Source organism: Coccinella septempunctata, chromosome 3 (assembly GCF_907165205.1).
Source record: "Coccinella septempunctata chromosome 3, icCocSept1.1, whole genome shotgun sequence".
In the NCBI taxonomy this organism is placed as follows: domain Eukaryota; kingdom Metazoa; phylum Arthropoda; class Insecta; order Coleoptera; family Coccinellidae; genus Coccinella; species Coccinella septempunctata.
In genome coordinates, this window is record NC_058191.1 from 3753010 (window position 1) to 3864904 (window position 111895).

At 36.2% G+C, this 111895-nt stretch overlaps 5 protein-coding genes across 7 annotated transcripts; 2 read left to right on the forward strand and 3 right to left on the reverse strand.

Annotated features, from left to right (window-relative positions):
* Positions 1-14221: 14221 nt before the first annotated feature.
* Positions 14222-85850, reverse strand: LOC123309618. Of its 3 annotated transcripts, XM_044892819.1 has the most exons (4): positions 85427-85824; positions 48145-48492; positions 47842-48087; positions 46073-46235 (listed from the first exon to the last, which is right to left on the reverse strand). In XM_044892819.1, the coding sequence occupies exons 1-4, from the start codon at positions 85457-85459 to the stop codon at positions 46215-46217; spliced, it is 648 nt and encodes a 215-aa protein (XP_044748754.1). In that variant the 5' UTR covers positions 85460-85824; the 3' UTR covers positions 46073-46214. The 3 variants fall into 3 exon arrangements, 2 of the variants coding, with proteins under 2 accessions (XP_044748754.1, XP_044748753.1); XR_006537276.1 differs by lacking the exons at positions 46073-46235; positions 47842-48087; positions 48145-48492 and adding exons at positions 14222-14360; positions 32375-32441 and having other exon boundaries at positions 85427-85850; XM_044892818.1 differs by lacking the exon at positions 85427-85824 and having other exon boundaries at positions 48145-48630.
* On the forward strand, positions 16344-21204 carry LOC123309619. The gene is made up of 2 exons (XM_044892820.1): positions 16344-16676; positions 20761-21204. The coding sequence occupies exons 1-2, from the start codon at positions 16358-16360 to the stop codon at positions 21030-21032; spliced, it is 591 nt and encodes a 196-aa protein (XP_044748755.1). The 5' UTR covers positions 16344-16357; the 3' UTR covers positions 21033-21204.
* Positions 39480-42777, reverse strand: LOC123309615 (uncharacterized protein K02A2.6-like). The gene is made up of 2 exons (XM_044892815.1): positions 42221-42777; positions 39480-40747 (listed from the first exon to the last, which is right to left on the reverse strand). Exons 1-2 carry the CDS (start codon positions 42551-42553, stop codon positions 39659-39661), a joined length of 1422 nt encoding a protein of 473 aa, XP_044748750.1. The 5' UTR covers positions 42554-42777; the 3' UTR covers positions 39480-39658.
* On the forward strand, positions 43932-45323 carry LOC123309616. The gene is made up of 3 exons (XM_044892816.1): positions 43932-44354; positions 44538-44848; positions 45152-45323. Exons 1-3 carry the CDS (start codon positions 44000-44002, stop codon positions 45182-45184), a joined length of 699 nt encoding a protein of 232 aa, XP_044748751.1. The 5' UTR covers positions 43932-43999; the 3' UTR covers positions 45185-45323.
* Positions 54981-56638, reverse strand: LOC123309617. The gene has a single exon (XM_044892817.1). It carries the CDS (start codon positions 55857-55859, stop codon positions 55122-55124), a length of 738 nt encoding a protein of 245 aa, XP_044748752.1. The 5' UTR covers positions 55860-56638; the 3' UTR covers positions 54981-55121.
* Positions 85851-111895: the final 26045 nt, after the last annotated feature.

Sequence of the window (111895 nt, forward strand, 5' to 3'; positions counted from 1 at the left end):
TTTAATCGGAATTTCAGATTGCAGGTTAGCTTCGGGATGTTTTCCCACAATGATTTTTTGATTTCTTGTTGGTAATGTAATGATCGAAATTAATTTCGATACATATAACATCCATTGATATACAAATCAACTAGGTACGTTACGATCTGAATCGAACTAGCTGATCAGAGCATCAGCAGAAAGACTATTCCTTCGAGGCAAACTGGAGGCTGACTATGGTTTCGGTCTTATTTGATCTCGTCAACAAATTGATATTATGGTAATTCACCTCATATATCTCAGATTAGAGCCGTCATTAAATCTTATGATATCAAAGTATAATATGAAATTCCACAAGAGTATTTAGTCCGCTACAATCCCGAAATACCTTTCAATCGTCTTCCATAAATACGTTGTTTGTGATCTACAAACACGAGTTCACCAAAATTCTCAAATTTTTGAAGATCGTAGAGTCTGGTGACACACTTAGTATTTGACACAAAGTGCTGGTTTTGTGTCCTTGCTAAATCACTATAAAATGATATTTTTATGGACGCAAGTCAAAGAACAGCACGCATTTTAATACGAATTGAAATGAATGGAGAAATACATACTGTAAAGCGCATTCGCAACAAAATTTGCCGAATTTATTTCGTAGCTTTCCTGTTCAAAACCTTCCTTTAATACTTAGATTTGGTCATACAGCATAATATAATGCTGTGGTTAGCCATCAGAAATGGGAAAATCCATGAGAAGGGACACAAAAAATAAAAATAACAAATAATAATATTTCTACAAATATTTGTAGAGTGTTGCAGAAACAACCGATCATTCATATACGATGAAATGGAATGAACATTGATCAGAACTGCTAGTAAGTTTTTATTTATTGTGAGAAGTATCAACTGTATCGAAATTTTACAAGAGTTTTTTTTTCTTCAGAATCGAATGGGATCCCATAGGAGAATTTTATTGTCCGAAAATGTATAACACGAAAAACAATTTTTGAAGGAAAATAAGAAGGGGCTGTTACTTTCAACTCCTAATATGTAATAAAGTTATGAGATCTAAAAGAATTGTGTGAGTAACATCTACTTAGTGCTTCATATTATGTATAGTTTTATGACCCAGTGTTTTTTAGAAAAATTAAAAACTGTCAACTCGTCATCACCTTCCAAAGACTGTATTTTGGAAGGGAGGTCGACTTCGAAAAAAATTTATAGGAACTACCCCTGCTTATCTTCATCGGGCAATCAACTGTATATTCCTTTGGATTTCGCCTACGATAAAATAAAAATAATCATTACATAGGTCATTACAAAATTTTACAAATCCTGAAGAAGTCATGGAGGCCACGATCACGAAAAGGGGATATTAGAATCAAATAATAATAATGATATTTATTTGCTCCTTATAACAATTACATAATAAAAGGGAACATGAATTGACAAAAAAATATTCATATCCCATAGAAGGATATAACCTGTACATGGGATTGATATAGAAAACACAGTTCCAATCATACAAACAAGAGCAAAACACAAATCAAAGACAATTGGAATGTTATGTCTTGCCACAATACACGGATATTTTGATTTGAGGAATCATGTTTTTTCATTATAATATACACATTAACTCCCTAACCAATATCATACTTTTTTTGATTGATTTTATCTTTTCTGTTCTATTGCTATGTCGTTGAAGAAAATAGTAAACCATTTTGTGAAATTCGAGACATCTTTTTGATATTTTTTTTTGAGAGGACGTACACTAGATCTCCAAAGTTTTGACTTTGTGGTATGGAATTTTGATAGTTTTGAATACCAAGCTCAATTTTTCATGTATGTAGGAAAGTGACACTTCGAAATAAAAAGTTGTCATTGTCATTTTTGAAAGGGATTTTGAGATTCTCGTCAAATAAATCCTTTTTTCTAAGTTTATAGTTGGTTTTTCTCAATTTTGGAGATTGATTGTCCCAACTTGATTCAGGTGTGTTAATTATTATCAATTTTAGGCCAATAAATGTCTTGAAGTATTAGTATACTCGTATATGGAGAAAAATTCCGACTATGTTTTGAATCAGCTAATAAAAGAGAGCAAGATTTTTTAAATCTGAACTTCTTGGCTCTTTAAACGATCATAATAAAAGGAAATTGATTATATTATGGCTAAAAGTGCAACATTGATACTAAGAAAACTTATCCAAGTTGAACTGGAAATCAGCAATGATTTTGTAACTGAAATTTGTGTGAATGTTATCAAAATTAATATGTATATCAACTTTCTATGTGGAAAAAGTCCTCTCCGGGAATACAGATTTGTTTTCTTTCGTGTAAATTCTTTGATTTTGAGGTTATATATCCAGGTTAGTTAATTCACCTTTCATTCTTCGTAGCTGATTTGAAATGTACAAAAACCTCAACATTAACTAAAAGTGCATTTCATCGTGGAAAATAGTAATTACTGACATCTTCACAACAAATTCGTAATCGAAGATTGCCTCAAAGGATGCAAAATACGAAAACTTCACTAAGCTTTCCCCATTGTCCCAAGATAGATCATGAGATATTTTCAACAGATTATGATATATTTTTCATGAAAACATGAAACACCAAAATATTCTCCGTTTCTCGATGTACCTACACAACCAAAAGTGCATTAACTTTTTATTTACAAAAATTGACACCAGGGGGCGTATCGCTTGTTTGGAATTCCCAATTGTTTTGAAATGGGTGGTGACACAAAAAAGGTCTTGATGCCATTTCACGTAGATTAATGCTCACCTACTTTGATAGCAATCACTTTTATCATTAATAGTTCATTTTTTTAAGATATTCTTACAAAACTGGTGTCAAAACGAATATTTTTCATTATTATGAAAAATTGGATAAATTTGAGAACTTGAAAAACCGAAACGTTCAGTTTAAAAAACATGGATCTGGATTCATTTGACGCAAAATTTAATGCTTTTCAGTATTAATGTATATCAAACATTTCTTGAAATCTCCAGTCCTATAGGAGATATTATCGAAAAGCCGCGAGAACACCCCCTTTAGGGGGCACATTTAACCCTAATTATGCGCAATTTCGAAGGAAGGGAAGACCTATATTATTCATACTGGGACATATCTGAAGCCATTCCAGCAATAAAAATTCTCTGGTTACCATTTTTTCATAATTGGTCCTTTTTAGCACTCTAACGCTAGTGGCCTATTGGTATATCATTCATATTTGAAAGAACAAAATTTTGTCATTGAAAGATTGCCTGAAAAGAGTTTTTAGCCTTTCCTGATGTATCAAAGATTGGGAGAGACACTAATCTACATTTTGGAAATTTACAAAATATTATCGAGCGTTTTCGATCATGCTGCTGGTGGACGTTATTTTTCGCTGCTGTGGTGTGCCTGTGGATCTCCGTTGGTGGGGCTTTGTCATGTGATGCCCTCGGTTGTCATATAAATTTTGGACTGTTTGCTTGTCCAGTTTAATTAATGGATGTGTCCATATAGTTCTTTTTTCCTTTTTTCTACACTTTGTTGATAACTCGAAACAAGTGTTCTTACACTTATCGAGTCATATTGTTTATTCTTTGTTTGTGATATTGCTGTTGTGTATATTTATGCGAATTTATGCGAATGAACTTATTATTATTATTATTAAAATTTGGCACTTACGCTGATATGCTATTTTTCCGAATATTTTCCTTTTTCTGTTAGGGCTACATAGATTGAAGAACCCTGCCATACTTCACATTTCTTGTTTGAGCAGCAAAATATTCGAAATTTTCCATTCATTGCAGGGAAATTAATACTGCTAGAGCAAAGTCCACGAATAGTTGTGAATTGCACAAACGACTACTCTAATCTCCAAACAAGAATTAACACAAAGATTGTTTCGTACTGGATGTGAAGTTCTAGTTCCTATTACATTCAATTCGTGAAAATACATCGGGAACCAAACTTGCATTCAATTTACCAGAGCGGAAGCCTGATGCAGTCCCACAATAAATTTGCCGAAGAAGGTATGAGTTCATTAGACGTGAGTTTCCAATCCCTATATCATGGAGAAACAGGCAGGACATATTGTCTCCCATGTTAATAATCGAGACGGTAGAACCGCTACGAATAGGGAGCTATATTATATTTAGCTGGAAGCCATTCACTGTACGGAAATTGACAGAACGTAACTTCGTTCCAATTCCCCATATATATGTTATTTGGTTAGTTGGAATTGTAAAGTAAAAAATAGAACGTTTGCGAGGCGAAATTTCATTTTGGGACAATGGACTTGGTGAATGAATTTCTCGAGCTCGACAGATCCACAAGAGACGTGATGAACATGAATGCTAGCCTGCATGTTAACTCTTCTTTACAAAGGATGTACTCTCCTCGAATGCAGGGAAGAAGGAGTTTGCAAATTTCGGAATACCAACACCCAACACCATCAACAAAAGCTGGTGCTTTCCTAAATGGGGCTGGAATGAGAGCTTTAAAGAAGCTCAGAATATCCGACATATTAAACATGAGCTAGTAGGAACTCCTGTAACGTCAGCAGAACATAGAGGATTAAGAATACAGATAAAACAAGCACAACTGAAGATACTACTCGAGGGCCATATAAGTAGGTAAACATCTGAACTCATTATTTTTCAAGAGTTTGCAAGACCATGCCTTGTCAGAAGAATTATACGTTGCTCTCTTGAGGTCCGCCAACTAATGTCATGGTATAAGAAGAATATACTGAAACTTGACTCCCCAACAACATGTAAAGCATGCCATGATCACAGAAAAGTCGTATTCACATCATGTAGTAGTAGAGTCCATGCTTTATCAGGGTGTATGGAGTGACACCATGCGGTACTCCGAATTCTCCATACTCTCATCTGAGAAAAGTTTGTGTCATAGAAATATTAGTTGGGGATATCCGATTAAAATAATGGGAGATACCTTGGAACCTGCAGAGTACCTCTACCAAAAATTAGACCTGTATATGGGGTAAATTGTCTAGGACAACCTGACAGAATAGTAAAAAAATACGATCATTGTACAGGGTGGGCAAAATTCGTTGTCTACTACAGGAACCTCGAGAACTATAGCATCTAGAAGAAAACGGACGACACATTCTCGAGCTTTTTTTCCCTGACTATTCCAAATCTGAAAACAGATCCAGCCTAACGTATATATATTCTGAGTTATGAACGAAAATTGAGAAATTGTCATTTTCAATGAAGCTGAATAACTCGCTTATTTGAACTCGTATTCGAAATCTGTTGTAACATTCTATAGGCACTTTTTTAAGAGGAATTCGAATATTATATTATAAAATGTTTTGATACAGCCATTTTCGAGATACGACAGGCTTTCAGATTTTTCAAATGTAAACAATAGTTGAAAGCACTTTCATCTTGCTGCGATTTTTTTGCTGATTTCAAAAATGTATCATATGTCGCTATTCCCATGAATATAACATTGGAAAAAAAAACAATACTTTTTCCTGCTTTTCGATTCACTGTTGAATTTTCAGTAGGCTGGCGTAACCATAGCGACCGTTTGCATGCATTATGGTTCGTGAACTCCACATAATCCTATGTGAACTCAACCTTCTGTGTTAGGACCGACTGTCTAATAATTATTTCTATTTTATATCGATATCGAGATTGGTATCCTTCAAAAGAGAGTAAAAAATTTTCGTCTGATTATTAAAGAAGAAAATTTATTCAATTGTCGTTTTTCTATTTATGAAAGAAACTTTAAAAGTCAGTGATATAAATAAAATACGATAGCTATCTATTATTATAATTTTTACAAAAGTAAGATGATGAAAAATAGGGACTTCTGTCAACGGTAGTATTCGAATTGTGAACCATCGAAAGATAAGCATGCTAAACATCGTGAGAACAAACGATGGCTTAATCATCGAAATATTTATTCAGCAATCCGTGATTCCAATCATAGAGGCTCAGGTTCACAAAATCTAATGCGTATTTAACGGTTGCTATGGTAAGCCAGCCTACTTATAATTCAACAGTAAATCAAAAAAAGGAAAAAGTATTCAATTTTTTTCTCGTGTAACATTCATTTGAATAGCGACATATGATACATTTTTGAAATCAGCAAAAAACTTGCAGCAAGATGAAAGATCTTTCAAGTATAGTTTACATTTGAAAAATCAGACATCCCTGTCGTATCTCGAAAATGACTGGATCAAAAAATTTATTGATATCATATTCGAATTCCTCATAAAAAAGTGCCTTTAGAATGTAACAACAGATTTCGAATACGAGTTCAAATAAGCGAGTTATTCAGCTTCATCAAAAATGACAATTTCTCAATTTTCCTTCATAACTCAAAATCTATGAACGTTAGGCTGGATCTGTTTTCAGTTTTGGATTAGTCAAGAAAAAAGAGCTCGAGAATGTGTCATCCGTTTCCTTCTAGCTGCTATAGTTCTCGAGATCCCTTCAGTAGACAACGAATTTTGCCCACCCTGTACATACTCGAGCGTGTCAGATTAAAGCTACGGTTTCCTCGGACAGACCGTCGACCGTCGCGTCCAGACCGTCAACCGTCGAGGATAGCGATTTCCGCCCGAAGTGGTTTGCTAGAATTGAGTAGGAATTAGTTCGTCGGCTATATTTGTGTGCAGAGCGGTTGATTTTGTTACTGAAAATAACACGAAAAGTGAAATATTCGAAAATGGACCCAGAAAAATTTATTGTAATGTTATTGCTGGAAGAAGACATGCCTCAAAGATTTGAATAATGAATTATTTTTGAGACGCCATGTCCCATACAGAAGGAGCCTTCAGTATCACTGTGCATGCTAGACTTTTTGGAAATTAAATGAAATTTAGGGAGTATTTCAGACTCACCAAATATTACTTTTGACCACCAAATCTTTATAGCTTCGGTGTACTACATTTTATAAGGGTGGATATTGTCTTACCAAGTCTAATCATGATCCTCCGATGACAATTTTTCAATCATTTTCTCATTTTTCCTTATATTATTTCCGTAACTCGATTTGAACAGTAGCCGCTCAACTGCGCGACGCCGCTCTAATCTAACCTCGACAGATATGGACGGCTGGGATGCGACCTGCCAGTTGAACGTCCAGGCACCGTCCAGCTACGCGTTTGCTAAAAAAACGGTCCCATAGTAATACATTGGTTAGATAAAATCGTCGAAACGCGGCGGTTGGCGGCCTGGACGCGACGGTCGACGGACTGTCCGAGAAAACCGTAGCTTAAGATATATGTGGTTAATTACATGTTGAAAAGTATATATTTTCTTAACCTGACAATTTAATGTATGGAATGGCGCCAAACTTGCAAAAAAAAAGTTACATGTACATTCTCGAGCGCGGTGGCGTTTTTTCTTATTTTGAAGCTAATTATTCAAAAATAACGGAAAAAATATTATATAATATGACAGTTTCAGCAAGCCGAAACAATTAAAATTGGCCATAAAGGTCACAAAAATAAACGTTTTTGAATTATCTCTTCTCCTGGGCTTCAGATTGTTTTCGCATTCAATATAAAAGTTGTAGAGCCTAACATTTTCTACAAATTCTGTCCGTAGGCATTTTTCTACGTTTTAACGTTTTTGAGATATATGGCAATGAATATACATTAGATTGGGTTTCCACATTGACCTTGGCCTGTTGCTTGTGTGGCTAAGCTCCTCGCCCTTATCACCCTTTGAGTCGAAAACGATTGAGGGCCTGTAAAATTGCTTCAGAATAAAGTTACCATCTGTATAAAATCTGACACACTCGAGAATGTACAAGTAAAGATTTTTTTTTGCATTTTCAAAAAGCATGTGACCTTGCATCAAGTCCGAATTGTCAGTCTTCTGAAAAGTAGCTTCCTTTGGTTCCAATCAACATATTCCATAAAAATTTGACACGCTCAGAAAAAAATATTTTTTTACCATTTCCAAGTCTTCCGTATGGTCAGCCCCACCAAGCAAACTGTCAAATTAACATGAATTTATTATCAGAGACACGTAGGGCATATACATCAGTATATTAATCTGACATGCTCGAGTATGTACATCTGACGATTTTTTTCACATCTTTGAAATCTGTAGACTCCTTCCCCACCGCTGAAAATGCATACATCATAGAACCTTTTTTCTGTCTACTATCTAATCTTCAAAATCCACTAGGTCTCCACGACGCTCGAGTAAATACTGATTTAGCATCGTCGGCTCCCCAAATATATAAAAAAGGAACCACCTGTTGTCAAATATCTGAAAAACACAGCAAGTTCTGAAGCAGATTTCGTTTCTGCGTTTTCTGCGAATTTTGAAACTGATAATTGTTGAGAAAGGTACTCATCTTGCCAATATCATATACATACTGTCAGTAACCAGTGTTCTCTTTTCTCTTCAACAATGTATATGTTACTCGGGTGTTCAAAAAGATGAAATGAATGAAGTTTCAAATTACAGACCTGTCCTGAGTAGGGGTGACCCTGCCAGTGACCTGTTCACTGTTGTGACTTGTGAGCCTCACTATTTTACGTAATACTCGATAGCACACATTTTTTTGCTCAGCCAATAATAAGTGACCGACAGAATAGACATATGACCAAATCTGCTGTGTTACTGGCACATTTATTGAGAATGAAGTTGCTGCATTTGAAACTGCTTAAAAATGAAGAATGTGAAAAGGAGCCTAAAAAGATGAAGAAGACTAATGAGAGAAGCAGAATTCATGACGAAAAGGAGGAAGCAGAGGAAGATGCAGAAAATAATTATTTTTGTTACCTTGAGCCCTTCAATATTAAGCAAAGGCAGATCTGACGAAGCTTGCGCTGGTGGCGCACATTAATCAGATTGAATTTCGATTTTTGGATTGAATTGTTACCAGTCCGGTCCTGGCGGCCACTTCATTCTAGAAAGCACGGGGAACCGCGAGAATGTTTCCGGCGCCTATTTAAGCAGAGCGGTGAGGCAGGGCAGTGCAAGCGGAGGGTGGAAATGAATACAAGTGGAAATAAATAGTAGTCATATAGTTAGTAATTAGTGTTAGTATAAGTGTAAATAAATAATCTTAATCAGTCGGACGTTTTGATCAAGTGGAGAAAACGTCACAGAATGTTATATTATGTATATAATTCTGCATCAGTGCGGAAAAATTAATTTTTCCCTGGGTATTGGCAGAAAAGGATTTTTTTTTCACACTAGTACAAGAAAGTGATATTTTAGGAACTTCAATGAATTGAAGGATGAAAGTCCTAAAAAAAATAATGTTCCGAACACATGTGCTTGAAGTGCCTTTTCCGTCTGTGTCTAAACTCCGCTTTGAATCATGAATCGTTCGGTAAATGGCAGTCGCAAGCTATCACTTTCCGCACTTGTTATAAAAATGACTATTTCATCCAGCAAAATTCCAAACATACAAGCCCAACCTGCATACCCCTACAATTATTGTTTCTCGGCCTGTCTGTCTGTTTGTGCTTCGACCCGGCTCGGCTTTGCGAGTGATACTCTAATGACTGGCCAAAATTAAAAGTTGAATTCATACCCGAAATTTCATGTTGCCGAAGTTACGCTGACGGTGAAATTATATACAATTATTCGAGGATAATTCCAGTTGTCCTCTAAAAAGCTTCGGAAATGCGGCCAATTAAGGGAAGCACCTTGTGACACCTCGATCCTTTTTAATTCAGCAAGTACTTGCACTCGATCTGGCATTGTTGCATGATGCTTTAGCGTGGGAACGGTGCGCGGAAAACGATTGCGTGAGTTGAAATCGAAATGATCGTTTTTTGCATTCAATTTAAATGACGAAATGGCGATTAGATGCACGAAGTTTGGTGATATTTTTTTCCAATCAGAGGAAACTATAATCAAAACTCTTAATGAGTTAACGAATAAACGAGGATATACTGAAAAATTCTTAGCCTACTATAAAACCCAACAAAATTTCAATGTCAAAATACTAGTCCGAGAGCTGGCAGCAAAAACAACTACCTCATAAGTTACCAAAGGTTTGGTTTGGCACTTTGGTTCAACTTTATTACCAAAACTTGAAACCGCCCGTCTGCCGGGCAAGAGTGGTCGCCTTATGAGATAAAAAAAATTGAAAAGATGAGAAAAAATCGATAGCAACTTCCTAATAGTTACCAAGATGAATGTTGGGTCAAAATGGTCTAGGATCTTAACTGAATTGAAATCGTAAGCGTCTGCCAACAGGGGTGGTCGCTATTTCGAAACAGACGCTGTCAAATACAGGGTGGTTCAGATCATAACCAAGAAATTTTAACCACGTATTCTACATCAAAAATAAGCCCTAGTTTGTCATATAAACATATGTCGAGAAATGTTTCCTCTCCGAGATACGGGGTGTTAAAATTACAGAAAAAAAAATGTTTTTTATTAATAACTTTCACACTGCTTGAAATATTTTTATGAAATTTGAGACATAGGTTTTGAGCATCATGGAGCACTTTTTGCATAATATCATTTCTTTTCTATTCTACCAGTGGCGTCCGTACTGCAACGAGACTGAATATTTTCAGATAAAAAAATGATACGCCACTGGTTTTTTCCGCAATAAAAATTACTTTTTAAATCCTTATTCAATTTGGAGCAAATTCGGTCTCTTGACTTTTTGCTGTACGAGGCACCGTTTCCGGTTAAAAAAATAAAACACACTCTCATGCATGAAGAAATCGCCAAACTTAAAGATGTTCGAAGTATGACCCCTTTTGCTGAACACATAATTCACATCGACGTCTAATAGATCCGACAGCAGCAGCTAAATTTCGATTTCTTAGTTCGTCGCAAGCATTTTAAATACGGCCAATAAGTTTTTCCTTTGAGTTCACAGAAGTCATATATACGATTTCTTTCAAAAACCCCCATACGAAGTAGTCCAAAGGGGTAATATCGGGGCTCCGTGGAGGCCAACTGACTGGCCCATTACGTCCGATCCATCTTTCTGGAAAATTATTATCCAACCAGTTCCTCACATTTCTATGAAAGTGGGCTGGACAACCGTCAAGTTGAAACCAAGCCGCTAACCTTGATTCTACTGGAATATTTTCCCACATATTTGCAAGCTCTGCCATTAGAAATTGTAAAAAATTTTCACCAATAACTCGTTCTGGTAAGAAATAGGGTCCAAATAGGTGATTATAATAAACTCCAAGCCAAACATTAACACTAAATTCTATTTGGAAATTTCTTGATCGAATGGGATGTGGATTTTCGTGGGCTCATACATGCTGGTTATGAAAGTTTACCACGCCCCGACGACTGAAACACGATTCATCAGTCCATTATATGGTATTTAAAAAGTCTCTATTCTGCTCAATTGAACAAAGAATCCATTGGCAAAAAAATAACCTTCGCTGTTCATCACCTTCTCGTAAACCTTGGACGGGTTGCAAGAATTTTTGACATAGAAAATCGAAGTGTTCGAGCTGCTATTCGACTGCTTGTTGTTGGATTCTTATCAAATTCACGAAGTATCCTCCATGGCACACTTTGCTTTCCACAATAAAGGAATTACAGTCTTTTATGGTTATGGTTGTATTGAAACGAGTAATTGGAAACCAAAACTGTCATTTAAGTTTTTTAATCAAATTAATCTACCCTAAAAATAGGAGTTGGGTGTGTGTTGAATTTATCTAATCTTAGAAAATTGCTACAAAACCGTAGTAACCATTTTATTGCTATATCAAATTTTTGCGATTTCTTCATGCATGAGAATGTGTTTTATTTTCTTAACCGGAAACGGTGCCTCGCTCAGCAAAAAGTCAAGAAACCGAATTTGCTCCAAATTAAATAAGGATTTGAAAAGTAATTTTTATTGTCCGAAAAACCAGTGGCGTATCATTTTTTTATCTGAAAATATTCAGTCTCGCTGCAGTACGGAGGCCACTGGTAGAATAGAAAAGAAATGATATTATGCAAAAAGTGCTCCTTGACGCTCAAAACCTATGTCTCAAATTTCATAAAAATATTTCAAGCAGTGTGAAAGTTATTAATAAAAAACTTTTTTTTTCTATAATTTTAACACCCCGTATCTCGGAGAGGAAACATTTCTCGACATATGTGTTGGGGAAACTCAGTTTATAAGAGAGAAATGTGGACTGTATTGTATTTTCGTTAGAAAAAAATGGCAAACGAACGATCTGGCATCAAGAATCTTACCTGTCTGCTGTTCAACGGTGTTAATCTTTCTTGTCTTCCTGAACAATGGCACGTGCACGGCACTTTGCGGAATATTTATCTTCACTAGTGTGTTAGAAGCGGAAAATAGAGCGATTCAAGCGAAAAATAGAGCGATTCTTGGCAGGTTTTTTAGCGAGCGATGTTTTCACTGTTGCGTCTTCTGTTCATCTCTTGCATGTGTTACCCGTCTTGGGTCGAGGAAGGGAGACCCCTGATACCATGTGGCGCGAAAAACTTTTATTTTAAAAATCAACGTTAGTTTCCCAAACAATATGTTTATATGACAAACTAGGGCTTATTTTTGATGTAGAATACGTGGTTAAAATTTCTTGGTTATGATCTGAACCACCCTGTATTTGACAGCGTCTGTTTCAAAATAGCGACCACCCCTGTTGACAGACGCTTACGATTTCAATTCAGTCAAGATCCTAGACCATTTTGACCCAACATTCATCTTGGTAACTATTAGGAAGTTGCTATCGATTTTTTCTCATCTTTTCAATTTTTTTTATCCCATAAGGCGACCACTCACGCCCGGCAGACGGGCGGTTTCAAGTTTGGGTAATAAAGTTGAACCAAAGTGCCAAACCAAACCTTTGGTAACTTATGAGGTAGTTGTTTTTGCTGCCAGCTCTCGGACTAACTTTATTACTTAACATATTCTCCCGTTAATTGGATACATCTATTACAGCGAACAGGCAACGTCCCTAAGCCTTTCAAAAAAAATGTTCTTCTTGCTCTGCAAACGAGACCTCCACAGCATTTATTACCTCCTCGTTGGAAGAAAATTTACGCCCTTTTAAACTTTTTTCAGTTGAGGAAAGAGATGATAGTTGGATGGAGCCAAATCTAGTGAAAAGGGGGGGTGTTCTAGGGATTCAAACCCTAAATCACGAATTTTTTGCAAGGCAACATGAGATTTGTATGCAGGGGCGTTGCCCTGCAAAAACAAAATACCTCTGGATAGCTTTCCGCGTCTTTTCTCTTTCAATTTTTTCCCATAGAGTGGTCAGTAATGTCCAATAGTAATGTCCGGTTATTGTTCTACCCTTATCCGAAAAATCAATCATGATTACTCCATGGCAGTCCCAAAAAACTGAAGCAAGAACTTTTCCAGAAGATTTTTGGACACGAAACTTCTTAGGTCTTGGAGAACCAGAGTGTCGCCATTCCACCGATTGTTGCTTTGTTTCTGGATCGTAGAAATGTACCCAAGTCTCATCCATAGTAACAATTCGGTTTAAGAAGTCTAAATCGTTTTCAAATCGAGCACAGAACGAACGCGATGCTTCTACCCTTGCACGCTTTTGGTCAACATTCAAACATTTGGGTACCCATTTTGCAGCAATTTTTCTCATGGCCAAATTGACATGAACCATATGATGAAAGCGTTCGCATGAAATATTCAGTGCTTCAGATATCCGTTTTAGCCCAATTCGACGGTCTGATAAAATCATGACATGAACTTCATCGATATTTTCGGGGACTGACACAGAAACTGGCCTTCCCGATCGGTCATCATCTTCAATGGAAAATTGACCTCTTTTGAAGCTTGCAGTCCAATTTTTAACGGTCGCATACGAAGGACATTGATCACCAAGGGTATTAAGCATATCTTCCTAAACCTCCTTACTTCTTAACCCTTTTAAATGCAGGTACTTGATGATGGCTCGATACTCCATTTTTTCGATTTTCGAAATTTCGGTGGACATCTTCTTTCTTTTAATTTATTGCGTAACTCTGGTCTACTTTTTCGACCTATAACTTCACACTGACACTACTAATGAGTTATTGTTCGTTGCTATGGTAACGCAATATTACTTTATGCGTGTAACTGGTCTAGGCTAACTAGATATCAATACATCCTCCTATCAGGTATACTAGGAGCATTTATTTGGACAATTTTCAAAAAATGGGGTTATCTCATACCTGTAGAATCTGTAGAAAATTTCGAACTTATGTATGAAGTTATATTGCCAAATAAAAACTTGAAAGTGAAATGGCTCGCCAATTATCTACTCGAACACAATATTGTGATTAAATTTAGCTCACCTCCATGTTCAGCACATATCGCAATCAGATTGCATTTTTCATCTCCAGGATCTCTGCAACACTCAATTACATCAGAAGATGTTGTCTCGGGAGTTACTGGTACATCAGTAGAAAGTCCATCTCCAAAAACTCTCACTATCATCTGCAATGAAAAAATGTACCAATCACTAAATGTCTAGGAGCGCTGAAATCGTCAAACCCAACTTTGGATTAACGACAAAAAATATTGTCAGAAAGATGTTCCGAAATGAAAAAGAGTTGTGAAATGTAGTACCCACATTTAGTGATAAAGCCAAAGAATTATTGAATTTTGAACGGCAGCTGCATCCTCCAGGATTTGCAAAATTTAGAAGAAGTAGCTGAAAATCCAGAAAAGTTACAAAATTGTGGTTCTTAACGGAGTTTTCTTCATAAGCCAACTATTCTTATAAATCAAGTACATTCACTTTTATGAAAGCAATCGGTTGCCCATGAAATAATTTTCGTCTGTGAGTTTCTTTGAAAATTAAGTTTTCCGACAGAAAATTTTGGCTCTATTAGAAATCAGTTGAGTTGAGATTTTAATTTCTAAATTTCAAATCTTGGAAATTAGTCGAAGACTAACGCTAAGAGGATCGTTGTCATACATAAAACCATTGTTTTACCGTCTTATTCCATGAAATTATCTGAAATATCTATACAGCCATTGACAGATTTTTTCTATTGATTTTTTCGAAATCTGTAGTGTTAATATCTGAGAATTAGAGAATTATGATTTCCTCAGCTTGTACCCCAGAGGTTTATCATATGTTCATTAAAAGAAATAATGAACCGTTCGCTAGATGAAAATTTTCCAAAAATGATTTGAAAAAAATTCAAAGCTAATTTCTGCAGTTGCACGCATTAAGACTGAATCAGATTTGCAGATAAAATGTCTCACAGTGCTTCAGAAACTTTAATCGTTCAATCAGAAGCGACCAGCTGACACAGCCTGATGCAATCACAATAGATAACAGTTGATGATAGGAATGAACCCATATTAAGGGGATATAAACGTCAATTTCTATAGGATTCAAAGAGTTATAGCTCATAAGATTGGTACACCGTTTCTTCTCTTATGGCAATCAACATTTTTCTGCACAAATGCGAGAAATGACTTCCTAGAGATGTGATCGGAATCATTAAAACAGTTTAAGATACGGTTAACTGGTGTACTGCATGAAACTGTGTCTGGAATTGGAATAATGTGATCCAAGCAACAAGTAGGCATTTACGAAGATGTGTGGCCTTGGTAGCATCGGCGAGAGAAAATATTCTTGAATATTCTAGAATTTCTTGACGCCTCCGAGAGGCGTCAGTACCTAAACTCGGTGAGTTTATGGAGAGTTACTATGAACTAATACCTAAGAAAGTGACCAATAAACTGGGCAGATATTTGCTATCTGTCCATGCGACTGGTCTTTTTATTAGGTATTGGTTCTTAGTTATTCTGCATAAACTCACCATTAGTGACTGACCCATGTAATGGCACAACTTCCGGGCTAACTTGACAGGCCTTATTCTTGCTCCAAGGTAGGTGTATTCTTTACATGAGCTGCTGTGAATGTGTTCATCTACTTGGGGATTTTCTACATTATTGCTATACCAACACATAGATATATCGTCTTCTTTCTTTTGACCGACAAACCCCAGTCCTTATATTCTCTAATGGGCCATAAACCCCAGATCCTCTGCGTCCTGAGCCACCGCTACCTGTTCATCTGTAAAATGCTATCATCGAAAAAGTGTGTTTGAAATTTGGAAAGCCTAAGCTTCCAACCATTTGTTCTTTCATGCTTTGTGCTTTAGATTTTATAGAACAATAAACATGGGAAGTTCAAGAACGAATTTAAATTTCTACTTAAATGGTTAAGTATACATAGGTCCCAAAAATAAATACTTTTTCGAAAGTTTCAGGTGTTCATTACGGTAAATTTTGAGATAAACATGCAATTTATATATAATTGGCATTTTCGGTAAGTAGGTAATCAATTTAGGTTATCTTTTGGGAGATATGAAATCGAATACATTTTTTGCTTCCCCAATTTTCGTCATTCATATATAAGTTACGTCGAGATTAAACTCAGAAATTTTTCAATCATGAAGACATACGTATCATTAATGTTCATAGTTTTGAGCACCAATACTATTTTCTTTTCATTCGTCTATTCTTTGGAATGTCAGTATTGTAGCAGTGGAGAATATTCCTCTGATTGTCGCCAAGGAACCGTAAAGGATCTTAAGACCTGCACCATCAAGGGGGAAGATCACTGCTATGTAGAGTATATATTAAATGAAGGCAGTAAGCCTTTATATCGTAGAGGGTGTGCCCCTGGCGACTGGTGTCAACAACAGGTGGTAAATCATGCTTCCGCACTGAAATTCTGCAATACTTGTCAAGGATCGAACTGCAACAATGACATTATTGGGTCCAAAGACCGTGAGTATTAATTTCGATTTCAAATAATGGAATTCTGCAGTAGTATTTGTTTTTCGATATTACGGAAACTGTACTGAATTGAAGAATCAATTGAAAGCCGAGAGATGAGTTTTCACCCATAAATTGAAAACAAAAGAACATCTTTTGAAAATGGTGGCTAACAAGTAACTTTTTCGCTAGCTCCCAAGGCCGGTCTACACTACTCGTGCTTGTCTAGTAGGCTGGTGTGACTCGTTTGACTCGCTATCGTGTTTATTATCATCATTATCATCGTCCACATAATCTCAGTTGCTTGTCAGGCTTTGACTAGCGAGGATCCGCTTCATTTGCATGCATATCTTCCTCCACAGGACTCGTGCGGCATAGCGATAGCCATAGGCTATCGTCCACATTACTCGCAAACCACATGGGTAACAGAAACACGAGTAGTGTGAACCGGCCTTTACCGTTACAGAGCTGCTTTTCAATTCCTTCGAAGTTCGCTCAACCTGTACATATTCCTCTCTCCTTTTGTGACTTGTGATTTCGCGGAAAATTTTCGTCCGATAGCATTTCCCAATTACGATATCTACAGAAATGATAGACCTAACAGCACAGGTGGCGTTGCTATACTGGCAAGAAGGAATATCGATCACCATTTCGACCAAATATTCAATGGTCAAGAAGTAGAAGCAATATCGATTATTGTGAATACCAATCGAGGACAAGTGAAGATTATTTCGACTTATAAATCACCGGATGAGGACATGCTGGAAGAGGATCTAAAAATGCTACTAGAAGGAAGACACCCGAAAATCATAATTGGTGATCTTAACTGCAAATCGCAGGAATGGAACAGTAGGGTGGAAAATACCAACGGGAGAAGACTGAAGATTTATGCTGAAAAACTTAATGCAGTTGTGATAGGACCTGATATACCGACCTACATACCAAGAGTAAATGGACTACCCGATGTACTGGACAGTGTCGTAATGAAAGACATCACTGAAGAAATCAGCATTGATACAATAGAAGATGGAACTTCAGACCACAATCCCATAGAATTCATAGTGGGACATGGCCCAAGAAACGAAGAAGAGACACAAACCAAGGATCGCACAGACTGGGAGAAACATAAGAATTTAGAGAAAATCACGGAAATTCCCCAAATAAACACCTGGGATGAATTAGATGAATCAGTTGAAAAATAAGGAAATCAAATAAAAGAAGCCTATGAAGAAAGCACCAAGAGAATAAGGAAACCAATTCCGCAACATTCACGTGGAGATACGCCAAGGGATATAGAGGAAATTATAAAAAAGAACAGAAGACTCAGAAAAACCTACAGAACAACAAAAAGATAAGAAGACCAGAAGAAACTGAATAAGCATAGTCAGATATTGAAAAATGCTTTAACAGAACTGCGTAATAAAAGATGGCACCAGAGATTAAGGGAACTGAATACAATAGATCACTCGGCTTGGAAAATGCAAAAATGCTTACGACTAGAACGGACAGTTATACCTCCACTGCATGGAGCAAACGGAATGGTATATACGAGACGTGAAAAAGCCGAAGCACTTGCCGACTCAATTGAGAGAGAAGTCAGAACTACAGAAATGATGATGACAATGGAGATCTAGAAGAAGAAGTGAGGCAAACGAAAATTTGATGATGGAACCACCGGAAACCGAAATCATTCCAAAACCGGCTTCACCAACAGAGATCAAAGAGATCATAATGAAATTGAAAAACAGGAAAGCGTCTGGAGAAGATAGGATAACGAATTATATGTTAAAGAAATTGCCTAGAAAAGGAATAGTAGCCTTGACGAATATAACAAACAGTGATGAGGACCGAATACTACCAAAAGAGATGGAAAACTGCAGAAATGATAGTTTTCAACAAGCCTGGAAAGAAACGGAAATTTCCTCAAAATTATAGACCAATCAGTCTACTATAAGCACTAAGAAAAATCGTCGAGAGGGTTATCGCTAAGAGGCTTAATGAGGAAACAGAAATGTTGAAGATAATTCCACCCGAACAATTTGGATTTCGACGAGAACATTCGACTGAACTCCAATTGCTACGGCTCATAGAATACGTCAACGAAGGAATGCAGACCAAACAGGCCACAGGATTAGTTCTGATGGATATCGAGAGAGCTTTTGATAGAGTATGGCACGAATGCCCAATCTACAAGATGAAAAAAGCAGGATATTCGACCAAGCTGTGCAAGATTATAAGGAACTATCTGAGGAAAAGAAACTTTTATGTGAAGAAAGATGGAGCAACCTCTCGAACCAGACAATTGGAAGCGGGAGTGCCTCAAGGATCGGTACTTCGACCTCTGCTTTACGTAATATAAGTTCATGATATCCCGAAGAATGCTAGAAATATGCTCACCTTGTACGCAGATGACACAGGAATAGCGTTCAGACATCGACGCCCAGAGATCCTACACCAGAGACTGCAGGAAACCATAGATGAATTACTCAAATGGTGCATGGAAAATCCAAATCAATGGAAGAAATACTCAAGCAACATTACTGCAAAAGAGAAGATTGAGGATATAAGAATACATTGAAGTTGATGGAGAAGAGGTTGAATGGGAAAATGAAGCAACAAACCTAGGAGTGAAGCTTGACAGAGGACTAACATAGAAAAACCACATCAAATGTGCAGTTGATAAAACAAAAGCCGCAATGAGTATCCACCCATAGGCAGAAGAAGTCATATGAATAAGAACATCAAGTTGACGATGATTAAAACTATCGCGCGACCACAACTCACATATGGATCGGAGACATGGGGCTTCGCAGTCAAGACCCACATCAAGAGAATACAGGCCACTGAGAATAAACTCCTTAGAATGGCGATGGATGTACCCTGGTTTGTTAGGAACAAACAAATCTACAAGGACTTGGAATGGGAACCAGTTACAGAATTTATGAAGAGAAAGGCGGAAAGGATATTCGACAAAGCCAAACAACATCCAAATGAGGAACTACGAAGATTAGTCGACTACGATCGAACAGAAGAAGCTAGAAGGTCAAGAACCTTCCACAGAAGACCGAGAGATCAGTTAAGGGTTTAAATGTAACCAAAGAAGAGCTTAACCTATAAAAGCTATAGGCAGCATACAACTATCAATACGACTATGATCGTGTGAGAGTCCAGAAACCATAAGAGTCAACTGGTTAATAGGCAAAATGCCCGGAACCTATGAAGAAGCAGTTCAGGGCTTTTAGTGGGTCTCGAGCTCAGGAGAGTGAGAATCCCCACACTTGTTCCCCCTCAGGAGAGGGTGTGTTCGTCTGTCTTGCAGATTTTCCCCCTATATAAAAAGTGACTATTTTACACTTGTTTATGTTGTTTCTTTCCGCGCGGACGTGGTAATGTTTCGTTGTTCTGTGTTCATGTGTGCCCGCCTGCGTATTTACAAAGGAGATTTTTGGTATTTATGATTTATATGTTCCTGTTGATCAGATTCTGATATCTACTTTGTTTGCGCTCACATTTATATTTTTGTTTTTGGACGAAATTTGTTGAGGATTTTTGAAATGTTTCTTAATCGATTGTTCTGCCCTACATGACTGCTGCATCGTGAGTTTCCAATTGGTTGTCTGAGAATAATTTTTTTCTAGCATCTTTCTTCCGTTGCAGTTGTCTTGTTACTAGTTCTCAAGAATGGTGAGTTGTCCTCGCCGAAGTCGAGCAGAATTATTTGTGGTATAAATGAACAGTTCCCACCAAAAAAGGGCTAAATTTATGGAATATTTAAAACTACGTTGGAGGCCGTAGGGTTTTGAGAATCCATAACTTGAAGCATCTGGAATCCGAATGATTGAATTACAGGAATATTTGTTATTCACTCTTTTCTTCTGTTGATCACGAGATAGAGTAACAATGGTGTAAACATGATATTTCAACCTAACTGTAGTTTTTTTCCGAAGTACAATTAATACTTGTTTGTAGATAATTCCGTAGATCTTGAACTCTTACAGTTCTTCTACTTTTAGAACCCATAAATTTTCGTAAACTCAATTCATACTCCAAAAAGGGCCTCAGAATTTTATTATAAACTAATCTGATATATTTTCAGCTTCCTTGTTCTTATGTAGAGGATGTGAAAGTGAAGATCTCTCCAGTGAATGCAGGGAAGGCACAATAAAGACATACGACGAATGTGAAAAAGGTGCCATGTGTATCGAATATCATACTTCAACGATTTCAACACTTAGATGGAAAAGGGGATGTGGTGATAAAACTTCATGCTCCGAACTGAAAAAGAAATTCGACAGGTCTTTAGCAGAATGCAGAAGCTGTGAATATGAATTGTGTAACAATAATAAATTGTCAAAGAAATTGGGGTAAACTGATCAGTTTACACATCTCCTTACATTTACGAAGTTGTTGGAGTATGAATTTTCTTTCATTCTTTTCTCTGGCTCACAGATTTCTCCTAAATTAAATTTCTATATATTATATGATATGTATTCGATCAGAGTACCCAGTTTTTCAACTTTCACAGATACTTTTTAATTTTTAAACATCAAATAACTCTAAAACGGTGCATTAAACGAGAAAATGTGAAGAATACTTTTTTTTTTCATTTTACATTTTTACATTTTACAAAACGCTCAAGAATTCATAAGAGAGCGTTCAACTTAACTTCAAGGGTTAGGTTCTTTGAATTTTTGGTATATTTATGGTACGTAATGGTAATAATGAGATAACTGGAATACGTGGGTGTTATCTTGTGTTCGAAAAAGATTAATAAAATAAATGAAAAACTATATTCCCAAATTCATTTCATTCGAAAAAACCGTTTGTGATATAAAACTAAAAATGAAATCTTACTTTGGTTTTTCAACAGCCTGTATCTTTTGAACCTAACCGATTCGGAGAAAATGGTAAATGAAATACTGCTGAAATATTTCTAAGAGTCAAAGACTCACCCTGTATGAATATATCGCACCTAAAACTTGCATATCTGAACCTCTTTCAAACATAAGTTGATGTGTTTTGAATCTCTTGAGAAATGAAAACTCCGAAACTATCCAGAAGGTACCTTTTGTTTTGTTCCTTCATTTTTTATTCAGATTGTATATCAAATCGAGCAGATCGTATCTATTACACTATTACAGCATTAGTTATACCAAATTCGTTATTCGCTTTCTAATGTCGCATTTTACTTATTCCGACATACCAACGTTTGTGCGTTTAGATTCATAAATTGAATTTGTTCTTTTATGGAATGAATCGAAATGAGATAATATTCCCTGCGATTCGAACGTTATCAGGGATTGGTTTTCCTTTTTCGGATGTGGCTTTGTCCTGAGAAATTAAATAGATGTCAATATCAGTAATTCACAAAATGATTACTTCAAACGACTGAAGAAAGTTTTTCAATAAGCAATGTCTCAAGTTCATCACCCTAATGCAGCTATACCGAAGCTTAGTCACATAGATAAATCATTCATTCATTGCTGTATCCCGTTACCGAGAATAAATCTACAAAAAAATCTTAAAAACAAAATTATCGGTGCGATCAAACTTATAATTTCTTAGGGCTACTTGCGACTGTGTGCCCTCCTTTGACTGAAGAGACCCAACCGTGACCTACAGATCCTTCCACACTCCAGGCATGGATAGTCTGTGTATCAAAGACCCCCACTGTGATCTGTCTAAAGCTAGTTGTTCCCAGTTATGATATGGCATTAACTGATTTTAGGGATTGATTCAGTAAATCCTCAAACCGCTTATATTGGCCTCCTGGTTTCTGAGCTCCCTCTGTGAATTCGCCATACAGAGCTATTTTGGGGAGTCTTGTGTCTTGCATCCTCAGAATGTGGACGCTTACGTTACTTGACTCTCAATTGATATACAACTCTCGCGCTGCAAGACTTCTGTATTTGAAACTTTGCGGAACCATCTGATGTACATTATTTGTCTTAAATGACGTTGTTGCGTTTGTTCAAGCTGTTTAATATGTCGCCTGTAGGGCGTCCAGCTTTCGCTTCCGTAAAGAAGCGTTGGGAGGACCACTGCTTTATAAACAGCTGTCTTGGTCTTCAGATTGAGGTCTCAGTCCTTCAGCTTCCAGAATGCCCGTGATGATGATGAAGCATATTGCAGTAGGTGTTATGATCGTAAGAATATTGATGTAAGGCAGTTTTCATAGAAGATCTGATTCGAAATTCTCTGATTGAAGGCTTTTCCTACTGAAATGGAAAGATTTTTCCATGACTTTTGGAAAAACTATTCGAAGTGGAGCAGCAACTTGCTAAAAATTTAGAAAATAACCAATATCCCGATAAAATGGTGAGTTTTTTAAATGTATAAGTACCTACATATAAGAAATTTTGACTTTCTCAACGGTTATGACTTCGTCCAATTTCAATATTGTAAAAAGTTTACTAGTCACACTTATTGAAATTCGAATATAATTGCTAATGAGTTAAGATTAATAGGACCAGTATAAGAACGTTCCGTAAAATGGGGTTACTTTGAACGGTTTTTTGTTTTGAATCTATATATCTCCAGTAAGGCAGTGAATGAAAAATTCCAAAAAAATATATGTTACGGGCGTCAGTTCGACATTTCTAATGACAAAAAAATGAGATCTCAAAACGATCAATAACATTTTTTTTAAATTAATTTGTGACTCTTCAAAGTAACCCCGCAGTCGGGGTTACTTTGAAAGCATATAATGAAACCATGCAATTTCAATGTAACTCCACAGATAAGGTTTCTTTGAACACTTCAAAACTAGAAACTTCTTGTTTTCGGAAGAAAAAAAATTTATTCAACAGAAATACACAATTTACATAAAACGAGGTATTTTATTATCAACAACAGAATTCTAACATAATAAAAAATGAAAGGAACTAAACCAATATTTGGCACTGTTGCACTGTGCCAAATATCTATCTATTTCAAAGTTTTCAGGTAAGGGTGAAGATGATTGGCACCAAACAAGAAGGCCCCTCTCCTGTCTTTCTGGGGGTCTGGCAGAGCTGTGATTAATTCAGAGATAGGTATAATGCCCTCGTCAGTTACTTGAGGCCAGAAAAACTTATAATTTGATTTAGATGACCTTCTCAAAAATGCAATTTCAACATTTTTGTTTTCTAGGTCATCAATGGAAATAACTTTTCCCACATAGTGATGAACTAGACTCTTTACTTTGAATTGAACCACATAAAATTTATCTACTTGTTTATCTCCAACATATTCTAAGGGTGCTTCATCTATAGACTCTGGTTCCTGTTCTAGTTGTTCAAACTCTTCATTTTCAGTTTCTTCTTGAATTATGTCTTCTTCAGCTGTGCATGAATGATTATGATATCCTTTGAGGTCCTCTACACATATGCTCCTTCCTGGTTGGACATTAATTTTCTTTTTCTTCTGTTTTTGTGTTGGCACATTAACTCCGCGGAATTCTTTCAACACTTCAATTACGGCCGTAGACACGTGTTCCTGTACTGTTGCTTGATTTTGCTCAGACTGATAGTCTGGTAAACGTTTTAGGGGATGCTGAGGGTCTAATGGGTAAATTCCACATGCCTTGAAACCAGCTTGCATATTTGATGACACTTCATCCCCCGTTGGATATAATTTGACGTAAAGCTTGAAAAGTAACTTTGGAAATTCTTCTTTTGTAAGTGTTTGTGATTTACGTCGCCCATTCATTTTCCATTCATCTAAAATCTGACGCCAATATCTTTTCAATGGCCCATAAAATGCTACATCCAATGGCTGCAGTAAATGGGTCGAATTGGCGGGCAGACAGCAAAATTTTATGTTGTATTTTTCGCACTCCGATAAAACCAACTCTGTGAAGTGGCTGGACAAATTATCCCCAATGAGAACTTTGATTCCTTGCAGTTTTTTTGTAGCCGGTAGAAAAATTGTGTTGAACCAGTCTTCAAATGAGAACGCATCAAACCACCCACTCTTTGTTCTGCCATAACGGGTTCTTGCTGGTCCACCTTCCATCCATGTTGTCCACAAATGCTCCGACTTGTAAACTACATATGCGGGTAACATTTGACCCATTGCATGTCCACAAAACATAATGGATATGGCACTTTTTGAAAAATCTCTGATTCTTTCGGGATATTTTACTCCGCGTTTGAATAAACATTTTTTTACTCCTGGATTGTCCGACAGGTTTGTCTCATCGTAATTGAATATGTTCTTTGGCTCAACGCCCTGAATAGTTTCTTTCAAATTTACAAAAAACTTCGCCACCATTTCTGCTGAAACGGCGGATCTGTTTTTCTTTATATTTTGGCAATTTCGTAAAGTTATATGGTTCTTGTGTCTCTTTAAAAAACTCAACGCCCACTCCTTAGATGGATGATTATTTTTAAACTGAGGAATGTTTTTTCCAGACTTGGACAGGTAATAAAAGACACATTTTCTTGTGTCCCTCAAATCTAAAGGAAAACCCCACTCCCCCAGGATCTGGACGCTTTTTACCATATTAATTTCCTCCTCTTCTGTCAGGGCAAGGGGGTGGCCAATATTGTTTACATGCTTTCCGCGCAGTTTATGACTAAGCGTCCCTAATGAGATTCCATATGTTCTGGACGCTTCACGCAAAGACTTCTTTTTTGATTTTATTTCACTTAGAGCTTTCTCTAAGGCTTCTGGTGTAAAGTTGGCATATTTTCTTGCTCCAATTTTTCTTAATAAGAGCGGACCATTTTCTGCAAGATAATAATACAGCTAATTCGTAACTGGGGCTTCATTGATCACGTGCTGGGGCTTCATTGAACACGGTTCAAAGTAACCCCGAAAACGATGTCTAACATCATTGTTGCAATAAAAAATTCATACAAAAAAAGTAAGTTGAAATATTTCAAATTGTTTCAATATAGCTCTGCTATGATAATGTATTGTTGTAGCAAATATATTTTGTGAACATTTAGTGTAAATACTTACGGCTGCAGCAACAGAAGTTTGCACACCTTCTCGAACGTCAATTTTTAAGATTAGAAATGAAATGCCGGGATTGCCTACTTCATAGAAATAAGTTTCATACCAGTGTTGCCATACCATTCTTAAATGTGTGATGAATTGAGTGGTGAAAACTAGATGTCGCTAAACCTAATGATTATTTCACTATGAGTCTATATAACGAAATTTATTTTTTGGTCAAAGTAGCCACGTGGTTCAAAGTAACCCCGTTTTACGGTTAGACATAATTCATTAACCTAACTCTCATTAGTCACAGCACTTTTTTTCGGAATACCATATCCGAATCAGCATATAACCAAAAAATCTCATTACATTAATGAGAAACGGAAACAGCTGCTAGCCATCGTCCTAAACCAATCGATTTTGCAACCACATTCCTTCCAGCAACAAGGTATAACCCCATCCTCCCGAGAATCATCTTGGATAAGTTGACAGAGAACATCAATTTGTGTGATGTTATAGGCTATGTAAGAGTGATGTCCTCTGACGTCCACAAAATACCAACCACGAATTGTTCCAAGAAGATGCATGATGGCATTTTTATTATATCTTCCTAGGACAATAATTTATCCGCCCACTTATTCCCTCCATATTTAATTCTGAAATATTCAACATTCTATCGATACAAATGGCACTAAAAGTTGATTTATGGATCCAATGAACTAAGTCAGCCAACAATTTACGCCCCGAGTAATATATAACGTTCGTATTCATGGCATGAATCCGATGAGAAAATATAGATCGAAGGAGTATTTATGTTCTTGAGTATAGGTACATATTTGCTCCACTCCGGAATCTATGTTTGTGTACCAATTCATGTAAGAAATTCCTCATAAATATTTAAGTAAAGCATCTCCTTCGCTTAGATTTCGATGACATGAGATACTTTACCCATAATAATTATTATTGATTAAATGACACTAAGACAGCTGATGATGAGTCTGTTGAAAAATCGTCAAAGGAAACGTCGAAAAATAGTCGGAGTTCTTTCTTCTAGAGGAGAAGTGGAGGAAACTGTTTTCCATATCTACTAGGATATTTTGAGAAAAACCAAACCTGCAACATCTCTAGACCTCTCAAAAAAATTTTTTTTCTTGCTCTGCACATCAGACCTCCACAGCTTTTATTATCACCTCGTTGGAAGAAAATTTACTACCTTTTAAACTTTTTTTCAGGGATGATAGGCGGAAGGAGACAAATCTGGTGGATGAGGGGGGTGTTTTAGCAATTCAAACCCTAAATCACGAATTTTTTGCATGGCAACATGGGATTTGTGTGCAGGGGAGTTGTCCTGCAAAAACAAGACACCTTCAGATAGCTTTCCGCATCTTTTCTCTTTAATTTTTTTCCATAGAGTGGTCAGTAATGTCGAATAGTAATCTCCGGTTATTGTTCTACCCTTATCCGAAAAATCAATCATGATTACTCCATGGCAATCCTAAAAGACTGAAGCAAGAACTTTTCAAGCAGATTTTCGGACACCAAACTTCTTAGGTCTTGGAGAACTAGAGTGTCGCCATTCCATCGATTGTTGCTTTGTTTCTTTATCGTAGAAATGTACCCAAGTCTCATCCATAGTAACAATTCGGTTTAAGAAGTCAATATCGTTTTCAAATACAGCACAGATCAAACAAGATGCTTCTACCCTTGCACGCCTTTGGTCAACATTCAAACATTTGGGGATCCATTTTGCAGCAATTTTTCTCATGTCCAAATTGACTTAAGCTATATGATGAACGCGTTCGTATGAAATATTCAGTGCTTCAGATATCCGTTTTAGCCCAATTCGACGGTCTGATAAAATCATGTCATGAACTGCATCGATATTTTCGGGGACTGACACAGAAACGGGCCTTCTCGATCGGTCATCATCTTCAAAGGAAAATTCACCTCTTTTGAAGCTTGCAGTCCAATTTTTTACGGTCGCATACGAAGGACATTGATCACCAAGGGTATCAATACAGATACTTGATGATGGCTCGATACTCCAATTTTTCGATTTTCACAATTTCGGTGGACATCTACTTCCTTTTGATTTATTGCGTAACTCTGATTTACTTTTTTGACGTCAAACTTCACACTGACACTTCTGATGAGTTATTGTTCGTTGCTATGGTGACGCAATATTTTTTACGCATGGAACTGGTCTAGGCTTAATATATATCAATACATCCTCGTATATATTGAACTGTACTTCTATTTGACTGATATGTACCATATTGGTGGATTTTGATTGTGAATTAGTTACAATTGTGTTCCCTATTTCGGGAAATTGATATTGTGAACTCGGATTTTGACCTTCAATAGTTATCGCTTTTACACCTTAGATAGCGAAGAACCTTGTCAATAGAAGCCACCAGGTTTTCCCTTCAAATAATGGCTTCAGAACTCCTAATTAACAACTTAAAATTTGTTCTGATAAAATTTTTATCGGAAAATCCAGGGACGAAACTATTTTTTTTTCTAACAATTTTTTTTCTCGGTATGAAGCAAACATATGTTTTTTAATGGTACACCCTATATTATGTTCCTTACTCAGTAGGCATGAAGTGGGCTTCCTAAAAATATACCGGGTGGCCCACCCCAGATGCGGCGCTAATTTGAGGGAGTAAATGAAGATATTTTGAAAATCTTTTCTTGTGGTGTGTGAAGGATGTCTTAAAGCACAATTTAAAATTATTGTCATATATATAGGGTGTTCGAAAACAAAGGTATAGACTTTTTTAAATGTAACACCCAATATTTGACCTCGAAAATGGAATGGCAAGCTCATGTTATGATAAGTTTCTTCAGATTACTTTATGGCTCAAAAGTACCCTTTACGAGATAATGGCAAAAAATCGAAAATATGGAGTTTTTTCAAATAGCAATTAATGAAGAAACTAGTTACGCCAGCGATATAGACAGAATTTTTTCGAGTAAACAAGTTGGCTACTCCTACATATAAAAGAAAATTTCAACTCTGGAATATACAGAGTGGTCATAATTAATTCTCAAACATCAACTACAAATAATCGTCGAAAACTTTCCTATTTCAAATGGCACACCCGGTATTTTTATATCTCGTTGAATGTAAAAATTAATTTCGAAACTAACTTCATAAAATTTTCCTATACTAAACCTGATAGTTTCTGAGCAATTTTCGATTTTTAATTCAAAACTAGTAAACCATATTCGCCATTATCTCGTAAATGGTCCTTCTAAGGAAGTGATCTGAGGAATATCATCGTAATTTGAGCTCGTCATTCCATTTTTGAGGTCAAATACAGAGTGTTACATTTAAAAAAAGTGTAACTTCGGCCTACATCTTTGTTTTCGAAGACCCTGTATATATGACAATAATTTTAAATTGTGTTTTTGAACACCCTACACACAACACAAGACAAGATTTTCGAAATATCTTTATTTAGTCCCTCAAAATGAGCGCCGCGTCTGGAGTGGGCCACCTGGTATAATCGTATTAAATTATTTCAAAGAACATGCTCAGAATCCAAATATGCACATAATTGTATTCAATTATTTCAAAAAACAAGCTCAGAATTTAAGAATTTCTGAAATTTCTATATTAATATTGTAAATATAGGTAATTTCCGTTGTAGTTTGTTGTAGATTCTGTTATTATTTTCCGAGTTCATCTTGCATATTATTATGTAGATACAAGAATTTAGTGATGATTGATAGATTCCTCGAAAAATGATTAGAAATCACATGGATCAACTCAACAGTCAACATCTGAATAACGAAAACCTTGGCCCTTCTACGCCTCGTCCTTACTCCTCCTACACAATGCTAAAAAACGAATTACAGTCCGGAAACCGTAAATATCAAGTAACAACAAACGAAATCAATCTCTTCTCCACCATGTTCACACACTCAAAAGCGACACTGTTTCCCAACAATATGCTCCACTTCTTTTCCACTACTCATTATTTCGTCGAGTTATTGTATGGCGTTCCAAACTTCGGATTACGGAACCAACGGCTTAGGTATCGCATGGATTTATTGTCGCGCGATATAAAGAGAATGAACGCTATCCACTTTCGGATGCAGACACTGTGAAGTGTTCCCTGAAGAAATTCAATATGGAAATTTTATCGTTTCTGAAAAGTAAGCCGTGGAAATAAAACACAGGGCGCTAGTCGCGATCACGATACGAGTAACCGATAAAAGGACAGCGAAATTGCCGAGTAAGGATAAACGTTGGTCTTCGATGAGATCCGGCGAATGGAATTTCTATGTGAATTCGAAGAATTTTTCTTATTGGACGATCTTCCTGCCTTTGCCTTTTCGTCACATTGAGAATATTATGGAAATATTTGTTTTGATTCTTGTTTATGTGGTAAGTATTTCTTGGACCGAACAAGTACAACAAGTTGAATTTTTATAGAATATAACCCAAGAAGGAAATTGGGGATTCACTCGAGCGTGTCAGTACCTCTACCAAAAACTAGACCTGTATAAAATAACTAGAAATGCCAATTTGATCAGACAAATATAACAAGAGATATCGCAGATTGAAATTTGCAATTTTTGAAAAATGCAATCTCCAAGAAGAAAATCTAAACTAACAGAAATGGGATTTCCTGAAACTTTTTATAGTTTTCACTCCCAATCTCTGGAACAAAATCAATTAAAAAAGTGAAATAAACGATTTGCTCCTGCGTGAATTCTTGCACTTATTTGTCAGGAGCAAGTCACCTAGAGAAATTTTTTCATAAACTTTTTAGGGTTTTCACTCCCAATCTCTGAAACAAATTAGTGCAAGAATTTACGCAGGAGCAAATCGTTGATTTCATTTTTAATTGATTTTGTTTCAGAGATTGGGAGTGAAAACCCTAAAAAGTTTATGAAAATAAATTTCAATCGATATAGAGAAATTTTTGCCTGATAATGAACTGAAAATAAAGAACTTTGAAATTATAATTTTATATTGTAACGTTTCGGAGTCTATATCAGACGAAAATAAATTTTCGAAAATTTCCTGAATTGTATCTTTTGTTTGACATTAATTGTCTCTTTGAGGAAGTTTCAACTGGACCCATCTATTTGGGAATTTTTCGAAGGTCAACTTTCGAGTAGCGTTTCTTCCAGGAAAATTGTCGTAGATCAGAACGTTATACATACTCTGAAAGATAAACTGATCTAGAAAAAAATCTGAGAATTTCATCCACTTCGGCAGAACCGTTCGATCTTGAGGAAGTTTCAACTGACCCCATCTTTTTGGGAATTTTTCGAAGGTCAAATTTCGAGTCGCGTATCTTCCAGGAAAATTATCGTAGATCTGAACGTGATACACATTCTGACAGAGCACCTCCTCTTGTGATAAACTGCAAGAGTTCATCCGAGATTTCATTCATATCGGCGCTGCCGTTTGGTCTTGACGAATTCTCAAGTAAAATTTGCAATTTTTGAAAAATGTCATTTCCAAGATGAAAATCTTAACGTAGGGAGATAGGCTTTCGAAATTTCTCGTAATAGATTCAGCGTTTTCGGAAACCTAAATTTTCATACCAAACTTCCGAATATCTGACACTGTTTAGGAGAAAACAATTTTTTTTAATACACTTCTTATCCTAGGACAGTAATAGAACATCCTGATTTTCAGACAAATTTCAGTAACAAATGGGTAAATTTAGTCTTAGGTCATTGTTTTTACTTTCTTCTCACTTTCATAGAATGTCTACTCCCTTTAATTTCTGTCAGTTTTCTGGTTTTAAGGGAAACTAGTATAGCCAGGAGATCCACCTTGTAGGTAGATTCACCTTTACTGGCAGATTCGCCTTTCGTCCGTAGCTCGGGCCTTCGGCCCTCGCGATACGCCTTTTGTTCGTAGCTCGGGCCTTCGGCCCTCGCTCGATTCCCCTTTTATGAATATCTAGGCCAAAAACGTTTTTTAAAAGCCCGATCGATTCAAGGCACCTCGTTCTGTGATCGCTGCCAAGCCGTCAAAACTGACGTTAACCTTTAAATCACACTCTGACATCGATTGTCAAAGTGCACTTTCACTTAATTTTCTCTGATAATCAATAGAAAATAATTTAATTTTGTGGAATGTCACTCGATTTTTAATAGACGTCAAAAATTTTCAAAATTCTTACGCTTTTTTAGGTAATATCGTTCGGGCTCCGGGAAAAAAACAGGCCTATTTTAATTTCGGGTTCTTCGAGCTTAGTTCGACACCCATCCCGGCTCTCGAGCTACCGCGGATCTCTCAAGCTAATCAAATCAAATTGGTACCTTTTCGCGAAAATCGTGAATTTCGCGATTTTCTCACGCAATTTTCGGACACTTCTAGACGGGGTAAAAATACGATCTAGGCATTTTCGGAAAGCTCGATTCTTACTCTTGCGTTCCATATACCGCTCTACCCGGCCACGCGCCTTCGGCGCTCGCCATTTCAAATTTCCCATACCCTCCACCGACACTTCAACGTGGCAAAAAATTTGATACGATTCAGTGATCATTTTTTATCAACGTTATAGTATTAACAAATTAAAATTGCTTTTCAGGTGCCATTTTGAGGGGGCTGTATTTAGTAGGGGCCGCTATTCATTTCAACGCTGTATTATATTATGCTCCGAAATCTTCAACCCTCTCTCTACACATATAACAGACACTTAGTGTCAAAGTTCCCAGAATCGGACACCCTAAACATTACAGTCTTCAACGACCGATTAAAGTTGTAGGTACTCATTGAAATAATTTTTAAACCATAATTTACTACTCACTGGAAAAGTGGAAGACATGGATTTCTCGAATTTGATGGAAACATCGGTGATCATACCAGTGGTCCTCCTGAAAAATGTAGAATGATATAAAGCATCATAACAAGATTCAAAGAATGAAAGAAAGATTAATATTCATTTCAACAACAATTCGATAGAGTGTGAATTTTAGCTTCGAAATAATAATAATAATAAGCTTTCTACAGCCAGGTAAGTTTGTAATATTGAAATGTGAGATTGCACAATATTTGAAGAATGATGGTTTGGAAATTCAACATTTGGACAGAAAAAAAACTCAATATATTATAGTGGTAAATCAATGAACTCTTCATTTTGAAGTGGTGGTCATTGATAGGCATCTTGCATGCATTACGTCTCTTATAGGCTCAATTTTGAGTAAGTTACTTCGTATAGCAGTGAGTTTGGAGGATTATGTAACGGATTATTGGGATGTCGAATTTTGGTTATTTTCCTCATTGCTGTTGTTTCTACTATTTCAAGTTGTCTAATTGTTGGTCTTCTACAGCCCAAGTATAGATTGTGTCCATAATCGAAGTGGTCTGCATATACTTTTATAGATGGTGGCAGTACGCTGTCCGTTGATTCCCCTGTCTTTGTAGGTAAGGCTGCGGGAAACTTCAGCTCTGCTAATTACCACAGTTACTGTGGTATTTGAAATTCAGCTTTTGGTCTATTTGAAATCCTAAATATTTTAGGTTAGTTTTAGGCTGGATGCTGTGTTGGTAGATTGTGATCTTTGGCGAAGCACTCGTAATTTTGTGATTGAATATTATTAATTCGGTCTTGAGGGGGTTCAATCTCAGCTTCCACTTTTTCAGCCATTCCAGTGTAGCATTTGTTAGTCCTTGTAGAGCATCAATCACGTGTGTTAGAGTTCGGATATGGGAAACTAGTGCTGTATCGTCAGCGAACTGGAGAACGTATTGGTGGAAGACGCCGACAGAAGCAGGCATGTCATGGCAGTAGATGTTATAGAGAAAGGGTGACAGTGGTGAGCCCTGTGGAAGACCTTTTTCGATGGTGAAGGTTTGAGATGTGAAGAATTCCTTTATGATTTTTATTAGATTACAAAAAATTGTTTCTGTTGTATGTGTCTATACCTTCTTCAAACATTTTCTGGCATTGTTTGTTTTCCTTGTCAAATATGATCACGTTTGGTATTTCTATGATGATCACCAAACTGAATATTTATTGAGTCTATGGTGATCAAAAATGTCAGAAAATTTTTATGACCATGTATTATTTATTTGATGGGCGTTGTTGGATAGTGGAAATGGCGTGAAATGTTTTTAAGAGAGCACTTCTGCAATCAGAATTTTCGTTATTTAAAATTAAAAAAATAAACGTATTTTTCGATATAAGTATTTGAGTTACAAGGATTTCAAGGACATATATTCCGAAATTTAGGAAAAAACGCTCCAAATTTCTTGTTACTGACTTCTCGCTTCCATAGAATGTCTGACTCGTTTCATTTCTGTCAGTTTTCTGATTTCTAACAAAATTCAAAATTGCTATTCTTCTATCTATAGGAAGCTGTGTGTAAGAGGTCCTATTCAAGAAAGAACAGCACGCTTTTTTGACAAGAAACCACCCCAATTTTGTTTCAACTATTCATTCACAACCTGTACCTATATATATATTAGTTGATAAGCATAGTTAAAGGAAGAAGCATAGATTTATGGTTGATAAGTAAATCAATTAATTATGATATATTACTGAAAATATTGAAATCAAAGATTATAGAGTATAAAGATGGGAAACGAGGCGACTAAAGCGATTGGAGCGCCATCTCTGTGTCAAGCGTGTTTTTAAGACGCTAGGACTGGTTAAAATATTAATTTGAATGCCATTTGCAGAAACATATGAAATTTTGTAAGATTTCAGACGTCAATTTTGATCAAAGAGGTTTCGAATGTTTTGATTCTCGTACCGCTTTTTGTTTATCTAGCTCGTTGTAGTTGCTGATTATTGAATTCTTTTGTATTATTTCTTGGTGAAAACAGCAAAATATTGTTCGAAAATTTGGAATGGTAAAGAACGGTGGATCAAATGATAAAATGGATTTTCCGAGATTAAGTTTTTCACTGAACTAAGGAAAATGGAAGCGTAAGTATTAAAACTCGTAACATGTCAATCGGTCATTCATTGATTCTGATTTTCAGTGCTCCGAAGTGGATAAAATTCTCAAGGCGTGAAGACAATGTCTATGCAAACACTATTGACTACTATGTAGAGTGAGCATTTTACTGCAGGTCAATTGAGAACTGTTCATTCACGTAAATTGTTGCATGCAGAAAGCATCCCTTGCATGAACGGCCTATATTAAGGGAAAATTATGATCTTTATAGGTCCATTGAATGATTCTCAATTGCTTATCTTTCACTATATTCAGAAATGCAGAGGTCTCATTGATTTTCATTTGGGAACCGAGTGACTGTCAAATTGTTGTTTAGAAAGTCAAAGTTTTATGAAACCTGCAGTGAGTGTTTTGTTCATTCATTAATCAATTTGTATATTGTGTCATGAAGAGACCATATCATAAGGAAATCATAAAAAAAACACCAAAAAACTATACTGACATACAGGTCTTGTATATGTCTGTAAGGTTTTTTTTTAAGTGCGGTTCTGAAAATTCTATAAATAATACCTACATATTATGTAAGTGACTGGAATATGTATGCTATGATGGTATATTGAATATTGGTTCATATTAATTTCTGATATATGTATATTTTACAAATTCAACTAAGTTCATTGATTCAGAACCACCTATTGTACAAAAATAACACCTTCAACATATAGCCAATCACCATATACTTTAGTGTCCTAGTCAGAGCTTCATTTATTGCCCACAATTTCAATTTTTGTAAATTTTTTATGAATTGCAATTAAACATATAGCACATTCAGCAGCGTTTTTCATTGATATCATTGATTCCAAACAATGTTTAGATGAAAACTAACATTCTGATCACAAAACAAAACCATACTTTTGTTTTTTCGCTCAGGATGTTTGTTCTCTGATAGAAACAAAGTCTATATTGAAATTTAATAAGAGGAATAGAATTCGAATTTCGCGCCCCTCAATTGTAAAACAGAAAACTGTTATTAAAAAGTTTTTCTGTATTGACAGTGCCATCTCATTGTCACGCGTGTTTTCACTGGCCAAAATGTAGTCGGTTTTTAGTACTAGCGATATGAGGGCGTTTCCTATCTTTCTACTCTATAATCTTTGATTGAAATGTCACAAAATTGTCATAAAAACTGATCCCATGATATTTCATTCTCGATTTTACAGATTTGAATATTCGTTTTGAGACATTGGAAAACCCATATTGATAAGTTTTTTGGAGAAACATAAACAAACTAAATTTTTAGAGCCGAACGTAGATTCTCAAATTTTTTAAGAGGAAAATACACCCAATTAAAATCTGAATAACATTTTTCTCTCGCTACAAACTTCCTATTGATATGTGGTTTTCAAGAACATTTCATAAAAAATGCATTTCATCGAGCAAAGCCAACCATATTGCATTTGGAAACGAAAAAGGAAAAATTTTCCGGAAAAGAATGAATTAGTTTTTGCACCAATACTTCATCCATTTCAAGAATTTCACACCAAAAAGAATCAAATAAAAGTGAACGGTAATACCAACAGAACGAATCTTCGAAATAGAAATTTTCCATTCTCTTTTTCTGTATTGTGTGTCTTATAGCTTTGGATTGTTCTTCAATCAGTGAAAATTTTCACGTTCTGGCAACATCAGCTAGTAACATTATTTTTCATTCCTGTACTGTGTGAAGGATATCGGAAAACAACGTGAGTTCCTTCAACCGCATCTGCAAAGTCACGTGGTAAAATTCCCTCTTAATTTGGAAGTTTTTGGAGATTTGCCAGGAATAAATTACTTAAGATGTCAATAGAATTTAGATAGCCGTTAAAATTCAAGTTGATTTTCAGTGAAACGCGAATTTCATTCTGTATAATATAATACCTAAGAATAACTTTTAATGGTCATTAGATCTTCATCTGAATAGCCTAATAACTTAATCAACTTGCATTTTGCTGATCTAAAGAGGCCAATGATAGTCCGGAATTTTAGAGCAATTATGTCTACAGCAGATGAAAATATCGATAGGAAAAATTGAGGAATTTCTATCTATTATCTATCTGGTACGAGCAAGTAGATACAGTTTCTATCATATTTATCATACTATAAACATATGCATATTTGTGTGTTCCACCAAAAAACTCAATAATACCTTCATCATCTTGAAAAAGTTAATTTCTTAGCGTCTAGTTGTTAAAAACTTATCGTAAGAAGTAAAAAGTATGTAATTAAGTTCATTGGTTCAATTATGGATTTCCACCAGGCATCAGCCTCATCAATTCAATATCCCCAATTTAAAATTTAAATTGATTTTTTGGGATTCATTAAGACGCCTCAGACGGCGTGAAACTCAAAAAAAAAATTAAAAAGGGAGAGTTTTCCCCTTCACTTGAAGAAATGCGCTAAGTTATGAATTATTCCACTGAGAAATAATTCATCCTATCTTTCTCGAGTTAATTCCAGAAAATTGGATCTGTACTTCAAAGAGATCCCACTGGAATCTTCATTTATGTTCGCCGAACCCTACGAGGCTTTTTACAGGATACACAATTATAAAACCATTTCCAGAAGTTCCTATAATTGTAAAACAGGGAAGCCTTTGGGCTGTAAATCATGTGGAAGTATTTTATGAATTACGTGAAAACTCGCTCCAGTCCCATTTTCTGCTACATCCAGAAAATATCTCCAACAAGGTTTTTTATAACCTCTTCGGGCAATAAGGATGCCAAGGTTTTCTCCATTCCACTCACTTCGCTGTGAAAAGGAATTATCAGAAATTAGTTACCTTCTTATACTCGGCTAATGAATGAAAATATAATTGGATTTTCGCACTTACTTTAGGTAAAAGAAGTGTGATGTTTGGGGCGATTTGAAGATTACTGCAGTTTAGTTGACAGGGTAAAAGTGTTAAGCAGAACAACAACGGGCGAATCAGCTTTCAGACCTCCCATCTCTCTCTCACCCAAACTGGATAATTGGTTTTACCATCTGATCGAAAATTTAGTTTTTCATAGTGCCATAAGGTTTTCCATTACATGAACGATATAAGGCTGGCCTTTAAGCGTTTCTAACAGCTATATGAATATGCTTTGGTACAGTCAGTCCAATCATGATTTATATAAGTTGCATATCCTAACATTTGTCCTCATCAGTAAGTTTCTTTCATCCTTGTACTCCTTTATTGACCCCTTTTTTTGGACACGTGATTCCACTACGATTTTGAAGAACACTCTTGAAAATCTCATAGATCATGTTGAGACATATGACTGGGCTATTATTCTCCGGTTGTCTTGAATCACCAGATGAGATTTTGTTATTGGTAGAGGTATTATTGTTTATGGTAATTATTATTTCTGAATCCCTGTGTCTACAAGGACAACTCCTCAAAATATCGTCTACCATACGAGGATATATTTTATTACTCAACATATTCTCCTCTTGATTGAATAAATTTATTACAGCGAACATGCACCGACTCTAGACTTAAAAAAAAAGTTTCTTCTTGCTCTTCATACCAGACCTCCACAGCTTTTATTACCTCCTCGTTGGAAGAAAATTAACGACCTTTTAAACTTTTTATCAGTTGAGGAAAGAGATGGAGCCAAATCTGGTGCATAAGGGGGATGTTCTAGTAATTCATACCGTAAATCACGAATTTTTTGCATGGCAACATAGAATTTGTGTGCAGGGGCGTTGTCCTGCAAAAACTAGACACCTTTGAATAGCTTTTCTCTTTAATTTTTTTTCCGTAGAGTGGTTAGTAATGTAGAACAGTGATGTCCGGTTATTGTTCTACACTTATCCAAAAAATAAATCATGATTGCTCCATGGCAATAAAAAACCTAAAAAACTGAAGCAAGAACTTTTCCATCAGATTTTTGGACACGAAACTTCTTAGGTCTTGGAGAACCAGAGTGTCGCCATTTCATTGACTGTTGCTTTGTTTCTGGATCGTAGAAATGTACCAAAGTCTCGTCCATAGTAACATTTCAGTTTAAGAAGTCTACATCGTTTTCAAATCGAGCACAGATCGAACGCGATGCTTCTTCCCTTACACGCTTATGGTCAACATTCAAACATTTAGAGATACATTTTGCAGCAATTTTTCTCATGTCCAAATTGACGTGAACTATATGATGAACGCGTTCGTATGAAATATTCAGTGCTTCAGAAATCCGTTTCAGCCCAATTTGACGGTCTGATAAAATCATGTCATAAGCATCGATATTTTCGGGGACTGACACAGAAACTGGCCTTACCGATCTGTCATCATCTTCAATGGAAATTCACAGTCCAATTTTTCACGGTCGCATACAAAGGACATTGATCACCAAGGGTATTAAGCATAACTTCGTAAATCTGCTTACCTCTTAACCCTTTTAAATACAGGTACTTGATGATGGCTCGATATATACTCCAATTTTTCGATTTTTACAATTTTGGTGGACATCTCCTTTTTTTTAGCTCATTGCGAAACTCTGGTATACTTTTTTGACCTCAAACTTCACATTGACAATTCTAATGAGTTATTGTTCGTTGCTATGGTAACGCAATATTTTTTATGCATGGAACTGGTCTAGGCTAACTAGATATCAATACATCCTCGTACCACTTCTACTATTACTAAGTTCGAAAAATACACTCCGTCGCCTCTCTCTACTCCTATTGTTCTTTTTATCGGATTTAGTGGAAAAGATTCGACTAAAAGAACGATAGGAGTAGAGAGAGTCGATGGAGTGTATTTTTCGAACTTAGTATGTATAAGCAGAGTAGAATCTGTGGCGAATATGGTGAAATCATCTGCATATCTTAGTACTTCGACCTCATCTGCCTCAAGGCGCTGCGTCGAAAATTAAACGTAAATATTGAACAAGCTGACTATAAAGAACACCGAAGAAAATAAGTCAACAAGCTCACAAAAGTTACCGATTTAATATCAGTGCTGTGATGTATTTCGATTTGATAAAAACAAGTGGCTAGCTCGGTGTCTCATTTAATACTGAATTCACAATATGTACAAACATCTGTTATATACATTACATCTCCCTTTTCAACAAAATAAAATTCAATTCAGAATTATAAGAATTTCCCTAAATTTCTTACATCTATATTATCAATTATATTAAAATTATAATAATTTACATTATAATAATTGCCTAAATAGGTTGTCTTATTTTCCTACCATATCTTAAATTATAAATAGTAGTTCTGCGTGAATTTTCTATGTCTTGAGTATTTGAAGTACAAGTATTATTAACTTCATTTTCTTCATCCTCAATATCAATGTCGGATCTATATCTATAACTGTTCACAAAGTATGGTTTTATATGATATCTGTTTCTCCTAATTATAGAATTGGTACTTGCTATTTTAACTAAATAAGATCTTAAGTTAATTCTCCTAATTACAATTCCTTTTACCCAAATATTATTCATTTTTATATATATTTTTTCATTTTCATTTAAAATTCTTAAAGTTTTTGACATCCTGTCGTGATATGTCTTCTGTTTGTTTTGTCTTTTCACTAAGAGATTTCTCTGTCGCTTAAAATTTATATTTCTATGATATAACAATTCCTTTTTAACAGGTAAAATTGTCCTAGTTTTTCTATTAAAAAACAATTCACTAGGTGAAGGTATGTTTACATCTATTGGAGTATTTCTATAGTCCAATAAAGCTAATTCTAATTCTGTATCTGATTCTGAATTTTTCTTTATTATATTCTTAACAGTTTGAATGGCTCTCTCTACCATACCATTAGAGCGTGGATAATTTGGACTAGAAGTTATATTTTCAAATTGCCAACTTTTTGCAAAACTCTGAAATTCAAAACTGGAGAATTGTGTACCATTATCAGACATGAATATTTGTGGTATGCCTAATCTACTAAATATACATTTCAAATTTTTAATAACAATTTCTGAAGAAATAGAATTCAATTTACAAATTTCAACATATTTTGAAAAATAGTCAATAACAATCATATATTTTTTGCCATCAATTTCAAACAAATCACAACCTACTTTTTGCCATGGATATTCGGGAATGGGATGCGGTATGAGTGACTCTTTGAAGTTATTTCTAGAATACTTTTGACAAATGTCACATGATAATACTACATTTTCTATGTCACGAAACATATTTGGCCAATAAAGTAGTTCTTTTGCTTTTAAATTACACTTAACAATGCCCATGTGGCTTAAATGGATCAGATTCAACATTTCTCTTCTCAATGATTCTGGTACAACCAAGCAATTTCCTTTATAAATTATGTCATCAATAATAACCAATTCTGACCTTACATTGTAATATAATTTTGATAAAGAATTACATTTAGCCCGAGAATTCGGCCATCCTTCCTTAATATATTGACTAATAACTTGAAGAGTTGAATCTTTTTTAGTTTCCTCTTTGAACTTTTCTAAGTATTGTGGTGAAATTGGAAAAAACTTTTTCAAATAATTAACTTGTGCTTCATACTCATTTTCAAAAATGTTTGTATCGTCCTTTTGCATATTGATTCGACTCAAGGCATCAGATATATACATTTCCTTTCCAGGCCTGAACTGAACATCCAAATCATACATCTGAACATCCAAAAGCATTCTTTGTAAACGCATCGGACAATCAATTAATGCTTTCTTGAAAATATGAATCAGCGGTTTGTGATCGGTTTCTACAATCACTTTTCTACCATAAATATATTGATGAAATTTCTTTACCCCATACACTATTGCTAACATCTCTTTTTCAATTTGAGCATAGCATTTTTGCGCATTATTTAAAGACCTCGATGCATATGCTATAGGCTTGCTTTCTTGTAATAGTACCGCTCCCAAACCATCTTTTGAAGCATCCACAGATAACACCAACATTTTCTGTGGATCATAAAATTTTAATATTGTTTGCGATGACAAAATTTTCTTTAATTGATCAAAAACTTCCTTTTGTTTCCAACCCCATTCAAAAATTGTATTCTTTTTTAATAAATCCCTCAAAGGGGCAGTTATTTCTGCTACATTCGGAATAAATTTATGCAAATAATTAATAATACCGAGAAATCTTTGCAATTCTTTCACATTCGTTGGTTCTGGATAATTTTTTATTACTGAAATTTTACTTTCATCTGGCTCTATACCCTTACTCGTTATTTTATGACCCAAGTAATTCACCTCCGAAACTGAAAATTTACACTTTTCTTTATTAAATTTAATATTATTTTCACGCGCCCTTTTTAGAACTTCGACCAGCCTTTCGTCATGTTCTCTTTGATTTTCACCCCAGACCAGAATATCATCTATATATATGCTGACACCTTGAATTCCTTCAAAACATTGTGAAATTTTTCTCTGAAAAATTTCTGCTGAACATACCAAACCAAAAGGTAATCTTTTAAACCTGTACCTGCCAAATGGAGTGTTGAAAGTACATAATTTCGAACTATATTCATCTAATTCAATATTCCAAAATCCATTATTCGTATCCAACACAGAAAAAACTTTAGCATTATTTAAATTAGCAACAATATCTGTAAAAGTGGGAATTGAAAAATGTTCTCGTTTAATTGCTCTATTCAAATCAGTGGGATCAATACATATTCTGAAATCTCCATTAGGCTTGTCTACAATTACTAGGGAGTTAACCCACTCAGTTGGCTCGAATTCTCTAGCTATAATGTTTTGTTTTTCCAAATTATCTAATTTATTTTTCAATCTCACCAAAATCCCTTGGGGAAAGCGTCTAGCTGCATGGATGCAAGGTTTAACAGTTTCATCTACCTTAATACTATATTGACCTGGTAAACACCCAATTCCATCAAAAACATCATGAAAATCAAGCATATACCTCTTGGTGTCACTCATTTCCGCTACCATTCTCGCAATATCCAAGTCTTCTATTGAGGTTTTTCCAATTATTGGACGGCCATATCCTTTAGCTATAAAAAATTTTACATTAAATTCGTTATTTTTATAAAAAACTGGGGCTGTAATATATCCTATTATTTCGATTTGATTTCCTGTATATTCTATCAATTTGGTATCATCTCTCATAATTAATTGGGATTTGAAAATTGCATTGTACAAACTGAATGGAATAACATTAACATCAGCGCCAGTATCTACTTTGAAATTTACTATTTCATTATTTATTTTTAAATCGACTGTCCAATTTGATTTTGTAGATGAAGTACTATTTTCCACTGAACCTATATAAAGTTCTTCTTTTCTTGCAATATTATTAACAGTTTTACTTTTACAAAATGAAGCAAAATGATTATACAAACCACACTTTCGACAAATTTTTCCGAACGCTTTACAATTTCCCCTGAAATGAAAAGTACCACATTTCGTACAATGAAATTCATTATTATTATTTCTTTGTTGTTGAAAATTATTACTATTAAATGACTTGAAACTTATCTGTTTTCTTTGACGACTCCTGGGATGTTGTTGTCCTTGTCCATTAGATACTTCATTCTGTCTCCTTGTGTTCGGCGCCTGCTTCTTCATACCCATGTGAAAATTTTTTCGTCTCACTTCCATTAATTCTTGATTATCTTCTCTCTTCCTCATGCTCGGACCAGGATTTGAACATAAAATTTCCAATTGTTTATTCGTTATCTCTGCAGATTTACATATTTCCACCGCCTTTATCAAGTCCAGATTTTTTGTTCTCAAGAGTCTGTCCTTGACGTTTTTATCTTTGATGCCTAAGACCAATCTGTCCTTTATGAGAGAATCTGTTAATTTTTCGAATTCACAATTTTTACTTAATTGTTTCAACTGAGTTACATATTCATCCACAGTTTCCGATTCTTCCATATCTCTGGTGAAAAATATGTACCTTTCATATGTAACATTAACACTTGGTATGAAGTATGCCTCAAATTTTTCTAGAATATTCTTCAATTTCATTTTTTCTTTTTCATTTCCAAACTCGAAGGTATTGTATATTTTGAGGGCTTTATCACCGATGCAATTCAACAGCAAGGCGGCTTTATATTCTTCGGATTCACTTTCTGCTTTTGTAGCTTGAATGAAAATTTTGAATTTCTGTAGAAAGAATTTCCATTCCACTGCTGGATCTTCTTCTAACTTCATTTCGGATGGTGGCTTGGCTGACATGGATACGTACAACGAATTTTCTTCTGATTTCATCTCGGATGGTGTATTTGTCATTATTACAATTATAATTCAATATTATTTTTCCACGAGAGGATTTCAATTTTCCACACACGCTTATGTTCGCTTCGACTGCGCCATGTGATGTATTTCGATTTGATAAAAACAAGTGGCTAGCTCGGTGTCTCATTTAATACTGAATTCACAATATGTACAAACATCTGTTATATACATTACAAGTGCTTTCCCAATTTTCTTTCAAATTTTATGACTTTTTCGGTACAGAAGAGGATATATGATTTCTATGCACCAAATCCATCCTTGACATCTTTCACAATAGGCATTTTTCTATTTTATATTTCTGTCATTCCAGAAATGGTGCAATTGTGTATAATTTTTCAGATTATTTTACTTCTTTGTTCGATAAAAACAGCTTCAACCACTTTCGAGAAAGATGAGAAGAAGCGTGACACTTGTGTGGATAAGGTGAACGCAATATCCAGTAATATAGCCGTAAAAGCAGCGCAGGAGGCTAAAGCAGCGGAAAATGCGCAAGCTCCTGCAGGAGCAGCTGCGGCCCATCAGATCAAGGAGGAACTTGCTGAAAAAGCCATTGAGGCTGCCAAAGCTGCTCAGGCTTCTCTAGCTGGCAAAATCGCTTTCGTCGAAGAGCTGACACGTGAAAAAGATGCTTTGAAAGTGGTCATCTCAGAACTTATGAAGAGCAAATGTAAGATACTGGCAAATTTTACAGCTCTCGTAATGTATGGTGAAGTAGGAAATGCTTAGCAAGAAAATTAAAAAGATAGAAAACATATTCATTCGCATAGATATATCAGAAGCAGAATTAATTCCTCATTCGTTAAATCATTATTTTAACCACAATTAACACTCTCAATTTTATTTCCTACAGTAGAGTTAGAGAGAGCCATAAATGCAGAATTGAAAGCTTTATCGGAAGAAAAGGGCCTTGAAAAAGTTTTGACCACAGCACTTCACGTAGCAGAAAGTACGGCATCTGATGCGGATCATTCATTGAAAGGTGTTAACGATGATTTGATGGAAAAGGAGAAGGTTCTTCAAAGTGCCTTACATAGAACACAGGTACTCACAAAAGAAGAACAAGTTGCAAGAGTTGACTTGGACAATACCAAACTTGCTGCAAGGAAAGCAGTTCAGTCAGCCACCGAGGCGAAAGCAAATGCAATGAGGAATAAGAGAAGGGTAAATATTTGATTCAGATCAATGAAAATTTTTTATGGACATGAACATTGAACAATGTTGAGAGAATCCTTTGCTTTTTCACAATTCAATGAAAACAGAACATTTCATCCCTAATTTAAGTTACGCCGTTGTGTATAGATTATTTCTCAATAAAAAAAAACCTTTTTAATATCATACTGTTAAAATATATATCACGATGAAGTTTCGTATGTCTCTTCACGAAACAGTTTATCACAATTAAAAATCAACCATAATTTGATATCATCTGACAGATCTCATTTTAGTTTTCTCCTTCAATTTCAGGCTATGAAGATTGATCTCACCCTATTGAAATAAACAAAAGATTGGACACGCAACTCCAGATCTCCAGAGGAAAATATCTCACACATCACATAAGATTACTCGAAGTTATTTAGGACTATTTTGTGTACAAAGTTTTTTATTTTTTTTTCCAACAATAAAATTATATTTTAAATTTTGAGTTCAGGAATATGTTAAATGTATTATAGGTCAGGATCATTACGCACCAAATTATGTACCAAAAATTTAAAGAACCAAACTCTTGAAACTAAGCTGGACATTATCTAATGAATATTTGAACGTTTCGAGTAATTTGATGTTCAAAACCAAAAAATATCTGTGAAATTCAAAAAATTGGGTACCTACTTTGACCGAATGCAACTCTCTTTGAAGTATCCACAGATGTGTAGTGTCACAGGTTAAGAAGTTATTCGAAAGGTTATTTTGTTTTTAAGGGGGTGGCACAGCTCGTTATGCAAACTTAAAATGGCTGCCTATATCTTTTTATCAGGGCCGAATAAAAAAAAAATGGTATAGGAAAAAATCTTCTCTTCAAATATTTGTACGAATCAAAGACTCACCGTAAATGTTGCGTAAATAACGATATTCCTCTATAATGTGGAAATTGTTATTTGTTCCTTTTTAATTGATAAGTATTATAACTTCTGCTTTAGTCATTTCATTATATTGTCGCGAGAAAACTGGTGCCAATTCAAATTATTACAGAATTCAAATCCATATATTCATGTAGTTTGATGAATCGATAAATAACTACGAATAAATATGAGCTAAAATTAAATTATGGTGAAATTCGCTAAATGAAATCTCTAGTTTGACGAAAGTAAATCGTTGGCATTTAATCAAGTCTATACTATGAAAGAATAATTGATTTTTCAGTTTTCTTGGTTGAAAAAAAAACGAAAAAAATCATGATTATATTTATTACAGGTAGGTAACTTATATAATACTTATATATAATAATAAAGTTCTTGTAGATAAACAATGATATTACGAAGATATGTATAATGTAAATGATTTGGTGAGTATAGGGGCTACTGCTTAATGTTCAAGGTTTCTTCTTTTCGTCCTGGAAAAAAAGTTGAGATTATGAAAGATTATGAAAAATCATCAGATGGATGAAACTATTATATTATTATAACTGAGTTCGAAAATATAAATAAAAGAGTAGAAGGGCAGAGCACCAGATCATGTGTAGAAATTCAAAATGAATAGGTACTCTGAACAAGTATTGTATAAAATGAAAATAACCTTTAATGAGAGACTGTCTGCTTTAAATAGTTTAAAGTGGAGGATATACAATGGGACTTTCTCGCCATCTGTATAAGGCGTAATGGGAGGAAGACTACCAGAATTTGGGGTGTTGCCAGAACACTCAAACAATAAGTAGGAGTAACGAATATTACAATAGTTTTCGTCAAAAAGATGGCAGCACTTAACGAACGTCTTTTTTCAATTTCACCAGGGTACGAATTGTAGCCAAAGGCGAGACTTTTCGAGAAATTTTTTTTATGTGGAAATTCATAGAAGATATAATTTCACCTCGGAAAGTTAATAACATCAATGAATATTTGTTCTTCAATGAAGAGAATTTCTTATTTTGATTTCGTTAGACGAATAAAAAAAAACTTTCCGAGATGAAGAATTGATTGAATTAAATTATAATGAAAACCTCATATGAATTATTGGTTTCTGACTCAATATATTCATTTTCTCATTTTGAACTGACCACTTAAACGGTGAGACTTCTCTAAAATAAAATAAATTAGTGTTCTCGCATTCAATTTTGATGATAACTACTTATTAGTTTGAGAAATTTGACCAAGATTGGAGTGATCACAATACCCTCCATAAAAATAACCAAAAAATACATCTAATTCCTGCCGAATCTACCAATCGAATATTACTATTTTAGGAGTTTCTATTTTTATTCTAGAATATGAAGAGATGCTCTCTTTTTCTGCTCTATAAAAAGAATCCTTATTCCTATTTTGCCACATATTCCTTGTCGTTTGCACTCCATATGTGACGTTTACAATTCAAAAATCAAATTTTTTCTGTTATATTAGTCGTTTTCCTGAATTTGAAGATATATGTCATTAAAACAAATACTCGGAGCACCACAGTACACTGCGATTCCTATACCCTCCTGCAGTCTCTCGTACTTTCGTTGACTACAGGTCACGTGGTGTTGTTTGGAATTAATGGATGGGTATACGATTCTACAAAGTAAGTGAGGCTTGGTTCAGTCTTAGTTGGACAGGTGGCGAGTCGTGATGAGGATTGAAAAATATACCTCATGGCGGGCCTCTTTTCTCGCCTTAAGACATCATCCTTCGGTTGAGATGTGTTACATTATTACACTGTGATGATGAGGGACAATAATCCCGAAACCGATCTACAGTTTGTGTATATATGTTTCAGCCTCTCTTTGAGTTTCTTCGCTGATTTATGATAAGCATGCATTAATGGAACGACCATAAAAATATTGCATTTTGTCTGCATTCACTTACGAAGATTCTGATTTCAGAAGTACTCTATTAAAAGCATGAAACCACTTTTAGCTTACTAGCCCCACCCCAAAAAAATCCTGGCTTTTTCCTTCGTATAAATATTCGAATTATTATCTCTAGATCTCTCTGCTCATCACTAAGTACCACTGAAACAGAACTCACCATCCTTTTTACGCGCATTGCATTTGCCTTAGCTTCGGCTGCTGATTGAACTGCTTTTCTCACTGCACACTTAGTATTCTGCATGTCTTGCCTAGCACATTCTTCTTCTCTAGTAAGAACGTTTGTGCGGTGCAAGGCACACTGCAGTACTCTTTCTTTTTCCATCAAATCATCCTGAATTCCCCTCAAAACCGTGTCTGCATCTGTTGTAGTACCTTGAGCTATGTGCAGAGCGGCAAGAAGAACCTCAAATCGAAATAAGAATTATCTGAAGTTTGTCGAGCTTGTTAAGATTCAACATACCTTCAGAGCAGATTTATCCTCTTGTAAAGCTCTGAATTGACCTTCAATAGCCTGTTCGATTCTATTTTTACTGTTGATCAATTCCATAATGACAACTTTCACAGCTTCCTTTTCTCTGGCTATCTCGTCGACTAAAGCAGCCTTTCCTGCAGCCGCAGCTTGTGCTGCCTTAGCAGCTTCTATTGCCTTCTCTGCCAACTGTTCCTTCACCCTGTGGGAAGCTTGACAAGCTGCGGCATACTGTGCCATCTCTGCAGCTTTAGCTTCTTCTGCCGCCTTGATGGCGATGTTGCTAGATATAAGATTCATTCGATCGGCACATATCTCCCTTTTGTCCTTAGAGTCCACCTGAATTTCAACCAAGTGTACAAAATTAACAAGCGTTAGAAGTATGAATAGCGGAAGCATGGTCTTCTGATTTGAATTTTTTTAATCTGCTCTGACTGTTTGAAACGAATGTCAACGTTCAAAGACTTCAAAGTGAATTTCTATGCTTTCATGTAAGATGTCTAAAAACATCTTACTTTCATGCTATGAAAAAACAGGAATGTTTTTCGTTCCTGCCAAAGATTATAGAGTAGAAATAAGGAAAACGCCCTCATATCTCTAGTAATAAAATTCGACTACATTTGGATCAGTGAAATCATATTTGACAAAGAGATGGCGCTGAAAACGTACTGTCAATACAGAAAAACTCTTTGATTTACTGTTTTATAATTGGAGGGCCCGAAATTCAATTCTATTCTTTATATTTACTCTCATATTCAACTTTTTTGAGACCAGAAAACAAACATCCTGAGCGGCTGAGAGTTTAGTTTTGTTTTGTGACCAGGATGTTAGTTTTCATCTGAACATTGTTTGGAATCAATTGATATCATGAAATATTCACAAAAATTCAAGATTATGGTGGACAACAAATAGAGCTTCGAATAGGACACAAAAGTATAATGTTGATCTGCTATACGTCAAAGGTATTATTTCTGTAGAATACATTGTTTGGAAATGATATAAACTTAGTTGAATTTTTTCACAAACCTTTTAGGGCTTTCACTCCCAATCTCTGAAACAAAATCAATTAAAAATGAAATCAACGATTTGCTCCTGCGTAAATTCTTGCACTAATTTGTCAGGAGCAAATTAACTAGAAAAAATTGTTGGCTGACAATGAACTCAAAATAAATAACGTTGAAATTATAATTCTTCGTAACGTTTCGGAGTCTATATCAGACTCCTTCATCAGACGAAAAAATCTACTTTTGAAAATCTTCTGGAATTGTCGCTTTTTGTCTGACATTAATTGTCAACACACAGGCTTACGCAGGAGCAAATCGTTGATTTCATTTTTAATTGATTTTGTTTCAGAGATTGGGAGTGAAAGCCCTAAAAGGTTTGTGAAGAGATGCAAAATCCTCCCAAAATAAATTTCAATCGATATCTTAGTTGAATTTGTACAATTTATATCTGAAATTAATGTGTATAAACTTATATTCTATATACCGTCATCACATTCACATTTCAAGAATTTCTTTACATATTAGTTCCAGAAATTACAATTAAAAAAACCTTACAGAGGTACCCTGACTGCAAGGGATGCTTCCTGAATACAACAATTTACGTGGATGAAGAGTTTTCAATTGGCTTGTAATAAAATGTTCACTGCACTTCATATTCAGTAGTATTTGTTGAAATCATTGCCTTTACGCCTTGAAAATTTAGTCCACTTCGAAGCACTGAAAATAAAAACCAATGAATAACCGAGTCACATGTTAAGTTTCAATACTTACCTCTCTATTTTCCTTAGTAATAAAACTCAATCTATTTTATTTGATCGACAGTTCTTCACCACGCAATAACTTTTTAACGAGATTTAAGAGATTTTCATCAAGAAAAAATAATCAGCAACTAGCGGCCGTTTTCAATAAACCCATTGTTTCAGTTACTGAAGATAGAAAATGCATGTGATTTCATTTCTATGATCTTTCTGTAGATATATTTTAGAATGATTACCAATGGTAACCAATCGTCAGTAAAAAACGATGGATAGATAGGTTTATTGAAAACGGCCGTAGAACGAGCTCGATAAACAAAAGGCGGTACGAGAATCAAAACATTCAAAAACCTCGTTGAAATTTGCCATCTGAAATCGGACAATATTTCTTATGTTTCTGCGAATGGCCTCGAATTAATATGAGAGGTACGTCCGAATGGACGTCAATTTCAAACGCGTTAATGCGAAACGGCATTAACTACATCAGAGCGACAACTGTGAAGGACGGAATTAGGGTCGTCCCACAAACCCCACAAGATCATCGAAGGATGACTGAATTCTTCCACAAAATCAACAGAGAGTTTTACACTCTCCAACGAGAGGAGGAAAAGAAAATTTACGCGGTAGTGAGATACCTACCGCTGGATGCAGATATCCCGACGATCCTTGACGACCTCAAGGATCAAGGGATCGTCGATGCTGAGGTCATAAGGATGACCTCAAATAAAACAAAACAGCCGATGCCCTTATTGCTGGTTAAAACCCAGAATAAGGGTATCTTCGAGGTGAGAAGGCTCTACAACATGAACTGTGTTGTTGAACCTACGAGAAGGACGGCCCGGCCTGGACAATGTTATCGCTGTCAGCGATATGGACATGCCCAAAGTAAGTGCACTTTTTCATGGAGGTGCGTGAAATGCTCCGGTAATCACAGCTCCAAGGGGTGTACGCTTACCAGAGAGAACGAGGAGCGAAATGCTTCTTGTGTTCTCTGTGGAGAGCAAGGACATCCAGCCAGCTACAAGGGATGTAGCGAATGGAAATTGGTCACTAAAAAGACCAAGAGATCGCCAAGATCGAACCAAACCAGCTCGAAGCCAACACAAAATACTCCGAAGCTAGCCCAAAACTCTTGGGAAGTAAAGAAACCCCAGGAAACTGCAACCGAAGTAGTCAAAGAGACGAAGAAACCAGAGAAAAAGACCGAAAAAGCAAAAACCGTCAAAAAAGCCGAAACCAGAAAAGGAATTTCTGGAATCACTGAGGAACTGGATAAGTTCACGAAAAATCTCCTCAGCACGATGATGCAGAATATGGAGAAAGAGATTGAGAAGAAGATGCAGCAAATTTTTAAGAATATTTAATGGTTGATACGACGATAAAGAACAATCTCATAATCGTCTCTTGGAACGTCGAAGGATTGAGAGCCTGCAGACCAGAATTCGAAGAACTGATTGAAGAGAAGAGACCGGATGTCATAGCTCTCCAAGAAACAAGACTTAACCCCAACGTTCGGATAGCATTTCCCAATTACGATATCTACAGAAATGATAGACCTAACAGCACAGGTGGCGTTGCTATACTGGCTAGAAGGAATATGGATCACCATTTCGACCAAATATTCAATGGTCAAGAAGTAGAAGCAATATCGATTATTGTGAATATCAATCGAGGACAAGTGAAGATTATTTCAACTTATAAATCACCGGATAAGGGCATGCTGGAAGAGGATCTAAAAATGCTACTAGAAGGAAGACACCCTAAAATCATAATTGGTGATCTTAACTGCAAATCGCAGAAATGGAATAGTAAAGTGGAAAATACCAACGGAATAAGACTGAAGATTTATGCTGAAAAACTTAATGCAGTTGTGATAGGACCTGATATACCGACCTACAAACCAAGAGTAAATGGACTATCCGATGTACTGGACATTGTCGTAATGAAAGACATCACTGAAGAAATCAGCATTGATACAATAGAAGACGGAACTTCAGAACACAATCCCATAGAATTCTTAGTGGGACATGGCCCAAGAAACGAAGAAGAGACACAAACCAAGGATCGCACAGACTGGGAGAAAAATAAGAATTTACTTCAGGAGAAAATCACGGAAATTCCGCAAATAAACACCCGGGATGAATTAGATGAAGCAGTTGAAAAATTGGAAAATCAAATAAAAGAAGCCTAGGAAGAAAGCACCAAGAGAATAAGGAAACCAATTCCGAAACATTCACATGGAGATACGCCAAGGGAACTTATAAAAAAGAACAGAAGACTCAGAAAAACCTACAGAACAAGGAAAAGAGAAGAAGACAAGAAGAAACTGAATAAGCATAGTCAGATATTGAAAAATGCTTTAACAGAACTGCTTAATAACAGATAGCACCAGAGATTAAGGGAACTGAATACAATAGATCACTCGGCTTGGAAAATGCAAAAAAACTTACGACGAGAACAGACAGTTATACCTCCACTGCATGGAGCAAACGGAATGATATATACGAGACTTGAAAAAGCCGAAGCACTTGCCGACACAATTGATAGAGAAGCCAGAATAAATTACAGAAATGATGATGACAATGAAGATCTAGAAGAAGAAGTGGAGGCAAACGAAGAACTGATGATGGAACCACCGGAAACCGAAATCATTCCCAAACCGGCTTCACCAACATAAATCAAAGAGATCATAATGAAACTGAAAAACCGGAAAACACCGGGAGAAGATAGGATAACGAATTATATGTTAAAGAAATTGCCTAGAAAAGGGATAGCAGCCTTGATGAATATAACAAACGGAGTGATGAGAACCGAATACTACCCAAAGAGATGGAAAACTGCAGAAATGATAGTTTTCAACAAGCCTGGAAAGGAACGGAAATTTCCTCAAAATTATAGACCAATCAGCCTACTATCAGCACTAGGAAAAATGATCGAGAGGGTTTTCGCCAAAAGGCTGAATGAGGAAACAGAAATGTTGAAGATAATTCCACCCGAACAATTCGGATTTCGACGAGAACATTCGACTGAACTCCAATTACTACGGCTCATAGAGTATGTCACCGAAGGAATGCAGACCAAACAGGCCACAGGATTAGTTCTGATGGATATCGAGAGAGCTTTTGATAGAGTATGGCACGCAGGCCTAATCTACAAGATGTAAAAAGCAGGATATTCGACCAAGCTATGCAAGATTATAAGGAACTATCTGAGTAATAGAAACTTTTATGTGAAAATAGATGGAGCAACCTCTCAAACCAGACAATTGGAAGGGGGAGTGCCTCAAGGATCGGTACTTGGACCTCTGCTTTACGTAATATACGTTTATGATATCCCGAAAAATGCTAGAAATATGCTCACCTTGTACGCAGATGACACAGGAATAGCGTTCAGACATCGACGCCCAGAGATCATACACCAGAGACTGCAGGAAGCCATAGATGAATTACTCAAATGGTGCATCAAAAGGAAAATCCAAATCAATGGAGGAAAGACTCAAGCAAAATTACTGCAAAAGAGAAGATTGAGGATGGAAGAAAACCTTGAAGTTGATGGAGAAGAGGTTGAATGGAGAAATGAAGCAACTTACCTAGGAGTGACGCCTGACAGAGGACTTACATGGAAAAACCACATCAAATGTTCTGTTGATGAAACAAAAGCCGCAATGAGTAAACTTTATCCGCTCATAGGCAGAAGAAGTCATATGAATAAGGATATCAAGTTGACGATGATTAAAACTATTGCGCGACCACAACTCACATATGGATCGGCGGCATGGGGCTTCGCAGCCAAGACCCACATCAAGAAAATACAGGCCACTGAGAATAAACTCCTTAGAATGGCGATGGATGTACCCTGGTTTGTTAGGAACAAACAAATCTACAAGGACTGGGAATGGGAACCAGTTACAGAATTTATGAAGAGAAAGGCGGAAAGGATATTCGACAATGCCAAACAACATCCAAATGAGGAACTACGAAGATTAGTCGACTACGATCCAACGGAAGAAGCTAGAAGGTCAAGAACCTACCACCGAAGACCGAGAGATCAGTTTAGGATTTAAATGTAACCAAAGAAGAGCTTAACCTATAAAAGCTATAGGCAGCATACAACTATCAACACGACTATGATCGTGTGAGAGTCCAGAAACCATAAGAGTCAACTGGTTAATAGGCAAAATGCCCGGAACCTATGAAGAAGCAGTTAAGGGTTTTTAGTAGGTCTCGAGCCCAGAGAGTGAGAATCCCCACACTGTTCCCCCTCAGGAGAGGGTGTGTTCGTTTGTTTTGTAGATTTTCCCCCGGCTACACCAAAAAAAAAAAAATTCTACTTTATAATCTTTGATTTCTGCATGATGATACCTGTCAATGAAAGTATTGCAGTTTTGATTTGGCAAAATTAAGTTTAATGGTTTAACCGGTAAATCAACACAACTGCTCTGGAATCTTAGTGCTACACTAAAACTAGTATCTCTCAAGTCTTGCATGCATGCATCACGTAGACTTATTAAATTAAGAATGAAGGCGGTTTTGAAACAATTCATTTACTTGTTCTCTTACCTAGTCATTCCTTCATTAACAATAATAAACCCCGATACAAGTTGAAAACTCACCCTGTATATGGTAAGTGAACGATATTCGGCATACTACTTAGATATTCTACCTCTAATGAGATAATAACTTAAAATGAAATAAATCCATGTTTTCTTCACTACTGGATGAATAATATTATTTAAGAGTTTGACCTATATGTTTTAAATATTCTCCCATTTTGTCTCTTCTCAGTATACTTCGTTCATGTATTTTATATAGTTTTAGCATTTACTTATGATGTGTGTATTGGTTTGCGTGTGAATTATTGGATGAATGCAGTATCTCGAGCAAATTTCGCTTTATATCTTCTCCTTTCGAAAACTAACATGCTCCATGAAAGTGCTTAGCAAGTATCAAAGTAGAGAATCGTTGTTAATAAAACAACGTTCGAAAATATAATTGAATGATAAAAATTTAATTAATTTTGAATCTGGACCGCACACTGTCCATATGAGTCATTCGATGAAAAAAAATTATATATTCTTAAAATATATTCAATATTCACATGTAAATCACAAACAAAGCTATAGATTAAAAGTATATAAGTACATATTCTTAAAAAATTCATATATTTTTGACTTGCAACTAAACACGAAGAACTTTTCCCATGCTGACGCTCAAGCATTTTTCACTACGTGTGGCGTGTTCTCGCTTGACTGTCGCTTATTCCTCATTGCATTTGCCTTTGCTGCTGCAGCAGCCTGCATAGCTCTTCTCACAGCACACTTCGTTGTGTCCAAATCATTCCTTGCCATAGCCTCCTCTCTAGTTAATATTTCAACAGCACGTAGTGCTTGTTGCAATAAAATATTCTTTTCTTGCAGATCCCGATCTACACCTCTCACTGCACAGTCTGCATTCTGTGCCGTTGTTTCGGCTAATTTCAAACCCGATGTTATGACATTGAGTAAAGTTTTGACCGCAGCTAATGCTTTCATTCCCTCGTTGATTGCATGCTCCAACTGAAGCTTACTGTTTACTTCCTCCTGTAATACTATCTTTACGGCTTCTTGTTCTCTGGATAATTCTTCTACCAGAGCTACTTTTCCGACTAGAGCTGCTTGCGCAGCCTTCGCAGCCTCTATAGCTTTTTCAGCAAGTTGCTCCTTCACCTGATGGGCGGCTTGACAGGCTGCAGGTATTTGCGCATACTGTGCAGCTTTTGCTTCCTCGGCAGCTTTTATTGCTATGTTGCTGGATATGGCATTCATCCTGTCAGCACAGCATTCTCTTTTATCTTCCTTATTCGATAAAGGTAACACAGGAACAGCGACTGCAACGCGAAACTCCAATTCGTAAAGCGAGACAATGTAAAAAAGATATCGGAATAGCATTTTCGGTTTTGACAATGTCATCAATAAAAGTCACTATTTTGAATGATTTACGCTTCCTACTGTGACGAAACTGATATGGTTTTATTCCTACAAATAATTTGAAAATTTACTCAAGGTTCACACAGTTTCAATTTGGATCCACTTCGTGTCTTTTCGTTCTAAAAGCATTGTTTTTTGCATTTGTAGCCGCTAAAACAGCTTTTTTCTCGGCTATTCTAGTGAATTCTACATCCATTTTCGCAACATGTTCCTTATGGCACAATTTCTGACATTGCTTATTCTGAAACTCGAGAAGCGTGTTGATGGATTTAATGTCATTGGACAAACTAGAAATTACAAAATCTGAATTAACCGCTACTTCACTTGCCAACTGCAAAGCCTTATCCAATAAATTCTTCAATGTTGTAGCTTTAGCTATAGCTTCAATTTCTTTATTAATTGCATCTTCTAGTTGTTTCCTACTTAGCATTAGTTCGCGGAGTATACCTCTAACAGTTTCTTTTTCTTCCGATAACTCATTTACTAAAGCCAGCTTACTGGCGAGATTTGATTGAGCCATTCGAGCAGCTTCGACAGACTTTTCGGCCATTTGCTGCTTTGCCGAACATATTTTTTCATGACAACAGTCACAGCGTCCGCACTGGGCCAAGCGTGCATCGTTAGCAGCTTTCGCTGCTATCTCACTGGCAATCCTACTTACAGCGTCTGCGCAATTAAAATTTGCCTTTCTTTTGCATATTCTGCGGTTGGCATTCGTGAATTTATCAACCATTATTAATATAAACAGAAATAATAAAAATTTCATGAAACTGACATGATATGAGTGACATTTGCGTAATTTATCTATGAATATTTCCAGAACTTTCGAATGGAACCATAAAAATATGTAGGTCAACTTTTCAGGCTATATGAATATAAAATCGATGTAGTCGCAAAGTTTACTGCTAAAGTAGTGGATGAACTGGAGCAAAGTACTTTTATGTTTTCATCATAAGAATACAAAGTGAAAATATAATGTATAAGTTATCTTAAAAGAAAATCTGATATATTCGATTTGTTCATGCTCTGGGCGAGGAAGTAGGAAGTGGAAATATCAAACGCGCAATGAATTGAGGTCAAAGAGTAAGTTTGGGGAAAGCCACCCCAGACAAATTGCCAATAAGAACAAACAAAACTAATATGATCTTTTAACTCTGAGAAAATCTAACAACCAAAGCAAGAGACATAGAACACAAAGATCACTATCGTCGAATTTTCGCTATGAAGAACTGCATAAGTGAGAGCGCATAATGCATAATCCATCCAGATAGAAAAAATTAATGAATCTGTAATTCTGTCTACTACTATGTTGATTCGTTCATCTTAGAATTAGATACTTGCAGCTAGTAGGTACACCCTAAATTATAAAAAAATTTCAACTATTCAACAGTTCTTATTTAAATGTTTTGAAATATACATACTCAGAAGTGTTGCACCAAGAAGGAATAATATCTTGTGGTCGTTTTAATGAAAGAACAACATTTGCAAAAGAGGTGTCCAATGAGTATTTTGCCTGTCTAATCAAAGATTATGTCACAGCAACGAAGTTACTGAATGCCCTAAAGAAGTCTCTGGCCAGTCAGTCCTATTTAAAAAAAGGGACCTAACTGAATTAACGCCCTATAATCATTCTGAGAGTGAATCGAAAAAAGGATGAGTTATCTGAACTTGTTAACATTATAGATTCTGTAAAACATGGTTTCAGAAGTGTTTACTAGTCTCAAAAAGTAGCAAGTTTTTGCAATCAGTGTTTGAATGTTCAGATAAGAACGTTTTTGCAGCTGGTCTTTTTTTCATTCACAATTAGGCGATAGTTTTTCTGAGAGTTGTCACACTGGCCTTGGAGTTCATCAGGGTTCAGTATTGGGTCCTCTTCTATTAATGTTATTTAAGTCTGGTTTGTCTATGTCGTTTGCTTGTTTTCTATTTACTCTATTTTCAAACGATATTTCCGTTGCTATTTCTGAACCCCCCCTGTTGGGTGACACCTTGTTTCAAAGGTAATTCGAATACCTTTTCAGCAGTACCAAACGATAATGATCTCTTTTGTTATCAGTTCCGAAAAATCAAAAAGAGTGTGTAGATTAGTTACAATAGGCAGGGTTTCAATGAAAAATGAAAATAGTGAAAAAATTATTACTATGAAAGATTTTCAGGATGTCCATTATTCTGTAGACAAACATAAAACTTTTATTCAAAATCGGCTTTTACCTTTTGATGAACTTCTAATTAATTTTTCGGCATTCTGTGTGTACCTACTCCTACATTCGGATTTAATCTATAAAACTGACTTTAAATGTCCCCAGAGGTGAAAATGTAAAGTCTGGAGAGCGTGGAGGTCATTCAATTATGGCTCTATTCTGCCAATCCATTTCTGTTGCAAATGATGAATGAATGAGGTCTTCTTGTGGGAGCATAAGGATGGAAATATGATTTTAAATTTATTGAGGCAAGGGCTCACAGATCACTTCCAAGAGAAATAGATTGGTAGATGAGAGGCAATCCAGTGGCTACCACGCTCCCCGCAGACTTGAAATCTTCACTATTTTGCTCTGGGGTTATTCAAAATTGGTTGTGTATAAAACACAGCCTCGAGATTTCGAGATATAGAAGAATTGAAAGAAGCACAGCATGCTGAGTAAATCAAGTTGAAGTTTTCCAAAACGTAAGGGCTGAATTATATAATATATAATTAACAATAATTTGAAAATCTTTTATAGTTTCATTGCAACTCTTGCTATCGCAAATACTTGGTCTTTTATTTCAATTTTCAAGTAACAATAAGTCCTGGAAAACGAAGTCCAGTGTATGGCATTTTTGAAAAGGTAATGGAATTACTTCTAGACTCTAGAACTTAACCCCACTCCCCATTTTAGGTTTTAGAGGTGACTGTTCTCACGATCATAGGGTTTATACAGATTGATTGAAACCAGCCGTATAAATTGTTCCACTACGAAATAGAGTTTTCTGCATTTTTCTAATTTTGCATGTGGGCCCAGATATCAAGGGTGGGATTTTTCAAATTGACAACCTATATATCTTTTCAAATTAATCAAATGAGCTATACGCTAAAGCTGACAGAGGCGTATCAAGCTCTTGCGACACCCGGGGCGGAATTTCAACTTGTCGCCTCCTAACATTACATAACATTGTTGAGCCTTTTTGTTTGTTATCATAATTACTAGTATTTATTTGAAGTGTTTGAAACATGGGAACAGAGGAGTGAAAGGAAAAATGCGAAATATTTCAATGAAAGAATCAGGTTTTTTGCACAAACTCAACGAATTATTTATCAGTATCTTTTCTTTGAGAACTTCAAACTGGGAAATAGTCTCATCAAAGTCGATCCTTCTGGCTACACCATTATTTAAATTAGATAAAATAGCCAAGCAAGCGAAGAGAGTCGAGCTTGGCTCATAGTAGATCTAAGATTACTTTTGATAAGCTTGGTAAACCCAAAGTGCTGATGTTAAATCTGGAACAGAATCTGGAAGCTCATATTCGACAATAAACTGCAGTAGTCTCAAAGAACTCCACTTCAGAGCTTCTTCTTCAGGAACGTTAGCCACATTGAAACTTCCTCAGACGTGGGATTTCTTTCAACATGTCTTCTGGAGACATTTCTTCATAATTCACAACTAGACTACCGACTAATTCCAGCAATTCAGTTTCTGAACTCTTCAGCAAGTTCTTGGCCTCCAAGATAGCAAACCTGAGTGATATCACTTCCATGGCTTGGCAATGAGTGTTTATTTCTTGTTGAAATAAATATAGATTCCTTTCTCCTGAAGGTTCTTCTTTTGGCGGTAGGAATTTCCATCTCGTCACAGATACCTTTCGCAAATTCCATTGCCTTTTCCACAAAAATTTCCCTGTTTTCAATCAAAAAGGCCATTAAACTTCTCATTTTGATGAGGCACTTTTCGACACTGTAGGAATAAGTGTTGAAAAGTGCCTCATAAGAATGAAAAATTTAAAAGCCTTTTTTCTTCTAGGACACTATTCCATAGACTCAAATAGCTAAAGAATGAAAAATTACATTCTGCAGTTAATAAAGTTTGAGCTGCTCTTCCAGTGTGGATACTTTCTGAAGGGTCACAAAGTTCCTCAATGGTATATCGGCAATTTTCTTGAAACTTTTGAGAACAGGCTTAACAGCTTTATAGTGAGCACTCCACCTTGTCAGTCCTCCTGCTACTTCTCAACAGCTCGGACTTCTCTAACTTACGAAACTGTGGATATGTAGATTACCTACCTCTGCCCCTCATTCTGTCCCATTTCGAACTATCAAAACGCATGGGAAAATATAACTCATACTTTTACTCACCCAAATTCCTAAATAGCTGCCAGATTGAAGAAGTAGAGTAATCTGGACCACTGATTCAATATTTTATTTCTATACGATAAATAAAATAAAACAAACAAAAAAAAACATAAACGAGTAAATGAGGCTTGAGTATTATTGCAGTTGAATTTAGGTTCTGACACTGGAAGAGGCAGGCGCAGTGGAAACATAATGAGTCATAAATCACTCCACCCGGACACTCGCCGCTACTACTCTATTCAGCCCATACTTCATGTTTCCTTCTCGACGCGATCGTATTCTTTGCTCACTGTTCCGCCTCTCGCTTAGTAGCCATTATACGCTTTCTATGATAATAGATAATTGTACTTCACCTACAATTTTAGCGATCGTACGTAAACTATATCTAAAATTGATCCGACTTAGACGTCCTAATCAAATATAAGCCTCTTGAGATACATTTTTGTCACCCCCACAGAGCTGGCACACGGGACGATCCTCCCCCTCCGCACCCCCCTTCCTACGCCTCTGAAAGCTGATCAAAGAATGCTAAAACATTTTCCTTTCCCAGCCTTCGGATTCGAACGAAATTATCTTTCAAATTATAAAATTCTGTTTGTTACCGTGAAAAAACATTAGATTTTATCAAATATAAATTTCATCCAGTAGAGAAAACAAAAAGAAAAGCAGAACACTGAGAAATGATCAAAATTCTCTTTGCTTAAAAAGGGAAAAATGTCAAATGAGAGCACTGTTATTTGCAATCCTCCAAAGTTTCAGAAATTAAACATCAATTATTCGAATTATGTATTTCATTCAATTCGGACCAGATATTGAATCTTCTCCTCAGCAAACACTAGAAATAAAATTTTCGCTGATAAACAATGAATCACATCTTTCGAAGCGCATAATTAAATTGAAATGAAATGAAGTCGAAAGTCGATGGCCGGCGAAAGTAAATATTTGCGGAGACGTCTGCACTTAACAGCATCATCCAGCAACAAATATTTAATGAACCCGTTAAATTTTTATGTTTGTACCAATCTTCTCTGACTGAACAGAAAGTAATACAAGACGTCTCAGTAGTCGGCTCGAACATTCCAACTGCAGTGCGAAGTGTAAATTGGTTTTTTCTCGGAAGAGCACTTCGAAATCAATTAATGGAAGGATACTCGAATGGAAACATGTCGGAGTCGACTGTGTGTACCGAACAGCATTTCTTCATTCAAATAAACAATCATGGTGATTTTAAAACATATTGTGAGATCTGGGTACTTATAGAAGAAGGCTTCTTATCTACTGATACTTTTCTCAACATTTTCTTTGAAATTTGCGAATGTTTGATTTTGAGTGGTTTTTCTTAGAAAGAAAAGGAAATATCGGTATTTAAATAGCAACCCAACGTATCCAGGAAATGTCCTGAGTTTGATCTCACAATCCATCCAACATAAAAAAAATTTTGTAAAACCATAACTGTTTTTTTATGCCCAGCTGAAAATATGAGGATAAATTTTTCGCTTTCTTTTATTCACACCCTGTACTACAAAAAGAGCTTAAAAAAAGTAAGTTTGACAAGCTGCGTGAAGACTTAGAATTGTGCGAAAAATTCAACATCGGCGAAGAAGTGTCGAAGTTATAGCTAAAATTTCAAAGAAGTGACGATATTTCCATAGCAACACATTGCATCCGGAAGTGGCAAAGATTTTCCGAGGTGATGACCTAACAAACCATCCAGCATAAAAAAAAAACTCTCTAGAGACCTCTGCATTCTGTACAACAAGAAGACATTGAAGAAAATTACCTTTTGCCAGTGGGATATAGGCGAAGGATAAAGCCTAGTCAAACTTTTCCGATGCGTATCCAACTAGCCACTGAGACCCACCTAAAATTTCGACAAAAAAATATTATGATAAATTTGTGCCTATTTTGTGTCAATTTGTGCCGTATAACAAATTTTTTTACTCGTATGTTTTCCGAGTTATGTCAACTTTTCTGATGGATATCCAATTAGCCGCTGAGACCCGCCTATGGAATCTCGACAGAAAAATATTATGATAAATTTGTGCCTATTTTGTGTCAATTTGTGCCGTATAACAAAATTTTTTGCTCGTTGTTTTCCGAGGTATGTAAACTTTTCTGATGGATATCCAACTAGCCGCTGAGACCCGTCTATGGAATCTCGACAAAAAAATATTATGATAAATTTGTGCCTATTTTGTGTCAATTTGTGCCGCATAACAAAATTTTGTATTCGTATGTTTTCCGAGTTATGTCAACTTTTCTGATGGATATCCAATTAGCCGCTGAGAGCCGCCTATGGAATTTCGACAAAAAAATATTATGTTAATTTTTTCCAATTTGTTCCATAAGAAAGAAAATTGTGTCGGTATATTTTTCGAGATATTCCAATATTTATTTATCAAATTTCCATAAGAGGGTTTCAGCGTCAAGTTGGACATCGGAAAAGTGTAAATATCTCGAAAAATATTCGGGCATTAAGATTTTTTATTGCTCAAATTTGCACACAATGGCACAAAATTCTCACCATATTTATTTGTCAGAATGTCATAGGCGGGTTTCCAGCACCTGTAGGAAACCACAGGTTTTTCTTCGAAATTTAATATTCGCATGTACAGGCAAAATTGGTGATACCTGAACTACAACTCTTTAACCCAACGAGACAGAGGAAAATGAATGTGCCATTCATGTCGCCTTTTTTCAATAAACTAATAATGCCATCAACTAGAGTAATTTTTCTCCCAATAAAACTAACCGTAGATGGAAATTTGATAAACAGTCTGAAAGAGCAACTCCTCTAGTTAAAAATCTGAAGATTTTATGGAGCTCGATGCAGCCTTTCGGTCTTGACGATCATTTAATTGATTCCATCTTTTTGGAAATCTTTCGATAGTCACCGTTAGATTAATTTTTCTCTCAATAAAACTAACCGTAGATGAAAATGTGATACATATTCTGAAAGAGCAACTGCTCCAGTTGAAAATCTCGAGATTTTATGGAGGTCGATGCAGCAGTTCCTAACCGTAGATGGAACTATTATACATATTCTGAAAGAGCAACTTCTCTAGTTGAAAAGCTGAAGATTTTATGGAGCTCGTTGCAGCCGTTCAGTCTTGACGATCATTTAATTGATTCCATCTTTTTGGAAATCTTTCGATAGTCACCGTTAGATTAATTTTTCTCTCAATAAAACTAACCGTAGATGAAAATGTGATACATATTCTGAAAGAGCAACTGCTCCAGTTGAAAATCTCAAGATTTTATGGAGGTCGATGCAGCAGTTCCTAACCGTAGATGGAACTATTATACATATTCTGAAAGAGCAACTTCTCTAGTTGAAAAGCTGAAGATTTTATGGAGCTCGTTGCAGCCGTTCAGTCTTGACGATCATTTAATTGATTCCATCTTTTTGGAAATTCTTCGATAGTCACCGTTAAAGTAATTTTTCTCTCAATAAAACTAACTGTAGATGAAAATGTGTTACATATTCTGAAACAGCAACTCCTCTAGTTGAAAATCTGAAGATTTTATGGACCTCGATGCAGCCGTTCGGTCTTGACGATCATGAAATTGATTCCATCTTTTTCGAAAATTTTCGATTGTCACCGTTAGAGTAATTTTTCCTCCAATAAAACTAACCGTAGATGAAAATGTGATACATATTCTGAAAGAGCAACTCCACTAGTTGAAAATCTCAAGTACTTGCCACGATCTTCAAAATTAGTTATCGCAATACACCTCACTTCTATTCAAAATCAAGGGGTTGTGCTCACATTCATTAGGTTGTTGAAGTTACGGGGATGAAAATAGCGGATAAGTTGATCTCCCTCGAATCAGAACTTGACGGGTGCTAGCGATTTTCCACATTTTCATTTTAATGTCGGAAAATCGAAGTGTTAAGTTTTCGTTGGACCACCCTCTATGAAAGTTATTGAACTGTTCATTGTTTTGACGCCAAAGAAAGCCAAATAAAATTGTCGAAACGGCGCTGACAGAACAGCTAATCGGTTCCTTGACATGCATATTATACAGGGTGACAATTTGAAAACTTGCCAGTCGAATTATGTCGCGACATGGATTATTTCAGAGAAAATGCCGGAACAGGTGAATTTCTATTTGTAGGGGGACATATTTTGAGCAGAATTGTCGAAATCTTCTCAACCCTAGGTGTAGGAACTATCAGCCCTAAATTCTCAATAGAAAATAGGGGGTGAGCTATAACTCAATTGAAAGATCACTTGACCCTCTACATGAATACTATGGTTCGCAAATTTTCATTGAGTCCTTGAAGTTGTTACAGGGGCTGGCAAGTGAAAACTTGCCAGGCCAATTATGTCCCGACAAGGATGTTTTCAGAGAAAATGCCGGAACAGGTCAATTTTTATTCGGAGGGGAACATGTTTCTGGCAGAATTGTTAGCCAAAATCTCCTCAATCTTAGGTGTAGTTCCCGTTAAAGGGAATAGAGGATGAGCTATTCCTCAATTGGAACAACATTGTCGAGACATAATTGGCCTGGCAAGTTTTCAAATTGTCAGCCCCTGTAACTACTTCAAGGACTCAATAAAATTTGCAAACCATAGTATTCATGTAGAGGGACAAGTGATCTTTCGATTGAGGTAAATCTCACCCCCTATTCCTTATTAAGAATTTAGGGGAGATAGGCCCTACAACTAGGGTTGAGGAGATTTCGGCTTACAATTCTGCTCAAAATATGTCCCCCTACAAATGAAAAATAACCTGTTCCGGCATTTTCTCTGAAAACATCCTTATCGCGACATAATTAACCTGGCAAGTTTTCAAATTGTCACCCTGTATCTACCTAACAATATTATTGTATTCGCTGCAGATCATCCAGAACTATACCTACCTACTCATTCTGCTATATTCAAAAAACTTTTTTTCTTTTCCGAATTGATATATTCACATCTAATATTCATCAAATGAATCAAACAACTCTCCTGCTACATCACGATAATCAATTAAATCTGTTGATGAATAACCGAAACATTTTGGTTCAATGGTTCTTCAGTAAGATATAATTTTTAATCCAATTCAATCAAATTTCATGGAATAGATAATCACTATAATTATATTTTATTTAATCACGAATTATCAACAGCGGGGCACACATATAATTAATGCGGAATACAGTAGTGCTGCCCATTCAATACCCTGAATATTTCGCCTACAGAGAAGAGTAAATTATGAATCGTTCACTACAAAATTGAATATTAATAATTTTGAAATTTCTGCACAAACAAGATATCGGTGTTATACTAAGCTGCAGAATCCATGAACTTCATGGATAATTTCAGGATGATAGGTGCCTAGGTATTCAGTTTATGCCTAGTTAATTTCATAACATAAAGAATAGTTGAAATCCCAAAACTGTATAACGTTGTCAAAGATATTCAATTCTTTGATGTTGTCTAGGATGCACCGTTGAGACAACAACATTTAAATTTCACAGTTAAATTAGGACATTTATTGTATCGTGATATTTTGGGAAGTGACATATTTAGGTTACGTATGTGTGTTTGTAAAAATATAGGTCTTACGATGGGGGTAGAAACGGAGAAGGGACGGTAATGACATGAATGATAACAAGGAAAAACGTTTCATAAAACACTTCCTTTTGGAAATAAAAGTTTTTTTATTCGGAAAATTTTTCAGTACGAGGATAATAATATATTGAAAAATTCTTAGCATACTATAGAACCAAACAAAATTTCAATATCAAAATATTTTATTACTCAACATATTCTCCTCTTAATTGGATATATTTATTACAGCGAACCTGCAACGTCTCTAGACCTTTCAAAAAAAAATGTTTCTTCTTGCTCTGCAAACCAGACATTCACAGCTTTTATTATATTCTAGTAATTCAAACCCTAAATCTTGAATTTTTTGCATGGCAACATGAGATTTTTGTGCAGGGGGTTGTCCTGCAAAAACAAAACACCTTTGGATGGCTTTCCGCGTCTTTTCTCTTTAATTTTTTTCCGTAGAGTGTTCAGTAATGTCGAATAGTAATCTCCGGTTATTGTTCTACCCTTATCCAAAAAATCAATCATGATTACTCCATGGCAATCCAAAAAAAATTTAGCAAGAACTTTTCCACCAGATTTTTGGACACTCAACTTCTTAGGTCTTGGAGAACCAGAGTGTCGCCATTCTATCAATTGATGCTTTGTTTCTGGATAGTAGAAATGTACCCAAAAAACTCATGAATAGTAACAATTCGGTTTAAAAAGTCTGAATCGTTTTCAAATCGAGCACAGATCGAACGCGATGTTTCTACCCTTGCACGCTTTTGGTCAACATTCAAACATTTGTGGATCCATTTTGCAACAATTTTTCTCATGTCCAAATGGACGTTAACTATATGATGAACGCTTTCGTATGGAATATTCACTGCTTCAGATACGCGTTTTAGCCCAATTCGACGGTCTGATAAAATCATGTCATGAACTGCATCGATATTTTCTTACCTCTTAACCCTTTCAAATACAGGTAGTGATGATGGTTCGATTCTCCAATTTTTCGATTTTCACAATTTCGGTGGAGATCTTTCTTTTAATTTATTGCATAACTATGGTTTACTTTTTTGACCTCAAACTTCACATTGACACTTCTAATGAGTTATTGTTCGTTAACGCAATATTTTTTTTATGCATGGAACTGGTCTAGGCTAACTAGATATCAATACATCATCGTATTCCAGTAGACTGATGACGAAACCTAACCTCACCTTATATGATCTCCTTTATACGATTGTTATCCAGCTTCTTTTTGATGATCAAACGAAGTCAAAGATTGGATTCAAAAAAACTTATTTCGGATGGTTGAAGGTACAAATTTGTAAAGCAGTAGATGCTCAGCGTTATTACCGTTTCATTTCAAGACAACCCGATCTATTAGTCAAGAAAATTAGGAGCGTAATAATTCCCCATCATCTGAGAGAAACAATCGTTAACAAGACTCAAAACAGGAAATACATATTCAAAGGCGTGTGTTTTGACAGTGTAATTTACGAAATGGGAACAGTGCGGAATAATTCCTATTACTCAGCAACCTTGAAAATATTTTCGGTTCGAATTCTTCCTTAATCTTTTCAAGGAAATACTCTGGTGCTGAATTGGTGGTATATGCTCAACATATTACTGAAGAACCATTATCATCCACCAATTCAAGCTATTTTTCCATGGAATAATTGAGCCATAACAGTGAATTTGGAACATTATATTCATATTTCATTGAATATGAACCAAGTAAAGGATTTAAGATGAGAATTATGGATTTAGCAGTATCTTTTGCAGAAAGAAAAATAAAGCTTCAGTTTTCCTAATGGCAATTTTGAAAGACCCATTACTTACCTCTATAGAAAGTACATTTTTCAGATCAGCAGATCCTTCTCCAAACAACCTATACAGGGTGTTTTCAAAGATGAGGCTTTTTTGGACATAAGGTAGAACTCATCAAAATAAGTCATTTCGCCAAAAATTGTCTATATAAAATATCCAAGATGGCTGAGATACAACCCCTAGAAGTTCGACAAAATTTTATTGAATTTCAATTTAGGGTGGAAAAAAATGTAGAAAATCGAGGCAGTTTCTTGAAAGTGCTTATGTTAGTTATGTTGAAAAGGTGCTTGATGTTTCCTCATTTCATCCCATTTTTACGATGATTGTTGGAGTGTTCGGATAAGAAGATTGTGATCTACATTGTGAAAAAATTCGTGAATAATTTAGACGAATTTCATTGGTGAGTTTTTGAAGTATTATTCTATTTTTTACACTTGTGTCCTAAGTCTCTTCTGTTAGTTGGTATCGAAAGGAGCCATTTCATAAAATAGTGTAAGTTACTGAAAAATAATGAGAACAATTCGTTAATCATAAGTTTTCCTTTTCACTACCACGTAAATATCGAACGAGCCAATATCCTAAACGATACCACATGGTCGAATCAGGAGATAAGTTTTTTCCCACTGCTTCGCGATAATTCAGCCAACAAACGGTCTAAAGTTCTATTAGAATCTATCTCAGTAATCATTTTCAATTTTTTTTCAACTTTGTCATTTTGAAAGTTTTGTATAGGTGATTTTTCGTGAAACGTTTCATTTTGACCAGTTTTCTACCTTCTGTTGAAAAAAATCTCACCTTCAAATACACCCTGTATGAGAATCGATTTCCAGGTGAGCTGTTTCATCATCTCAACTGTGATAGACTTTTCGTACTCTGGCAGCTCCTTACGGTTGCTCGGGCGCCAGTGGGGCAATCAGTCAAACCCCACGTCTCTCACAGAATCCCCAAAGAGTTGGAGAGCCCGGGTAGACTTGAGTATCAGTGGAGAAGGGTATCGATGAAGACTAGGGTGGTAGCGTCTTCTAAGTGTCTGCTTTTCAACGGTCTTTAGGCGTCAGAAAGAGTACTTACCTCTTCTAACTAAACTCTTAGATGAAACTGATTTAATAAATAGACTCTCACTGGCAAAATAATTGGCAACAAAAACAAATATTCAGCTATTTATTTCTATTAAAATAACTGTACACAAAAGAAAATAGACAGGTACACTAAATTGTGGACGTCAACGGCTGTGTCTGGTCGGCGCTGGACGGCTGGCAAAATTTCACTTCAGGAAAATGGACGGTTTCGGAAATATACGGAAGTAAGTCAAGTCTCAACTAAACTACGTGCAAAGAAACATGCACAGTTTCGGAAAAATATACGGAAGTAAGTCAAGTTTCAATTAAACTAAGTGCAAAGAAACAGTTTCGGAAAAATATACGGAAGTAAGTCAAGTTTCAATTAAACTGAGTGCAAAGAAACATGCACGGTTTCGGAAAAATATTTCAACTAAGGCAAGACACAATTGAATGAAAAGTACGAACGGTTTTAAAAATAATCAACGGAATTCAGTCAGGTCGAAATTTGAAAACACCAGTTCACCGGGGTACGCCCTCTATCTCTGTCTCGGTGGTTTGTCTATGATCCGGTGTCCTTCGGTCTCTCTCTCTCTCTCGGTGACCTCAAGCTGGCTGGCTGTCAAACAGCGGCCACAGAGTCCGGCGGTGAGGGTATTTGACGGTTATGAAATCCCAACTCTATGCTCGGCGAATCTAACCTATAACTATAATTCAAACGGTTGGAAATCGGGATGAAACGGTCAAATATTCAGGAATCGGAAAAATCAGGGGGGCCCAACGTCCTCCTGGGGCCCAAACGCTACCCTACGGTAACGGAAAGCTATATACAGCAGGAAATGGTTAGCTCACGGTTTTCAGCCAAGCACAAGTCTAGAGAGAATATTATTCCATAAAGGTGCAATGAAGCGGTAATAATTTCAAATATCACTTGCCTTAGAAATTCCTTTGTGTCTCGTAAGTACGGTTTTCACTTGACAATCACCTCACTCGTTCAACTCTCAACAACGATTCATACTGATCTTGACCTTCAGCGACGGAACTCGAAGAAGTAGGTACCCCGGAAAATTGTCCCCACCATGGGTAACTCAGTCCCCCATTGGATAAACTCAAATTGTTCGGTAAATCAACGGGCTCGGAAAGAGACAGAAACAATTGAAGAGAAGGAAAAACGGAACAAGTTGAAAGACCTTTTTCGAGTCAGAAAAAGTACGGTTCAACGGAAAGAATTCTTAAATATATGAATTCTGAAAACAAGATATATTCGGTCTCCGCTACAAATATGGGACTGGTCGGTGGAAAACAATGACATGAAATCAATCGGTAAATCCCCCCTATGATAATTTAACGGTTTTCTTCCGAAATACTTCGATTGTCAGGTCCTATTAAGAAAGTATCGGTAGAGAAATTTCCTTTTCGTGGCGGGGTAAAATCTGCCTCGTCACATCCCCCTCCTTCGTCGGCAAAAAAAATAAAACGAAGTTTTATTTTTTTTTTTTTTAACCCCCCTGGGTATCGTTGCGGTATTTCTAAATGTCGGTTTCAGCCTGTGAAAGCTGCGGGGTTATTGAACTCGGCGTCATTTCATGACCTGATGTCGGTAAGAAGACTTAGCCTTCTCGGATTTTCAAATTGGAAAATTATTCGGTCAGGTTCTTAACGGCATATACCTTTCAATCACAGGGGATTTCAGGTCCTTTATGTGGATGTGTCTGACAACCTTACCACTGCCATCCTTGATGTCATACACCACAGGAGAGACTATGCCTACAACGGTATACGGTCCGGAGTATTTCGGAGTCAACTTGGCGGCAACTCCTTCTACTGCAGAAGATAAGGAATGCCCTCTTCGGTACACTTGGTCTCCAATCCTATGACGCCAGTCCTTACGACGTAGGTTATAGTGACTTTGCTGGACGAAGGCTCGTGTTAATCTAGTTCGGACAAATTTGAAAGTTTCGGTAAATCGGTTACGGTTATTTACATGGTAAGCAACTGGCGGTTCGGTATCCGGTTCGGTGTGATCCTCTCCCTCCTTGATAGCAATCTCGGTAGAAAATTTGGCGTTCGGTGAACGCATTTCCCTATCAAAGTTCAAGAATGCTCTGGGGTCTTCGGTTGACTCCTGCTTTGGGGAATTCACTTCATCTTCCTTGGAAGCCTGGTACACACCTCTTTGGACAGTTGTTCTCATGGGCCTAACTTCCATCCGTTTGGAGAATCTGTCCTTTTTACAAGGTTCTTCCACCACATAGGAATGATTCCTTGCCGGTTTCTGCTGTGAAACCTTGTATCGGTGACACTTGCTACATTTTCGGACATATTGGGCAATTTCTCGGAACATTCCTGGCCAATAGTAGCTGCGGGCTATGCGAAATTTGGTTTCTGCTATTCCCAAGTGTCCAGCGGTCGGTCGGTCGTGGTTTTCGAGAAGGACTTCTCTTCGGTCATCTTTCGGAACACATAACTTCCAGGGATTTCCCAATTCTGGCTCTGTAAAATCATCGGAATCGCAAAAATGGCGGTATAATTTTCCTGACACTATCCTGTAGTCAGGAAACGCTGTAGGATTCGATTTTACTTCTGCCAATTTCCTCCTGTACCATGAGCAACTTACATTGTCCTCGGTCAGGCATATGGTTCCTTCGGTCGGTAACGGTAGCGGTAACGGTGACGGTAACGGTAACGGTAACGGTGACGGTAACTGATTCTGCTCTTCCTGCGTCATGGGCTTGTCCTTTAGGGACCTGCCATTCAGAAAGCATTCGGCGGTTTGGAGATTGATGGAGAAGTCGTGTGCTCCCAGTACATCCATTCCCAGTACTACACTGATCGGCAAATCTGAAACTAACAACCACGTAGCCTCAATATTTTCCGATCCAACCTGAACCTGTGCTGTGTACATTTCCTTAATCGGGATAGAACTTCCGTTAGCGACGGTGGTGGTAACGTCTCTAACATAATTCGGTGTTATTCCAGCGGCCTTGCAGTGAGCAGCCACTTCACTGCTGATGAAGGACCTGGTTGATCCGGTGTCCAATAGTGCCTGGAACTCCTTGTCTCCTATAAGAACAGTAATTATAGGACGGTTATCACAAAGGGTTTTCTTCGGAGTAACCGGGGATGGGGTTGATTGGAACTGACGGATCCCCGGTTTTGGGGAGTTCCTCGGTAACGGACACTGACAATCTCTGGACATTACACCCTTCTTACCACATCGAGAGCAGAAAAGTATCGGTTTCGATATACACTGTGTTCGGAGATGGCCTTTACCACCACATCTCCAGCACTGGGTTTCAGTTGGCGGTCGGACGGTATTCTTCAGTTCATCTTGTCTCTGACGTGCTGTAGAGTTTTGGACAAGTTTCGGTTTATCGGACGGTTCGGACAGTGTGCTGAGGTGCATTCCGATCGGTTGGACCTTCGGTGAGGGATTTCGGAAGGTAAGATGCGGTTCGTTGATGAGACTCTTTTGGATCGGTGGCGAAGCATAGTTAGCGGTTTGCCATTTGACCAATTCAAAAACTTTTCCTTTTCGGAGCAGTTCTTCTATGGTTGAAGTCGGTTGGAAGGCCAGGGCGGTTTGCAGTTCTGGCAGTAAACGTCGTCGGATGATATTCACCTGTTCTTCCTCGGTCGGTCGCTTTACGGTCAGCTTCTGAAACAGATTTTGCATTCGAGTTACATACGACAAGAGTCGTTCATCGGTTCCTTGAGTGCGTTTCTTGATTTCCTCCAAAAGGATGTCCTCGTAGTCGGGAGGAAGAAAGGCCTCTCGGAGTTGTTCCTTGAAATCGGTCCAGTCGGTGAAGGTGCCTCTCCGGGGAATGTACCAGTCTCTTGCATCCCTACGTAACAGCTCGTATATTGACTCGAATAACTGTTCGTGGCTCACCTTTCTAGCCTCGGCAAGATACTCAGCCTCCTCCAGGAATGAGGTCACACTGGTTGACCCATCGAACGTCAGGTTCCATTTCCACACAGGAACGGTAGGAACGATGGAATGGTCGGTGGTTTTCGGCGGTTTCATCGGCGGGTATTCGGTCGTCAGTTCGGCTTCCTTGGTCGTCGGTACTTCGCTTCTTACTTCTCTCATCCCAGCGGTATCGGTAGGAGATGAGGCAAATGAAACTCTCCTGGTTGATTCGGCAAACTCCCTCGCTAATCGCCTCGACTCAGGAGATGTTATTAGCGGTCTGTTTTCCTCACTGGTTCGGTCGGTTGGCAGTGCTTGTTCAACGGTAAATGGGAGGATATCGGCGGGCGGTCGGTGGTATGAAGGTTGTTTCTGCAAAAAAGTACGTTCAATTTGTTCGGTTAATAATCTGCAAACTTCTTGTCGGTTCTGCTGCAGCCGGTCATCATGAGTGTTCGGTCGGGATATGTCACAATCCTCTCCCAAGTTCAACAAGTCTGCTTCTCCAACGGTGGTTGAGCACGGAATCAGACCTGGACCAAGTCTAGATGCGCAGTCCGGTAATTCCTGGTCAATCAGCGACGGTGTGCCGGCTGACAGGTTCTCTGGAATACCACCTAACCAGTGAGTATTCTCCAGCAATCTCATAGCCATCTTCAGAGAGTGCTCCAGCTCGGTTTTCTTGTGAAGCAGACTGACAGCTTCCGGAGATAGACTTCTCAGACGGCCTTGAACGTGCAGTAGCCGGCTCCTAATGCGCTGCAACTCATTGTCTCTATTATTAAAATCGAACTCACATATCTCTCCCATCAAGTCGAACAACTTGGCACCACAAACCCCAATTTCCTGTGCCTGGTCAATTTCATCTCTTGGAATGAACGGTATGTCGGAATGGATGGCCCTTCTCAGTTGAGCTCTTTTCTCCTGAACGGTGTGTCCCACGGTGCAGCCTCTTGCCTCTAACTCCCACGTAAGTTCGTCACTTTTCAGTCGGTTGACATCCATTTTTACGGCACCACAAACTCAGAAGAAATATTTACAATATGCACTCTATGGATATATACAAGAAACAAAGAACGGTTACCAATTTGCCAGTGAAGAGTATTTAAAGAAAACGGTACGGTTACGGTAACAGGAACTACACACAGAACAGCAGAAGTCCCTGCTCGGGCGCCAGATGTGATAGACTTTTCGTACTCTGGCAGCTCCTTACGGTTGCTCGGGCGCCAGTGGGGCAATCAGTCAAACCCCACGTCTCTCACAGAATCCCCAAAGAGTTGGAGAGCCCGGGTAGACTTGAGTATCAGTGGAGAAGGGTATCGATGAAGACTAGGGTGGTAGCGTCTTCTAAGTGTCTGCTTTTCAACGGTCTTTAGGCGTCAGAAAGAGTACTTACCTCTTCTAACTAAACTCTTAGATGAAACTGATTTAATAAATAGACTCTCACTGGCAAAATAATTGGCAACAAAAACAAATATTCAGCTATTTATTTCTATTAAAATAACTGTACACAAAAGAAAATAGACAGGTACACTAAATTGTGGACGTCAACGGCTGTGTCTGGTCGGCGCTGGACGGCTGGCAAAATTTCACTTCAGGAAAATGGACGGTTTCGGAAATATACGGAAGTAAGTCAAGTCTCAACTAAACTACGTGCAAAGAAACATGCACAGTTTCGGAAAAATATACGGAAGTAAGTCAAGTTTCAATTAAACTAAGTGCAAAGAAACAGTTTCGGAAAAATATACGGAAGTAAGTCAAGTTTCAATTAAACTGAGTGCAAAGAAACATGCACGGTTTCGGAAAAATATTTCAACTAAGGCAAGACACAATTGAATGAAAAGTACGAACGGTTTTAAAAATAATCAACGGAATTCAGTCAGGTCGAAATTTGAAAACACCAGTTCACCGGGGTACGCCCTCTATCTCTGTCTCGGTGGTTTGTCTATGATCCGGTGTCCTTCGGTCTCTCTCTCTCTCTCGGTGACCTCAAGCTGGCTGGCTGTCAAACAGCGGCCACAGAGTCCGGCGGTGAGGGTATTTGACGGTTATGAAATCCCAACTCTATGCTCGGCGAATCTAACCTATAACTATAATTCAAACGGTTGGAAATCGGGATGAAACGGTCAAATATTCAGGAATCGGAAAAATCAGGGGGGCCCAACGTCCTCCTGGGGCCCAAACGCTACCCTACGGTAACGGAAAGCTATATACAGCAGGAAATGGTTAGCTCACGGTTTTCAGCCAAGCACAAGTCTAGAGAGAATATTATTCCATAAAGGTGCAATGAAGCGGTAATAATTTCAAATATCACTTGCCTTAGAAATTCCTTTGTGTCTCGTAAGTACGGTTTTCACTTGACAATCACCTCACTCGTTCAACTCTCAACAACGATTCATACTGATCTTGACCTTCAGCGACGGAACTCGAAGAAGTAGGTACCCCGGAAAATTGTCCCCACCATGGGTAACTCAGTCCCCCATTGGATAAACTCAAATTGTTCGGTAAATCAACGGGCTCGGAAAGAGACAGAAACAATTGAAGAGAAGGAAAAACGGAACAAGTTGAAAGACCTTTTTCGAGTCAGAAAAAGTACGGTTCAACGGAAAGAATTCTTAAATATATGAATTCTGAAAACAAGATATATTCGGTCTCCGCTACAAATATGGGACTGGTCGGTGGAAAACAATGACATGAAATCAATCGGTAAATCCCCCCTATGATAATTTAACGGTTTTCTTCCGAAATACTTCGATTGTCAGGTCCTATTAAGAAAGTATCGGTAGAGAAATTTCCTTTTCGTGGCGGGGTAAAATCTGCCTCGTCACACAACGTGGAATGTCAAGGAACGTTTGGCCTTCCGATAAATTTGAATATTGTTTTGTGAATGAGCGTGGCTATTATGTATTTCGTCTTGAACACTGATGAATAGGAAATAATTTATTGCGAAATGAATTGAAGCGAGATTACATTATGGGCTACGGAAATGGATAAGATCTCGACAAGGTGAATTTCAATTCACATGGGATGAATCGGCGAAGATAATTTGTTCTGGTTTATCCGACTGGATCAATCGTTCATAACTCCCATTATGTAGAATTCAATGAAAAAATACTGTCATTTCAAATCCTTTATATTCGTTATTTTAAACTACTCAAAATAATGTAAAGTGAATTCACTGAGTTCGAAATCACAACAAATAAAATTTTACAGTCGCATTTGTTAAACACAAATGCGCCTAGTACACAATTTTTGATTCATCCCCCATGGCTACAGAGGTGTGAAACTCATTTTTATTTTTCACCACAACTTTTCATTTGAATATTATCATAAAAAAATATGCATGAGAAAAAAGATTTTATTCGGAGACTTAGATACTATCATTTTTTTTTCTTCTTCTTCTTTTTGTAGATTTATTCCCGGTAACGGGATACAGCAGTGAATGAATGAATGAATCATTGAGTATTAAACCCATTGAGTGATACTCAATGATGCTATGGGGGATTGGTGAGAAAATGATTTTCAGGTGAATCTCTATTTGAAAAATTCCTCGGCAAAATTTCATTTCTTCATCTCACTATAATTTTCTGTGAACAAATGCGAAGGACTTAGGGAGATGATTCCTCGATGAAAATAAGTAGGGGTAGTTCCTATAATTTTTTTTTTCAAATCGACCTCCTTTCCAAGGTGCAGCCTATACCAACTATACATAATATGAAGCACTAAGTAGATGTTACTCACACAATTTCTTTAGATCTCATAACTTTATTATTAGGGGTTGAAAATAGGAACCCCTTATGATTTTCCTTCAGAAATTGTTTTTGTGGGATAGATTTTCGAAAAATACATTTCTCTTATGGTTTCCCATTTGATTGTGGAAAAAAAAGTCTCTTGCATTATTTCGATACACTCGATACTTTTCTCGGAATAAATAAAAACTTACAAGCAGTTCTGATCACTGTCCATTTCATTTCATCGTATAAATGTTCCATAGAATCACTACCTCCCGCTAAAATAAATGCATTAACTCTCTGCCTCATAGACCCACATAATAAAGTTATGAGATCTAAAAAATTGTGTGAGTAACATCTACTTAGTGCTTCATATTATGTATAGTTTTATGACTCGGTGTTTTTCAGAACCAGTAAAAAAATTAAAAACTGTCAAGTCGTCATCGTCTTCCAAAGGCTGTGTCTTGGAAGGGAGGTCGATTTCGAAAAAAAATTTATGATCGATGTCGAATAAAATTTATAGGAACTACCCCTGCTTATTTTCATCGAGAAATCATATCCCTTCGCATTTGTTTACAGACATCCTGTACTGAAACTTAGAGGAAGAAGGTTGGTAGGACTATCTCATTCCAATAGTTCCTTGTGTTTTTACCTATATGGCATCTAGTTATGTCGTTTGATGTCATGCAGTTCCTTCATTCTCCTGATAATCTCTTGTGTTTTTGGGAGGAAATTTAGTTCAATTCGATATAGCTGAGGGAATGAGCATCCATCGTACATTAATGCACAAAAACTTGACAAATGGATAATACGGTTACTTTACTCTCACCGATCAATATCCTCATCTCTATTTGGACTAATCGACACAAAACTTTCTTTCAACAACAAATATGAAGATATGGAGTTCACCAATTGGATCGAGCAAGCTAAGAACTGGAGGCCAGAGATGCTATTTCTTTTGCAAAGGAATGTTTCTTAAGCGTGCTACTTATTGGGACACGCTTTATTCGATTGATTTTTTTTCACTTCAAAGCGTTATAGTAATAGCTATAATTTCGAAAGACCGTTTGATATCTTCCAAATCGAACGGTTTCTGCAAGAAGAGTTCTGGAATTCGTAATGCTCCATCATTTCATCGAGCAACATGAAGAAACACCCATAAAATCGGCTTATCTTTGGGAACATTCGCTTCTTTTCCCAGCATATCGCTCCGCTTCCTTTCAGTAGATAAATTCGCACGGAAACAAAAACAAAAAAATTCGATGAGAGAACAAGACGACAGCCTTAACGGGAATCGATAATAATTCAAATCTATCATGGTAATGTTTGAAAAGCGATTCTCGACGAAACGTCGAACGCAAAGCCGATCTGCATCCCAAGCGTAACGTTCGGTAAGGAGGAACAATAAGCTGCGGAATCAATCGCTCGTCAAAGGTCGAAATGAAAGAATGCACATCACAAATTTGATGCACTGATGCAGAGCGACTACTTCCATAATGCTGTATGCATGGCTGGACATCAATTCATTCAGCCATCGATCGTAGTAAATAAAGGTGCGTCCACATTTGAAACACAACGCACGACAGTTCACTTGGGTAGAAACCGTTCCGATCGTGTTTAAACACACTGCTCAAAAAGTGGAGTGGATAATTTGAGAAAATGTAATCATATAATATGGAAATAAAAAAATTATTTGGTATATCTACGGAGTTGTGTCTATACATACACGTTAAACCTGCCAGAAATGTCAACAGTAGGAAAGACCGCTCAAGAGCGACAACGTAATAGAGACATTGACAAAGACAAAATAAAGCGATTCTACCTGGTTGACTCTGCAGTCTAAAAAAGGCTGCTCCTGTTACAAACACCTTGAAATCGAGGTTTGATATCTGGTGGAGCCTTCTTTAGCTCTTTGAAGAGTTCTTACTCTATTCAGCAGTGTGTCAATTGGGTCATCAATGAAAGTTTGAGGAATGTTTTGCCAAATTTCCGTCAAAGCATTGGTGGACTGTTGTAATGTCTACGGTGGTTCAGCTACGCGGTGTAAAATTTCTGTGAATACCCAGACTAGACATGTTCAATGCAATTTAGGTTGGAGTGGCAGCAGGCCAATCCATTCGGTTGATACGATGTATTTCTAAGCGGTCGTTGACAATTTTTGCCCGGTGTGGACCAGCATTATCATCGAATAACTTAAAATTGCCGGTGGCTTCCTCAAAGAGAACAATAAAAGGTTCTACAATCAAATCACGATACTTCACCGCTGTCATGGTTGCGTTAACGAGATGCACACTGAGCCGCCATCGAAAAGAGCTATATATGCTTGTTTCAGTTCTATTCGATACCAGAAACTTTCCTACCGGTAGTTTTCCGGAATGAGCAATTAATTCGGGATACTGTGAAGAAGGATTTTCGTCGTGTAGTTAACCGTAACAGCCGATCTTGTCCGGTGCATGTAGCTCTTGCTCATCCAATCCTCTGCGTATAATTCCACCGGAACGATAGTGATTTCAAGCTCTACTAAGCAGTCTTTGCGAAACCTATAGACGGTTTGAAATTTCTTCAACCAACACAATAATTGTACAAATTGAAAGACTTCTAAACGCATGTGAAACTCGTGAAACTAAATAGACAACTTATATCTACTACACAATATCAGATAAGTTGCAAAAGCCTGTTATTGAATATAGAGACCACAAAAAATTCATATACCGATAAGAAATGAGTTTTTGGTGATTTCAATGAGGACCATATTTTGTAGGTAAGTACTGAAAATTTTGATTCAAGGGTAAAAAGTTAATTTCCTCTTGATACTTCTACTTTGGAGAGGTATGTTTAAAATTTTGCATCCACTAGATCTCAATAAATCTTCCATGTGATTCATCGAAAGTTATTCGTACAACCTGCAAAACTACACATCGAAGAGAAAAATTGTAGAGAAAATAGAAACTTTCTTCTATTTGTTTCTTATACAGTTGTTGTATAAGTCGTGGAAAATATCCCAACTAAACTTCTCAACTCATGATTTCAATTTTTTTATCTAATTGATTTTTTATTATTTTTGGTGTATTGTTCGATTCCCATCCATCAGTCTATTTGACTTGAATTCCGAATTTGATCAAACATCTGAAAAGACTGAAACGCTAGACATATGATAAAATCGGAAATTTCATCAAAAACAAAATGAAAGTTTTATAAAAAATTAAAGAAACACCACCCAGGCGAATATTTCTGAAGGAAATAATCGAATAAAATTTACGAAATTCTGCTACAATAAAATAAGAATTTCAGATTCAACTCATCTACTTATTTAAAGTTCTGGAAATATTCTGGAAATATTTTATCAAATGAACAGATAGAAATTAATGGATCCTCACCTCTCAGAGGCTGAGCTAATTTTTTCAACACCTCTTACCCATTTCAAGACACTCTGTATTTATGATCTTGTTTTAGAAAAAGAGGTTTATGGCTTAATGGAATGAATTCTATACAGGGTGTCCAGGGAGTAACTGTACATACTCTTATCAGATGAAGAGCAGGGCTGGCTGAGTACAGATTGACAACTTATAAGAATTTAATTCTTGGCTTTTATTTCCCCAGAAAGTTACCGGTTGATTTTCGAAATTCAGGGAAATACTGAGACCATCATGAAAGCCAACCTTATAAACCGAATTTATTGAAACTTGGGAGGTTATTGACACATGCTGAAATCGAGTCAGAAAGATATCAATTATTTCAATATTCCAGGGCCGTACGCATCAATCCTCATTAGAAGTGTTCAGGGTAAAAATATCATTTTGTATTTCGAATTTCGAATAATTGTTTCGCCTTTAGAAAGAATCTAAATTCAATACGTTGTAATACCCAAAGTTGTCACATATACAATTCTTTTTTATGAATTTTTTAAATTAGACAAAGTTCGAAGAATTGAATCTATTCACAGGATTGGGATACTATCTCTTTAAAGTCGTGAATAATTATTAAGAGTAAGAATCTTCTTGAAAAACCCAGTGAAGGTGTAGATGATGATAGTAATAATTAGCTGATATATGAAGAAATTCAGTAGCGAAACAACAATAAACGGCAAAATATTTTACCCGGCATGCTACAAGGCATAAATTAAAAGAATTCATTTTCGATATATGGAGCTGGACCCTATTTTGGCTTGGAATTGTGGAATTACCCTGACAATAATTATCTAAATAGCTGGATAGGTCGAGGAGGTCTCGTTTCATAGCTTCCTCGATCCCAAGATCTTAAACTCAAAAGATTATTCCGTATGGGGAATATTCAAAATACCAGTAGACGAAAGGAATAATTAACGATCACGATATAAAAAAATTATGGTTATATGATTCGAAAGGCTATATCCAATGTAAAAATTCGGCAAAAGAAATGTGTACAAGCAAGTGATTTTCATTTCGAACAACTCTTAAAATAACGTTGATTGAATTATAATGTGAGAAATTCATTCATTTTCATTTTTATTTTTATTATTTGTTTTTGCATTTCAGTATTCTTCATTTTTTCTTGTTTGATCTAAATGATTTTTCATGGATAATTTCACGTTACATATTCAATCATAAAATAACAGTTATGTTTATGTGAATAAATTAAATTTTTTGAACTTTTTTGTCCCATTTCAAAAATCAAAAGAAACAATTGTAAACGTGAAAACTTTGATTCATATCACGTATTGAAGCTTAATTTAAGTTCTTTCTAAAAAGACAAACAATTATTTGAAATTAGAAATAAGAAAATATTTTCATCCCGAACACTTTGAATGAGGATAAATGAGTCAGGGCATGAAATATTGGAATAATTGATATCTCTCTGATTTGATCTCAGAATGTATCAATAACCTCCCATATTCCAATAAATTCCGTCTATAAGTTTGGCTCTGCTGATGGTCTCAGTATTTCCATGAATTCCGAAAATCATCCTGTATCATGAAGCCAGAAATTAATTTTTTAAAGCTAGTCCTACTCTATCTGTGATAAAAGTTTGTACAGTTACACCTGGTACATTCTGTATATCCAATTATTGCTTTTATGAAGGGTTGTTACAAAGGATACATTACACCTAGAAACAAACCTCATTTCTATCAGAGTCATTTAGAAATACTTCAATCGAGATTGTCACGATCAGATCTGCCTCATGCAGCTCTAGGGAAGTGTGTCCGCGGCCTTACCTCCCACCAGGGCTTCGCTGCTATAGAATATTTTAATGAAAACCACAAAATCTCGTTCAAATTACACGCTTCTCCCCGTTTCACTCTTCGGATCATCATCCTCTGCAATCGCAAAAGAATGTCATTAGCCTTGTCATAATTCGTCGACGGCAAAATGCGACAAGGTAGCTGATTTTTTTTTAATCGACGCTCGGAAATTTGATATGTATTCATCCTTGAATGAGCTGACGAGTTGAAGGGAATAATTGCATGTCAATCTGGAATGTTGGAATAATTTAGTCTGCAAAAATATATTTTCAGCATGCGAATTTCACCGAAAGTATTCATGACATCGTTTTAAATATTTCAAACGTTGATTTGCACTAATGGTCTGAATCCACGTAGGTGTATGATGCTGAGTTTACACTCATCCAGATTTATTTCACAGTACGATTCTCGAAGATGTTGTCAATTATACCATTTAACAATGTATTCATTCATTTAAAATTGCAGAATATGATAATTCCTGGTATTTTTTCCACAGGGTATTCATCGTCAAATGTGCATACAAACAGGGCAGATGGAGAGCACCGAGGTGCTTCTAAATAACCTATATTTTATGGGTCTACCATTCTTGGTTACCAAAATACAGTGTTATTTTTTAATATTCCAATTTTCTGTGATTAATCTAAGCTTATTAAGCAATCTGAAGAAACAGCATAAGTCTGTAAGTCTGTACTCTGATTATTCGAAAGATTCTCATGAATTCTGTTGATCAACAAACATAATACGCTAGTATTGTAATTTATTATTGGGGCGGAATTCATATGAATTCAAATTAAATGAAAGAATGAAATCTAGATGATTAGGACAGGCCGATATAAATATCCGAATCGAACTAGCTAACCACCATTATACAGGTTGCCGGAAGAAAGACTGTTCCATCGACGGAAGAGTAAATGCCTACCATGGTTTCGATTTTATTTGATCTCATTATAGAAAAATTGAGGCACAAGTTCATATCTTCAACTTTTTTGTATAAATATGTATAGGGTGAGTCTTCGGCTCGTACAAATGTTTTAACAGTAGATCCTTGTGGTCTAAAGAAACACTTTTTTCCTATAACATTTTTTCCGATTCGGCCCTGATAAAAAAATAGCAATTTTCAGTTTTCATAATGAGCTGTGCCACCCCTGGAAAAACAAAATTCCTTTCATAATAACTAATAGCTAAAGCTGTGACACTACACATCTGTGGATCTTTCAAAGGGAGTACTAAATTTTTAAAATTACACATATACTTTTCCATTTTTGAACATCAAATTACTGGAAAACGGCGCATTATACGAAAAAATATAATATACTTTCATTTTACAAAACAATCAAATATTCATTAGATAGCTTCCAACTCAATTTCAAAAATCAATATTCATTTCAGGAATGCGGACAAAAAATGTACTCCTGATGTTATATTCTAAAGTTTCGGAGAATTCTCTCTCCTTTTTCAAGGCTCGTTGTTTTTTTATTTAGAATGTTTTGAACTTGAGGCATACATGTTGTTATTCAATTTTTCATTTCAATTCTTCTCTGAAACTATCCAAAATTTTTCGCTACCAGTATGTGGCATATCAAATATTTTAGAGATTATGGCATAGATTTCTAGATATAAAAAAACAACTAGCCTTGAAAAAGGGAGAGAATTTACCGAAACGTCGGCAAAGCTGACAATAAAAATTTAGAATATAATATCACTAGTACCTACAGGGTGGGCAAAATTCATTGTCTGCTGAGAGGATCACGAGAACTATAGCAGCTAGATGAAAACGGATGACACATTTTCGAGCTCATTTTCAGAGAAACAAAGAATGGTGAAACCCCCGCCTCCTACGTTACTCTGTTTTTGAGTTTGACAATTTCGCAAAGTTCTCATAACTTTTTTGTCTTTGGAGTTACAAATCTGAAACTTGAACCTTCTACAGGCACTTTTTTACGTACAATCCACTGATGAGCTCAAAATATTTCTTCATTTCGAATCATTCGGTGAACTTTCATTTTTTTAAATGCAAACTTCTATTGAATTTGATATTTTTGAATTGTGAAAAAAATCTTTTGTCAGTAGATTCTACTTATAAAAGTGCCTAGGAAGGTTCAAGTTTCAGATCTGTAAGTTCAAAGACAAAAAAGTTATGAAAACTTTTCGGAATCGTCAAAATCTCAATTTTTGTTTTTAAGTCGAAATCTAAAAATGATAAGCCGATACTGTTTTCAGATTTGGATTAGTCACGAAAAGAGAGCTCGGGAATGTGTTATCCGTTTTCTTCTAGCTGCTATAGTTCTCGAGATCCCTTCAGTAGACAACGAATTTTGCCCACCCTGTATGTTTGTTCACATTGCCGAAATAAATCTTGATTTATCAAACATGGATGTAACAAACCAACATACTTAATTTCAAAAGTTGAGTTCTTCCAATTTTTGGTATAAATATGGTAATGATGAGAAAGACGTGAGTGATATCTTGTGTTCGAAAGATATTCATCAAATGGACGCAAAACTATATTCCGACATTCATTTCATTCGATAAAACCGTTTGTAGGATTGATCTAAAAAAAACATTTTTATATGGTTTTTCAACAGCCAGTATCAATCTTTCAAACCGAGCCGATTCGAAAAAAAATGAAGAGGACAAAAATTGGGTACTATGACCGAATGCAATTCTTTTCAAAAGATACACAGATGTTTATTTTTTTGTATACTTTTTTTCCCGTACCATTTTTTCCGATTCGTCCCTGATAAAAAGATTTAGCCACTTTGAGTTTTCATAATGAGCTGTGCCACCCCTGGAAAAACAAAATTACCTACGGAATAACTAGCTCAATCTGTGACACTTAACATCTGTGGATCTTTTGAGCAGATTTGTATTCAGCCAAAGTACCCAATTCTTCAAATTTCACATATACTTTTTCATTTTTGATTATAAATTTACTCGAAAACGGCGCATTTTACGAGAAAATATGAAGAATAATTTCATTATATTCATTAAGACGTTTAGGACATATGTTCATATAAAGTTTTTTTCTTAAAATGGGCCCAAAAATCGCCCATATAAGTATTGACATTCAATTAGGAAACACCTTGTATAGCGTCCAACTTAGTTTCACGAGTTGAGTTCTTTGAATTTTTGATATTTTTATGGTAAGTAATGGAAAAACTTAAAGACGTATATGTTGTATTCGAAGAATATTCATCCAATAAATGAAAAACTTTAATCCGAAATTCATTTCATTCGATAAAACCGTTGGTGAGATAGAACTAAAAATAATTTTTCTTCTGGTTATGAATCATAATGAGAGAACTGGAAGAAGTGGGTGATATCTTGTGTTCGAAAAAGATTCATCAAATAAAAGAAAATCTATATTCCGAAATTCATTTCATTCGATAAAACCGAATATAATATAATAAAAAAATAACATTATTCCATGGTTTCTCAACAACCTGTGTATTTCAAACTGGGTCGATTCAGAAAAAATGGTAAAGATTGTTTCTTTTGACCTCAAGAATCTACTCTTGAAATATTTGTACTAGTCAAAGACGCACCCTGTATACCAAAGATATGAATTTGTGCCATACTTTTTCTTTAATGAGAACGAATAAGAACGAAACCATAATTGTCATTCACTCTTACGTTGATGGGATAGTCTTTCCTCCGACAACCTGAATAATGGTGGTTAGCTAGTTCGATTCAGATCGTAAAATTTGCGGATATTTATATCGGCGGGTCTTAATCGTCTGGATATCATGGAAATTTGCGTAATTTAAAATAAAAACGTACCTGTTTGATAATTTCTCTACGAAATATTGAATACTCGCCCTGCTCGTATGAGAATCAGCTTCTGAGTAGCCATAAAGAAATTGAGTTTTTTTTTCGAAATTTAGAGCAATTCCGCAGTAAGCAAGAAAAGTGAATATTCATCATAATATAATATAATACCTTTTCTCTCAGCGGGCGAAGACCGACGACCATAAAATACCCATAAATCCAAATTCAGCTGGCGCGAATAAAAGGCACTTGCGATAACTACGCGCAATCACGAAACCCGCGTCGTTTCTGTCAAACGACGTAAAAAACCAGTATCCCGGCGGCCGCACGAATCCCTTGCCAAAACAAACTAAAGCGATAACACATCCGAAATAAAACAATCACAGAATCGCGAAACTCGGTTATAGCCTTGAGCTGTAAGATAAAAGCCACACATGGACGAGGTCGCTACGGAGCGTCGTTCAGGTGGTAATTAAAGGCCAATCAGGAAACAAATCATGTTTCGGTGCGAACGCAACACACGAAACTGGACAAGACGTCTTAACAACAAATATCGCGGTGTGCTGTGCGGTAAATCAGAGAAGAATCCCCATACCATGCGTCCGCCGTTTGATAAGGTGTACTCGCGGTGTAATACCCGTATTATCGAAGAGCGGGTTACCACTGTTGGACTTGACGTAAGATTGATCCACATCCCGATCGGTACCGGGGAACGGTATCTGCAGATATAAGTATTTATTTGGAGATGTTCACTCCTTCTTCCTTCGCTCGGGGCACCCATAGGAAGAGACGCCTTACAAATGAGTATTCAATCCATAATTCATTCCGAGTAGGATAATCTGGCAGACTATCAGTCGGTAAAGCTTCGTATGGACGTGCACATTCTATTAACACCACAAGAAACGACCATCCAATAGAAGTCGATGATGGAATGGTTGAAGGCCAAGATCAACACATAAAAATTGTTATATAACTTGATTCTCCCATTCGAAATTAGGTTCCATTTCAAATCTCCGTTTTCGTCATTTCTGTAATGATCAAACCCCAAATCCGTGTTTCCTTAAAATTGCTAACAAGCTGGAAATGATTCCAAAAGACGTAGGGAATCTCAATTATGGGAAAAGTTTGCAATGATTTTCTGCCAGAGCTCAATTTTTGGGGAGCAAGAAATCGAAATTTTCGCAATTTTTACTGAGGAGTGTGCATCGGACAAAAAGTTTGTGCTCTCTTCTTTTGTAGAAGAGAAAATAGCCTTTCAAAAGACATCAAAATCGTTCGAATCCTACTTGTAGTTCAGCCATCATCAATCGCCAAAATTTTGTAAATTTCAAATTTACGCGAACATAACTGTTTTGATCGAAAAATAAAAAATTTTTGCACTTTGTCAATTTCATAGTCGAGTCTTATTCAAGATGGATCGCAAAATCAAAAACAAAATAAGCCAAAAAGTGGAAAGCAGAACACACGTGTTTAGAGTCCGAAAGACTTTATTTATTTATTTGAATAAATAAATAAATAAATAAATAAATAAATAGTTGTTTGATGCGCTATAAAACAAATATTGTATCTTAGCGCCTTCAGTGGGTGCGATAGCACGTGGGCTTCCTTCAAATAGGGAAAAATGAAGTAAATAAAGACATTTGAAAAAAACCCAGACCTCCAGAATACTCTTTCTGTTTTATATACCCCAACGCTACAGCTGATAAAGTTACTAAGGCGAACAATGCTACGGCTCGTTACTCAAGTGTCAGCATCAAAAGACTGAACAACATTGCAACTGTTTGAGAAGATCCTTTCCAAAGCCAACTTTAACCTGTCAAGTATACCTACCACCCACAGAAGCAACTGCAGAAAAGCACCCTCTAAGGGCATAATTATTATCTTCAATCTCTCCTAGATTCAATATTGACCCTAGATCATTTGTTATCGGCCTTATTGCAAAGGAATGGAAAAATACTTATCTCCTAATGCCCGACTCAACCAAGTGGTTTCGTTTAGTTAGGACATTGACCTGTTCGATTTTTATATTAACTTTAGTAACTTACACGATTTTATGAAATAGCTTATTTCGGTACCAACTGACAGAAAAAACTTATGACAAGTGTAAAAGAATAGAATATTAGTTCGAAATCTCACCAATAAAATTCGCCTAAATTTTTTTTTTTGTTATAGCTCTTTATTGAGGTTTACAATCTACTTCTATAAAGTATTGAGCAAACGTGATGAATGTACAGACGTGTTGAAGATATTAACCTATTAATATTCTTCTTTACTATATTTTCAATTCAAGTCAACTGGCCAAGTTCTCTTCAATCTTCTTATGTTGAATGGATTCTCAGTTAGTTGATTAATGAGGTTGTTTGACCTTGCAGGTTCTGCTGATATCGGTTGAAACGATTTCTGATTTCTTCTGTAATGAATGGTATTCCTAGATCGTTATGAATTGTAAGATTGGAGACGTACCAAGGGGCATCTGTTATAGAGCGGAGTATTTTTGATTGAGTTCTCTGAATAATTCCCGTATTCTTATATATCAGAACTTTATTTTTAATAGATAATTTTGACTTTCTGCCTATGAGCCAGTACATGCCTCGAATTTTTAGATTGATCTGTTGTTTCTTTGCTTGAATATGTTTTTTCCAGGTGAGACGTTGGTCTAGATGCATGCCAAGGTATTTTGCATCAGAACTGACTGGTATTTGTTCGTTGTTTATTTTGACCGGAGGACATAAGCTTTTTCTATTGGTGAATGTAACATGTACTGATTTGGTTTCATTTATTTGCAGACGCCATTTTTTATACCAATCTTCTAGGTCGTTCAAGTGTTGTTGAAGATATTCCGAAGCCGTTTCAGCATTCTCATGAGTTGCCAAGGTTGCTACATCATCTGCATAAGTAGCTATCGTGGTGTTCTGATTTATTGGTAGGTCAGATGTATAAATGAGGTATAGGATTGGTCCAAGTATGCTTCCTTGAGGAACTCCTGATCTAATTTGATGGGGGTTTGATATCGCTCCTTCGAATTTGACCGCAAAATGTCGATTTGCTAAATAAGATTTTAGCATAAGAAAGTACGGTTGTGGAAGTAGTTTTTTCAATTTATACAGGAGACCTTTATGCCATACCTTATCAAATGCCTGAGTCGAGTCCAGAAAGACAGCTGAACAGAATTTGTTTTCTTCAATACTGGTGGAAATTCTGTTAACTATGCGATGAATTTGGTGAGCTGTTGAGTGGTTTTGTCTAAATCCATGTTGATGGTCTGGTATTATGTCTTGCAAGTTTATATCGCTTTTCAGTCGTTTCAGTAGTAGTTTTTCGAAAAGTTTTCCAATAACTGGTAAGAGACTTATGGGTCTATTAGATTTCACATCATTTTCGGGTTTATTCGCCTTATGTATCATTATTATCTCAGCATATTTCCATATAGTGGGAAAGTATGAGAGGCTCATCATTCTGTTGAAAATTTTAACAAGGAGAGCTATTCCCTTTTTCGGTAGATTCGCCTAAATTATTCACAAAATTTGTCACAATGGGAATCACAATCTTCTTCTTGATTGAATCCTCCAACAATCGTCGTAAAAATGGGATAAAAGAGGGTAGGTAACAATAATGAAACTTTGTCAATATCAGCACTTTCAATAAACTCAATTTACTACATTTTTTTCAGCCAAAATTGCAATTCTTTCTAGTGACCTAATACAACTAATAAGATGAACTCGTTTTTCCGATGCCGGAGTCACCTTCTACTGTCCAGTAGGTACTCGAAATTTGAAGAAATTTTGTCGAAATTGAGAGAGTTATAGTTGGTTATCTTTTCTGGCTAAAAGCGGATAATTACAAGAATGTTGAATTCTTCAACAACAATCATATCGCACAATTGAAGTCGAAATAATTATAGAAAGTTTCGAGGCAAGAGGAACAACAATTTCACCTGAATTAACGATTAACAGGACAACTGGCTCGTTTTTCGGCATTTTTGTAATATTAATTGATATTAGTTGTGGCAACGGCTTTACATCCTTATCGCCAATCCTAATCTGTTCTAGTTACAAAAACTTGAGAAAATTATTTCATTGCCAACCGAATGCTAAAATAAAAGTGAATGGAGTATACAAGTGTGCGCGTTCAACCCTTATCCCGCACTTATCCAAAACGCAAAGAATCACTTTCCCAAACGGTGCAGGAAAAACCCCAGCATATCCATCTCCATTTCAAGCTCTTGTAAAAAAAATATTGTTCCTAACCCTTGCGGAAAGAGTCTTGCCCGCACTCAACTGCCGTTGCCCGAACGATGCGAAACAGTACCACATTACGCACTTGTTTGTTGTTATAATACTTCGGAAATTCCACCGAACCTCTACCTAACCGAAAACATTTAACAGAGAAGAACTAGACATTCCCAAGAATGTCTAGAATTTTGAATGGTCGGCATATGCAGAATCTGACTGGTGATGAAGAAAAAAATTTCTGTGTTCCATTATTCCATATTTAAAAGACCGGTGCATGTCCAATGGGCAAGCCCAAGGTTTCCCAACGTGATAGTTTGGGAAACAAAGAGGAATTTAAAAGAGCTTCCCTTTCGTCCAATATAAGTTTTTGTACAGGTACCACATGTTAATTGGTAAATGCCTGATGGGTTGTTGTGTGGGGATGATGACGAGACGGGTGCAATGCTGGGTGATGTGTATTCAGTTCCCAACATGATGATGTTTTGCCAACCCTCATTCTTCAATCAGCTTTCTGAATGTGGAGATTACTGAGGAAGAGGTGGCATTTTCATTTGAGACATCTAGATCTGTCTAATGCTCCTTCCTGGTCCAGATGGAATTGCGGCTGAAGTTCTCCAGCAGCCTGCAGATGATCTTACTTTTTCTTTGGCGAAAATAATGCCATTATCATTAAGGACGTCTGTGGTGCTACCAAGCAAAGGTCACATTCTGTTGCTCTGCAGCACTGCAGTAGGGCTGCAGTTCTACAGTGTGACTGCTGCTTGGTAGTTGCGTATGAGCCACTGCATGCATCCGACGCACTACCGAAACCATACCTTTACTGAGATCAATAAAAAAAGTAAAATTTTTATCATCATTGATATGAAAAATTTATTTCATCAGATTCTGAATGAATCATAATTTTTCTCCAATTTAACACAATAATTCGTTATGACTAATGTCAGCAGTAAAAGTAAGGATTATTCTGATAGTCTGGCAAAGATGTTGTACTTCTGACTGCTGACGTCCTTTCATTTCTGAGATGAACGATAGTGCTACAATATATGTATATCGTAAAATAACCTCGTTTTTAGTAGTATTAGAGAAAACAGGTTGTCATTACCCTACAAATTTACTTACCTGGAAATCGCGGGACAGAAATTTCAGAAAAGGGAATTTGAAGACCTGCAGACAATTGAATTGAATTCTGGAAAAAGTACTTTCTCGATCAGGACTCGAACTTACGACCCCCAATTGACGATCAGGAGCTCTGCCATTGAGCTACCGAAAGAGACTTGTAGAATACAACTGCAAACCACCTTCTTAATTGAAAGACCACTGAAATTATCATTCAACCCCTGTTTATCATTCAAATTCGTGACAGGTTTCGTTTCCAAAATATACAGAATTGAATTAATCGATAACGAATAATTCAAGTTCACAAATTTTCCAAGAGAAAAACAACTGATATCGATATATGTAGCTATAGTTCTTCTATCATGTAAAGAACACCTATAGCATTTAAATAATTAAAGATACAAAAATGATAACAAGATATACCTAATATTCACATATGATAAGCACCTCGAACAGACCAGAAAGAACGAATAATTCCAAAGTGTGTGTGTAACTTAATGAAAAGTGGTCATGAATAATGGTATTGTATGGTTTCTGTCAAGGCATTGCTGCCTATCCTTTGAAATAGAACATTTAGTATCATGCTATTCGTGCTTGTACGTCTGAATTAGTTCATGACTGCGAATATCTACCTACACTTACAACGACAAAATTGTAAACATGAATCATTGCCTCCGGCATTCTTTCTGCTACGAAGCTGGTATTCCTACACCTTAACAATCTCCGTACAATGAATATAAAAATATTATGAGTGTTGTACTGGAAAATAATCGAATCGAATTCATTATAACGGTGTAGAGTAAATATTGAGGCACACACTGGGGTTGCAACAGTTTTCGGGCATCCATAAATCATGTCCTACTTCATAATGACCTCGAACTTGATTTCATTCTGACGGTTGAATGTCAACGTTATCACGACGTCAGTATAATATCAAGTCATCTTGACGTCAACATATAATACCATTGTGATATCAGTATAATATGGTGTACTTTTGACGTCAGAATTAGTCGTCAGATTGACGAAATATAAGGCTTTTAAGACTTTTTCATGACCTGTTTCGGCTGATTCTGTTTGTATATGAGACGTAAATATGACGTCATATGATCCTTATCAAAATTGCCATTATGACGGTCTGATGGATTTTTGTATTTGCAGCAAAAGGAGAAAAGAATTTGAAGGGCATAAACTCCATTAAGACAAATTATTTTTATCTGCAGATATTTCAACACCATCCAAGGAGTACCTACTATTCTTCTTCAAGATAATTTCTGTTGACAAATGGTATTCACTAATGAGTCAGTTATCCAAGATCTTCGAAAAACTTGTCTAGAAGCGTATGTGTAAATTTTTGAACAAATTTTCTATCTTGTCTGATCGACTGCATGGATTTAGAACTGGTGGATCAAAACAGACGGCCAGTTATGAATTTAGGGGTTTCGTCTACGAGTCCTTTGATATAGGTGACAAATAGGCTCCTGTGATACATATCTTCTTGAACTGGATACTGGATACTGGAGTTATTTATCACAGCACTCAATATATTTAAATCTTAATGGTTATTCTTCAAGATAATAGAAGAATGATATGAGTGTCCCACAGGGGTCTGTTTTGGGACCACTTCTGTTTTTACTCTTTATCAATCATTTACCTGATTTTTTGATTTCATATGTATAATAATTTTGTTTGCTGATGATGCTTCTTTGGCAATAAGAGCAGGTATTTGTCATGAATTGGATCCTCTGTGTAGGGAACTTTTTGGGCGTTCCACTGACTGGTGCAAAGCCAACTTGAATAAAACTCAGGTCATAAGATTCCAGATTCGTAACTCTAACTTGATCCCCATGTTTGCCATCAAAACGAGTATGGAATACTTTGAATCTTTGGAGTGTGTCAAATTTTTGGGTCTTTACGTGGACAGATGTATAAGATGGCACAGTCAAATCGACAACACATGTGAAAAACAGATCTTATTACGCCATTGGATAATGGATGTTCTAATGAACGTATATTATGTCTTGTTACAATGTTGTCCTATGGGGTTCTGGATCTGAATGGGAAAGGGTTTTCATCACACAGAAAAAGATACATAATTCGCCTCATGTTCAACCTCAAGCGTCGAGAGTCCTGCAGGGGAATATTCGAAAACTTGCTTACATTTCCCTGTATCTATATCTTAAATTGTTTAATGTTTGTTAGATGTAACTTGACCAGTTTGAAGATATGCTCCGATTTCCACAATTATTAAACTAAATACCAAAATATCATGTGTTCCCCAACATAAAATGTCAAAATACGAGTCATCACCTACACCTAGTCTGACAGATATAACTTTTTATAATCATCTACCCAATAGATTCAAAGTGTTGAATGATCATCATTTCAAAAAAGAAATCGAGAAATTTTTCATAGAAAAATGTTTTTACATCACTGGTGCTTAGCTCGTTGAAATATCCAGTCATTTTATTTGTTATGTTCTATTGACATGTCTTACAAATCACTGTTATTCCTAACGGATGAATAAAGTTTTATTGTATTGTATGTGTTTTTAAAAGAGGTTAGTGTAACAGGGTGCCATACATAATGGCGTAATACAACAGCTTAAGGGGAAACCTTCATTAAAAAAACCCTGTCTCCCTATGAGTAGTGTAGTATACAGAATAAACTTCTTATACCAAATGGAATCTTCTCCATAAACATGAAAATTTCTTGATCCTCTCTCCATCTGGAAATCATATCAGAAAAAAAAAGGAGCAGAAAACGAGAGAGAAAAGGGAAATAATACAGCTCTCATCAAACTTATTCTGATTCAAAGACGTGATGATGACTCAAGAAAAAATGAATAATCATTCAATACATAACTTGATTTTCAATTGCAGTGTGCGGAATACGGAATAGCATTTCTGCGTCGAAAATCTTCTACGGATTTCAGCGAAGGATGACTGTGGTCGTTAGAAATCCCTTCAGTAGGTACTGAAAAATAATAGTCAAAATCTTGCTTTCGACGCTTCAAAAAACGTCTGATCATGTGGAAAAGAAATATTTCAAAAGTTACACTGGCTAACCGTAATAGACCCTCTGTCGATCAACGGTATAGGGCAACCTGCGTATGTATCAAAATGTGAACGCAGTCAATGTCTATCGTGAGAAAATCGTAAAAGATGTTTTCTGATTTCTGCCTTTCATGAATTTTTAAGAATAAAGAATTGAAAAACATGCTGGTTCTAGAATGGAGAGATTGGTCCCCTGAAAATTACAGTTACCGCAACACATCGTACTTGGACGACGCTTCTTCGCCATCTAGCGTGCTATGATTACACCAACTTCAAATGAAGTTTCAATAAATAGTTGTTAACTTCATTTCAACTACCACAAAACGAAACCACCAACTGTATGAGGATTTTATACAATATACAATGATGACTTTGATAGAGGTACCTTATGAGATCTTATCAAATAATAAATTTCTATTATTCCACAAGTCGATCCAATTGTGATATAGGAATAAATTCAGAGAGGTCTTGAAAAATAAAGCATCTCAACATTTGATTTTACAATTAAATCGCATAGAATAGGATATCCACTGAAGAATTTCTCTTCAAAATTCAATAAATATAACGAGTGGTTCCAAAGTTATGGCTTGTAGAAAATATAGACCACATGAATAAAGCCCTGTATCTTGTACAATATTCATCGTATACCCTTCAACTATAGGTTATTTGCAATCCTTTGTGTCCTCTACCCTCTGTTGAGCTCTGTATTCTTCAAACAAACATCCTGTATATTCATTCAATTCAACTATGCCATAAGATACTTATAATATAGGATTTTCTAGCTATCTTCCTTCATTTGTTGTCTAGTTTAGCACAGAAAGCAGGAAGAGGGTTGGACATAAGTCTGGGATGAAATTAATATGTATTTCTAATATTTTATTATAACTAATAACTCAAAATGATAACGGTGAATTGATTTTCAATTACTCTCATAAAATTGAATGATTTTTTTCAACCCCTTATCAACAATTTCATTCAACTTCTGTTTCCTGATAATATGAGGGCAGATACATTGGCAAAGCAAGCCAAGCTTTCTTATCATATCCCTTTGCGTCTGTCACGAACTTCTGTGTGAGATGTCTCAATAGGAATTTTTCCCTGCATGGAGCATAAGTAGTGATCTCAGGCAATCCAAGATTCTTAGCTCTTATCTAAGCCTAAGATAAAACAACTGTTGGCCCTTGGGAAGAAAATGCTTCGTCTTAACACAAACGCAAAGATTATTGAAAAAAATATCTTCTAAATCGGATAATAATTTTCTCGGAATGTCATCACCAAAAAGATGATACTGACAATGGCTCTATACTATTTCTAATCTAAGTACCTACAGCTCAACCTATTGTTGAAGCACAGAATATCCACATTCGAATTTCCTTTGGTCGCCACACTACACTTTTTTTATGAACGTTTGTTAATTTCGTAACAAACCTACCATGGTCACGACAAACCGACAGATATTGTCATATTTTCGTAATTATGCTAATCTCTTATTAGTGAAGGCATTTTTATGCTACATACATTTTTGGCCGAATTGATATTAGATTAACTCAAGCGAAGGATACCATTTTTTTTAATTGATACATTTTGAAATTATTTCAATAGACTCTAATCCGATCAGAATTTGGGTTCAGGTTTTGCAATTTCCCTTGGTACTACGCGATGTCCATTGAGAAATTTTGGGTGATTTATTTCTATTTCGTGTTCTTGTGAACTTTCTATCCGTTCAATGAAAAATATCATTTTTATTTAGTTGAAACAGGTCGTAAAATGACCGAGAATATCAATTTTGTAATTCGGTAATTAGTATTCCTATCATTATTGATTTCATCATGAGGATTACTGATCACGAACAGCAGTCCTGTATCTGAACTAAGCAGCCCATTTATTTTCTACAAACATTCACGTCATATCTGTATTAGTGTAATAAGAATAGATGAGATACGATAATAAATTATGTCCGAATGAAGTGGGCAAATTGTTTTTTTCGCAATATGATATCCTAACATGACGTGAAGAATGACATTGTGTAAAACAATTAAAATATAGCTACCTTTAGTCAAATGACAATAACTATTAGTACTCGAAATGTATAAGTAGGAAAAAAAGCCTTATTATTGGTGAATCTATTTATTGAAAACAAACTTATGTCTGCGCGACTAGTTTCGATGACTTCTCATCACCATTTTCAAGAGCAGCTATTCTGCTCAAAACAAGGAACACATCTCCTTTCTCAAGAGAGCATAAATAGGTCCAATATGGATCATATATATATATTTATTCCATATGAGATCTATAGGTAGGTAATACCTTTATATGATATTAGAAAAAAATGTTCTTGCAAAATTTTGATACAGTCTATACTTTTCTCAGAATAAATCAAAACGTACAAGCAGTTCTGATCAGATTTCATTCTATTTCATCGTATATGTGTTCTATAGAATGATATATCACTTTACGATGAAAGAGAAAGAAATCTGGTCAGAACTGCTTGTATGTTTAGATTTATTCTGAGAAAAGTATCGACTGTAAAGAAAATTTGCAAAAATCTTTTTTCGCCAGAATTGAATGAAAAACTATGAGAGATTTTTATTTTGAGGAAATCTTTCCCACGAATACGATTTTTGAACGAAAATTTTAAGGGGTACTTATTTTTTCATTCCTAATAATAAAATGATGGGATCGAAAAAAAATGTGTGAGTAACCTGATAATATGTAGAGTTTTACGACTCAGTATTTTTTAGTACCCGTAGAAAAATTTCAAAACTGTCAACTCGTTAACGCCCATCTTGGAAGGGAGATCGATTATGGAAAAATTTTATATGAACTAGCCCCTGCTAATTTTCATCGAGCAATCATGTCCTTAAGTCTTCCGCATTCATTTACATACACCATCTGCATGCATAATATCCTGAAAAAAAATCGAAATATATTATTTATTCATTTATTTCTACACAATACATGCAGTATTAAAAAAGTAACTTATCTACGGGTTTCATAATGCATGATCGAGGAATCAACGCTTGATTGACGAATGGACATCAATTTGTTTTCAATCGATAATTCAGTCATGATCATTCAGAATATCATTCTTGGATCAAATTATGATGTTTATAAGTCCATTTCTTTATTCTCGATTGCTACTTCTTCAATATATTCAGAAATGGAAAGGTTTCAATCATTTAGTTTTAGAAATCAAGTGAGTGTAATATCGTTGATCGGACAATTAAAGTTTTATGAAACCCGATGTGAATCAAATCTGCACCAAACTGCTCATTGTTTATTCAAATATAATTTTTATAAGCTGGATGTAATATAATCATAGCCATAGGACTGCTATGAGAATACAAGAAATGATTTATTGACAGCTCGACATCCATAGCTCTTGCTTTTCAATCCTTCACAATTTGACTTAGAAATCCCTTTGACACAGAAATAACTAAATAAACGTTCAATGTATAACACTTTCAGTACCCCACTATTCAACTGAAAAACTATCTATGTATGTAACTGAAAGAACTAATGATAATAAATACATTTCCACTTATTAAAACGACACTGTCAATATTATTTTCCACAATCATCCATACTTGTTTATCTCTTCCAACACCTTCAACGGTAGTTAAAATGGCCATGGTTCATGGCATATTCCCTCCATGATCTCAAATTAATACATTGCAAATATAGAACAAAAGTTACAAATATGTTGCATGGACATCATGGAGTGGTAACAAAATATGTATATAATTTGGATACAGTACAGGCACTGAGGCACATCCCACAAATATCGAATCAGACACGGAATGGTACAGAAAGTAAAATATATGAAAAATCCCAATTAGCTCTACCAAGAACACATAACAGATATGTAGCTGGTCACCAAGGTATCTATCCAGTATTCTCAGACTATCCATCTTTGCCACCTCGAGAAAAATCATCTGCAAACAGTAGGGTAATTGGATGAATGGTTTTATCTGCGTGCTGCGTTTTGGTTAGATTCAAGCCATTAATAAATATGAAAAAGAGGTTTGGTCATAGTTCGATTTCCATGGAACCCGATTTTTCGAACCGTATAATATGCTGCCTAATCTTTTCCATTCATCCTCTTGAAGTGTGGAAAGATGGTTCGCTTACATGCTGTCAGATAGAAGGTTGCGTGTTTTTGTACATGATAACAGTAGTAATTTCAAAACTTTGAATAACGGTCTTCCACAAGGATCAGTTTTAGCACCTCTTCTTTTCAATTTATATCTGTATGATATCCCTACGACTTCTTCTGAGAAATTTATTTACGCTGATGATATTGCCCTCGCTTTCCGCCATTCTGATTTTAGATGCATAGAGAATAATCTATCTACGGATTTAGAAATTTTGAGGAATTACTTTTTCGAGTGGCGTTTACGTCCTAACCCAAATAAAACCGAGATTTCGTGTTTCCATTTGAATAATCATCAAAAATATAAAAAATTGAGTGTAGTTTCCGGTAATTCTTTTTTGGAACATAACTTCAATCCGAAATATCTAAGAGTTAAGCTGGATTCCTCGCTAAATTTCAACATCCCATTTGGAAGATTTGAGTCTAAAGTTAAAAACTAGGAATAATATCCTCCATAAATTAGCTGGTACTTCATGGGCTGCTGATGCAGCCACTCTTCGAACGGCAGCCCTAGCTTTGGTTTTTTCGGCTGCTGAAACTGATGCACAGCTGAATCTTTCCATGAGAATCATAACTGGAACTATTAGATCTTCACATTCAATGGTTACCAGTTCTTTCAAACATTTTACCGCCTCATATTCGTAGACAGACTGCGGTTATGAATTACTGGAATAAATTCCAATTCTATCCCGACTCGTTCCGAATTCTATCCTATATTCCCGAAATTACAATTCCAAGACGCGTAAACCTTTATGGTCCAACTCTTCTCTTAATTCGAATATAAGGGGTAAAGACCTTTGGCAGTCTGAATGGAATAGGTGCACTTTTTTCAACAAAGTTACTGATCCCTCGAATAGAGTTCCTGGTTTTGATCTTCCCAGGAAAATATGGTGTATTCTGAATCGTATAAGAACAGGTCACGGACGTTGCAACAGTATGCTTTTCAGGTGGAATTCAGTTGAAAGCCCTAGTTGTGAATGCGGGGAACCAGAAGAAACCATAAATCATCTGGTTAATCATTGTCCGATTTATAAATTTCAGGATGGTTTTAGAGCTATACATGTAGTTTTCGAATCTTTTTTGAATTGGATTGTCAATTTTAGGTCAATCTGACATATTGAATCTAATTTTATCATTTCTCTGCTTTTGTTTTCTCTCTATTTCAGATAAAAGTTTCTGGTATCTTGGAGAAGACTCTCTGGATTTTCCTTTTTGTTGGAGAAAGAATCAATTTTTGCAGTGCGAGATGCCTTTCAATATGGAATATTTCATTTTATTTCGTGAACAATTACAATCCACTACACTCACGGGGAGAAAGGGTTTTTTTACTGAGGTTTTTCCCTAAGCTCTTGTATCATACACCAACTTGTATGGTACCCCGTTACGCTAACCTCTGCTAAAACTGTATCTCATACACATGCTATAATTATTGTTTGCTGTTCAAGATTGTAATGCTCTATATCAAAAGAATATATTGTATATATGGCGATACCACACAATACTCATAGTTCCTTTCTTATATTTCCTGGCCCATGCTGGCAATTTTTCATCCAAAACCTCCTATAACATTGTTGTTGCTGTCGAACTGTCGACCTGGAATAGTTGAATATGCTTCGCTTTAAGGAAAACTAAACTTTAATTTCGAATTGTCACCAAGGAATCCGAGTTCAAATTGAAGGTTTTAGAAAGGGTTTTGCGTCGTATGAAGCAGATTATAAAACTGTTCACTTTCTTCGTGAGGTGAATGATTTTCTTGCATCTTGAGGCATTCACAATTGATGTTATTGTTTCCAATAATGAATTAGATACTTACATGTTTCATCGAGGAAGAAAGTGTTGCAAGTCGAAGGCTGCAGTAAAATCAATTAATTAAAAGTAGTTTTACTTTCACCATAAATCTCTCAAATGATCGCTATATTCATGTATGAGATAAATTCAAGTTGACGTGAGCAATGTATTTCTTCTGAGTGGAATAAACTACCCATTTGAATTGTTGTGCACAATTTCTTTCCTCGATGCAACCCACTTCGTCTGTCAATTGAAACTCTTGAAAATTCATTTGAAAATGAACGGAGGTATTGTCTCATTTAGTCAATGCTTGACAATATCAATTTTGAAATTTATTACTAATATCAGGAGAAATAAGATAAATACACTCAATAATACAGGCTGGACCAAAAGTCCGTTTACTTTTTAAACAATGATAAAAACAAAACTAGATAAATGCTGCAAAATCTGTTTATTTATTATTAAAAAAGACAAGTAGGGATTTTATTTTTTGAATATTACATCATCCATATGTGACCCTCGTCCCTCACGACACTGTTGCAACCTGGAGCGAAAATTTTCTCAGACGAAGCACACTTCCACTTAAATGGACACGTGAACCGGCAAAATTGCAGGTACTGGAGTGACACTAATCCTAAATTGAAGCATCAAAATCCCCTGCATTCGCCCAAAGTTACTGTATGGGCAGCTTTGTCAGCAAGAGGGATTATTGGTCCATATTTTTACGAAGATCAAAAAGGACATGCTGTTACAGTGAACACAGAGCGGTATATAGCCATGCTACGGAACTTTTTTACTCCAGCGCTACAGAATTTTAATGGTTTTAATCAACGCTCATGGTTTCAACAAGATGGGGCCACATGATGACTCATTGATTGCAGTTCGTGAAATTTTTGGTCAAAGAGTGATATCAAAAAGAGGTGACGTTAACTGGCCAGCTCGTAGTCCAGATTTATTCCCAATGAATTTTTTTCTTTGGGGATACCTTAAAAATAAAGTTTTTAACACCAACCCAGCGTCTCTTGAAGAATTAAAGGAACGCATCAGCGAAGAAATCCAAAACATTTCAGAAAACACCTGCAAGGCCGTGATAGAAAATTTTCGTTCCAGGTTGCAACAGTGTCGTGAGGGATAAGGGTCACATATGGATGATGTAATATTCAAAAAATGAAATCCCTACTTGTCTTTTTTAATAATAAATAAACAGATTTTGCAGCATTTATCTAGTTTTGTTTTTATCATTGTTTAAAAAGTAAACGGACTTTTGGTCCAACCTGTATAATTAAATGTAATATATAAACTTAAAAATATAATCCCAATTCAATTATTCGGATTTGGGACACCCCGTATATCGTGAAATATGTTTTATAATTTGATGACACAAATGAAATCTTGAAAATTTTTTTGCTGTTGCTTGGAATTCTTTATCATGCTGTCTGTCAATACAGATTCACATTTATATTTTCGAAGAGTCAGCCTACCCTTTATTGGATTATAACATTATTGCAATAACTATTTTCATTATCATTCAGGTGGGTTCAAAAGAAGAATAATTTTGGTTTACTGGACGTATCATAGAATACCTATATGTATACCTGGAAGAACAGCATCGAATTAACCACCATCAAGGGTAATCAAAACACAATAAACCCGACTGACCCACAAATTAGACCTACCCACGCATAAACGAACCCACATAATCGTTTTAAACGGTACGTTTTACTTTCCTATACAGCGGTCTGCATTTCATTTTCTTTTGTCGAGGATATTCATAGGTCGTTGACAAAGCAAGATGCTGTTAACATTCGTGTTGTTCAGTGGATTGGTCCGGGAGAAAGCCGAAGAATGGTGGACTATGCAGAAGATTTCAGTAATTTCATCTCATCATTAGTTTATTGGAAGGTCAAGAAGCAGCTGAACTAAAAGATGTTAGGTTTGTCATTTGAACATTATATGGGTTGAAATAGTAAGCATGGTATAAGCCTGCATGTATTCATGATTCGTTCATCATATCTTCTCTAGTTTAGGGGCCTCTTCATAAACAATATTTCGTAAATATCACTCGACAGAAAGAAATCAAGACTTGTTAAATCTGTTGATCGAGAGGGCCAATTTACATGATTATCACTTATATTATTATATCTCTGATTTACAAATCGTTGTAATGCGAAACTTCTTTGAGCAGGTGCTTCAACAGGCTGAATTTAGTCTGGGTTCCTGGTCCCTGTGAATTCAGAGAGTCCAACACTCTCACCAGAAAAGGAGCACTAACTGAACCAGAGCATTTCTGTAGAATATAAAATGCACTAATAAAAAAAAATTTCTAAAGAAGGAAGAAGACAAAAAATAGTAACACTCTGGAGGAATCTTCTAGGAATGTATCATTACAGAACGTTTCTTCGGGATTTGGAAACTGCAAGGTCTAAGAATTATTTGGATCTCAGTAAGAATGAGCTCCGCCTCCTTACTGGCTTCCCCACAGAACATTGTCGTCTTAGAAAGCATATGATGGGAATAGCCTTATCTGAACTAGTATACATTCTGTTGGGAAGAGATTTTGTTCACCTGGTTATAAAGTGTCTCGTCATTACAAGCCTGCGCAAGGAATATATTGGACGAGAAAATTTTAGGAGGAATGAGGACTTAGCCTTCTTGAAGCCCTCTCAGAAACTGGTGTTCATTGGAATTCTGGAGCTGAAGGGCTAGCTGTAGATGACGTAGATGTGAGAACAGCACAACATACCCTAAGGTTGCACTGGAATGTAACTGCCTTACCAAACTTTCAACTATCAACATGCTGAAACCACATACGTTTTCTAGTTTCTAAAGGTATGGTTTCGGTTGTGCGTCGAACACATGCAGTTGCTGCAGAATGTGACTGCTTCTTCGTAGTTGCGTATGAGTGGTCTATGGGACAAGCGCAGTCATAAGTTACCTTTCCACCTTAGTCTAAGCTTTACACTAACGCTTTTTCGCGCGCGATCGAATGGCGACTATGGCGAGTGCCAGTCACTCGTGTTTTCGCGCGGTATGTATAGTGGCGCGTGTTAACTATTTTGTGTCTTGAGGTCGCATCGGCTTTTCGCGCAGTCTCGCGTGTTTGGAGCGTCCAATTCGAAATCTCTCATTATAAGCGAGAGGTTGGCGTGACTCTTGGCATGTTGAAATTTTCAACGGTTTTAGCGACACGCAAAAGAAGAAGAGAAACAGAAGATGCTGGGTGAAAGAATGGATGGAAAATCGTACATATGGACATATGCCTCTCTTGAATGAGTTGCGTGAAAATGTTCCTATTGACTTCAGGAACTATTTGAGAATGGATGCCGAATCCATAAAGTCCCTGCTTCAGAAGCGTGAATCTCCCATGTTCCTTATAAATTAAAAACTCGTATGAATAATCATTAATTTATAGTCGGTCTAGCCGCTTGCGAGTTTTTACATGTCCAAAAACCGGGCGAATGATTTGTTCTTACACTAGCATTCTTTCGCAAGCGATTGGCACGGGGTGTTCTAGTCGCGCAGGAAAGAGCGTTAGTGTAAAGGTGCCTATATTCTGCAGCTACTGCATGCGTAAAACGGACAACCGAAACCCAACCTTAAATCAACTGCCTCTAGTTGGCGAATATGAGTGAAAAAATTAGGATATTTTTCCGAGTTGTTGAATGAGAAATTCATTGACTATGACTATACCACACTACGTGATGACACTCCAACGGTTTTGATGAAGGACTGCTCGTAACCAATGAGATTTTTTCGCAGACACAATTTCGGATGAATAATGACAGTAGGTCCTTCGTCTGTTTCTTGGTATAGTGTAATTTACACTGCATTTTGAATAAGCTGATTTTCAGTGCATTGCGCAAACGAATGGGAAAAAATAACTGAAGCTAGGTTGTTACGCTCATATTCTAATAAGTTTGATTAAATCTATGGTTACTTCTCTCAGAAGATTTTAAAAATTTTTATCCTTTTGCAAAGTGATGAATTTATCGCAAATTTCAAATTTAGTCGTGTCCGTTTTGAAGTAAATTACTGTGACGTCCGTGACATTAGCATCAAATTTTGATTATCACACCATAGAACACTGACATTACACATCCTTTTGACTAGGTGTAGACGAACTACACCTCCTCTATACTGATGCCAATCCAATCAGCAAACGAATACTAAAATCGAATGTAATTATGTTCATTCAGTTTAGCTGTCTCATGGAGAGAGGCTTCATCAGGAAACATGATGCACCTGAAAAAAATTAGATCATCATCATCATCAGATAGCTTAGCAATCTTCCATGCCCCATATTTCATCATGAGAAATGGTTGTCACTGCCTCACGTCCTATTTTAGAGATCCAAATTAATAAAGTTTCAAAAGAGTCTTACCTATATGAGGAAAGTTTAACGTATTGTCATTCGTGGAGTGTTGGAAATTAATAGTGATAGTTTGGATATTTTAAAATTTCTGCCTTTGTCAATGTTGGATCACATGTCAGGTAACAATTTTTCTACTTGATTTGCTCCTGATAAATTGGTACAAGAATTTACGCAGGAGCAAATCGGTTATTTCCATTTTTCAATTGTTGGATCAAAATAATAAGTTGGTCAACTGTTCGATAGGAATAGATTATATTTGGATTAATTTTCTGAAGAGAGAACTGTCATCCGGTAATTTCAAAATTAATTGAATCAACGTTTCTATGCAGCCCATTCATTTGGAATCAGCAGATGAAATAAGCACTGTGTCGATGGTCTAACTAAGTTAACCAGCACATATGAATGAATGAATCGTAAGAGTGAAACAGTTCATATCTCCAGAGAAATTAAATTTATGGAGAAAACGAAAGAGATACGAAGATAAATATTCTGCAAAGAAATGTCTATTACTATTCAAAAACTCTACACAACTTTGAAATGACCTTGAAATCAAAGATGAAGATCATATTATGTCTGCGTGAAGACTATGAAACATTGCAGAAATTTTTTGATTCAGGCTCTTGCCGAGGAGTTATTTCAGTGGATCTTTTGAAATTGGCCAACCTTATTATAAGATCCTGTAGTCCCTGTATTCCAAATTATATAGGTCTTATCCAGTGGCATTTGATCTACCCATATTCTGACCAAATCTATCTAGCAAATGCCGACAGTCGTTAACTTCTGTATAATTGTAGCTCTGAATTCATTTTGGCTGGGTCATTTCACACTTTTATATGGATTCTTAATGGCGTCTCCCGTGCTTCACGAAGAACTGTGAAAATCGGAATTCGGATTCAGTTCACTCGGAGTATATACTTGACTTGACCCAAATTCCTCAAGCGCCAGAGCTCATCAGACACGCTAGCCGAAAAAACTTTAAAGCTGTTCGTCAGACTCCGAAAGGAATATGATCGCATTACGGAGCCGGTTACTCTTCTAGTGAAACTGGTGGCAGTATCGGATCAAGAGGATTACTCACCCATCACATTGCTTCGGTGAAACGTCGAGAATTACTAAATTTCTTCGAAATTTTTGTTGATGTTCTGAAAGAGAAATCATGTTTTTTGTCAGTTCGTATATTTTAGGTCTACCAATATCTATACTGCATTCACTTTTATTTTAGCAGTCGGTTGGCCATGGAAATTTGACACATTTCACTCTGTATAGTACGAAAATGTGGGGTTATGACGCTTGTCAAAACATTATTGCTTTGTTGCCCGTTCTATGTAAAAGTTTCTGTTATTACGTATTTTGTCGAATCTCTTCGGAAAATATGTGACGAACATAATTGAAGTTTATACAAGCTGACTGAAGGCATTCCAAATCCAGTTATTTGTATGGAAAATACAAGAAATCAGTATAATATCATAATATGCACTAACTTGAGGAGAGTTAATGTTCGTTATCTTTTTTGGCTAAAGTTTGAATACGTTACATCAGTTCTAGATTTCAAAAATATTAACCCGAAGATGAAATGCATATGTTGCAGTGGTTGGGAATGGGTATCTCCCGAAAGAATGAACAGATAATTACAAGAATGTTAAATTCTTCAAAAAAAATCATCTTGCATCAATATTAGTAAAAGAAATTAAAGGAAGTTTCAATCAAGATGAACTTCACCTTTGAACAAAAATTTCACATGAATAAACAATTAGCAGGATAACTGGCGCGTATTTGTGGCTGTTCATATCTTAATGCATTGATAAAATAATAATAATTAGGTATTTATTGGTACCTTGAGACATTTACAATGTATAGGATAAGTCAAATGAAAAATAGAAAAATAAAATTTCGGGAACTTATTCTACGATGACATTCATCGAAAATCCTGTAGTAAACTTTTCGCATTAATTCACTCAAACATAAAATTCTCAAATGCCACCACTTTTTTGGGTCTCCCAATAGAAAGAAATTCTTTGTCATCCTCTTCATTCACAATCTTTCTGATTGTGGAACAATTCAGCTGAAATATAAGTCGTTTAGATTCAGATGAAACATTATACAAAATTCTCTATTCTCTTACATTGAATATGTTCGCTACCGCCTGACGTATTGTGGATTTTAGAATATCAGGGTATAACTATTTGAATAAGCGGTCTGAATTCTAAATAGCACTTTCTGAAACCCTGTCTCTTTTTTCAATCACTTTCGGCGTTTTTGTAATATTAATTGATATAAGTTGTGGCAACGGCGTTATGACATTAACGACATTTCATGTCGTTTCTCCGTTCTAGTTACAAAAACTTGAGAAAATTATTTCATGGCCAACCGACTGCTAAAATAAATGTGAATGCAGTATAGGTAATAGCAAACTAAGATACGCACTCATAAACGCAGAAGAGTGTAAAATTGTATAGAGGGTGGCCCGTTTCGAAAGATCCACTCACATAACTCATTTTTTCAAATAAAAGTTTCCTAGACACTTAACCCGAACCCGGAGACTGATCCCAAGGTAATTTCAACATTAAGTAGAATTTTTTAGTAGGGAAGATAACACAGTGTTTTTTTTTTTCATTAAATTCGGGAAAAACTCGATGGACGTTATATTACGAGCACTTGATAATTATAATTACATCTCTCGAGGATGATGTCGTTCTCAACTCATGCAGCAAACGATATACTTTTTACAGCTATAACATAAAAATGAGAGAATTGCATCAATTTTATATAGATTCATGTGTGAAATTTCAATTTATAACCATACAATGAGGTCATTGTACTATCTGATATGGTCATAATAGAATCCGATACGTTGTCATTATCTGCTCGTTGAATAATATATTATTATGAAAAGCAAATCACTGCTTGTGGAACTTATTTGTTCCAGTTTAACATTTGTATTTTCAAATGTATGGTTTGAAAGATATTCAACAACCCTTCACTCGCTGTAAGCGTCTTGAGTCTAAAGACATATTTCAACTTAGCTACTCTTCTTAAACCAAAAAATCAGCAATCGACTAAATGGAAGCAATTTGCGCCTCCAATAAAACTTGAAAGATTTTTTTCGGATTGCTATCTGAATAATACAATAATACGATAGCAAACTGGCTATACTTCTACGACAAAAAACAAAACAGCAATCGATGGAATAGATAGAGCAAATCTTGGTTCCTAATGCCTTAGCCTTAGAGCTTGGTCCTTGTCGAAGACCGTTATTCAAAGTTATAAAATTACTCCTATTATCATCAACAAAAATATGAAACCTTCTATCTGGCAGCATGTCAGATCTGTATAAAGTTAGAAAATCAAACCATCCTTTCATGTATGTCATGTGCTGCAAAAATGCTGTTCCTGTTTTTAGGTTATCATTGAAACCTGCTTCAATGAAAATGGTGATGATTAAAACCTGATCAAACAATCTCTATTTTTCCTGAAACCCCCTTGACAATTTTAGAAAGCGTGTTCTAGAGTCGATTCAATCCTAAAACGAATTAGTTTTTTGAAAGTAACGCTCAATAAACGAATACATAACTACTAGGATCAGAAGAATTCTTTCCACGTTTAGAATGTCGAAAACATCAGATTTAGTGGTTTTAATTGCTGATTTCAACTCATCCTTATTGAATCGATGGAGTTGAGGTCCTAAAATTGTGTAAATTATGCTTAATATCTTTTATTCTGATTGTGAAATTTAAAACCGAATTAGAAACATCAATCAGTCAAGGAGCAATGAGTTTAGGATCAATTTCGGAAGATGTCATCGTTAGCTTAAGTCTGCGAATGTTTTTGTGATCTACAGAATCGAATAAAGCAGCGCAAATTGACACAACATAAGGCTTATACACTTATAACTCGAGTAAAAGACGCATGTTTTCTAAGGATTGAACAGAACACCGCCTAGCATTAATCCGGTAGTTCATCAAAGCAAAAGCAATTGCTGCACCTCACATGCGCTGAAAAAGTCCCAATTTGCGCAAATTGAGATGCGCAGATATAGCGATGCGTACCTAGATATAGGATTGAATAGGACAGCGTCAATCATATAAAGCCTAGGCAAATTAGGTCGAAAAAGAGCCGTGCTTTCCAAAAATGGCTAACAAGCTGGAACTTGGGGTAGGTACCAAGAATAGTCGGAATTTTTGCACTTTTTTTGTTTGTTCACAATTTTCACTGAGAAGAGTTCATTGGACGGAAAATCGTTTGAATCATACAAGTGGTTCAGCCACAAGAGATCGCCAAAATTTGAGACGTCGAAAGTGCTTTGCAGGACTAACGCTGTGCCAACTTATCGAAACGAATATTCCTATAGCCACGTATTCGTAAAACACGCTAAAATTGAATTTTGTACGCATAACCTGTGTTCATAATGAATATTAGACGACTCAATTTCTCACATTAAGCTGAACAAATTCTAAATTTTCTTCCTATTGTATTCAGATCACACGTTTAATTCTCATAACGAATTCATTTATTCCAATAATTAATTGAGATATTTTTCTTTCTGGCTTCCATATTTTACTTTTCAGCATTATGGGACGAATTCAGGTAATGAAATGAAATCCACAATAACAGATGGCACAAATGTATAATCGTAATTATATTTGAATGAACATAATAATGTTCTAAACTCTCAAGAAAAGCCCTTTCCTATTCCGAGGTGTATTCTGAATCGTTTTAGAAAAGGTCACAGACGTTGCAATAAGTAGTATGCTTTTCAGGTGGAATTCAGTTGAAAGCCCTAGTTGTCTCTAACAATGCACTACACTCACGAGGAGAAAGTGTTTTTCACCACTACTTTTTCCCTAGGGTAGGTACCATTGGCAAAATTGTACGGTACCCCGTTACACTAATCTTATCTCTTATCTCTTTAATAACGACTGCAACCCATCACTGTGTCAGCAATCCGTTCTTACAGTGATTGTGTGAATAAGTGAAATTTAAAAAAACCGAAATTTCTGTATCTATGCGTTGCCTATATTAAGACCACATTTGAAGGTCAGGCTCTCTCCACAAGCTATACATAATTTCACTGAGTAACTACTACCCAAAAAGTTGCAAAATTTTGAAATGTCAAGTGCACTGTTGAAAGTCCCTATAACCTCACCTCAAAAAAAAAAAATCCAATTGGGATTCACTTAACGCATACACATCTATCTGTATCACGTTTTCCATCTGACACTGACATAAGGTGAATGAAGACATAATATTTTTATCGTGATGTACTCGTTGAACAAACGAAGCATAATAACGTTAGCTTAGGAATTATGACTCATCATTTGTTTTTGGGGGCATATTTCTTAGCTTTCTACTCAAGGTCAGGAATTATGGATATCACTGTTTTAGCAACTTAATCATTTTATTAATTGACTAAACCCTGAAAGAATTTTATCGTACAATCTCATGCAGATTACCGAGGAAAGAATACAATTATTTTATCGAAAACGTTTCGGCCACTTATTGTATATTCTACATGCTAAAAAATATAAAGAAATATATAATTGAAATACACGTCGAAAATAAGAAAAGGACAGAGAAAAACATTTTGGACTGAACCATTATAAAAAAAACATTTAGAACTTGATATTTGATAACAACCAAAGAATTAGAAGTCCTATCACCTGCCAAATTTGTATGAGGCAGTTTCTGGGACCATCATAATCAAAATATTGTAACATTTTTCAACAAGCAGAATTACAATCCTAATTTAATATTGTTTTTGATGATCTAGGATACAAATATCGATCCAGGAACAAATAAAATGTAATTAGGTAAGTATTTTATCCGCGACGTCTTGATCATTTATTGGCCATAAAAATACAAAAAAAATTAGTATCTATCTGAAGAAGACTATCGGATTTCTTATTTTCTTATGAGTAATTCGTACATTATTTGAATATAAAACTAACAGGGTAATCTTCGCATTGGCATGAGTGAATTTCTCGAGAGTTTGACAGTTAGAAAGACCTCTCTCCAAGGAAAGTTTTCGACGATATATTGTTTTCTAACTATCATCTTTTCGAAAAGGAAAACCCTCCTTTTTTCGGTACAAGATATGCAAAACTTCTTTGGCTTGTACTTTTGTTACACATAGGTGGTGAGTGAGTGTATCTTCCTCTAGTAGCATAATCATAATTTATCGTTGCGATGAGTATCCTCCCCTAGATGACGTTGGACAAAATTTTCAAAGTATACAATTGCCTTACATCTGGTACTTCTGACTCTTCAAACAACCTCTGGCTTGAAAACGTATGGTTTTTCTTATGAACTGTTTTCAATAATCATTTTTGGATGATCTCTAAAGGCTTGATGTAGTTTTTATACGCACCACCCCATCCAACTATCTCGTAGGTGATCTGGAACTCCACCAAGACTTGATAGAAAATTTCTTGAGTTCAGATGTCTACTCAAGTATCAGAACTTGAAAAGGGGCCTTAGCTTGTTCAAAACATTTTTTATATGTTTATTCCATCTCATTTGTGAAACAATTGTAATTCCTAAAAAATACTTCATACTTTATATGTTTCTTACAATTTCAGAAAATCTTCTAAATTGATGCTTTTTATTTGCATATCATACACTGCGCAAAAAAATTAACGCACATTCTGAAAATCTCAATTTTAATGAAAGTTAACTACATTGACTTTAAAACTTATTTTTTATGTTCTCTCGGGAAGGTTTTGAACGAAACAAGACACATTAAATGGAAGAAAAATTCAAGATTTCACCAAATCTTATGTGAAAGAAGAGAAATGAACAATTTTCAAAATACTGAAATGCTGATTAGTGATTTAATACTTGGTAATCTTGGTATTTCCACCCCTTGCGTTAATTACAGCTCGGCAACGACGGTTCATACTCAAAATGAGTGATCTTAAAATGTTCTGATCTAATCCTTCCCAGATTTCTCCGAGTTGGACTCCTAAGTCATTAAGAGTAGCTGGATGATTTTCTGAACTTTTCAGCCTTCTATTGAGGTTGTCCCAAACCTGCTCAATCGGATTATTGAGATCTGGACTTCTTGCTGGCCATTCCATTCGAGAGACTTCAACCTCTTCAAGGTACTCCTGAACGATGCGCGTACGATGGGGTCTGGCATTATCGTCCATAAAAATGAAATTTTCACCAATGTTTGGGGCAAATGGCACTACATGCTCTTCAAGAATTTTCCTTATATACTTATCAGCATTCATAGCTCCATTATCAACGACCACTAGGTCTATGCGAGCAGTCAAAGATATTCCACCCCATACCATAATCGATCCTCCCCCGAAACCAGTAGTATTCAGGAAATTGCACTGAGCATATCTTTCATATGGACGTCTGTATATAAGGAAACGTCGATCACAATGGAAGGGTAAGAGCTGGGCCTCTTGCCGCGACACGAGGCCTTAAATCATATTCTCTGAGGCGATTTCTTATTGTCTGAGTGCTAATTTGCACCTCATGAGTTTGCTCAAGCTGAATTTGAAGGAGGCGAGCGGTTGCAAACCGTTGTCTCAACGAAGAAACTCTCAAGTAACGTTCTTGAATGGCAGTTGTTACCCGTGGTCTACCATGTCCTGGTCTTCGAACATTCATACCTGTCTGCCTGAATCGCTGCAACATTTTGGACACACTTGTATGGGAAACTCCAAACCTTTCTGCAATTCTTGTGTATGTACACCCTTCTTCTCGCAAAACTACCGCTTGGGCACATTCCCCTTGGGTCAAATTGCGTGTTTCGCGTTGCATAGCGATCGAGTGTAGAAAATCAAACGAAAGAAAAACTATTGATCACTAGAATTGATCGAGAACAACTGATTTTAGAATGGAGCCAATACATTCAAAATCTGATAATATCATCTTTTTTTATTCCTGCTGAGAAAAAACATCTGTATTGAAGAAAAC

Excerpts from the sequence above, each read along its gene's own strand:
- LOC123309619 (XM_044892820.1), top strand. The coding sequence starts at position 16,358 with ATGTTCATAGTTTTGAGCACCAATACTATTTTCTTTTCATTCGTCTAT. Across the intron at positions 16,677-20,760 it reads CATTATTGGGTCCAAAGACC|CTTCCTTGTTCTTATGTAGA; the intron begins GTGAGTATTAAT and ends ATATATTTTCAG.
- LOC123309615 (XM_044892815.1), bottom strand. The coding sequence starts at position 42,553 with ATGAGAGATGATACCAAATTGATAGAATATACAGGAAATCAAATCGAA. Across the intron at positions 40,748-42,220 it reads GCTTTCCCCAAGGGATTTTG|GTACCAGAATCATTGAGAAG; the intron begins GTGAGATTGAAA and ends AATTGCTTGGTT.
- LOC123309616 (XM_044892816.1), top strand. The coding sequence starts at position 44,000 with ATGGTGCAATTGTGTATAATTTTTCAGATTATTTTACTTCTTTGTTCG. Across the intron at positions 44,355-44,537 it reads AGAACTTATGAAGAGCAAAT|TAGAGTTAGAGAGAGCCATA; the intron begins GTAAGATACTGG and ends TATTTCCTACAG. Across the intron at positions 44,849-45,151 it reads CAATGAGGAATAAGAGAAGG|GCTATGAAGATTGATCTCAC; the intron begins GTAAATATTTGA and ends CTTCAATTTCAG.
- LOC123309618 (XM_044892818.1), bottom strand. The coding sequence starts at position 48,552 with ATGCTTCCGCTATTCATACTTCTAACGCTTGTTAATTTTGTACACTTG. Across the intron at positions 48,088-48,144 it reads AGGATAAATCTGCTCTGAAG|GTTCTTCTTGCCGCTCTGCA; the intron begins GTATGTTGAATC and ends TTTCGATTTGAG. Across the intron at positions 46,236-47,841 it reads CAATGCGCGTAAAAAGGATG|GACGAAAAGAAGAAACCTTG; the intron begins GTGAGTTCTGTT and ends CTTTTTTTCCAG.
- LOC123309617 (XM_044892817.1), bottom strand. The coding sequence starts at position 55,859 with ATGACATTGTCAAAACCGAAAATGCTATTCCGATATCTTTTTTACATT.